This window comes from Myripristis murdjan, chromosome 14 (genome assembly GCF_902150065.1).
Source record: "Myripristis murdjan chromosome 14, fMyrMur1.1, whole genome shotgun sequence".
Lineage (NCBI taxonomy): Eukaryota > Metazoa > Chordata > Actinopteri > Holocentriformes > Holocentridae > Myripristis > Myripristis murdjan.
The window spans coordinates 25,252,915-25,374,810 of NC_043993.1; the positions used below are offsets into that span (position 1 = coordinate 25,252,915).

General features: G+C 39.7%; 4 protein-coding genes across 7 annotated transcripts in view; 1 reads left to right on the forward strand and 3 right to left on the reverse strand.

Annotated features, from left to right (window-relative positions):
• tmlhe (trimethyllysine hydroxylase, epsilon) overlaps positions 1 to 1,782 on the forward strand; it is an 8,994-nt gene extending 7,212 nt beyond the window's left edge. For all 4 annotated transcript variants that reach the window (XM_030069473.1, XM_030069477.1, XM_030069476.1 and 1 more), the window contains exons 7-8: positions 441 to 579; positions 933 to 1,782. In XM_030069473.1, coding sequence (XP_029925333.1) covers positions 441 to 579; positions 933 to 1,064 — 271 coding nt within the window. In that variant the 3' untranslated portion in view covers positions 1,065 to 1,782. The remainder of the gene's footprint in view (positions 1 to 440; positions 580 to 932) is intronic.
• A 4,336-nt stretch (positions 1,783 to 6,118) lies between these two features.
• On the reverse strand, positions 6,119 to 13,795 carry LOC115370998 (V-set and immunoglobulin domain-containing protein 1-like). Its single transcript, XM_030068113.1, has 7 exons — positions 13,649 to 13,795; positions 13,341 to 13,501; positions 11,297 to 11,504; positions 7,558 to 7,713; positions 7,043 to 7,159; positions 6,290 to 6,434; positions 6,119 to 6,191 (listed from the first exon to the last, which is right to left on the reverse strand). Exons 1-7 carry the CDS (start codon positions 13,689 to 13,691, stop codon positions 6,119 to 6,121), a joined length of 903 nt encoding a protein of 300 aa, XP_029923973.1. The 5' UTR covers positions 13,692 to 13,795.
• A 1,921-nt stretch (positions 13,796 to 15,716) lies between these two features.
• On the reverse strand, positions 15,717 to 22,074 carry LOC115371756 (V-set and immunoglobulin domain-containing protein 1-like). The gene is made up of 4 exons (XM_030069269.1): positions 21,863 to 22,074; positions 21,513 to 21,673; positions 18,083 to 18,278; positions 15,717 to 16,160 (listed from the first exon to the last, which is right to left on the reverse strand). Exons 1-4 carry the CDS (start codon positions 21,903 to 21,905, stop codon positions 16,048 to 16,050), a joined length of 513 nt encoding a protein of 170 aa, XP_029925129.1. The 5' UTR covers positions 21,906 to 22,074; the 3' UTR covers positions 15,717 to 16,047.
• Positions 22,075 to 43,069: 20,995 nt separating this feature from the next.
• Positions 43,070 to 121,691, reverse strand: gabrb4 (gamma-aminobutyric acid type A receptor subunit beta4). The gene is made up of 10 exons (XM_030068768.1): positions 121,022 to 121,691; positions 118,595 to 118,686; positions 72,285 to 72,352; positions 69,759 to 69,979; positions 53,630 to 53,712; positions 48,994 to 49,131; positions 46,878 to 47,030; positions 44,775 to 45,031; positions 44,018 to 44,107; positions 43,070 to 43,675 (listed from the first exon to the last, which is right to left on the reverse strand). The coding sequence occupies exons 1-10, from the start codon at positions 121,099 to 121,101 to the stop codon at positions 43,322 to 43,324; spliced, it is 1,536 nt and encodes a 511-aa protein (XP_029924628.1). The 5' UTR covers positions 121,102 to 121,691; the 3' UTR covers positions 43,070 to 43,321.
• Between the last annotated feature and the right edge of the window lie 205 nt (positions 121,692 to 121,896).

The window sequence follows — 121,896 nt, forward strand, 5'->3', positions numbered from 1 at the left end:
TATCCCATGACAGGAGTCTCCAGGGGCTCTCATCCAGTCGGCCTCCAGCACAGCAAGAACAGTGAGAGGAGGATAGCATCACTACTGCCCTACGTATCACTCAGAGGGCTAAGTGAAATATTATAAATACACTGTCCCTTTAAAATGTAAAACATAGCCAACCTCTTTAAGCATCAATAGAAGTTAAATTACACACAAAGAGTCTCTTACTATACGCTGGTCTGAGCAACTTTACAAATAACTTCTTATTGGGAATTTGGAGGGAGACATTCAGTGCTTTAAAGAGTATAATCAAATGCTGAACTAGAGCAGACAGGGTTTAGCGGATTTCTTTTCAACAGCTTTACTAAGTCTCATGGGATGCTGTCATTTTACTTAAAACAAAAAAAAAAATAGAAGTTACCAGTTTGATTACGTTTTTTTCCATATCTTTTGCACAGATACAACAATTATGACCGTTCAGTGCTGAACACAGTTCCTCATGATGTCGTTCAGCGTTGGTACGTGGCACATCGAGAGCTGACAACGGAGCTAAGGCGGCCCGAGAACGAGCTATGGGTGAAACTGACACCAGGGAAAGTAAGACAACAATATTCTTTTGAAAGCATTTCACCGTTCAAAAATTCCAGTGCCAAATAAGCTAGGTTTGGACTCCTGCACATGTGTAACTGTGTCCCACTGCTCAACATCATAAAGGATTTGTCCCATATGTCACACCAATTTTACAATGGAAGACTAATTTAAAAAGAAGCAAAAGGCAACTTTGTACATATCTGGGATGAGCGGCATAGATTTCTCTTCAATATTGAGGTTCAGTTTTTGAAAATGGTATTTAAATATCATTCTTTGATATTCTCTTTCAGCGCAGTTTGTTGGGTTAATGCACTGCAGTGCATTTGTCTGAGAATTTTCCACTCTCCTCTTCTCATCAGGTGGTTTTCATTGACAACTGGCGTGTCATGCATGGGAGAGAATCTTTCACAGGCCTCAGGCAGCTGTGCGGCTGCTACCTGACCAGAGATGACGTTCTCAGCACTGCACGCTCCTTGGGGCTGCAGGCCTGATCCTTCACGGGCCTCCGTTCACTCTTGTGATCTATATCATATTGGCGGTTAGCCCACCTGTAACATTGGTTTCAATGCAGTTGGTCTAAGGAGCCTCTTTACTCGCGACAGTCAATCAGAGTTCTGCACTGTGTGAAGCATACTTAAGCATTTCTACATCTGTAAATTAAATTGTATACTTTTGACAAGACATACAAGTAATATCTGCTGGGAATATAGGATTGTTATTAGATATAGAGGTGCATAAAAGTCAGGCTGTTGCTCTGATCAGTAACATGCCTAGATAACTGTAATTGAATTCTGTTTTCTAATTATATTTGTTGCTGGTGGCACAGTGATCTGGCAGTTAGCACTTGAAGTTTCCTGGGTTTCCCAGCCGGCCAGCCAGGCTCCTTTCTTTGTGGAGCTCTGGTTTCATCCCACAGTCCAAAGACATGCAGGTCAGATGAATGGGAGATACTAAAGTGCCCTTAGCTGTGAATGTGCTTGTTTGTCTGTCTGCTCTGTGATGGACTGGCAACCTGTCCAGGGTGTTTCCCCTGCCCTCAGCCTATCCCAGTGTGCACTGGGATAGGCTCCAGCACCCTTACGAGGATAAGCGGTTTGGAGACTGAATGAATGAATATTTGTTGCTGTATGAAGACTTTGTTGTGTTGTCTTTTTAGCTTTTTGCTAAAAGTTTCTTCTGTAATCTGTGACATGTAAAGCTGCAGAACTTTTCTATTTTTTTTTTTTTTTTTGCTCATACAAATGTGTGCTCACATGCAATGATGGACTGGAGAATTAGATCGCTTAAGTTGCATATGTCAAACTCAAGGCCCACAAGCCTAATCAGACCCATGGCACGATTATATTTGGCCCAGGAGATGACTTTTGATTTTCTATTAATACCAGCCCTGTTCCAAATTGCCTACAAGGCAGGTACTACAAACCCTAACAAGCACTGCAACAAGCAGCGCTGTCAGCACTGCAAAAACCCTGCAAAAAACACCTGAATAGGCCATGCTTATGCAAAAGAGTACATAAAAATGACTGATGTTTTGTAGAAATAGATTTGTGTCGCTGTGTGAGTGTGAAACTGCCCTAAATGCTGCCAGAGAAGTCTTAAACAGCTTCTATTTTGAATTCAGCTGCTACTCTCTCATCTCTCTAGTGCCTCATTATATCGCCATCTTGTGGCAAAAAGCTGACTGTGGTTTCTGCTACAGCAACACTTTAAAAACAAGAACTAGTTGTCTGCAGATTGGGTAGCTGAAAGAAATTCAAATACTAAATGGTAAATAAAAAAAAATGTTTGAAAGAATGCTATTAGTTTTGTAGTCATCTGAACAAGAACATATGAAGACTGAAACACTAGTGAGTCAGCAATGTGGAGATGACAATTTTTTTTGAAAGTTTGCACTGCCCTCTTGTCAAATCACCATAAATTTGTGACTATTTATACTTTGCATTGGCAAAATAGTATACCCATTTTGCTTTGCATTCAATTTATGGGATTAAGCTGTGTCTAAAAAGAACAATTTCATATTTATTTGATTAAAGGGGAAGTATGTTTTTATTGCCCCATTGCACAAAATGATCATGCTCTGCAGGGGTTGATAATGCTGCTAATCAAGTTTAATAAGCAAGATGTCTGGCTTTCAAAACTCAATTTCTGCCCTGTGCTCTAAATAAATAAATAAAAATAAATAAACTCTTCACCCATTGTGATGTCAAGACCTTCAATTCCTAATGGTTGCCAGTAGAGGTCACAGATTGCTTATTACCTGTTTAAAGTTGCAAAAATGTCATGTCTGACTGTTTCTATCTGCAGATGATGTTTTTGAGGTTGTCAGGGTAATACAGTTCAGATTCTCGTGATTTTATACAGATGTAATTAATACTGGAATAATCAAAATGAATATATTTCCAACTTCGATCTTCAGGGTTGCATGAAAAGGGTTTCAAATTCCACATTGAGATCAGTTAGGATTAAATTCAAGTCAATCAGTACTAGAAAGACAGGTCACTGTGTTTCAGTGGGTACAGATAAGGATGTCAGGCAACAATGAACTTCAGTAAATCTGTATGTGGCACCCATGAGGAGGGGATCAACCTTCCCTTGTCAGTGTTTTCTCCAATATTGCTAATACAATGCACATAACAATCACTGATAAAAGATGTCTCATTCATGCAAAAAAAACAAACAAACAAACAAAAAAACAAACATTGCATTTAATTAAAAGTACATGACTCATAAGGTTTGGAAAATCACTGAATTTGAAATGGAAAAAAGACTCCTACTTGTCTAGTTCTTGGGCGTACACCATGTTAAAAGACGCTGCTACCCACATCCTTGGAGGTCATGTTGCGGCAGATTAGGTATTTGAGAAGATTCTCCCAAACTTGTTTTAGGCCCTAGTTATGTGAGCCAAACTATTGATACCACTGCCCCTGGTGCCAAAATATGGCCTAATAGGGAAGGAGGACCGCACCCATGTTTTGCAGATAAAAGCTGACAACCTCTTATGTGGGAAACATGAGTTCATACCTCCTTTCCTATTCAGAGACAGTGTGGGGAAAAAAATTTGATGGTGCTCAGGGGAAAAGGCATATAGGAAGCAGAAGAAGGAGCTGCCAGTGAATGCAAGTAAAAGACAATTTTATTTCGGAAATAAACAAATTCTGTATTCCAAAAATAACAAGCACAAAAACAGCTTGGGAACAGTACATGGATGCATCCTTTCCCTACTAATATTTGTATACAACTGGTCAGCCCACTCCCAAGCATCTAGAAGTAATGTAATGATTCTTTTCTCCCATCTTCAACCGATCGCTGCCTGTCATTCCTGCTATCATGGATTTTCCCACCACATGATGATGGACTCCAGTGCCACCGTCACTCTGGGCTTTATCTCATGCTATCCACAATCAGACCTACTGGCAAGGTCATCTACTAAGAGCTGATCAGTATCTTCAGCCCTGTGGGGAAGTCCTGGCAGTCCAAGCACTTGTTCTGTCTCTGGTATAATACACAAAATGTGCAAGTAGTTGAGGCTATTGCAGGGGCTGAAGACCTCTGTGTACCAAACTGATGGAAAGGACTGATGGAAAAGACCAATGCCTGATAGGTGGAGACCACGGTACAGCTGCACAAGGGAATAGCACAGGTTTGGCCCATGATCTAGTATGCCAGTACACATCAGACCCAGTGAGACCAGGGCTGCCCAATCTGGGGCCCGCGGCTCCTTTGTTTGGGCCCACCATGGCATTTGGGGCCCTATCTTGTGCCACCCGCTATCCGCTGCCACTACCCGCTACCCGCAAATTGCGGATTTAGGAGCTTCCGCTATCCCTAAACGGTATCTTGCGCCACCCGCTACCCGCTATCCTTATGCCGACTCCGTCATTTGCGCCTGGAGGTGTGTTCGTGGGCGTGTTTCATGCGCTATCCCTAAGGTTGCTATCTTGCGCACACACTTTAGGGATAGCGGATAGCGGGTGGTCAGGACCACCCGCTATCCGCTATCCGCTATCCCTAAAGTTTGGGCTGTTAGGAGAGCGCGCCCAGGCGGCTTCAGTGCGCGCCCCGACGGAGCCTCACCACGCACACGGTCGGACTGATCCCGGGACGCCGCCGGAATGGACTGAGTATATTACTCATATAGACTGTTTAGAGGAAAGACTGTTTTAATTGGACACTTACGCCAGCACGTTTTATTGTTTTATCATAAGCCAGCAGCTGTGCTATATTTTTATTTTTAATATTTTATTTGCCCAATCTACCTTGTCAATAAATTAGTTTACACATAGTTCCACCTCTGCCTCTTGTGTGTGTGTGGTGTGGCCGGGGATTTTACTCAATCAGTACAACCTTGTGACACGTCCACTTGGACACATGTGGCTCCACCTCCCGAATTAACTCGCCTATAATATAATATATCATATGTATATAAAGCCAACTTGCTTTAGCCTCAGTAGAAGCCCTGAGAAAATCTACCTCCCTCTCTCCATCGCGGGTTTAGGATTTAGGATTTAGGATAGCGCATCCTGCCCTTAAAGGCAATGGCACCTGGCACACTGATTGGTTTAACTGGCATAACGCCCAAAACACGCCTATTCATAATATAGCGGGTAGCGGAGGTGTTTTGCGGATAGCGGGAGGTGCACAAGATAGCAACTTTTACGGGGAACGCCTCTTCCTAAATCCTAAATCCGCAAATAGCGGGTTTAGGGAGTCTGGCGCAAGATAGGGCCCTTGGTGTTAATAGGGAAGCTGTTAAGAAAACCATAATAGTCCTAAATGCATTTTTAAATACTTTAACTACTACTTCTACTTAAATACTAAATGTATGTTATTTTTTTATTTATTTATTTTTTTTTTTTTTATATGATCATATGATAAAAAATTGCTTAGTAACACTTTAACAGCCTTTTTTTTATTTGTAGGATGGGCAAAGTGGAGAGCACCACCTGTGATCACACAACTACAGTTACCATCTATTGACATTTAATATTGTCACTTATTATCACTTATATAGGCCTATTTCAATAACTGTCCGCACATAGAGGACAGCAGTGATCACCTGATAAACTCTTTCATGAGGCAAACTGTCACTACCTTTAACTCAACTAATTATTACAGTTTTTTGGTAAAGTGATTCCTAAAATAATTCCACATATTGCCACTGATACATATCCTTAGATGACAAATTTTATTTATTTGAGAATGAATGAGTCATTTACATGGTCAACATTGAAAAGAAGAAAAAGAAAACTTCAAACAAATGCATTTCTTGTTTTAACACCATGTTAGCTCAGTTATACATTTTGACCACAAATAACCTGACGAATCACTCCATCAATTATACAAACGGCAAAAACATATTTAAAAAAGTGGATTCAAAACTTTCCTGATGCAAAACACACATGGCAATAAAATGCAACTTGGAACAGAAAAACACAAACATGAGCTGTATGATATTGAATACATCTGTGAACAATACAGTTTGAGCAGTGTTCTCAGACTCGTCATGTTGCCCCGGTTTAAATAGATGTTTCTGCCTTGTTTTTCTTTAAGCCTGCGCCTCATCTCCCTCAGCGTGGAGGCTGCTGGGGGCTGTGTCTGAGGTCTGATGAGAGCTTTTTCTGGTGGAGGGCGACAGTTGACATTACATCTTTAAACATCACATTGCTGCTATTACATGAAATGCAGGACAACAAAAAATGAAAAATTAAACCCTCACTTCATCTCAGTGGCCTCTGGTGCCTTGACAGGTTTGTATTTATGCTTCTTCACGGAGTGTGCGATGAACCACACAATCAGGACGATCAGGACACACCCGAGCAATGCGCCGATCACTGCTCCGGCAATCACCCCATCTCCCAGGTCTACATAATGACACATTTTTATCAGAAATTAGAATCATACAATACATTACTGATCCCAGAAAGGAAAAGGGGTCAGGTGCAGTTGTTCAGTTCTCAGGAGAAGAATTAAAGAAAACAGAGAGAAAATTAAAATTTAAAAATACAGTTAGATCCATAAGTATCTGGACAGGAACACAATATTCATAATTTTGCCCTTGTGCACCACCACAGTGGATTTGAAATGGAGTAATCATAATTGAGGTGCAGACTTTAAGCTTTAATTTAAGAGGTTGAAAAAAAAAAAAAAATGTCATTGGCATTAACAGTTAAAGATTACAGTCCGTTTTATACAATTTTCAGAGGCTCAAAACTAATTGGACACTGGACTAAAAAGCAGTTTCTTGGCCAGGTGTAGCCTTTTGCCTTCTTATTCCATGACAAAATAAGAAAATTTGTTTTTGTATGTGCCTTACATATTTTAAAAGTCTGTGTGTTATGTATCAGTTGTGTCAAAGGTATGTGCAAAAAATTAATGCCAGTGAGGGAGCCTGTTTTATACCTCTGTTAAACACATATACATTTTGCATAGATATTCATTAAAATGTAAAAAAAAAAAAAAAAAATCATACCAGGGCTGAGCTCCAGGACACAAGTGGAAAATCCCACCGGATTTGAAACATTGCACTGGTACTCCCCAAACTCAAACTGGGATATGTTTCTGATTTCCAGTATTCCAGCTGTGGTTGCTGAGGAAAAAATGCATAAATGTTCAATCAAGCGAGATGCACAACGTGCTTCCCAGAGACAATGTAACAGCACAATCACATTAGCATCTATAAAACAAAGACACAATAACAGCAGTGTAAAACGCACCCAATTTGAAATCAATTTCAAAGAAATTAAAGAAAAAAGAAAGACAAATAATCATAAAACAAGTGAACATATTAAAATAAACTTAAAACAACAGGGCTGTAACATGTCAACAGATAAAATTAGTTACCAGACAAAAAGGCAAGGCTGGATTTAAAAGCAGAGACAGTACCTGCAGATCTAAGATTAACATTATAGAGGATTATAAAATTATAGATTGTGGAAGGATGAAGGCAGGCATACTTAAATCCACACACATACACACATTACTCACATCTTGCCGATACAGTCCTCCTGGCCTTGGTGTTGTCCAGTCTGGTCCAGGTGTAGGTGGGGGTGGGGCTGCCATGCTCACTGTGGCAGGTCAGAGTGACCAGGTGACCCGCCTCCACATCACCATGAACAGCACAGTACGGCTGAGACGGCCTCTCTGATGGACCACAGGGGAGATTCAGTGGGTTTATCGTGTTATTTTCCCCAGTGATGTTACTTTGAGATATACTTGACATTATAAAGCAACACAAATAGCTGAAAATCACTAACATTTCATTTCAATCCTCTGTTATTACATTTTAATAACACATGGCTGTTCATGAATAATTTCTCAGTTCTTGCGTCAGCTTTCCTCTGGTACCTGGTAATACTCACAGCATTCGTGACACTGGTAACATGGTGGTGGAAAAAGTTTCAAAATAAAAATAATCCTGGTGACACTCTCTTTGGATAGTCCCCTATGGGCATTCAACAGAATTGATAAATAATTTAAATATCAACCAGAGGCCAACAGATTATCAATAAGCCATAAATTATATAAAGATATTTCAGCAACATATTGACATATCTGTTGACATTCTGTTGATATTATTGCTGGATCCCTGCTGGTTTTCAGGAAACCCACCAGAGTTCTGGGCAAGGTTAGTGTTCTGGTTGGTTGAAGGCCAGGCCAACAAATTTCATGACCAATCACAGCTCTGATGGGCGTGTCTTGCCCAGAACTCTGGTGTGATCCATAATAAGACCTTTTGTCACAGACACATTGTTAAAATGTAATTTATGGCTTATTGATATTCTGCTGAACTCATGTTGATATTTAATTTATATATCATTTAACACTCAGTTGAGTATCTATAAGGGACTATCCAAAATAGCATGTAACACTGTATTATGTGAAATAATGGATGCTATAGTTTGTGTTACTCAGAGATCACAATTGTTTGGGCTAATGCATTACAAAATAACATATTACCATAATCACATTACAATCTTCTGTAACACAGTAATGTAACACCTTACACTACACATTACTGTTCTTAAACACGGTAATCACATATTACATATTCCTTCACTTGCCTGCATAATGGGTGGATAAAAAAACAAACAAGTCTTCCAACCCATAGGACCACCAAGGTAATTTGTTCCAACCCTCCAATATGACCCACAGGAGTGTCACTAATACGACTGAAAGGACCGTTTCCTGAGCAACCTAGCCATTAGCCACTAAATATACTTGGTTAAGGTTATTGGTAAATTAAGGGAATGGTTTTTCATAATGGTTATGGTTAGAGAGCATTAGGTAACGTTCACTAGTATTAGCTAGTGAACATTAAGTACCTAAAAAGGAAAGAGGCTTGGATTTGAACCTGGCTGATTGAAAGGTTTGTTGGTTGATCCATCTGCCACCCCGCCAACCTCCATACACCGACTTTTTCGCTCCCTTAATACTCCACCACAGTCGTTATTTACAGTACCACTAGAAGTCGCTTAACTTTACAATGTAACTATAGGTCATATAATAAGCTGCTGTACAAATGACCTATGCGGTAGTTTTTTTTTGTTTTGTTTTGGGTTTTTTTTGCGTGAGGAGAGTCTTGTTTGTGTGCCAGGTCAAAAAGGGCAGAGTGGTCTCCAACTTTTGGAGTGGTGGAGGAGATTCCTTCCAATTTGTTGCACCAAAGGACAAGAATGTGATGGCAAAGTTCAAACTGTGCCCAGGCCAGAAACAGCTACCCGCAGCTGTGAGCACAACATTGAATCTCTCCAAGCCCCTGCAAAGGCAACATGCCAACATCAAGACCCCTGGACCCCAAGTGTATCCCAGACAATGCTGCGGAGTAACACAAGTTAATAATGTAATGTACCCAGTAATGAATCGCTGTCCACAGGCACTAAATAAGTAAAGTACATTTCTTTCTTTTTTTTACTTTTTTGAGTAACAACTTCAATACTGATCATCACTGTTTGTTGTTCCCTGAAAGTTGCTGTGCCAATTCTTGCGATAAGCAGGAGGCTAGTGTACATTTTTTCCTTGTTCTTTGACTTTGTTTTGATTCTTATGTGTGTACTGTATTTTGTGGAAAATCTTCCAAACAGTGCAAATGCCTGTGGAAACCATTTTATAAAAGCCCTAACAGCCAGTAGGATGTTCTTTACCGTGGTTATGGGTACTTTGGTGCTGCCAGCAGAGCTCACCCGAGACTTGTGTTTACCCTCATCACAGCCACAATTACAGTAAAGAAATTACTGCTATGATGAATCGTAGAAGAACAACACTTTAACAATGGATTATTATGGCAGTTTATGATGTATACAGAATGAAAGACAATCCACATTTTTAAAAAATCAGCCTCAAATGTCAAATCAAAGCAGGAAAAGATTACCTTGACAGAAATGTATTTATCTATGTCATGATGATTTCTGATACAGTTTGGTATTAGAAATATGTTTGACCATTTGAATATTAGTCATGTTTGTAACATAATGTTTGTTCATTCTTATCAAATCAGTCCATAATCTAGCACATTGTGTGTTGCTCTGTTAGTCATTATCAGCTTCAAGAATTATGTTGGGTGTGGCCTTGTTTTTTTTTCCCCCAGCATCTCCATCTCACCAGTCTGATTTTCAGTATACTGATATCAAAACTGTGCTGAAATCATTTCAAAATAGTGATCATTTATATGCTATGCATCTTGCAGTGATGCAGGATATTTTTCATGACATGCACCCTCTCCTTGTCACGACTCTGTGTAACAATTAGTGATGATGACAGTCATTATTGATCCATCTTGAAATTGTCATGTCCCACAAACGCTCTCATAAAGGTCTAGGCTGTGAAATACAAGCAGAGTGTTCAGTATGCAGTAGATACTGTGATATATTCTGTATGCGGTGCGAGGATTCAGTCACAGTCCTACTCTAATTTCCAACACTGACAATGAGGAGGCTGCTGCGGTTACCGTGGAAACTACTGTGGATACTGAGACCTGCAAGGTTGTCCTGGTAACTCTGTGAATGAGAGGATTCATACAGAATGTAATTCCCTGATCACACAACTCAGGGTCACTGTTTTAATAGATTTGTTTCTGTTACGACAGTGGTAATAGATACAGTATTCTCAGAGGTGGAAAAATGGGCAAAAAATCTTATTAGTGCTTTTGCCTCAGTTAAACACCCTTTGCTTAAGAGTTCTTGTTAGAGATACTCAAGTCAGAGTACAAGAGTGGCTCACTAAAACACTGCTGAATTTCTTTCATATGAAAAGATTTAAAAAGCCCAAAAAGGCAAATGGGGAAGAGGGGGGAGCCTTCTGGTATATGCTACAGCTTAAATCATTAAAAAATGTATTAAAGCATGCAATGAGTTTTAATAAAATGAAATACTGCATAAGATTTGGAGTCTCGCTTTAGGTTAAAGTCTTTTCTCAGAACACACTTTTTGGTACGTTGTGTGTGGCTGCACAAAGTTACACAACTAGTACAGACACCTCTTTGGCTTGACTAAATCACACCTCTGTATTAATCTTTATTTTTTTTCCCTTCATGATCTTTGTCTCAGGTTATATGTGTGAGCAGTGGATTAGATAGATCAACTGCTGCACTGAGATGGATAAGACTCTCCTGTAGATCTATTTACATCAAAGACAATAGTAATACTGTTTTCTCGTAGATACACATGACTGTTGATCACTTGGTTGATGAATACCCCTTCCAATACCCTTTGAAATTAGAGAAACCTACCAAGAACTTGCACAATGATATTGGCCTCAGACTTTCCATCAACATCAGGAAAGTTGTGAACCTGACAGGTGTAGACCCCGGCATCTGATGGCTGCATGTTGTGTATCGTTATGGAGGCATTTTTGGTTACGTTGGGAGCAACGGGAGGCTGAAGTCTGCCCTCATAGGATTTGGCAAAGACATCCTGTCCCGATTGATAGTAATAGAGCTGAAAGCAAAGGACAGGGCATTAGAACAGCTGACTTTTAGCAAACATCACATTTATAGTACTCCTCCTATACTGTCTGCATTGTGGCAAAGTTTTGCATTTTGTAGTATATCACTTTTAAAAAGTGTTTGCCTTTAATTCTATTATCATGTATGTCATAAAACATTTCTGAAAACTTAGTAACAGAAGAAACTCACAAGACTAGGTCAAAATCTAGCATATGGCTGGGCCGAGGCTACATTTAGAAAGCGTCTGTTTTGACCTCAGTTCTGTCAACAGCGGCTGCACTGAACAGCAGATTTCTAAACCTCATTATTTACACAGTTAAGTAATGCCAATGTATTCTCACCATCAGAACAAAATCCAGCATGATTTTGATGATACAGTTATAACCCTTATTTCATCAGGTAAGTCCCATTGGTAGTTTGCCTATACTTCCTTGCTGTGATGATTACATTTATGTTTTTATGTTTATTATTACAGGCATTGTTCCTGGCAGAAAGATAAAGAGAGAGTCATCTGTAATATGCCACATTTACAAAGTTGAAAACTTGATGTGTCTCATTATGAAACAATTAGATTAATGGGAGAAATTAGCAATCGGGAACATAGTGGGACAAAGGGTTAAAAATAGGGAGAGTGCCGTGAAAACTGGGGGTGTTGGCAGGCCTGAAAATTATTTTTTATCAGCGAATCTCTTAGTTACATTAATATTGTTCATGTGAAGCAACCATTTTGAGTTGGTCTTGTTGCTGCGAAGCGTAAAATCATAGACATGCAGGAGTGTATTTCTCACTCCCTGCTACTCTCTCTCTCTCTCTCTCTCTCTCTCTCTCTGCCTGTGTATGTTCAATAAATGTGGACTGAGCTGCAGTGTGCCACTTCATCTTGAAAGACCAACAGCCAATAGGGAAAGCCAAACACGCGCCTGACCAACGGCAGCCAACACACAGCCAACGTCTGTGGTCTGCCGATCACCCGCTCACTCACAGCGTGCTCTAACACAGCGTGCTCTAACATTGCTCTGATCCTTAGCCCAGCCAAAAAACAAATAAATAAATAAAAGTTACATGAAATCATAGCACATAATAATATCAGACAAATTCTTTGTCCACCATGAAACAATTTATTTGTTAGTTATGTCTAAAAAGTTATTTTTTTAGGTTTACGTTTTTCAAGAAAGCAGATTTTTTTTTTAGCCAGGTTCATGTGTTAGCTGTAGTGCAAACAGGTGATTAAACATGTAAGTCTCTTTGTTTAAACTCTCAATAATAATCAAAAATATCAAGAATATTTATGATGACGATGAAACAAGAGTAGTATTTTGTTTTTAAATCTCTATATACCTAATTTCTGAATCAGAATCAAGGCCTTTGTTTTCTCACCAGGGCGTGCCTCCTAACTGGCACTGAGGAGTAGTCACGATATCGAGAGAGCAACATGGACTCTTTTGTTTTGTTCTGTGACTGCTCACTGCTCCTTGTAATGAAATATCTTGTTAAATAAAGTCGTTTTACAAAATTAGGTGAAATATAATCACTTCACTCATGAGATTTAACCCTCGTCTAAGAATTTCCAAATGAGTGTTTACTGAAAAATTTCACACAGAGCCTTGCACTACTATACAACAAACACCATGAGCTCATTCTGTCCCGAAGCTACTAAGTAAGTTGAATTAAAAAAAAAAAAAAAAAGTTGATGTAGATTTTTTTTTTTTTCCACCAAGGCAGGTGCCCTATCCGAGTATCTTAACATGCCAGCTCATTTTGAGTGCATCATGCCACACCTGTCCCATGAGTGGCAGAACAGATTTCAGTAGAAACTGGTCGTGTCTACCTGCTGTGGAGTGCTGGAGGATGTTGAAACAAAATCCCACTGGATAGTGAGGCCGGTGGTCTCTGGAATCGTGCTAAAAGTACACTGGAGGAGAACATTTCCACCCACAGTAACATTGACGTATTTCTGGGGGGTCTTGACGGTGATCAGTTCAACACATCCTGCAAAAAAAAAAAAAAAAAAAAAAAAAAAGTTAATCAAGCTCTCATTAATAGCCCAATATGAAGTCGTCTGTGGATTACATTCTTTGAATTTGAATTTGGGATTACACTCACACTTAAACGAATAATAATTGGAAGAATAGTTACCCATCATGCTTATCAACACCATCACACTCAGAGTGGAGCACATCTTCACAGAAATGTTGGTTTACGCTCACAGAACTTCTAAAGATCTCTACTTTCCCAGTCTTTGCCTCGGACTCCTTAAGGCTTTGCACGCAGTACCCAAACAGAGAAGAATAATGTGGCAGTATGAAAGGCAAGGTTACAGTGTGGTAGCTAATGGACTGGGTGATACATGTAGATAACACGGTGTTTGCATATCTTTGTTTGCCCGGGTGTGTCGTGTATGTGCAACGTTTTTTTGTTTTGTTTTGTTTTGTTTCCCAAACCTTTGCTTTGGCGTTTTAGGATTTGAAAATGAAAAAGAACATATGAAGAAAAACATACTTATTTATACAGCACAAATAAATCAAGTGTATTCGATGTAGTGTGTAGATTTATACTGAAGATGGGACACCTGGCTTAGAGCCAATGCTGTTATGGTTTTTGACTTCATAGGGCAGATTAGGACCACACTGTATCATGACACTCACAGTTAATTCATTTTTCAATACTTTGGCAGTAGATTAGTTGTCGCTCATCTCTCCATCCTCCATGCCTGTAAGTCATTCTGGGTCAAGGCCTCTGGCAAAGAAATTAATGTAATTCAATCTCCACCTGGCCTTTATCACTGGCCTCAAGGAATTGTAAGCCAGAGCGCTCGCTGCAACACTCCACTTATCTTTGGGGAGTTCACTCTCTGGTGCTGTTTACTCATTAAAGGCGGTTTCACCTTTGTCAGTTTCGTTCACACAGTGTGGAGTACAGTGCTGATGGAGAGACAGTGAATCACACATGATTAATTGTCTGTAATTACCAGAAGCTGACATAAGTAATTAACAATTTTTATTACACGGCTATGTTGAATACTCGATTATGACTGGCCAATTAAAGCATTCAGCAGGCCGCCATCAACCTTGTTGTCAAGCTATGGCCTCATCACCTGTCCATTGTAAATCATAGCGCCTCATGAGGCCTTGCTGCTGTGTGTGCTGTAGGCTAATGTTGGCAAGCCAGCTACAAAAATAAGTCAGCTCAGTCGCTCACACGTTACTGATGAGTTGTTTGTGAAAGATTCATTCAAAAGGAACAAATCTTTGGGGAACTGAATCACTTCCTGAAATAATCCATTCATTTCTCAGTTCAGTTGTTGTTATTACTGATGCCACCGCTTTTCTTTGGAAGACACGCCCTGTGTACCATTCAGCGAACTCTGGTTGGCTAGTACTCATTGCCACTTACTGCTTGTAAATAATAAAACCAACTTAAAATAGCTTATCCACTTGAGCAATATTTGTGTTGCTGAGAGATTTGCTGAAAATCTTTTTTTTTTTTTTTTTTTTTTTTTTTTTTACATGGATAGATTATCAACTATGGCCTCACTTTGGCAGGCAGTGAGTGATTCAAGTCATTTGTTTGAAGGAGGAATGGGTCGGGGTGTGTTCAAGACACTAAATACACCTGATTCACCTGAAATATACCTGATTCGCGTTGCTAATACTTATCTGCAGTGATTCAACAACACTGATCTTGGACTACAATCTGGACATGCGACATAATCTAGATTGATATTATATGCATAAGCATGCAATATGCAAACGCTAACATTACTTGCGCACTCTAGGATGGTATTATGGAGTGCAACAACAAAATTTAAGACAAGGTAGGTTACATTTAATAATCTCTTAATTTTTAAAATCACCACCTTTTATAGTTTACAATGCACGGCGAAACAGAAAAATTATTCCAGCTGTAGTTGCTGAGGAAAAAATGTGCAAATGTTTATAAAAAAAGATGAGTGTATGCATATTTAAGTGCACAGACACACACATTACACACATCTTCCGGATACAGTCCTTGTATTGGTGCGGTCCAGTCTGATCCAGGTGTACGTGGGGGCAGAGCACCTACACTCACTGTGGCGGGTCAGAGTGACCAGGTGACCTGACTCCACATCAACATGGACAGTACAGTAAGGCACAGACAGATTCAGTTTTTGGTAATGAATTTTATCGAATTATTACAAAACCTTACACTAACATTCTGTGCATTCCTTTAAATATGATTACATAGATCACAGTATCTATCATTAGCCACCATATAAACATGAAACTAGTCTCTTTGCCTTTTATCGTGAGAATGAGCCTTTAGGAAGAACTCGGAGGATTTCTTTGTACAACTGATTATGTTATGGCAGTTCCTGGATGTTGTTCTTGGATCCAACTGAACAGAGCACAGCAGTTTAGATCTACCGGAGACTGCAGCTCTGGCTTTAGGTGACAGCCCAAGCAGAAACTGGCCCAGAATCTTCAAAGACATTTGCTGAATAAAATAAGAATTGTTTTGCTCGTGGATAGATATTGGAGGAAGTCTGCCGCACATGATTAGGAGACGAGGATGATTCCCAGGAGAACAGCAATTCCGATCCCCCACTCAAGAAGCCCTCTGGGTCCGGTGTATTGAATGTGGTAGGGTGATGGTGGAGCGCTTGAACGAGCTGAAATGACAACAACAACAAAAAAAAAAAAGGATGAGCTACATATAAGGAGAGACAACTCGGTGAGAGCGAAAGCACAGATTCTGATTGGTTCTCTGGATGATGGACTGTGACAGGCAGGTGAACTGATAGGTTGCCTTCGGAGGTTAGATGGAACAGAAAAAACTATGAATGAGGCTGTGTGGGTTGAAGCCAACTCCGATAGGATACAATGAGGCCATGGAAAATTGGGACACCCTCTGATAGGCTGATGTGGTTGTAGGAAAAGATGATGAAGATGATGCAGCTAGCTCCCTGATTGAACTTGTGTTAAACAGCATTTCAGTCTGGAGCGACTAATTTGAATAAATAAAAGGAGACTTTGCTGAATAAAATGAGACATTTATTGATCATGGATAATGGCCAATAATGGGGGAAGGCTCCAGCGGATGGTTAAGGCCACTCAATTAAGAGGAGAGGATGATTTACATGAGAACAGTGCTTATAGGATTTCCCCCAAAAGTTAAGCTAAGTAGCAGATAATGGAAGAAATGAGAACATTTAGGGCAGATGAGCTGATAGGCTGCGTTACAGTACAACCATACCAAATGCGTATACCGCCTTCTTTCCTCTTGTATTGGATATGGGTATTAATTGTGCAAAGGCTTATGAGATGCCTATAGCAATGCGAAGGGGTGGGACACAAGTGCAAGTTCAGTTAACTTTATGCAAATAAAGGTGTTGTTCACAGCGCAATCAGTTGATTGGACAAACAAGACAGGGTGATTGTCCAAACTTGTGTCAAACCTTTTCTCCTCAGGTTTCCAAACAATGGAGGGTAAAATAATGCCGACTAGACAATATATCGCAGAAACATAAAATGTCAACCTTTTTTTTCTTTCTGGCGACTGGCCATCATGACCTGGTGGACTATGGATGTGTAAAACAGAAAAGCTGCTGGTCTTGCTCAGTGAGCAGAACACCAGAAATGCATGACCTAAAACATGAATGTCAGAGTACATCAGTAAAATGACATTAATGCATTGATACAAACCTACATTTTACATCAATTTTATAAAATGAATTAAAAAATTATTTTATCTGCATGTATTATTCCTTGTAGAAAAAATAAATAATAAAAAAATTTGATTTCCTTTGCACATAAGAATAATACATAGGGAAAACAAAGGGGATAATTCAAAATTATTTTTAATGTATGTATAGTGTAATAATAATAGAATAATGTCATGCTGTCAACAACAGAATATTAGAAATGCATTAATACAACAGGTTAACAATAACCAGATACAATAAGGGCCCATATACATGTTCATACTCAACTGGATAGACAAAGATCCAAATATGGGTTGTGAGATTAGATAATGATACTAGGTAGCAGTGTCTGACACTGACACACGCGAGGGCCTCATGCCTGACATATACTGTACATCAGTCTTTCCTGCTGTGGCCAGCCATATGACATCAACAGCCAGGTGCACTAGATTACATAGGTTCCGGGTCATTGAGCTGGCAGAAAGGCCAGCTGTTTTCTGTGAACTTTCTGCAAAGCGGTTTTGGTTCTGCATTTGGGACTCAGTGTCTCAGTGTCTCAGTGTCTCTGCAGCAGTGAGTCTTGAGGGGCCCATCTGACCTCTGAGCGTGATAGCCTCATTGGGGGATTCATCCCAAGATACCAAGTCAATATGCTCTTAATTTATGATGTATAAAGGTCCCTCGTTTTATGTCGTTCAATTTATTGTGTTTTCAGGTGTTCTTTGTGTCACTGTGGAAATGGGTTAATGTGTGTCAACAGTGAATTAGATGAATCATCCACTGCAGTGACGACTGGGACAGACATTTTGCTGTATGCACACGGCTACTGTATTGATAAGTCAGATGATGAACATCCATTTCCAAACCCTGTAAAATGAGAAGAAACTTACCATGGACAAATACAGTGATACTGGCATTAGCGCCCATGTGCATCTCAACTTCACAGGTGTAGACTCCGGTATCTGATGGCTGCATTTTGCTTATCATTATGGAGGCATTTTTGGTTTTGTCAGGAGAGGAGAAAGCTTGAAGTCTGCCACGGTACTGTTCGTTTATGCTTTCTTGTGATTTTTTATAGAAATACACCTGAAACCAAAGCAAAGTACATTAGAATAGCTGACACAACAATAACACACATAATTCCAGTGTTTGTCATATGCTGTCTACTTCTGACAGTATCCAAAATCCTGCAGTACAGCTGGAGCTATGGTGAGCAAGAGGGCAGAATTTTGCCTTGTGGAAAGACTGGAAACTACTGGTGCGCTGATGAATATTGTCTATGCCAGTGATTGTCAACTGGTGGTCCGCGGCGGTATTGCAGGTTGTCCGTGAAATTGTAAATGGAAAATAATAATTAAAAAAATGATTTATTATTTAGACTTAATTTATTTTCCATTTACCATTCATTTTTGTGAATAATTTACCCATCCAAATTATGTCAAATGGAGTTGATCGAGATTCTCCCAAGCCTCATGTCACTACTGACGTCCCATCTTGGACGCACAGGACCACGGACCAGGGGTCTGTTTCACAAAGCAGGTTTAGTGAAAACTCTAAAGTCTGTTAACCCTGAAATGAAGGAAACTCTGAGTTTTCCATTTCACAAAGGGAGGTAGCCTAACTCAAACCAGAGAAAGAGGGGTAACTCTAGCCTGTTTCACAGAGGGAGGTAACTTAAGCAGACTCCATGAAACGAACCTGGTCGGGACCAGATTTTTCTCATGAAACCTCGAGTTTCTCTCTGTGTCCGCCCTCTTTAGGAGTAGTACATATATAGGCCTATATACTCTTTTATTTTAAGCATGGTGCAAAATAAAACAAACATCCCCCAAAGCAGTGGTCCCCGAGTTGCTTCTTGGTTATAATGGTGGTCCCTGGGACAAAACCAGTTGAAAACCCCTGGTCTATGCTGATACAGAGTCTGATTAAAGTGACACTGCCAGACTTTACCCATCAGACAGCAGATACACTGCCTTCGAAAGTTATTCAAAGTCAGACTAGGGCTGTCCATATCTCACACATCAGAATTGCTCCTGCTCTCTGCATTTTATTGTGGCAAAGTTCTGCAGTCTGTAGTATATCACCTATAAAAACTGTTTGCCTTTAAGTCTATACTAATTCTGTTTAGACAGACATAAAGAAACTGCAGTAGTTTTAAGAAACACTCTCAACACTTTCCAGAAAAGAGATCTGAACATCTGATTTCACGAATTTTGTTGTTGACAACAACATCAATAATAATAATAACAGTTCTTCTAATTATTATTATTAGTAGCACTAGTTGTTTGGTGTGTGTACTATTCTGTTTTTTTTTTTTTTATAAACTTGTGTGAAATTCTGTGTCAAACATAGAACAACTAATTTGCCCTTTTTAAAAAGCTAAGTTTTACTTGTTTCAAGAAAGCAGTTCCTTAGTCATGTTTATGTGTTAGTTGTAGTCAAGTGCATCACAATCACAATCATTCACTGTTTCCAACCTCGCCACAAAGAAAGTCCCCCGAAAAACAAAACAAAACAAAAAACCTACAGTGTTGTTTTGATGGTGCTGTCAGGGACCAAGCAGTAAAGCCATGAGGACACAGGGTTTATAAATGAAAAAAATGTTTGTTATTTACCCCAAATGCACCTTATTACAAACCAAAGATTTTAAACACTAGGCCTATAAAACAGATCAACAAAACATAACTAAACTCAGTATAATAGCAACTAAACCAGATGTTAACTGAACAAACTGACCTAACATAATGACACATAAGGGAACATTGGCTTGGCCAAACCAAATAACAGACAGGCAATGTATTGTTAAAGCAAAGAAACATATTCTAAATCAAACAAACTGTAATGTTAATTGTTGAGGTGTGGTTGACTGCAAATGTAATAAACCTGTGCAAGTAGCAAAATAATGACTATACTGAAACTAATGTGGTGAAAAAATGAGTTATGGGGCAGTGTTACCATGTGTGGCTGTGGCCATCACAGGTACACACAACTTTCTTGCAGCTCTGGTATATAAAGCTTTTTGGAGGCCTCGCTCCCAGTTCATTCTGTGGCATCACAATGGCTCACTGATGTATTGTGCAAGAGGCTCTGGATTACATCTTTGACCATGACGAGATGTGAACACAAGCTGTGTGTGCCACAAATGCATGTGTGTACATTTGCAAGGCACATGCAACGACCACAAAGCATTGCCCAGCGTGTTCAAGAGAAGACAAAATATAATTGATATAAGTGATTGTGTCATGGTTCTGTGTCTGGATTCTTGAACTCTCTGTCTCTTGTGTTCTATTTATGATGGACTCTGTTTATGGCCTTTGTTTCAGCTCTGTTCCTGCTCTGTGAGTCCTTCATGTTTACTTGTTGCTTTGCCCCGCTGTGTCTCTCTCGGCAGTGTTTTCACCTGTCTTGTTTGCCTCTCCATGTTCCCACACCTGTCCTGAGTTGTGTGTTAGTGTTTGCCTCAGCCTATCTTGTCTGTTCTCCTGTCTTGTGTTCCAGCCCTTCTCCAGGTGTGTCTTATTTCCCCAAATAGCCCCAAGTGTATTTAAATCCTGTTTCAGTTCAGTTCGTTGTCAGTTTGTCATTGTTGTGTCCTTGGTGGTGCTGTTGGTTTTGCCCCCAGTGCTCAGTTCCTCATTTTTAAAGCCTGGCAATAAATGGTTATTGCTTTAGTTTCGGTGCCTGTCTGTTTGCTCCTGCGTCCTGCATCACACATGACAGATTGACAGATTGTTAAGATTTCATTTTTGTTAGTAATTGTTAATGTGTTCAGACATTACTTTTGAAATAAGGTTTTGCTGTGGGCTTTAGTTTTTACTAAATCATACGGTCAGTTTTGACTAGGGACACAAAAGATGTTATTTTTGTCATTATTTTTTTAAAATGTAGATGGTTTCAAAACAGTGTTCTTGCTAAACAGTGAAATGAGGTACTCTGTGATAAATAATACAATATATTTCGAGTATTTGTTACTTATAGTCAAAATAATACCCATATAATGCTTTAAAAAAAAAAAAAAAAAACAAGTAGTATGACCAGAAGTCAGTGAGGCCTACAGGCCATAAGTACCAAATGGAAATTAAAAACTTGTAATGTTGACAAAAATGTGACTTGATAAAAAGATAATACAACATTAGGTGATATATGTATTATGGATTTATTATCATCTAACACTGTCATTTTTGGCTGGGAACATTAAGATGATTAAGCTGAAATGAACACAACAGGAGGGTTAAGTCTCTTCATACCTCATTTCTGAATCAAAGCCTTCAATTTGAGTGATATTGCTTGGTGAAATCGCATGACACTGCACATATCTACCTGCTGTTTAGAGGAGGGTGATGAAGCAAAAGTCCACTCAATAGAGACCTCACTCAACGCTGAAGTCGTGTTATAAGTACATGGGAGTAGAACACTTTCACCCGCTGTAACATTGACAATTTCCTTGGTAGTCTCGACAGTGATAGCCAGTTCAACGCATCCTGCCAAAAAAATAAATAAATAATTAACAACAACAACAAAAAAAAAAGTTAATCAAGCTCTCATTATACTTTGTTTTCACCCAGACTCAAAAACCAATACATGGTTGTGTATGGGATAAAAACATTGCCCCACACATAACAGAACCTTCCCAAATGAATAATAATTGGAAGAAGCAAAAGAATAGTTACCCATCATGCTTATCAACACCATCACACTCAGAGTGGAGCACATCTTCACAGAAATGTTGGTTTACGCTCACAGAACTTCTAAAGATCTCTACTTTCCCAGTCTTTGCCACAGACTCCTTAAGGCTTTGCACGCAGTACCCAAACAGAGAAGAATAATGTGGCAGTGTGAGAGGCAAGGTTACAGTGTGGTAGCTAATGGACTGGCTGATACATGTAGATAACACGGTGTTTGCATATCTTTGTTTGCCCGGATGTGTCGTGGATGCACAACTTTTTTTTTTTTTTTTTTTTTCCCCTGAACCGTTTTTTTTTTTTTTCGCCCCGCAGTTTAGGAAATGAAAATGAAAAATGCTAAAGAAAGAATATCATGTAATTCAACTTCCACCTGGCCTTTGTCACTGGCCTGAAGGAAGTGTAAGCCAGAGCGCTGCAACACTCCACTTATCTTTGGAGAGTTCACTCTCTGGTGCTGTTGATGGTGGTGCTACTTATTAAAGACCGTTTCACCTTTGTCAGTTTCGCTCACACAGTGGGTTACAATGCTGATGGAGAGACAGCGAATCACACATGATTAATTGTCTGTAATTACCAGAAGCTGACATAAGTAATTAATAGTGTGGAAAATGTTGATCAGCAGTGACTGAAGGGCTGAAGGAGGGAAGCCAGTGACAATGTGGAGTCTGGAATATGGAAAAATTGCTGAAAGCTAACACTGTGGTGAGAAAATGTTTCAGCACAACAGTCGTACTTTCAAATTTGAAAAATAAACTTAGTGTTGACAGTGTAGAAAGACCTCAGAAGTGGTACTAATTTAATAAACTAATTTGGGAAATGAATTAACTCAAAATAACATCTAATAATATTAACGAGTTAAATGAAAAGAATTGTATGAAAAAGAAAAGGACAAGACAGGAGTTAAAGGAAGACAAAGTGCACAAAATATATTCAAGACTATGTAGATGTAGATGTTTGAAAATGACCTTACAAAAGTTTCATAAGTTAAAAAACAGCCCCAATTATATGATTTCATTATGAAAAGCTTTCCCTTAATCTGGATGTATAGGGACAACACTGCAAAAAGTCAAAATCTTACCAAGATTATTTGTCTTATTTCAAGTCAAAAATGTCTTATTTCTAGTCAAAATATCTCATTACACTTAAAATAAGACATAATCACCTCAGAAGTAAATTGTTTTTAGACAATTTTCACTCGTTTCAAGTGAAAATTCACTTGAAATAAGTGAAAATTTGCTTGTTTCATTGGCAAAATTTGCCAGTGGAAAAAGTGAAAATTCACTTGAAATAAGTGAAAATTAGCTAGAAACAAGAAACAAATTTTGCCAATGAAACAAGCAAATTTTCACTTGTTTCAAGTGAATTTTCACTTGAAACGAGAGACAGTTGTCTAAAAACAAGTTACTTCTGAGGTGATCATGTCTTATTTTAAGTATAATGAGATATTTTGACTAGAAATAAGACAAATAATCTTGGTAAGATTTTGAGTTTTTGCAGTGAAAACTTTAAATATCTGGGGGTGAATATTCCTTACAACCTTCAGTTAACACTACCTCCTCGGGGGTCTACCGGTGACAAATCAGGTTATAATTCAACCTCAATATGACCTAATAAGTAATATATTAAACATTTAGTTCACTGTTCACCAAAAACATGAGCGCATTCAGTGAATGCCATTAATTTAGTGTGTTCTTGCACAACACTGCCCAACATGCAATGATTGTTGAACAATTTTGATGTATGATTGTGAAGTTCACAATGAAAATCACTGTGATTCAGACCGTGACAACAATCTTTGCATTGCTTATCTGGTTCTGATACAGTCTAGCAAGTGCTAAACAGGATACATCTGTCAAAGATTGACCGAGTGTGGAAAAGGGGAAGTTACTGTCCAGATGTTCAAAATTGTGTCCTCCTATGTGAAGGAGGAGCCTAAAAAGGGCTGTAAAAGGGCTGTATGCTCCTCACAGAGCCTTTTTGGTTTGTTTGAGGGATTGTGACTTTGTGGGTCCCTATTACTGCTTTCCTTCCAGAATTTTGATTTGGAATCTTATTATTTTACTCATTTTTTTTTTTTTTAATCACTCAGCTAGTTGATTTATTACTTGTGCATGTTTAAATCATTATTCAGCATTTAAAGTAAGTTGTTTTCTAGTTGTTTCCCCTTGGGGACTGTTGCGTTGTCATGGTAAGGGGGTTTGTGGAACTGAAAGATCCCTCAGTGGTCAGTAGTAACTCCTTGTGGGTCCACAGGTCTGGGTTGAGGGGTCAGACAAAACACAATACAGCTAAACTTCTTTCAACTAGTGCAACATGTGGGGAAGACATCAGGATAAGGCAGGTATTTCGATGTTGGACAAGTACCTGTACAGGCCTGCCGGGGAACATTAACCCCCAGAGACCCATGGGGGCCATCTGCACCCTTAAGTAGGTTGTAGAGGGCTCAGTTTCAAAGCTGTGGAGTGGAGATAATCAAATGAAACTAGACGGCCTAAGGCATCCACTGGTTCCAACCTCCAGCTGCATCACAAATTAATCTTCAGGTTCCTAGTTTTCAGATGATGTATATCACTTCTGTGTGGCATATAGTGTCAACTTGCTATCTCCCTCTAAATGTCCCTTATCCCCCCTAAAAAGACAAAAATCAACCTACGGTGGGTCTGTAAAAGTTATCATATGCAACACTAGCTACCAATGAAATTCCTCAGCCCAATATCAAGGCAAAGTGTGTAATCGAGCCACCGGCCCACCAGAGGAAAGCTCGTCAGTGTGACATTGTGTGTCGCTGATGCATGAAAAATAGATGATTGTGCGGGAGAGGAATAATGTGATTTAGTATAAAGGGAGCGATAGAGTCCACCTAATCAGACAGGTGGGGTGGTGGATGGGGAAAAGACATGGACTTTCCTGTGAGAGACCTTAGTTGAAGTCCTTAACCTAACCTTTTGACATGTAGGGATCACAAAACGTGACACACCGTTTCTTCTGGTAGACCAGTGGGTGTATTACACACTTTGGCATGATAACACGTTGGATTCCTTACAATCAGCATCCATGACCTCAGTGTGAGGATAAAAACGGTCACGTGACACCTACCTATAGCTGAGGAGCATTTATGAAGAAAAAAAGTAAACAGGTGGTAAGACAATCTCAAATGAATGCTGTATTTCTCTTCCAATTCAATGTATGTCAAGCAGGCAAACACAAAGTGAATAAAATTATAAATAAGGAATGGGTGGTGCATAATGGTAGTTATATTTTGGAGCCAAGACCTATCCATTCTGACATCAGTATTGTACATCAGATCAAGAAAGTCTAAAATGACTGCGTCCATGGAGAATGCTTCCCCTTTAATATTGCATGGCCACAGCAATTAGTGACACTTTTGATCAAGGGTACAGCATATTGCCATTTATACCATTGTATAACCTTTATAACTTTATTAAAAAAGACAAAAAACATCTGAGCAAAACAACAAAAAAGAAACAGCAATAAAATATCACTACATTTTGGCTTGATTTTCTGTGTTCCCAAGCCATTTTTTCTCCAGTTCATGGTATATAATTTTGCTCTCACATGCGCACACACATATACAAATTATTTCTAAAAATATTGTGCACACAAATGATGAATTCATTTTTTTTTTTTTTTTTTTGACACAGAAATGTGTGATGTCAAAAAAATGGACACATGCAGCAATCAGCGACTTTAATCAAGATTTAAGCATTGATAAACCTTGATTGATTTTCTGTTTGTGAATATCTGAGTATTTGGGCATGCTATGAATATGAAAATTAAACTACATGGAGAATACAGATCTTTAAAAGACACTGTGTGCACAAAATGGCAAAAATATTTATTACACACCATAATCCTGCATGGAAATTAATTTGCTCAGTGTGTTTCTGTAAGTACAGTACACTGGATTACCACTCAACATACTGTGTTCACTCTTCATTTTATTTTAATCACACAAATCATTCGCCAGTTACTATTCTGAATGTGACCAGAAGGCCTGTGACCCAGCATCCCTCCAGCATGTACGAGCGCAAGGGGGGTGGGGATAGTTCCCAGAATGCAATGGAGGTTGTTGGGCCCCTCCAGCCAATCCAGGAAAGAGCTGCGCACCCTTCAAACATACTGTAGGTTTCATTTCTGGTGGTTTGAACGGGTAGAGTTCACATGTTGCCTCCACACACACACACATTTTGCCACTGTATGCTGTAGTGCGAGAGGAGTGTGAGAAGGCTCGAATTAGCAGGTTTGTCTTGATGTATGATCAACATTCAACTATACAGGTCTGTGTTCAATCACAGTCTCTTTTTATTGGATCACTTTGACAGAAAACTCCAAAGTTAATATTTGTGGCAAATATTTGTGTTTCCTTATTTGCAGCAATATTGCTTGAGTCATTAAATGCTGATTTTGCTCTAAATCTAAATTTCACTACTTCATAACAGTGTCACAATACATATTCTGTATCTGTGCAATGTTGCCTTGAAGTCATGCCTACACTGGGTGAAAAATTCAAACTCAAGATGCCACTGTTTTATGGCTGCTCTGTTGCATCAAACCGAGAACATCTAGATGTCTGCAGGACATCTTTGGCATCTTTGGAAACCTTGGGATCTCCACTAGAATTTCAAATAAAGTTCTGTGGGTCTGAGCAAAGTTCGGCCGTGCGGCATGAATTTGTGATGACAAACTCTCCGATGGGACCGGCGGGGTTGAGAAGGTTTATCAGACAGCGCAGGGAAGCAGTTCAGGACTTTTCCAGCAGATGGCAGGCCTGGCTCTTAAATGTTTAAAGCGCGTGCATGCTAGGGAGTGTGTGCGTCTTGTGTGTGTGTGCTTGGGGGAGTAGAGGGGAGCTTGAGGCAGCTGATGACAACAGAGACAAGAGCGCCACACTCTGTCCTCAACACGCCTCACTCCTCATCCTCCTTCCTTCTCGGCAGCCTCGGAAAAATAGGCCAGACATTTACCATGACTTCACACTGTCCCTACAGCCACAGAGCATACCACTTAGAAAAACAGGGATGGGATGCTGCCAAATCACATATGAGAATATGAACACATCACCGCAAACTATAGTGTGAAACATCATCTGACTCGCACACAGAGGGAAAGGTCTCCTTTGCATAGCATTTTCCCTCCTCGTTAAAAGCCAAACGCAGTGACACTGAACTATCATCTCACATTGGCATCAAATGCATAAGTATAAAACGCTGCTTTCACTGAGATTGATGTAGTTGTCCAAAAGGACCTTAAAACAAGTGAGGCATGGGACGAGTCAGAGGCAACTTTTCTTGACACTTGTCATCTCTTCCATGGTCAAAGGTGTCCTACCATGCATTATCTGTTGAAGAAAGCATGAGACAAGTGACAGAGGAGGCATAGGAAGTGAATTAAAATCTGCAAACTGCCTATAGGCGGTCAGCAGCCACACAAGGTTCGCCTATAACTTATAAAGTATGCACAGGAGAAAGGAGCGAGCACATGGCTGACCCTTACTGGGACAGAGAAGCATTAGAAAAAGTTAGGGCACATTATTTTCTCATATCCGCTCTGCTCAGTGGCATTTTTGCTAATGTAAAATCTATCTTCCAGTGACTGACACTGTCATGTCAGGGAAAATGCCACAATAAACTGAGAAGCGGCCTACTAAGACCCACAAGAAACATACACTACTCACAAAAAGTTAGGGATATTCGGCTTTCGGGTGAAATTTCAGGATGAACCTATAATGCATTATAACCTTTACAGGTGAACTTAATGTGACCTTCTGTAAACTTTTGAATGCACATGTCCAACTGTTCAGTGTTTCAGTACTTTTTGCACAAGTTGCTGTTCTCTAACAAGGAGCTTAACGGCAAAATTCACAACAGGTGTTTGATCCATGACTTGACCAATAAATTTACTGGTTCAATTAGAATTGGTATTTAAACAGTCCTCCTCATCATGCTGTTCACATTTTGACATCATGAGACCAAGACGACACCTAACAATTGATCAGCAGCACCTCGCCATTGCGAGGCTTCAAACAGGATGTTCTCAGACGGAAGTGGCCACTGAGCTTAGAGAGTCAGAGTGTCATCAGTAGGTTGCAACAGAGATACAGAGAGACTGGAAGAGTCACAGAAAGGCATAGAAGTGGACGTCCTTTGGCCACATCCCACACTGATGACCGCTTCATTGTGAACACTGCCCTGCGGAACCGGATGATGAATGCCAGTCAACTCCAGGCACATTTAAGGGAGGTGAGAGGCACCCAAGTGTCACGTCAGACCATTCGAAACCGTTTATATCAGCATGGTCTGCGTGCTAGACGACCTGCAAGGGTACCTGACCACACCACCAGGCACAGGTGTCATCGTCTTGCATGGGCCAGCGTAAATGGGCCATTTACGCTGGACGAGGAGTGTCTAGTCAGTACAGAACTGCCCTACACTTTGTGAATGGTACAGTGACAAGCCCATACTACCTGAATAATATCATTAATCCAGTCATTGTGCCCCTGCATGAACAACACAGGCCTAATTTCATCTTCATGGACGACAATGCTCCAGCTCATCGAGGTCGTATCATTAGGGAACGGCTGCTGGAGACTGGGGTACCTCAAATGGAGTGGCCTGCACTTTCTCCAGACCTGAATCCCATAGAAAACCTATGGGATCAGCTGAGTCGCTGTGTAGAGACTCGGAGCTCTGTACCCCAGAACCTCAATGTCCTGAGGGCTGCCCTTCAAGAAGAGTGGGATGCTATGCCTCAGCAGACAATAAATCGACTTGTGAACAGCATGAGACGTCGTTGTCAAGCTGTAATTGATGCTCAAGGGCACATGACAAGTTATTGACACGGACATTTTTTGTTGTGGTATGCCCATCACTGTTGTTGGCTTTTGTTTCAAGAAATTGTTTGAGATGAGGAAATCACCAGCGCATGCTTCTACTTAAATGCCCTACTTTCAAGATATAATATCACTGTAGCGTGAACTTTTTACATTTTCCGTAAATTTCACCCGAAAGCCAAATATCCCTAACTTTTTGTGAGTAGTGTATCATTTTTAGGCTACATATACTTGACTTGTGATCTTAACAGCATATAACTGAAAGATTACAAGCTGTTTCTAAAGTGATTCTTATACCTGTGATAAGAAAAGTGAGATTTTAGTGTTCAACCATTCAGAATGAGTTCTTGTGCACTGATTATTATTCATAGGGTAATGCAAATGTCGGAGGATGATGACAAGTTCAAACACAGCCGATGTTAGCTATGCTACATCCATTAATTGTAATAATTTGCTTTGAATTGATTCGGTGTTTACATATCTTCTTAGTTCTGTTCGCCATACAGAGCATTTTACATTTTCTCTTGCTTATACATGTTACCATAATCTCACTTTAAATCACCCCCACTTCCTCCCATTTGCTATACCCTAGGTTTTACTAAATGATGCCCCTGGGGGGGTGGATTTAGTGGTTCAGCGATGGCCACATTGCATAAAAGAGCTGCGTCTTAATATTTTATTAGACACATTATGTTTCCACTCTTCTTCATCTCTTCACTCTCTTTTCAACCCCCCAAACAAGAACTCCATAGCAACGTAGATGAACATCCTTAAAATGGAAAATAGATGGACATGCTTGTAAGAAAAAAAAAGAAAGAAAAAAAGACACCAGTGTACAAGTGGAACATGGCTTCTCTGGATGAATATTTTTTCTGAAGTTCAAATATGATTCTATTAAAAGCGATAGTACACTAAAATATGGAAATTTTCATTAAAATGGTTTTATTGTCATCATAGGTTGTAAAAAGCATCATGACACTACTCCTCCACTAGCTTCAACAAACAGGACTAACGCCAACACACCAAATTTTGTGTCACTGATATCAGTCCATAGTTTTAAAGAGGATTATTTTACCAATCTACTGTAATACCAGAGGAGACAAGGGCTAGCCAGGCGCTTCAGTCAAATATGCTAGATGTTGTCTTTCTCACATCGACTTCCAACAAGTCCTCCAATCCATACAACCACAAGGTTTTTTTTTTTGTTCCAGCCCTCTAAATACGACCAACAGGAGCCTTTCCTAAATTAGAAGTGTAGAATAACGAAGTCCAACCCGAGCTTGACCCGATCCCAACAGGCATCCTTGTCTTTGTGTCCGAACCCGACCCGAGCCCGAGGTTTTGCTTGTCCTCCATCACTAGGTCACATTTTCCGCCTAAAATAGCCTACGTGTTTCCATCAGTGTCGTCACGTAAAATCCAGCGCTACACAGGAAAATGCCCAGAATTATCATTTTTCATTTCATTTTTTTTTTTTTTTTTTTTTGGTGACTGAACCCGTCCCGAACCCAAACATAATTTATAAATATTTGTCTGAACTCGGCCCTGGTCGGTTATCCACACTCTATAGCGCATACGACCCACCAGAGTGTCTCTAAAGGCCCGTTTATGCTCCTTTTACGTATGAAAATAAATACGTCTGTTTCAAACGATGTAACCGTCACTGCCCACACACTTCCATGTGTTCTTTCTGTTGGCCTGGATGTTAAGCAATAAATCCACTAGAGGGCAGCTCAGAGTCAGAAGTTTCTGACAATAACAAACATGGCGACGGTGGAAGAGGTCGTAATAATGGAGCTGCTACAAAGCAGAGGCGGTGGCGGCTGGTGACGCCATGAAATACAACATGAGGACGGAGAATTCTTTTCTCCAATATTATCAGTTTTTAAAATTTCTTCCTTGTGTCCCACTCGTAGACCGGTCTCACTGTTTGTTTGCTGTTGCAAGTTTTCCTCCTTATGTTTTAAAAATGCATTTTTTTTTTTTTTTTTTTTTGGTTTATTTTGTTATTTTATTGTTGCCGTTATTTTTTCTCACACCGTTTGTTTCAGATATGAATTGTGTGTTCTGCAGAATGTGAAACCAGGGATGACGAGAGGTTAGAGGTTGAGGGTAGGTATGGAGGCTAATGTAATACAAAGAAAAAATGAATAAATATGTAGTTATGAAAAAAAAAAAAACATGTTCTAATAACATATTCCAATAAAGCACAACGCTGATGCAAAGGTATGGTCAGGCTCAGTAAAGACAAGTGATCAAGACGGCGTCCATGGTTGAGAGCACAAGAAAGCATAAACCATGAAGCTACTTCCGCTGCTTTCTGACCATTCTCCTCTATTTTTTTTTTTCCCACAGAGAAGCAACCATCAATTCCTGACCCATGTTAATGCACCCCTTCAATATTTGATGTTTTTATATGGAGTGCTGACAATAGAACACGGAAACGGAGGGCACATTTCGCCGAGCTACTTCAGTGGCTCTGTATCCATCTTCTTAACAGAGCTATGCACTCCGATCCAGCGAGAGCCTATCCATGGGAAGAAAGATGAAAAATAGGAGGAAAATCAGCAATAGCAGACCTGCCATGAGGTGTGTACATTATTATGGTTATCTTTCATCCATGCTAAACATAACTGTGGCCGGGGAGAGAGCGGCGTACATGTCCTCACTTTTCAGGTTTTTACATCTTTTCCACAAAGTCAAAGGTCATAGCAGCTGTGTATTTTGATTCGACATTTTCATTTTGAACGCAAAAGAGACTTCATCGCAAGGACATATTATTTACACATTAACTAATCTCAAGGTTAACTCGCGTAGCAGCACAGGCAAGAGTTAAAATGCCTCGTTACTGCAAGTGAGTGCGAATTAAAAGAAATCAGGGAAAAGGAATCGCTGCATTTAATCTGCTTTGTATTTGAATGAGGACGAGTCAGGAAAGAAACATGACTGAGCAGGCAGCGAGGAGAGGCCAGGTAACGTGACACATAAGCAGACGGCAGCCGAAGACCCCAGCTGATGGTCCTTTGTTGGGCTTACTGTGGCATGGGGGAAGAATCAAAGACCCCGTCTACAAAAGGGGGAAAAAAAAAATGTGTAGCTGCACGGGGTTAACACAGCTTCAAGACTTGAATTAACATTTAGAATGGAAATCCAAGGTACAGCCGGTGGAGGTGGAGCGCCATAGATCTGTGACCACATCCACTTGTAGTTCACCCAGGAAGTGCGGGACATGTGCTCATAATTCACCCCAGGCCATAAAAGCCACTTCAGAAGCAGCTGTTCCCAGGGCCCTTTATTACTTCTGTGTGTTTTTTCTGTTAATCATATACCATTTTCAAACACTATTTCAGGTGTATTTACTCAACCTGCGCTACCAGATTATGCATGTTGTTGTCTGCGGACATGGACATTATGGGCATTATTCATCATTTTATGCTGAGGGAAATTAAATAAACTTAACATTGATTTAGGTTTGAAAAAAAAAAAAGGCTTTTCTCAGTTTAAAAAAAAATACGCTGAGGGAACACTTTAGGGTCCAAAGTATGGAAATCTTTCTCAAAATTCTTGTATCCAAGTATGGCTAGCTGTAAGCCCTGTATATTTACCTGGCAAGTGTATTTTGTAATGTTTGCACAGAGGATAGTTTCACACACCTCCCATAACCATGGCAGCTTGGCTAACAAACACAACTTTGCTACCAAGCTAATAAAAAGAATTGGCTTCCATCAGACAGGCATGTGATGTACAGCTGCGGCTGTAGCACGTCCGCAGCTGAAACAGAACCAGCAGTAAAACATGCAAAAGGCCTGGCATCATAAATCATAGCAATATAAAATAAAAACATGAAAAAAAATGCAGATGATCTCTTCAAATATAACAAAATCCACCTCATCTATTTCCTTTCATCCAGCATTTCTATATTGCAAGATAAATGCAAAAACATTCATGAGAGCAGCTTGTTATCTTATTGCCGTCAAATCACAGGTAAAAATTGTGATTTTTTTTTTTTTTTTTTATAAGACCCTCACAAAGGACTCATCTCTGCTCATCTGTATAACGTTGCTGCAGTAAACTTACATGCCAAACTTTTTCATCCTTCTCACAAATCAATGACACTGACCCTGTTCAAGTACTAAAGTCCTCCGGATATTTATCAGGTATTTATCAGTTTCCACTGAAATCAATATTTCACCGTTAACCTCAATCCTCTTGTTAATACCAGCGATTGCAGATACTAACAGGCTTAAGAAGAGTCATTTTGTTTACCGATCAATTATTTGAGAGCAGGGGACAGAAAGAAAGAAAGGAGGGAAGAAAGAAAGAAAGTAAGTAAGTAAGAAAGAAAGAAAGTCCAATATTCACACCATGCTGACATGTCTTGCCAACGCATCTCATCCATGTTATCTGGCATTTCTGAAAGTATCTGGCAATTGAGGTTCCTAATAAAGTCTCAAATTGATTTGTTGTTATTGTGTGTCCTTATTTAAGTATAAGTTGTATGCCATGTTGATTTTTTTTAGTCTCTTTTGCTTACTTACTGCTCACAGACTTTCCAAAATTCCATTTAAATAGGATTAAATGATGTTTTTTTTTTTTTTTTTTATCTTATTAGTTTGTTATTTGTTTTTAATAGCGCATGTCCTAGACAACATGTTTATAGCTGACTGCATAGTATCAGCATACAAAGAGAAAACATCTGTTTGTGTAATATTCAGTGGTACATAAGTACACACTGGAAATTTAGAAAATTACTCTCTCTCCTCTTAACTGCGCCGCTGCATGCCTTTTTCTTGCCCCTATGCATCATTTATAGCTAAATAGCTATGTCTTAAAAAAGAACTGATATGGAGCAGAAAAAGGGAACGGGGGAAAAACAAGAGAAAGGTCGGCTGTAGCTATTACTTTTAACAGGCTGTGCGGCTGTTTTGCATGAGTACGGCTGACAGTCGCTATACACTGTAGCTGTTGGCAACCAAATTTGCTTTTTATTATGGTGTCATAAACAGGAAAGTAATTTATATACAGCATCTACCAAACCAGATGATTCAAAATTTTAGTTTAGAGGATTTATATTGGATAATTTTGCCGCTTTTAATAATGCTGTACATTCCCGTTGTCTTTTTATTCCTTTTAGTTTCTTGTTTTGATCACACCTTTTGTAGTAAGAGAATACAAAATTAATCATGTCCTAATGATATTCTTTATGTCCTAATTTCATGTGAGAACCATGAACAATCGCTTCGAAGAGCATTATTAGCAATCCAAAATGCGCACATGTGAAAACGCATATTCATACTCCGATTGTAAAAAACGAAACTACCAGTGTGCAAAGTTATTGAGATAAATTATATATATACTGGATCCAGCAAGCGTAACACTGGTATCCTGCCAAACCCTATGATTAGCACCACATTGTTGTAGAAATATCTCAAATATTTGAACGTGAAATAATTGCCTGCTTAGTGGTAAAAAAAAAATTCTCATTCAACTCATGCAATCATCAGTCAGTCAGACAAGAGAGAGCATATACTGTAACAACCAACAAAGCCAACAAGTCCTCCAATCCATACAACCACATAGGTTATTTGTTTCAACCCTCTAATACGATCCAATGGAACAATATTTGGTTAAGGTTAGGAAAAGATTGTAGTTAAGCTTAGGGAAAGGTTTGTCGGAACGGTTAAGATTAGGAAAAGGTCAGGGTTAAGTTTACCAAGCATCAGTCAACGTTTGCTACCACTAGAGGTCGCTTAACTTTAAAACGTCCACAAAAAGATAGATTTTTCCATTGCAATGTAATAACAAACATTATGGACCTGAAAAATTAAAAGGTGTAATGACAGGAGATGGTGCTTCTCACCATCAAATGCAAAAATATAAGCAGGACCATGTCGTGCACTTTCTTTCCAAAATCTTCCATTAGTCTCTTATATTTCCAAATCTTTGAATTCAACTGATTTCAATGTTGCTGCAAATGTTAGAGCTTAATTCTTTGTATTAAACAGCTTAATCATTAATCATTACATCTTATACCCTTCTGAACAGAAGTTGCAAGGAATGATAAAGTGTTTTGCACTTTTATGCAGGAACATCAGAATTAAATAGTATTCAAACTGCATGTCGCTTATGGGAGCCAGGAGTTCTAAGGCAATAAATCATGCTTTTATTCAATTTTATCTGCTGGCTCTTGGACTCTTGTCAGCCCAATGCGTGTTGAAGCAATATTTCCAGCCCTTAGGTGGTCACCATAAAACTCATTGGATCTCATTTAAAAGTGATATAATAACTACGGTAAATGATGCTAGTCTGAGCAGACATACAAAGGTGGAAAAGCAGGTACATGACGCAGCCTACATTTCATTCGTCTGCTTTGACTGTTCAGCTTCACTAAAATCCCACATACAAATCCCTGCAACAGCATGCAAGCTCGTGGTGCGGAGAACACACTGTGGATCTTTGTTTTTGCGATTTCCCACCTCCAGCAAGACTTCACTTAAATGTTGCAGATATGCCTTGACTCTCTGTGGCTGTGTAGAGTGCCGTTTTATACCAAGCAATAAAAAAATTGTCACATGTTGAAATAATGTGCTCCCAGCTGTTAATATCAAGCATCAGCACCAGAGCAGTTCATACATGCGGGTTATGTGTCTTATGTGTCCTGTTGCAGAAGATGTAGTTCAAGTCACACGCGTGCACTGTACTACGCTTTCATTTTTAAACGCTTTTGTAGCCAAGTTGCAGCCTAAATATCGATATCCACTACACCTCTTTTAAATTGGAATTGTTCAGTTGTTTTGCTTTTCATAGTTTGAACCCCAAATGTTGCATTGCAAGACGTGCGTGTGTACCATTTATACACGAGGCCCCGGGTTGCGCTCCTGATGATGACGTATTAGTGTCCATGACAGTCACCTCTCATGAATCACTCAAGACTGAAACTGAGGACTAATGAAGGCCATTAGAATACAACAAAAAAAAGTAACTGGATACTCTGGTGGATGTTGCCATTAATTTAAGATAATTTAATCAGGTTGTTGTGTTGCATGGGAGAGATTTTTTTTGCCAAGGGCCAAAAAACCTCCAAATCTCTGAATCTATGTAGATAGCTGATGAAGTGCTCTGAATGACAGCACACCGTTTCCTCCCCAGTGGAACGGAGTGTGTGGAATATGTTTATAATGTCTCGGTGGATCGTGACTGCTCTGTGTGTTTCCATACAATCTGTGTGCAACGTGTCAATATCTATCAAATGTCTTTTTCAAGGTTTAGTGATAATGATGCATGTCCTCTGTTCTTGTCACATTCACTACCTAAACCTTCACCGCAGCTGGAGACCAGAATACATCCACAGGGGGAAAAAAAACACATCCCAAGAAAACGAATGCGTCTTTATATATAGCTTAATGTCCTGGACCACAGCCTATATTCTGCATATTCTCACCACAGTGGATGAAAGAGCTCAACAAATGGTTTCAACCTCACCCATCCTTCTGACAAACTGAATCATTTCATACTAAGCAGGTGTAAACTTCAAACTACCCCCAGATGGACCACAGAGCTATACTGTCTCGCCTGTGCTGTTGTATCTCTTTTGTTGTTGTTGTTGTTGCTCATTTTAGATTTGCCAACAATGCAAACAATTCCTAATTAATAGTGCCTGAATTGAAAAAGGGGCAAATTCAGCAGGAGTCACTTTGCGTCTTTATTCAGGAAATAGGGTATGAAAGGAGGTATATTCTCATAAACGCGCAATGTTTTGTAATCAAATTAAAAGAAGACACTTGATTTTTTCTTAAATTTGTTATCGGACTGTTTTCATATCCAACAGTCCTTATCAAAAGCAAGACACCAACTAAGAGGTGAGAGCTCTGACAACAACCTGGAATAGCAATGGTAAATACCTGATTTTATCCTCTTATTTTGCAACATTGTATGCTATTTACCTTTTGGGGACTAATATGTGAAAATAAATTAATAAGAAGTCAAATGAAACAATGTGGTATATTAGTCCTCAAAGGGCAAATGAAAAGACATTAGCATTCGTTACTGTATAAGCCTTTATTTGTAAAAAGTCTGTTGTTTGAATGATAACCCTTTTTATACCACATACTTTAACACCTTGTATTTGTAAAAAACACATTTTGTTCAAACACCTAAAAAAGCTGATTGACACTATAACATTAATTTGCACTGACAAAAAAAATACAACTTCATACTACACAAATGTTGATTCCATGAGTACTGATACTCCAAATGAAATCAAACACCTTATTAAACAACTGAATTAAATAAGCGCCCAATGTGAACAAAACAATTACAGTACAAAAACCAAATGCATTTTTCTTCCAGTGCCAGTATATCAGATGAATTACATTTCCTTCTTATGATAAAACAACAACAACAGTAAGAATAACAATCCATAACAAATGCAACAAATACAATAAATCAGAAATGAACATATAATGAATAAAATAATTAACTAATTCATATTTAAAAATAAATGGGCTGTTGGTCTTGTGTTTTTCTTTCCTTTTTTTTTTCTTTTTTTTCAATTTGAAAGTACTGGAATATCTTTCTTACCTACTGGTTTAACAGATATATTCTCCCTGGTAAAGGCTCTTTCAAAGAGGGAGGTATACTGATGTATAACTGGGAATCAGCACAGCTTCTTGCAAGTATCATCATACAGTAATAGACAACAGACCATAACCAGAGGCAACTTATTAAAGAGAAAATGCAGGGAACACCCACTCAGTGTGCAATCACATGGCTTACGTTCAGATGCTACTGGTGAGCATCCTTTACATCCTTTGTAGTTGAAGGGCGATTGATGTTAATGCTTATGCTGAACCTGATAAAACTACAGCATGCACTTTGTGCATCTAATCCAAATTGTGTGATTTACAGTAACTACATTTAAGAGAGGTACATATTCATGATTCACATGAATCATATCATGTACCTTCCTACGTTTATGTTTTTCCTCCAGTTTTACGTACAGTTTGTTTCATAAGATTTATTGAGCTGGCTGTAAAACAAGTGCAATTTTAGCATGTAAACACTGGATCTTTCTTTTTCCTGGCTGTGGAGATGAAACTGATGGTGTGGAATAGAAAAATATGAAAATAAACCTTTCAAAACTTAGGTCATGCAAAACAAAACCTACAAGGTATACAAAATAACAAAGACGCCAACAAACTTCCTCCCAGCAGTGAGGAGTCGTCGTCTCTGTACTGGTGCGAGGTGGATGAGATTTTCTTCGCATGGTTGTGGTTCAGCTTCCCATCAGAGGCCAACCTCAGTGCTCTTAATTAACATAACAGTTGTGTGTGTGTGTGTGTGTGTTTATTTTCATCCCATTATGCATATCGTTTCTGACTGGGAGTGGTGTAATCCAGGCTGAAACGCCCTGACATGAAGGCACAAAACATCCACCTGTATGAAATCTGTACTAATGATGTTATAGAATAGCATGGCTCGTGACTATCACCACATTAGAGCCCAGCCTGGAAAAGCTGCCAAAGGTCACTACAACACCTGAAATATGCTACAACACTCTTGTTTCATACAGAGGCAAAGGAGAGAAATGAAACCAAGAGGCAAAAAGTGTATGGTTTATAGTTGAACTACTGGTGGCAGCATCATTTCTATTATTTCGCTTTGCATGACAATGAAAATAAAGGTAGTCTACTCTTTGTATTTCCTCCATTTATCCAGGAGAAAGTTGAACATGTGATCTTTTTAGCGATATTCACACAGTTCGACTTATTTATCAACTGCTGGAAATTAAGCAGCTCCACTGGGGTAACTAATTGCCTTGCTCAAGGGTATATTGATAATTTTTGCTGAGGCAGAGTAGGAAACCTATAATTGACCCTCTGATTGCCAGCCAACCTCTACATTATCACTTTATTGGTGGTGCTGCATCATCATGTACTTATTTAGGTAAATTCTTTGATTCTTTTAGACAATATGCACTCTTTAAATTCATGGCAAAGAATGGCAATGCAGGGATGAGTCAGTGCTTTGTTGATGGCTGCGCTAAACAGTATGAGGCACTGCCTTTAAAGGGTAACACAACACTAATTCACACTGCCCCCTAGAGGTTGACACTTTCAGGCATGTTGTATTTGTGGCCACACCCAATCAATGGTGTGGCAGCAGGTATTTTTAGCAGCTGTCAGTGGCAAAGTGCCTGCTGCGACATCAATGATTGGGTGTGGCCAAAGTGCCAATGTCTGAAAGTTTCAACCCCTAGAGGGCAGCGCAGCAGAGGTTTTCTGCTGGTGTCGAGTCACTCTTTAAATACAAACACAAAGCCTCAGATTACTTTGTATGTGAATGGGGAAGCCATGCTTGATGCCTGCTGCAACAGTATGTTTTTCTAACCTTTGAATGAACAACGTCGGCCTGCAAAAGTGGGAGTTTCAACCTGGAGGACGCCACCCCAATCGGAGAGAGTGAATCAGGGCACAAATTTTTGTGATAACCATGAGGATCCGTGAGGGTAAAGGTGAACCAACGCCATGCTCAGAAATGACTGACAAAAGTGGCGGACACCTCTACAGAGCGAGTCGAAACATCTTCACTGTGCGAGGACCCTGTGTTGATGTTTCCATTATTTCGTTCACACCATGTATTTCTTGTGTTTCATTTTTTAGAGGTTTCGTTTGCAGAAGTATGCCAATGCTAGAGAAGCTGTCCATGCCATTAGCAGTGAGGCTAGCTGGTATTACGAACTGCCATGTTTTTGTTCATGCATTAAGAACTATTAAGTGAAAGATATCATATTTACAGTACAATTCACATGTAATTACACATATACACTAGAGGCAAGAAAATTCACATTGAAATCAGTTCAACAGTTTTTTTCTCCTCCTCTACTCCTTGAACATATGTGTCAAAAGAAATGTATTTTCACTCTTGTATAAGCAAAAATCTTTAAAGTAAAGCATAGAAAATAAAATCCTCACAGCTTTTGGGATGAATGTGCCAATTCCATGTCCAAAAAGCAGGTAATACATGTTTTGAGTGAAATGAGTTGTGAATATATTTACTGCAAGCATGCAAGGGCTGCTAATGTTTCTCTTGTGTATGTGTTTTTGGGAATTAATTGAAGTTATGCATCTAATACTTCCAAAATAATACTTGATTAGGCATTTATATATTAATTTCTGGGAATAAGCTAACCTGAATGAGAAATTTATACTTGTTTTTTCTGATATTTAATTTGAGTTACAAAATGTTAGTGCGTTTCAGTGAACCACATAATAGATGGATTGTAGGCTTCCCTCTGGTCAAACAAATCCCACTGTTTTAGTTAAAATAACATTTATGGTTGCCTTATGTCTCACATTTTTACACGCTGAATGTGCTCTTCTTGCAATGGAGCAAGTTTTATCCTCTGGCCTCATAGTCTGACTTGATTCTCAATAAAGATCCATCATATTGCCTTTGAACAGTTTGACAAGCTGTTGTGGTCCAGACCAGTACAGAACCAGAATGATGTTGCATTCTCAGAAAACTTCTTTCTTTTTTCCTTTACTTTTAATTAATCAAACAGTGCTACAGGGCAAGGTAAGCTGAAATGTGAATGTGAATTTGCAGGCACACTGTTAATCAACACCTTACATCTGAAATACACAAAAGTGCCTGGAATATTCCTGGTTTAGACGCCAGTTATTATCGGTCAAGATCACAAATGCTTCTCCAACCCATGCAGTGTTAAATTCCAACTACTGATCTATGGAAAGCCAATCAAGATGTATTCTTCATCTGATTGTAGAAAAGCAAATGGCAAAAAGAGAACCAAATCTAGCAATGACTAGACTGGCGTCTGCTATCTTCTATTAGAAGGTTCTGTTAAAACATGTTCATGTTGGAGTGTCTCAGAGGACGATTGCTTTCAGCTCTACCTGTGAGAAATGTAATGTACACAGCACACAAATTCATATTCAGAATTCAAACTGGTATTAGCCATTCTTAAACATGGTGTGACAACCTACAGCATTCAAACAACTGATGCCATGGCATCCGGGTTCACATCAAGGAACACATAAAGCATACAAAGTTATTCCACAAGTCAATGTATCCATTTTAACCACAGCTAACCTTCATATAGCACCTTATGAAAACCCACACAATACTTGATATGTCAGCGGTCATGTACCATGAAGCAATTTTAGCCATGTTTTTAAGATTATTGACTATTATTATCTGCGATCACTGGTTGGAACACATCTGTGTAGGAACTTTACGACGACTTAAAGAGACAAAGTGGCCACTGATCAGCTTTTTTTTGTTTTGTTTTTGAAAGCACTGAGTACACATCCTCCGCTCAAAAAGGGAACAAATTTATGAAATTGTTCCTCCTCCTTTACCATCTTCATCTTATTATCCCACAGTCCCTCCTGTAGCCCCTCAGCTGTTCCCCATGTGTTTGAATACGTGACAGTTCCTCTTTCTTCATCCCTCTGTCTGCCATGCTTCATTCTATATCTTAGCACAATACTACTTCAGTCCTATTATAATGACCCAGCCGGGAGCATGACACTCCCAGTAGATCCTGTATATGCTTGTCAAGTGGAGACTGAGGTGAAGAACACATCGAGGAAAGAAGATGCTGGAGCTCAGGGGAGGCCCTCAGTGAGATCTGCACTTCAGCCGCCCCAAATAAGCATGAAAGGACACAGCCTTTTCCTCTTCCCTCTTCCCTCTGTCCAAGAATGTCCTCTGGGGCCCCTTCCCTCTATCATTGCCATCTCTGATGCTCTGCCTCCATCTTTAACTCTTAAACTCTGCTATTTGAAGACTGCGTCCTGCGTCCACTCCAACAGATTGACTCAAATGTTTGGATACTACACATTATTTTGCTTGTTAAATCGAAGCAAGCTAGTCTGAAAAGAGGAACCCCTTGCATGTTCGTCTCTGAATGGTCTGCTTTAAACTCGTATCCTAAAACAGATTTGCAAGTTCCTACAGGGTATCAACCTCGCAGAGAATAATACTTTTTTTTTGTTATGAATGAACCTGAGCACTGGGAATGCAGTGTCTGGAAGAGCAAAACAGAAAGATGATGTATATGGATTATAGGCCTTTTGGTTGTCATTTCAATTAATGGCTATTTATCACACATCTTCTTTTGTTCCAAAGCCGTACTGTATCGCTCCTGATTATTACACTGATGGTACTGATCCTTAAGGATATTAAAGTCTGTAAACCTCAAAGACAGAATCTGTGGGATGGGATTGGTTTGCGTGTGAAAAGTTGAGCCCCTCTCTCCCATGTTCTACCTGGACTACCAAATCACTGTCCCGATCAAATAATCTTCAGAACTCCACTATTCAAGTCTTAACTGAGAGAAACTGCATGACAACTGGTCAAACTGTGGGCGGATATGTTGACTCTTTTCAATACACATGTCCTTACATCTTCACTGTGGAGTAATTTCAAATCCATCATGAAAGCACCCCCCCACCCCCACCCCCCTTTTTTCCTGTCACCAGCCACAAAGCAGGATATGATGTTGATGAGTACTGCATCTAAAGAGCATGTGAATCAATAGGAGGAAATAAACAGCACAAGTATTCTTTGAAGCTATGCCAAAGAGAATACCGAATGATGAAATGTACAGAATATGTCTCACTTTTTAAACAATCAAAATGAGTAATGCATACCTTTGACTCTTTATCTAATAATGCCCTAGCTCTAGAACATGTTCTGACACTCTCCGAAATCACAGTATTTTTCAAGACAAAATCATATCTACAATAATCAGCATTTGTTTTAACCATAATGAAAAAGACCCCCCAAGGATGTGTTCTAAAAATAACATGAGAAGAGAAAGGAATAGAAGTTTGCGTTGCAACTCTGGGCAGGAACGCAGTGGTCTAACATCCCATCCACAAGGCCATCTAATGGAGACCATTAGGCCAGAGCTGATGTCTGATAAAGAGAACGATACCACTTCAAAAAACCCAAGGAACAACACATAATCCAAACAAGGTTGCTGTACATAGTAGAACCGGAGATTTCCGTGCATGTTATCCATGGGTAATGGGGTGTGGGGGGGTGTCAAGGATCTCACTCAGCTGATGCCTGAACAGACAAGCCACCACTGATTTCATGAGCTGCAGTAGAGGATTTTGATTACAATAAGTATCAATAAAAAGTCAATGGGACTCTGAGACATCTTTTCTCTCTCAAGAGCTTTCACTTTCTTTTTTTCCTTTTTTTCTTTTCTTTTTTCTTTCTTTTTTTTTTTTTTTTTTAGCAAAAATATCATGCAGTCTTTAGTTCCAAAAACCCCTGGTGGGATCTCATGTTGTTTGTTTGTTTGTTTCAGGAGGAAAAAGAAACTCAAAGCCTTGAAATTCTTCTCTCACAATTATTCTTAAACATTCAAGTCATCCTATTAATACTTTGTACAGCAGAAAGGTCCTTCAGATTTCACACGTGTATATATAAATATAATATATAGAAATATGCATATACATATGTTCAATTTGTATATGTGTATACATATTTTGGAACTGTATCAAAGCCAATTTAATGTGCTCTCAAAATATGGCCCATGATTCCTAGTGGGATGCACATCAATTCACATAGTACAACCAGTAGATTAGGTTGAAAAATCCAAAGGTGATAGGGAAAATGACCCGGGACCACTTGTCAATGGTGCTAACGTCGGCCAGATTTGGGATTTTCAACTTGAGCTTGGATGAGCGTCGTCGTAGCCGACAGTTGGCCCGGCTCCGCATGGCGCTCCGGTCCAGCGAGTGGTGGCTGAAACCGTCTCGGGGTGCCATGGGCTTCCTGAATTGGACCCCGGAGCTGTCGAAGGACATGACCGAATTCCGAGAGTCACTGACGCTACTTCCTACATCAGAAGGCATCACTTCATTATTCATCTCCAGTGTAGTGAGGAGGATGTTTCCATAAGCGTCCACCTATGAGGAGAGAGGAAAGACACTGGACGTCAGGGATGAACAAAGTGTCTTGCAAGAGCCCCAAAGTCCCCTTACCACTGAAACTTACAGTAAACCTTCCCACCCCAAAGCTTTCAAGCTAAAGCAAAATGCAGGGATGATATGGAATGTAATTTCTTGCATGCCACAGAGATTTCTAAATAGTTAACTCACATCTTCTTTCTTTTTCTTTCTTTTTTTTTTTTTTTACAGACATCTAATAGTGTTATTTTCACTTGCAATACAATTAAAATGAACAACCTAGTCATCTGGCTTTAATGTGACCGCTGTCCTACAGCTCATATGATTTCTAAATACATGTACCCCAACTTTTCTTTGTTCCTCGAGATACAGATTTCTTCGCTGTGTAAATGACCTGAAGGTGTTGGTTTGAAACGGCACGGAAATGGAGTCCTTGCAATGTGAAAGAAAAATGAAGAGAACATTAAAACGCCTATAAAATACTGGCAAATAAGCACATTTTCTAAAAATTACACAATGCATAAGACAAAGTTAACAGGAACAACTCTGAGTAAGCACAGCATTTCATACTTCACACACAAAAACAGGGGGCTTCATTCAGTCTGACCACTTTAGCTTGTACCATTGAACATTTTTCAGTGCCCTCTGCTGTATTTTGATGTTTTGTCCAATTAAGTGAAAGCTGGCAAATGCATGCTAAAAAAATTAATAAATAAATTAAAAAAACAAGGTAGCAGAGTGAGAATGAATGAAGCCTAGAGCATAAACGTAGACAACAATCTAAATAAGAAATGAGAATGTTTACACCACTGTTGAGCTAGATGAATTGCTATCTCAATGAAAACGGCTATGCTCAATAAAAAGCAGTCAGTGCTTGAGGGAAAAGCAATGGATGATGGTTGGTGAATGCATATTTGGCTGTGGTGGTGTCAGTATGCTTCTGGAAGATTACTATAGGGACTATACATGTCAGTCTTTGAGTAAAATGACCAAAGCTAGGCTGAATTTGATATGAAAAACACAGTTGTTTTACACTCAAACTCTGATTGACAATAGAGAAGAAGAGTGGAAGAGCGAGGCAGCAGATGAAGATGCAAACCTGTTCCCTCAGGCGCCTCTCTTCGTATCTTGGGCGCTCATTGTTGGCTTTGTTCAGCCTCTCATTGATTTTCTTCTGTTGCTGGGGGCCCCGGCCAAAGAACACGTAATTTACAAAGGCATATTCAAGCAGGGCCAGGAACACAAACACAAAACAGCCCATGAGGTAGACGTCGATGGCTTTCACATACGGGATCTTTGGGAGAGTCTCCCTAAGGTGGGTGTTAATTGTTGTCATGGTAAGCACCGTTGTCACACCTAAGTACAGCACAAACAGAAAGAAATGACACCCGGTGAGACACACACACCGTTACACATGGTAACTAGGCATTTCATCTTCAAAATCAACAACTAATCTACTCATTAGCTGGGCTATGCTTTTTTTTTTTTTTTTATCAAAAGACCTTCAGGTGGAGAACGCTAAAACCTTGGAAAGTTCACATGGTTTACAAACTTCTTGTGAGGAAGGTTGTTACATAAAAACAGCTGGAGTCTGCATTCTCCACTGACATTAACAAGGAAATATACTGATTTTCCACTTGTACCTTGTCTCCATATGTCTAAAATTTAGCCTGTTGAATATATAAACTTACACACTGGTCTCACAGAAAAACATGAAATGACCGTGACTTTCTTAACAATGCACTACGTGGTGGTGTCACGCAATGGATAAAAATATTGGCACCACTGAAATAATGCCAATGCAAATTAGGACCCTGAGACATGTTGGACACAAATCTCAAGTCGTGAAAAAGTGCATGTCAGGAGGTTGATGTGGTCGGGTCAATCAATGTAACTTTCAAGTTGGCCTGAGTTTGAATCCACTTTGAGGTGAGACCAGAGTTTGTTTCTTGCTTATATCAGCATTGGCATTTTTTCTGTGATGCTGGCACATAAGTTTATCTATTCCACAGCAACACAACGTAATGTGTTGTTAAGAAAGTCATGACCATTTCACGTTTTTCTGTGAGACCTGGTTGTTTGTTTCTTGTTTAACTAGCCAGGCAACAAACTGAAAGCAAATTCACAAAATAATTCCAAGACAAGCTCCTGTTTTACAGTGCGTCTGCCATTCGCGCTGCTTATCCAAAAGCAAGAGGGCCATGAATAACATTTTTAGAGAAATGTTCGCAGTATTTGGAATTATTTTTTTTAAATTTTGGACTGGTAAAAGTGAGGCAATGTTGTTGCACATATCAGGCATAAATACAGTATTTAGATGAAAAGAATAGCCAAATTGATGACAGGACTTTTGAGATCTTGGCCATTGTTATAAATTGCTATAAGTTTGTATGTGTTTTGGGATCACATTTGGAATTCAGGGAAACTTCAAGGCCCCAAAATCCTCCTCCATCATCACTACAGAGTAGTCTTATATGAATGGTATGAAATATATGTGAATTATGGTCCTGAATGGATCTCAAAGTGAATTCTGTGCCAGTGACGTTCCTAGTGGCAGCAGAGGAGCCAGACACAGTAATTCAGACTAGAGAAGGCAACATAACAGGGAGGGTCACTAGTGAGAGCTTCACTGACCACTGTGGTCATGTGACAGTCTATAACTGATTCAAATGAATAATATAATGTTTACGGAGAGTAGACATAGACACTGCGTCTTCCTAAACTGAATTTTGTAGAGCAACATGACAGTAGTTGCATTATTTACTGGCTGTTTGGACATACACATTACAACATGAGCAAGTATTTCTCAAGAGAGTAACGGGATGGGAACAAGACTCATCGCTCTATATCTTCAACTTGTTGGACAAAGTTTACAGTTACTTTCAGTGATTACAATCAGTCCTCATGCCTGGCTTATGGAAACCATAACCACAGTTCCATAGGGGCAATACAAACAAATGGAAATAATAAATGTTGCTTGTAGCCTATGGGTACCTGATTCACACATCCTGTTAGTAATAACAAAAGCAGGAGTATTGACCCTAGAAATGAAAACTGCTTAATGAAATTGTAAGAAAAGTAAAGGTGATAATTGGGTTATTATGTGCCTGAAAATGTAAGTTGAGATAATGAGGCAACTTTGCTCATTGTATTCTTTGGGAACACTGTGAAGTTCAACAATACGGTGGTGGCTGTGCCTTACCCAGGGCTACCCGAGCTGCAGAGGCATCATAATTGATCCAGAAGGAGACCCAGGAGAGGATGGTGATCAAGATGGAGGGCATATATGTCTGCAGGATGAAATAGCCAATGTTCCTCTTAATCCTGAAACTCAGCGACAGCCTTGGATATGAACCTTAAAGGAGAGAGGATGGAGTGATGGATTGGGAAAGAGGAGGGCAGAGAAAACACATCAGTAAAAATGAGAGAAGGGGGAAATGTTGGCACAACTTAAAGAGTTCCAAAGTCTGCACTTTGACAACACGCGGGGTAGTCATTTCTCCATTTGTTCAGATCGAGCACTTAATTTCCCCAAAGCGATGGATTCCTTTCCAGGGACAAGTTCGATTCCAATTAAACATGGCAGAAAGTCGCAAACACGGCAGATTTTTCTGCAACCCCCTATCTCAGCAGGCAGCTCCAGCATCCCTTTGAGAATTGTCACAGAGAGCTGCTCTGCTTTTCTTTAGCACTTTCTCTGTCCTCTAAACATTAGCAAAAGGGCATTTAAAAAGGTGCGGAACAGGCATACATGTCTTTACAATACTTAAGGAAAATATAAGCGGTTGTGAGGTGCAATAAGTCAATGTACATTTTGAAAGGAAAAAGTCAGTCGGCTATGGCAGGACATTAACTAGTCTGTTGAATACAGTGCAATTCAAACAACCATAACAATAAGATGTTGATGCAAAAAAAGCAACACACACCCTCAGGACCGGGACTGTGAACTTAAGCTACAGTGATATATGTACACCCATGAAAACAAGCTGAATTGCCACATATATACAGTAAATTGTTATATCCAGCTCTAACTAGTGCTTTTGTATGCCAAATGCATCACAATAGAAAAGAGCTTTACGGTAAGTGTGATGGTTTTAATCTAAAAGGCCATCTCCTATGAGGAACACAGAATGACAAATGACCTCATCATCTCTGGGATCCTGTAAATCTTTTAATCAATCGATACCTTAGCACACATGTTTCATCAAGTCTGAGACAAATGAACAAGAACACACAAATACATCCCGGATTAATGGCGGCAACATCACTAAATGTTAATAAATTACACCCAACTGAAACATGGGAATTACCCTCCTGAAGCTGCGAAGTTGCTTATGGGATACAGAGGTCGAGAACAAATGAGATTACCAGTACATGCACACAAAGCCTTTTTTTCTGAATTGCTAGTGCACTGCTTTTGTTGTTTTATATGGCTTTGTAAGCTCTTGTGTTTGGGGCAAACCTCCTAATGCCTAACCTAATCACTGCATAAATAGTGCTATGATGCTGTCAGTGAAATCCACCTATTCGAATACTGTATTATCACTTAACTGCGACCCTGCAATGATTTGTATATTCTATTACCCAAAGTCTGTGGTGCACTACTCCTTTGTGAATCAACTTGAGCTGTATTTGTTAATATGTTTTAGTCAGAAAGTTTAATTCTTGGACATTAGCAATGGTTATTAAAGTAATCCTGATTCTCTTTGAAAAGTAGCATAATTAAAATGTTTCAAAGGTGCACTATACAAAATCGAGGGTCATTTGAAATAACAAAGTGTTTAGACTCAACTGATAAAACATGAGAAATAAGCATGTTATTTATCAGTGAGTCAGGCGGGCAGTGAGAACCATGCTGACTCAACCTTTGAATTTCATGCTTATCCCACATTTGAGTTGAGTCTAAAGGGGTCATCGTAGTTCACCTTTAATTCCTCTCACAATGGATGAAAAGGCTATTATAACTGAATCAATGCACAAGTTTAACTCAGTTACTGAGAAATAGAGCTAGCAGGTCAGCCTAAGCTTGATACTTCAGTAGCATTTGCTATTTTGCATGCAAGTCCACCTCCTCTAAACGGCCTGTGTGCCAGTAACCAGCTTCAATCTGCTCCACTGAATAAGCAAATTCTCTTTCTACCTAGCCACAGTATAATAATGTTCCCAACACTAGCAATGATGTGTTTAATAATGCCCACAGTCATAGCTGGGAGAGACACACACAGATGATATGATTTATCGAGCAGGTATATTCAAAATAATTTAGTGATGTAATGGACACATTCGGCTCAGTTAGGTTTCACGAGTGAAGGTCTTACCTGTAGTAAACCTGACTTCCCTGGACACCAAGCGGATGTCCACAATGGAGAACTGAGGTAACTCTAACTTGTCAACCCCCGTCACAGCGTTGTTCCCTCCTTGCCAGAAGAACACTATGTCATCTGTGGTATATCCATCTGTGTCGGGGCCAGGGGGAATTGGCAGAGGAGTGGAGAGCAAAATAAAGACATGAGGAGTGTAAGGGCAGTGGCAAAATTAATACAGCAGAAACAGCCATGAACGGTTAACCATGCTTGTTTTTAAGCTCTCTTGTAGCAGCGTACTGAGTGGACAAATCAAAAAATTATTTACATGTATTCTATTTGACTCAAAGTCAATCAGGCCTCAACAACCTCAGAAAACATGAAAAAAGTCTTTTGATTGGTGTAGGTGGTGATCAGACTTCTAGAGGTGATTGCATTGTAAGAATCTGTGACCACATCTGGAAATTTATGAATATAATCTTAATCTTCTCTGTAAAAAACAGATGCAGTATTTTTGGTGTAGTGAATACTCTCAAATCAAAAAAGATAATCTGAGCTTTCATGCCATCAATTCACATATGAAGCCAAAACATAATGATGTGTGTTGCTATCCAGCTCACAGTTTTGTGAGCAGAGCAAAGCAAAATGAGACTGCACAAACTCACGCCCCGTCACTCATTCATCTTCCTCATGCCTACTCTAGAAACCCCCCACCCAAAAAAAAAAAAAAAAAAAAAAAAAAAAAAAAAATCTAGCTAACCCGATGCATGCAGGGTTAGACAACCCAGCATGCCTTTGTCTTTACTCACTAAAAATTTGTGCAGCACATTATCCTGCTTTGGGGCAGAATCTCCTCTCAGAATAGAGAATTAATTTTTGCTGGTGGCCACACTTGGCAACATTCTCTTCCTCTGCTGCCTGCTCATCTCTGTTTTTCAGTCATTTTGACCTAATATCAGTACTGTAACTTATCAAACCAATTCTTTGGTTTGGTTTGATTTGTCACATAGAAGCTGTGCAGCCAAGCATGGGAGGGGAGCAGTTTTGGGGGATTTTCTGGGTAACATTTCTGCCAGAACATGGCCACTTGCCCAGGTACAGCCATTCAGCATGGAGGGTAGCACTGCAACAAACTGGGGCATCCTTGAATGATAGACATTCCCGTCCAGACTCCCAAATAAGTGTGGCTCTGCTCCATGTTCGGCTTCATATGCTCTGCTGTCCAGATTCTTATGGAGCTGTAACGCTGTATGCATTTCGAACATAAGTAACGCATGAATATTCATTAACATGTGTCACTTCGTATAATTCAACCGCGCCTTCTCAAGAGGTACAGAATAACTGGCAGTCGAATTAACTTTAACCTCAGCAGCAGATTTATGTCAATGGGATAGTTTATTCATTCACTGCAGAGCCATTTCTCAGTCAGGGAAGTGTTGCTACATTTCACATTCCACTACCCAAGTCCCAAACCTGGATGACATTACGCTCACAGAGGGACCGGGATTCATTACCTTTAAATCTCTTGCTGAGGTTAAGAGGTAAGGAAATGTGACATTGTCCATGAAATTTAAGCAACCTGCTGGTCCTTAATCAATCAAATTGATGGCTAATATGCTCTATTCCCAGCAGAACAGAGCATCCCATGTGTATAAATAGCAGATATTCTTGCAACTTTTAGTTCACGGTGTATCCATATTTCATTTCTTCCGATGCCCAAAGGGTGAAAACTCTGCAGTTTAATCATGAGGAACAACAACAACTAATATCTGGTATATTGAACAGCTTTGCTGATTGATGGAGTGATCAATGAAAATGATCAAGCAAATACAATTTTTAATTATAACACTAGAATATGATTCTCCAGGACATGATTTATCTTAATTAAAGCCCTTGAAAAATGGATAAACGTTTCCCCTATCATGAGCAGTGATGATTGCCTCACCCACTACTGGGACAGGGCCACCCACCACTGGGCAAAATATGATAATTTTATATTGATCTAAATTTATTTAGATTAAAATATATATATATCAAAAAGTAGGGTTGCCAACCATTCTGTAAAAAGAGTTTGTTTTATATTTTTGAGAGTCAATCCTATGCAATCAATCCCACCCCATCCCCCAACCCTGGATCAACAGTTCTTCACCACCCACCACAAAGAAATTTATAGAGGAAACGCTGGACATGGAGCATTTTATTTCATATTCACTTAAGTTATATTGTTTAATATCATGTCACAGTTTGAATGGCTTGGTAATAATTCACGTAGAGTTCAATAACACAAAGAGCAACATCACTTTCATTTTTTAAAGAGTACGTTCAGCGACTCAATCAGACCGTTCAAAGTCGTGCTCTAGCCTTAGATCACTTCTTTATGCCAGCTAAACAGGGAGATAGCCAGAGCCTTAAGTTGGTAATTTTTCCTATCTTCCTCATTTATAATTTATATGTATGTGTACCTATTTGATGAAAACCTTCCAGGCAGTGCACATATCGGTAACGGTTGAATGAAAGCCACATTTCTCTATAATGGTAGCTGTAATAAAACTCAGCCTCAGCATCTATGTGCAGTGTCGGCATTTTCCCTGTGCAAAAAAATGCACTGCATGTATAAAAAAAAAAGCCTAATCTAAGATCATACACTATATGCACAAAAGTATTGGGCCACAGTTCTTAATCACTGAATTCAGGTGTTTTATTCAGTTCTGTTGGCACAAGTGTATAAAATTAAGCACCTAGTCTGCCTTTACAAACGTTTGCGAAAGAATGGGTTGGTCTAAAGAGCTCTCTAAATTCGAGCTTGGTACTGTAACAGTAATGTGATAGGATGCCACCATTGCAAAATGTCAGTTTGTGAAATTTCTTCCCTCCTAGATATTCCACGATTAATTGTAAGTGGTATTATTGCAAAGTGGAAGTGTTTAGGAACCACAGCAATTCAGCCACCAGGTGGCAGACCATGTAAAGTTACAGAGCGAGGTTGCTTAGTGTTGAGGTACCTAGTGCGTAAAAGTTACCAACACTCTGCTGACTCAGTAACTGCAGAGCTCCAAACCTCCTCTGGCATTAACTTCAGCATGAAAACTGTGCGCCAGGAGCTTCATGGCATGGGTTTACATGGCTGAACAGCAGCATGTAGGCCTTACATCACCAATCACAATGCCAAGTGTCAGATGGAGCGGTGTAAAACACGCCGCCACTGGACTCTGGAGCCGTGGAAATGTGTTCTGTGGAGTGATGAATCATGCTTCTCTGGCAGTCTGATGGACAAGCCTGGGTTTGGTGAATGCCAGGAGAACATTACCTGCCTGATTACACTGTGCCAACTGTAAAGTTTGGGGGAGGAGGGATAATGCTATGGGCTTGTTTTTTTCTGGTCGGCCTCGGTCCCTTAGTTCCAGTGAAGGGAAATCTTAATGCTTCAGCTTACCAAGACATTTTGGACATTCTCTGCTTCCAACTTTGTGGAAACAGTTTGGGGAAGGCCCTTTTCTGTTCCAGCATGACTGTGCCCCAGTGCACAAAGCAGCTCCATAAAGGCATGGCTAGCTGAGTTTGGTGTGGAAGAACTTGACTGGCCTGCACAGAGCCCTGACATCAACCCCAAACACCTCTGGGATGAACTAGAACAGAGATTGCAATCCAGGCCCTCTCATCCAACATCAGTGCCTGACCTCACAAAAGCTCTTCTGGATGAATTGACAAAAATTCCCACAGACACACTCCAAAATCTAGAAAGCCTTCCCAGAAGACTGGAAGCTGTTCTAGCTGCAAAGAGGGGACCAACTCCATGTTAATACCTATGGATTTAGAATGGGATGTCATAAAAGCTCCTGTAGGTGTAATGTGTAGGTGACCCAATACTTTTGTCCACATAGTGGATCAAGCCTGTCTCTACCAGACTCCTTACTGATTTTACATTTTTGCTAATAAACTTATTTAAAACAATGATATCCAAGGTCATTGTGGTGCTTCCAGAGGGTTAAGATACTATGAGTTTTGTGTGAGGCACAGGAACAGGAGTCACATGCTGCAAACACTCACAAATTGCGGTTTAAAAATGACCATTGGAGATAAACGTGGTGAATGTGAGCAAATATGAAACTATATTGATTTAGTCAATGCATTAGGACTATGTGATTTATGGGTTCACAGCCATGGCGAATGTCAGGTGAAGGCCCCCAAAATTCAATTTTCCTTTTGCCCTTCAAAGGTCCAGGTGGCCCTGTCCATCTGTCAGGCTGAGGAAATAGTAATCAATACCTATCACCACACGCTTTGAATTTTTTCATTTGTCAAAGGAAGTCATTGGCTTTGGAGTTAACGCATGTATAACAAATGACTCACCGGGGTGAGGATGCCAATAGTTCTACAAATTACTTATTTAAATGATGTAAATGATCGCCTAAGAGCACATATACCCTGTGAACATACACATAATATCTTCTACAATCAAAATTGTGATTGCCTGTAAAATTCAGAGATATGCTGTAAGTTTACGTCAGTGGTAACTGATAAAAAAAAGTCTTTCTGACGTTCATGCTAAGACGCCGCAGAGGGCAGCTGTAAGTTAAAGCATGGCAGGCATGGGGGTTGGTTTATGAATGACGCAAGGCGTGTCAAGATTAGATTAGTTTGCATTACTCACAGCTTTCAATTTCCAGGGTGCAGTTCTGCTCGTCAAGAGGGTACCTCCTCAAGTCCATCATGCAAGCAGCAGTAGTGGTTATTCTGTAAAATAAGAAGAGTGACAAATGCTCTGTTACCTTGGTAACCTTTTTCAAAGACAATTCATTGGCATTTCTGTTTAATTTGATGGTGTAAAGTAGAAAAGGCAGGAGCAGGCAAGAGAGGGGACATGTGACAGAAGGACATGAACTTGATCTGAAAAGCAGCGAGTGGATTTTTAAGAATAGTAAACATACTCAGGGCAAAGCTCATTAAAAGTAATTATTTTGCAGTTGTTTTGTGAAGCCATGAATTGGGGCACGACAGTCCAGCAGTTCACTAACTAACTTCTCTTTTTCTGGCATGAAACCTTTATTAACATTTATCTCAGTAGGTTTGAATAAATGTACTGCTATAAACTCATGTTACTTCACAGAATCCGTTTTGCATTAGATATGGTCAAAGACGTTTGAATGCAAAATGCATGTATCGTATTCATTTTCTCTACCCTCTTCAACCTATTCAGGGTTATGAGGGCTGAAAATTAGTTCTACGTTTTTGTTTGTTTGTTTGTTTGTTTGTTTAATTCCAGCAGCACTGATATACACATTATTCTGAGCCCTAGGGTATATTCCTTTAAGCACAAAAACAAAACATTATGTTTAAATTTATTTTAGGTCCAGTTTCTGTTTTGAAATGATGATGATTTTGAGACTGTGATTTTCGGGGTGCAGTGGCTTTTCTTTTATTTGTATCACTCTCTGCCCCGCACCTGTATTAGATTTTCTGGAAGTGTGTTTTTATTGCTACTTCTTGGAAATGCGTTTCTGCCAGGTAGGTTTATAAATGATGTATGCATTACAGTATATTCAATTTCAATAAATCCAGTAGCCCAGGAAAACAGCACTGGCCACAAATTATACATGTAGGGAGTTCTTGGCATTTAACTGAGATATTTACTGGTGCAGCACATTTTAGTAATTACATCTGTGCTGTTCATACCAGCTGGGATGTGTTCATCATACCAGCTTTCACTTGCGTTCTGCCCTCCTGTGTCCATGAAACAGAACAATTAATTTTCAACTCATCATCATCTCTGTGTCACAAGCCACTGGCATATTCACTGGGGAAGTTTTGTACAGTTTATGCTAAAGGATGACAAGAGCGGTATGAAGCTTTAAAGCACATTTTACATTTTGGATAAATTATTTATCCAACTTTGGTCAATGCCGCTAATGCTGCTACAGTCTGGTGTCTTACAGATTTACATCAGTGTGTTGAACAAAAATCTACCCGTACAGAATTAATAATAGATAATGAGCTGTTTGCATTTTGAAGGATATTGCTTAAAGACAGAGTGAGCTTGTAAATTGGTCATGGTGGGGTGAACAAAGTGCTGTCTGAGGGTAATTGAAAAACAAAATATGGTCTGCTGAAGTAGACTGGGTCAGATTAACACACAGGCATGAAGAGCTGCTGGGCCCGTGATAGTAGAAGGCACCAGAAGGTTAGAGGAAATAAATAAATAAACAAAATATATATTTATAATTCGCAGTGACACTGAGCTTCATTCTGCTGCACAAGCACTAAGCAGCCCAAGCTGCATTCTGCCCTGCTATACGGTACCTCTCTGCTGAATTAAAATGCTCCTGTATTGAGAGTGCAGAGCAGGACTACACAGTATGAGAGGTAAGCATCGTGCGTAATTAGATAAATAGGAAATGCCACGCCTTGGCAATCATAATTATCACACAAAAGTTTAGAAAATGCTTTCACAGCTCATTATAACCTCAACCACAGCCTATATTTTTAGCTATAAAGTAGTCAAACATTTACAACAGTTACACAAGCTGTATAATGAACAAAGCTGCTAAGCTGGCCGTGTTAGTAAATATCTGATCTGTGAGAGGTGTTGCCAACTCAACCCAAGTCAGTCACATCCTCAGCAGTGACACAAGGAAACTATAAACAGCATACATTCAATAACCCTATTCCGAATTTCTTTGCACTAGATAGCTCAATTCAATGTTAATAACAGCTATAGACGCTGATTTAACATGGATACTGTGTAATATATGCACGTACAGTAACTATTTGATAGTCTAATCACAACCCGATGGATTTCAAGCGTAGTGTAGCGTAGCAGCCATCTGTCTACCAACACATTTTAATCAAAGCCAATCATGCCTTCGCCCTACTGTCAATAGACACTGCATTTTAACTGCTACAAAGGCTCTGGGTCAGCCAGGATCAAGACCGATATGAGAACGTATGCCATTTTTTTATTCATGTGAAATAATTCTAACTTAAGTGAGACAATGGCAAGAAAATTAAAACAATGAACTGTATTGCACTAATCCAGCGCAAACTATCCCATCATATGTTTGTATTAAGGTGATTATTGTACATTAAATATAAGACAACAACAAGATGTTGAAGTATGGAGGAAAGGAGTGGTCATAATTGTGATAAATGTATAAATGTGATAAATCTATTCAATATTAAATACAATAATAAATGCATGTAATCTGAAAGTAAATGAGAAAGTCTGTGCGCTGACAAGAAACTATTTCCTCATTTGTTTATTTCCGTATGTCTGCCTGTAACTACTGTGAGACTGTGTCAGTCAAACACATATGGGGTTCTTTTACACTCCAGTCACTGATTGTTGCCCTAGTGCTTCACTGCATTGGATTTGCCTCACTTGGCCGACAACAAAACAACTTTGTAACACACTTCAAGTCCCACCACACTGTCAACATAACTTCACAAGTTGGCCACTGCCAAGAGCACTGGCCAGGCAAAAAGCTGCAAGGACTGACATTGTGATATCTCTGGAGATTCGACTACCAATGCAGAAAATAACGTTCATTCCCTTGATTACCTGATTTTCCCTCCCGGTTCAGGAGTTCACTGAGTTCACTAAACATCTTATTAGAAATCTTTGAAGCAGGAAATTCAGAAATTGAAAATAGTTAAGACGAAACCCTGAGCCCTCTTTGGGATTATTCTGAGCTAAATGGTCTGAATTCAATTGCTGTTGCATCTGCTTGTGCATTTCATTTGTGCAGCATCAAACCGAGTCGTTCCAGCAGTGTTCGTGATGAAAAATGTATGTTCATACATTTTTTTAAATCATTTATGATTATTGTTTGTATTACAACTTGTTGCAATGCCTGTTGCAAACATGCAAACATATACAAAATATCTGATCTGCACTTACACTACTCACAAAAAGTTAGGGATATTTGGCTTTTGGGTGAAATTTATGGAAAATATAAAATGTTCACGCTACAGTGATATTATATCATGAAAGTAGGGCATTTAAGTAGAAGCATACACTGGTGATTTCCTCATCTCAAACAATTTCTTGAAACAAAAGCCAACAACAGTGGTGGATATACCACAACAAAAAATGTCAGTTTCAATAACTTGTCATGTGCCCTTGAGCATCAATTACAGCTTGACAACGACGTCTCATGCTGTTCACAAGTCGACTTATTGTCTGCTGAGGCATGGCATCCCACTCTTCTTGAAGGGCGGCCCTCAGGACATTGAGGTTCTGGGGTACAGAGCTCCGAGCCTCTACATGGCGACTCAGCTGATCCCATAGGTTTTCTATGGGATTCAGGTCTGGAGAAAGTGCAGGCCACTCCATTTGAGGTACCCCAGTCTCCAGCAGCCGTTCCCTAATGATACGACCTCGATGAGCTGGAGCATCAAACACCTGATGTGAATTTTGCCGTTAAACTCCTTGTTAGAGAACAGCAACTTGTGCAAAAAGTACTGAAACATTGAACAGTTGGACATGTGCATTCAAAAGTTTACAGAAGGTCACATTAAGTTCACCTGTAAAGGTTATAATGCATTTTAGGTTCATCCTGAAATTTCACCCAAAAGCCGAATATCCCTAACTTTTTGTGAGTAGTGTATATCATTGTAGTTTTAAAAATGACCATTCCCATAAAAATACTAAAGTAGAACTCAAACAAAAAAAAAAAAAGCCTCCTGGGTTCTGAAGCTCCAGGCTCTTGAGCTCCGCCTGTAGCTGCACATCGAGCATCGTTTCCGGCTGCGACAACCCACTGCTGTGATTCTTCGTGATTCTTGCACACATATTTCTACTGCAGAGACATATGTGTGTGTTTCCTGGATGAAGGTGTGTGTGTGAGTGTGTGTGTGTACTTGTGCACATGTGCTGTCGTTAACTATCCTTGTTGAAGTCCTCCATTAAAACCAATGGGAATAAGCTCCATGTGCAGATGCTCAAAAACAGAAATTATTTGACGCAGCATCTGCTATAGGTGACATAAAATAGGTTTGTGTTGCATGCTTCAAAAAGTTCAAATTCTCTAAAATCTCACTGCATACATTCATCAGGTGATAACACATATTTTACTAAAAAATAATTCAACGTGATATTTTAGGACATGAGAATTTTTCTTCCATTAAATGTCAACAGTTAGTTACCAGGCACCATCTTTTGCACCATCTGTCTCAAGTTCATCACATCTGACGCACAAACATGTGACATCTCTGTAAAGCTTAGGTTGTCCTCTCGAAGGGACATTAAGAACTTTCATGACAGCATGCAGTCTGGAGGATACCGCTCCAGATCTGTAATGTCCACCACAGAGGACACAAATGCAGTGGCTGGGTCCAAGCAGGATAAAGACTTAGGTTTTCTGAAGATAAAATATTGTGGAGCTACACTAAAACTACCAAACATAGAAATTAACTTAAACTGAAATACGGTCTCTGTGCAGTTGGATATGCCAGTAGGGTCGAATAAGAGTGAACTTGCAGGATCCCATGATCCACTGGATTTGAAATGTTGTATACTCGCAGAAGAACATCTGAAATTACTGATACTGATGATAAACAATACTTTTTTGGAACATTTGTAAGAATGAAAGCACTTCCACCCTTGTCCAAATGAACACAGAATTATTATAAACTATAACTTCTGTATTAAATTGTAATTTCAAGAGTTAATTTCAAATTGCTATGTATGTATGTATGCACTTTTGGAAATAAAATGATAATACAATATCTCTAAATTACAGTTCATGCAGGCAGTGCAATCATTTTGTCCACCAAGGATTTCACTTGATCTTCACTGACAAACAGCCGATTCCAACAATACCTGAGAGCAGGGTGAACTCAAAGTGCACATGGAAAAAGGTTTGCAGAAAATAATTCAGTTCAGGTTAAATATGCCATGTGCCTTTTTGCTCTGTAATAGTGCAAAATGCTCAAACTACTTAGAGAGGAAATTGCCACAACCTGATACATCAGTGTAGTGGGAATATCAGGCTTATGACAATGTTCATAACAAACAAACATTATTTCCAAACAAAAGAGGATTTGGAGGTTAGGACAGAAGATGATAAGAGGTTTTGAGTGCATGGAAGGGTCAGTGTTAACAGGCAAGCTCAAGTTGTATGGTCTGGGCTGACATCCTGACTTACGTGGCTTAATTCTGAGAGTGCATAACAAAGATCGAGAGGGTAGATAGAATGATTAGCTTGTGCTGTCCCAAACACAGGATCTAAACACAAAACGGAAGTGCAGCTCTGGCACTAGCAAGTGGGCTCGTGGTGGCCTCAGTTTTGGTATAATCCAAAATGAAAAAAAAAAAAAAAAAAACAGAAATGACGGAAGTTGTAGCAAAGCGATCAATGAAATGAAGTGAGCATGCGTGCCAAAACAGAGACAATCTATGAACCTGGAAAATGTGGAGAGGTAAAAGCTTAACAAGGAAGCATCTACAGTTTATCAACGGGACATCCTATCATGTGCTGCCATTACTCTGACACCTCAAGCAGTGGCAATATCCTACATGTCCTCTGTGTTCATGAACAGGAAAGACATGCTGCAGTCTTCCTCGTGGACAATACACTTGGCAATCCAACAAAGTTCTGACGTCCCTGGCAGCGGCAACTGAATGTAAGTGAAAAGAAATGAATTCTTTACCCACTGGCAGAGAGAACACTGCACGTCAAATAGGCTTTATATGAGACAGTTAACAAGTCAGGAAAGAATCATCATGGAGTAAGCACGAGTTAGGACAGCTAAACGGCCCGGGATTTGGAAATGTAAGCAGATTTGGGTCAGCAACTTACAGTCCCGCCAGAGACAGTCAGCACCAACCTAAGACCTGACTTTGCACTGCAGTCCAACACAGCAGTCTTTTCACCTCACCCTTTACCTGAGAGAAAGACGCGGACATAAAGTAAGTGAGCCAAGGCACACCTAACGGGATTTGTTGCTACTCCTAGCACCGGTTTCCTTCAGGATTCAGGAGCTGGCGGCCAGAGCATGCATCAGGCTGCAAAGACAGCTTCCGAAGCAGCCGCTGCTTGTTAAACTCAATGGCAAAAGACAGAATAAGAGCCGTTGTTTCTAGTCAAAAAGTCTGATCTCTCTAAAAGAACAGTCCATGGTGCACTTCTTGTTGCAAATGTTCAAAAACATCAGTCAAAAAAGGTTAAAAAGCCTTAAGGGCTATGCCTAAGCATGTTGGCTTACAGTCTTCATCCAAATATGGGTGAGATGTTGTGGACTGGTGAGCTGTCAGAGTGGTGTACGGAAGATACAGAGGAATTCAATGGGAGCAGTGTTGAGAGCGGATGCATAGAGAGACAGTGAGATGATGTGAAGCCAGGTTTGTGTCGCCGGACTAACTCAGTGAAATATCTTCAATAAGAGGTGCCCAATTTATATATCTCCAATGGCATACCCACTCTCATCCAGCCCCCTTTCCTTCAATATTGAAGCTAAGTACTTATAGGTGTTTGCTAAAACTAGCATAAAGAAGAACATTAATTTTATCATTACCATACACAGAGGATGCACTATCTTAGACACATATAGACCTCTCTGTCTTCCACCACCAGGCTGTCGGATTATCAATAGTTATCAATCACCAAGAAGCAAAAACCAACAAGGTAAAAGGTCACAGCAGAGACAGGAGGAGTCTAGACTAGTATTGGTAGTTTGCCCTCTCATAAAGTTAGACATATTTTTATATAATTGGTTCTACTATCAACAGACCATAAAATGTCAATAATTACTAAAGCACCTTGCAATAATTACAGTGATAAAGAGAGACGTGTTTCAGTAGTAGTAGGAAGGCATGTTATCAGTTGATATAGGTCATATCCTTTTTGGCCACCTCTTAACTACCCTTTAATTCATATGTAATGATTTATAAATGATCATAAGGCTTATTATGACTTTTTTCTTTTTTTTCTTTTTTTTTTTGCTTTCTTCTTAGCAGCTAGAATAGTAAACAGTAGACATGAAACACTTCAATGCTGACAAAAGACAATGCAAGATGAAGACAGGCATAAGAAAGACTATGGCTTGTTACAAACTTGTTTTGGGTCACCTGCTGTGTTACTGTGGCCAAGTCTTTCAATGATATGTAGGCCTAACACCATGATGATACTCTTTTAGTTTAGTTTTCAGTCTACATAAGCCTCACCAAGAAGAGTGGGCCTGCAAGAACTGACCGAGAAATACTGTATCTTTACACCCAACATACTAGGGCTGTGCAAGGAAGAGAAGTGAACCATTTTACACAATTAGAAATGTTGTACAAGTACAAGAGTCATTCACTAAAATATTAAGTACTTACTTTTCTTCAATATTTATTCATGTCTAAATTTACATCGCTCATCCAATATTTGTAAGTGCACAAGTCTCGGTGGAATCCCTCAAATAATCTGGATCTCATTGGTCATCATACTCGGTGTGGGATGGCTTGGCTACTCAGGCTATTACTGATGTTAGTATCAAGAAATCGAGCATAAACCATCAGAGGTAAAGGCTAGAAAGGCTGTGATTGCTTGCCAATGTTATGTTTACTGTCTTTGTAATTTGACAAACAAAACACACAACTTGTTAGCAGCTTAACACCTGAGGAAAAAAAATCCTTTTAATTTACCATTAAAGGTGTACTCCATTCATTTTTACAGGCTACTCTTGGCAGTTCTGACCATGCGCTGGTGCAGTTAGTGCCAGCATTACGCAACAGCTGAAAGCAATCTGGAGGTAGATCCCAGAGGCAAGCTCAGCACTACAGACAGGGAGGCCTTCAGACATGTGAGCAATAGATTTTACACCTACACAGACACAGTCTGCTCCTGTATCCGTTTTTGTATCTCTTGCTTACCAAAGAAGATCATTGTACTACCACAGTGGTTTAATAAACCGAGGAGCATCAAAGGGAGCAGATTCGCAGGGAAGAGAGGAACTCCACCTGGCGAAAGCCCAGCTCAACAAAGCCATCAGCGCTCCCACGTCCCAGTACAGCACAAAACTGGAGAGTCAGTTTGTGAACAATCACTCGGGCTCTCATCTCAACACTGAGCTGCAGAAAAACAGCCTCTCATGCATGCCAGAGCCAGGACTTCGACTTCTTCAACTGATGCTTTCAATAACATAGTCCCACCATCCTGCAGTCTTAGGACCAGCCCTCCTGCCTACACGTTACAGGAAAGAAAACACAACAACAGCCTTTGTTATTGATGCTACGTCATCTGGCCATGTAGGGGTTGCCTTTCAAGATTTCTTCCATTTTTCCCAGCTGGATTTTTTGGGGAGTATTATTCTTGCCCGCTATGAAGATTAAGTCTTTCTTGTAAACTTGTGGGCATGAAAATCCTGGTAATATTGGACTTGAATTAAAGTTGAACTTGAACTTGAATCTCTTAAGTATATAAATATGACCATTTAAACAATGTTTTTCAAAACCAATCTTAATTCCAAGGGAGAAGTTTCCTATATTTGCCTTGAATTTGTTCAGCTGCACATTCACAATCATACCTTGTAATCTGATTCACATATTACAAGCCATGGCCACTGCAGGAGAAAAAAAATGAAGTTGGAAAACATTATCTGCTTGATAACCTACTGCTGTCTCATTAAATAACTCTCATTAAATAACTACTCATAAGCTAACATCACACCAGAATAGACTATTTTAAATGAGTTTAACACTGATATATTATTCATGAGGCTGGTTATCAACAAGTAAATACATTGCATCCAGTCCATCACAGAGCTAACACACATAGACAGTTCATCACACTGACGTTCACACCTATGGGCATTTTACAGTTTGCTATCCACCTGACCTGCATGGCTTTGAACTGTGGGCGGAGACTGGAGCATCTGAAGGAAAATAATACAAACACAAATTCGTTTCCAGGCACTGTGTCGCCCATGTTAACAAATTCAAATTATAAGGCGTGATTGAATATTCACAGCTAAAATGACACAACCAATGTGATAATGTCATTGTGCAGAGGTAATATCATCTGTTTTGCAAACTGAACAAGACCTTGCTCCTGGAAACGAAGGTCCAGCTTCCGCTTACGTATGTGAAGTTATTGGACTATCCTTCGGTTTTGACCTGCACAATCGAGTACTGACCAAGGGTGTTCAGCCAAAAATACAGTCCAGCACATACTGTAGGCGTGGTTATGTGTGTTAATGTCTATTAATCCTCACACTGTAACCTTCCTTTCCTGAGGTTAGTGAAAAAGTCATGTTTGCTTTGCCTCACAAATGATCATAGCTAGGATAATGTGCTCTTGTGTAGAGAAGCTGTGCCAAATTTACTTTGGGCAGTCAGAAAGTTCTGCATGTTTTTTCTTCCAGTTTTGATATGCTGCATCACTCAACTTTCCAATAACCTTGTCTTCTTTTCTTTCTAATTCTGTAATCTGAATCTGAGTTTCCTTAATGGTATAGAAAAGTGAATGGTAAACAGAAAATAGTATGTTTGCCTTCTAGATGACTATGTTAGCTTTAAATAAAAAAACAATTAATTATTTGTGTTTTGAGCTCTATACAGCTGACTGTATATGAAACTAGTTGTAATTTCTGTCCTTTGCTGGGAGACATGTTCATCATGCATGTGGATAAGCCTACATGAAGATGGACTTTTGCATCCTCACCATCTTAACTGTGAAACCCGCACTAAAGCGAGGCAGTAGACTCCTCACAGGTTAATAGGGCAGAGTCTACGATTCTTGCATATATCCTCACTCCGCTGCGTAACCTGCACCCACATTCAGTTTAATCGTCACACTCCTCTTTGTAAGATTATCCAGAGAGATACCCAGACAACGCTACAGCGCACATAAAAAAACTGCATGAGAAGTGCACTTTTTTAAACTTTTTTAAAGTTCACACCATTCACTCCAATCTCAAGCACTACTGGCCCATAAACTTGTCATTATGCGACCTATGAAGCCTGCTACATTATAACGCCAATTTCTCTCGCCTTATGTGCAAATGAAATTTCTGCATAACGTATAGTATATTCACTGCTAAACACAAAAAAGAATGGTAACAGAGACAAGCAGTATCACTCATTCATACATTCATTTTCTGTACTGCTGACTCCTACAGTATTCAAGGACTATGTTGGGAAAGGGATACTACTCACACATGACACACAACATGTGACTCGGTGGCACATGTAATATGTTTAGTGTGGTAGCATCCTGTTCTGAATGTGGCCAAGGTCACAGGGGGGCTGTAGCTGGTCCCAGCACACATTGCAGTGCTTCCTCTGCAGTTTGATGCAGCTGTGGTTGCTGGGGAGATAGTACTAGTTTTGTCCTTTATCTGTTGCTGTTTGAGTCTATGTTATGTGTCAAATTGAAGCTGTAGTGCTAAAAGTGTTTATTACTTGTAAAACATCATTACAGTTGTCCCTCGCTATAACGCAGTTCACCTTTCGTGGCCTCGCAGTTTCGCGGATTTTTTTTTAGTGCAATTTTGCATGTTTTTTTTTTTTTTAACAGTGCATTGTGTTCTGTGTCCTGATTGGCTAAGGGACTGTAGACCATTGTCAATCTATCTCCTCCGTGCCGTGTCTCCTGTACAGTACAGAATGCGTTCATTCTATAATACTGGACTTATTTTTCTACGAAGGTTTGAACTTTGAGAGTGTTTAAACAAGAGAGAAAAGTGAGAAAATGTTAATGCCTGTCTGAGAAAAGTGTATAAAGTGTGTAGTGAGGGGTTTTACAGCCTTAAAACATCTATAATAATTGTAAAAAATAAAGCTGACTACTTCGCGGATTTCGCCTATTGCGGGTTATTTTTAGAACATAACTCCCGCGATTAACGAGGGACCACTGTACTTGTGAACTTTTTGAAGTGACCTTATATTAGCTTTAGATAATAGTAAGACTAAATAGCCATGCAAATTTCATTTTTACGTTTTCTCTAGCAGTGGTGGTAATTTCCTTGCTGTTGTGGCACACATTACTATATTAATACAGAGGAAACACTGTAATTGGTGTAAAGTAGGGAGAGACCCCGGATGTTTGACAGTCTATCACTCGCACAGATATCGCACAATATAACTGACTTTCATGTCTTTGTGCTGTGGGAAGAAACTGGAGTATCCTGAGGAAACGTATGCAAAAAGCTAGAAAATACAAATGCAAAATGCAAACTCCATACAGGAGGGAACAGGACGATGAGTCAAATCCGTAACCTTCTTGGAACATATCATCTCAACATATCAGCTTATGTTATGTAGTCCCACCAAACATGGACAATAGACTCATTTTAGTCCCTAGTCTTTAAAAAGAAGGATACAGGGTTGTCAAACAGATATGCTGACTAGATTAGCCATAGCGTAGCGACTGTATGTACAGGGAATAAACCAGTCAAGGTTCAAAACAAGATCAGTGGGTAAGAAATGAAGAAACTATTGTAAAGAAGACAGGATATTGGCTTGCTTTTAAAGTAAAGACAGAAATTAAACACAATTAAACACTATTCAGTACAACACAGCACAATAAACAAATCGAGTCAATAAATCACTAACAGCAGCAGCAGCTTCAGCACAAGTAAGTGGATGTGGATAGGTGAGCGTCTACAATCCCAGTGCAGCCAAGGTGCAGCAGTGTGTGTAGCGTGATTGTGTGAAACGTCCGCATCTCGAATTCTGCCACACAAAGGAATGTAGCGCAAGGGATAAATTCAAAGTCCTTATAAGAAACCCAAGGAAGAAACTCTTCTGCATTGAAGAAGATGATCTTCTGGGGTCAAACGCTAGAAGCTTTGTATTCAAATTAATTGAGCTAAGATGACCGCATTACTTCTACAGTCGTGTGTTGTGTACTCTGGAAAAGTTCACCCTATCGCTGGGCAGAGTCAAACACTCCAACAACACCAAGTGGATGCATAGTAGAGGGTCATAAAAGTCTTGAAACCACAATTACATGTAGACTGCATGCTGGTAGGGCAGGTAAGATGGAGAAAATCAAATATTATGATATTGCTGACAAAAAAATATCAATCTCTTAATGATATTGTAGGGATGACTACTGATGTTTTCTTGAGATATTTATACACATGACATGATAATCAACCAATAATCATCATTAGTAATGTTCAGACCAAGAAGGTAGAGAATAATAGTACAACTGGAGTAAGTTTAAACTGCATTCCTTGACTGGAACGGCGGGAGCACACATAGTGTCTTTTTTTTTTTTTTTTTTTTACATGGAATCCAATGAGAACTGGGACCCGGTGCTATTAGAAGATGTTTGTTTTTTTGTTTGTTTGTTTTTTGTTTTTTGTTTTTTTTCTATAATCAAGTAGCCAATCACAACCAAGAGTGTGAGAGCTGAGCCATCACTGTAAACGAACAAGACGGAGATGGTGCAGAAAGTTCTGGTAGAGAGACTTGGTGTGGTGCCAGATCGGGAAAATGTTGGGAATGATAAATGTCTATAAAGTCTATTGATTTGATAGCTTGAAATGTTGGTTTATGTTAACTGATAATGTGCAGTTCTCAGTGAGTGCCTAGCAGCTCCTTCCTCACCATGGTTAATCATGTTTACACAAAATGTAAACATTAACTCCTTTAAAAATGCCCTAATGCAGCCTTTAAACCCAAGGAAAGGCAACACATACCACAATACTACAATATTCAAAATCCCAGGCAAAATCTAGTCTCATATTACAACATCGATTTAATATCAATGCATCACTGACTCGTATGTGCTGGCTCTATTTACTGCTCATCGCTGGAAAAATGATTTAGAGGACAGATTCATAACGTTGCTGGGACTTGATGCCACCAGCCAGTTCCCGTTACTGCTGTGGCTTATGCAGACCCATTCAACTAGTGGCCCGCGGGCCAGATCAAAGGCCCATTTGATATTTTCCATGGCCCACAACACATCCGAATAAATCAGGCTGGAATCCGTGATAGCCTATGATAAATAAATTAACATAGGCTACAGGCCTACTTAGGCTAATGCTAGTCTGATGGATAGTGTTTTACTATATTCATCTTGCACACGGGACTGGGAGGGGTGGCGCACTGAAACAGAAGTTATATTTAAATGAGGAACTGCAAAGCGAGATGATTGCATTTTCTTTATTGCATTAATTACATTTGTTACTTTACGAAAAAATCAATAAGGAATTGCATGTATGCTCGATTTATTCATTTATTATCCTCTAACATAATGAAGCTGATGAAGTTCATCTCCAAACCCCTCTAATATATTCCACCACACCCAGCCTCTTTACACTAAGTGAGCGTCAGCATTGTTGCGCTCAGATAAATGAAAATAGCGAGGGAGCTTGGACACGCCCTCTAACCGTGCACAAGGCCACAGCACTTAGTGCTGCTCATTGTGATTGTGGAGTTAAAATAGGGTCCCATGTCTGCTTGGTTTGTTAGATGTAGCCTAACAATGCATTACAAGAAGCCATACTTCTTTGTACTGACTGGCTGCTGTCTGGAATTGATTATTATGATACCATTAAAGTGGAAAAAAATAGATGCATATGGCTGTTTCATTCAGTATAATAATAGATGTATTAACATTATACTGTGAGAGTAAGAGTTACCTGTAGCTATTTGTTGACAAATTATTTTGTGCGGCCCACAAACCCCAAGAGCATTTCCTATTTGGCCCAGTTGTGGCTGAGATTCAATAGTCCTGGCTTATGGTAACAGTAGGTGTTATTATGGATCCCACTAGACTTCTGGGATAGCTACACCGCGATCACTATGATTGATTATAAAAATGTGTTGTCCTATTGCCCATTTGCTAAAACAAGCTTGACTTAAGCCCTCACCCAAGTGTAACCTTAACCTAATCTGTACAGGTGTATCTTACCCAGAACATCAGTGGGATTCACAGCAGCACTAACAGTAGAGCTGAGTGCAGGAATGAGGGATTAGGGAGAGATGTGTGAAGGTTGGCAGAGGGAGTAGGTAGTAGGTGTAGAAATAGTAACAACGTCAGGGCCTTTAGTCTCAATCTGAAGACTCAGAAAAGAGAAAAACAACTTTTTTTCTGCATCACATCTCCATTTGTGTCAGCATCTGATTCAGTAACTTAGGATGTGTAAATAAGGACAGTGTCAGAACAACGTATTACTTCTGATGATCTAAAATTTGTCACCAAGATTGTATTTTATTCATCAAACAAGCACATTTCCTCTTCCTTTGCTTTCATCGGCATTATTTTATCATTTTATTGAAAGGACTACTGTAAAGAGAAGCAGGAAATCGTTGAATGTGAAAACAAAGCATCTGGCTCCAACAGGCCCCAGGACCTTTTCTTACTTTTAGCAGTCCCCTGGGAAATTTTAAAGGGGTCCCTCTGGACACATTTACTGTTGACTGAATTGTCTAGTTTGCTACCCTGATGCAACTGGGACATTTAGTTGGTGAGCATTATGAACCTTTTTTTAGCCTTTCTGGGTCAAAGAATCTTGGATTGAGTGTACACCTCTCTCCCTCAAAAATAACCCATGTAACAGTTATTATTTGTCACTTAGGGACTTTGTTACCTTTCAGTGCATGTCATTATGATTACCAAAAATAATTCTGTCACAATACATCTTGCATGATACCAAATATAACTTTGCTGCTGCCTCATGTAATTCTAAGGCCTATCACCCTCAAATCAAGGCACAGAAAACTAAGCAACTCATGGGAATCATGACTATGTATGGGTACAGTCACCCGTCCTCCCATCCATCAGTTAATCGCTCCTGTGAGGACTCGGGCAAAAAAAAACAAAAAAAAAAAAAACAAGAAGAAGAAGAAGAAGAAGAAGAAGAAGAAGAAGAAGAAGAAGAAGGACATTGTTGCTGCAAGGTCGCTAGGACACAAGTTACAGGAGTGTGTTTAAGAAAAAAAAAGTTTGATGTCCCCTTAAGTGGCTGTCTATGTTGCCTTTACACAAGACTTCATCTAGTAGTTAGTGCTCCCTCTGATCAAGTATTTAATCAACTATTTGCCATTTCTCTAAGAGCTCTAGTTTATGAGGCGACTACTTGTCTAGAATTCAAGAAAACTGATGAGATAGGGGGAGGAATAAGTAATATGAAAGCCTCTTCATCATTCTACACATTATACCACATGTGCTCTATTCAGTCTTTCTAGAAATGAGAAAAAAACAGCAAAATTGCAAAATGAAAATGTAAAATACCATCCAGAGGTTTCAGTGCATTTATGAATGTACAGCACAAAGTCAGAATACTGCACACTGTGTAGTTAGCAATTAGTTTAGAGAGGTGTCAGAACAATACAACATTGTTATCATGTGATATAAGCAAAAACAAGATAATACTGCTATTATATATATATATATATATATATATATATATATATTTAGATCCATACAAATTACATTTCCTCCTGAAACTGATTTCTAACAGGACTGAAGACCCTGTGTGGCGAAGCAAAAACAGACTCACTCTCAAAAACACTATTATTCTTTGGTAAAATATTTGCACTTGAAAGTACACGTCTCCTCTTTTTGAGTCAATAAATAGCTATTTGCTACCCCAAATATCCAATGTCATATTGCTCTCTTTCATTTTGTAAACCCACTGTAAAAATGGAACTCTTCGATAACTAGGATCTGAGGTACAGATGTAAAAATGAAATGTAAAAATATTCAAACAAAAAAAAATTAAATATCAGTGTGATTTAGCTCATATTCAGAGGAGGAATGTTTTTAAGAACCGTTGCACCAGACATGTGATGTGTGTGAATGTATTCCTTTGTATTTGTTATATATTTTAAAGATTGTTCTCACCTCAGCCCATATAGGACAGTGCCATCAGGGTGCAGTCGAATCATCCGGTTTTTTACTGTCACACCATGAAGAAAGGACTTCTTGTCATTAAGGAAGTAGGTGTCAGGGAGCCACAGCTGGTCTGCTACACGGTTATCCAGAGTCAGGTTAAGGTTCAGCTCGCCATAAGCCAATCGCTTATCCCGCCAACTCTGCTGGAAATACATTGTGATGGTGTAGTCCTAGGAGGAAGGAAAGACTTAGATCAGCCCAAAAGGCAATAAAAACGACTGAATTGGTGTGCTGAAAATCATGAGCTGCTGTAAAAACTGTGCAAACGAGGCTCATCTGTCTGTGAGACATCATGCAACATCACCTGACTATTCTATACTACACTGTGGTGCATTTATTTTATTTTTTTCTGGCTAGTGCTGAAGTCAGAGCGATTCATTCCAGTTATTTCTTTTAGCAGATCGATGCTGTTGCTGAGGCACACTTCATAATCGATGCACTGATGCTGTGAATGAATGGCTGCACCCCTAGAGGACATGGTTCATCTTACATAAAGAAAATGTATGGGCTCTGAGGGGCCTGCTGCCCTATATGCTGCCCTGGATGACCTCCCTGCTTAGCACACTAAAAAAAAAAAAAAAAAAAGACCAGTGAGCATATGTGGATAACGGGCATGGAGAGCAAACTGCCAATTAAAGCTGGATGTGAGACATGACTGTAATATGAATCTAATTTGATTACAGAGCTCAAATCATAAATCAATACCTATATTCAATTATGAACTCATCTAGTGTCAGTGGAAAATTTTCCCATCCGCACTGTTGCATAATGTTTAATGGGGTAAAAAATAAATATAAGCTCATGCAGAAATATAACCTCTGCCAACCAACATCACATTGCCCCTCACGTCAAAGCAGTCCACCATCAGACTGGCTTCATTTTCCACCTGCACAGTCCAATCAGACTTTAAAATAACAGCAATAACCAGTTTATGAGAGATGTTATGTCTCAATATTTGTACTTAATTTAAGTTAAATGTAATGGAAAGTCTTCTTATTTCCTAATTGTTGTGAATTGTGGTTCGGTGCCAGTAAAGCGCAGCTGGATTTCTTAGACCTGAACATTGCCAGTGTTTTCCTAGTTTTACATATCATATCGTCAAAATCAAAAAGTTTGCTTTCGGTCATGTAGGACACAACAGCTCCATTTACTGTGTTGCCGTGGTAACAGCCTCGCAAAAGGTAGGCAGCAAAAGGTAAAATGGGCTGGGGTTCGGGAAATACAGTATTTACCCAAAACAAGGCTGAGGGGAAAGACACTGAAAATTTTATAACCAATAAATGGCCAGAAAAGATGATAAAAATATGATCAAAGACATGAATTCTGAAAATTCATAGTTCACAAATGCTGATTTTTTTTTTTTTTTTTTTTAGTGTGCCACAGTTTCAGTATAATGGTCTTAAAATACAAGTGGGCCATGATGTATCGCTAACTGGACTAAATGCAAATGTGAATTAGTTATTTCGCCAGACATGACTTTCTTAGCAGATCTGCAGATTTATTTTTGAAGCCATTTCTGCTTAACAATAAGCAAATAATGACATAAACAACAAACAGTAACAATGAGTAACAAATCAATCAATCAGTTCAATCAAATGAGTAATTAAATATCAAACTGATTACAAAAATAGACTTGAGGAAAGGCATGCTAAATCAAAATGAGGCAGAGAAGAGAAGACTTAAAAACAAATATTTTTGGACAATGTCCTGTCTCTGGAAGCTGTCAGCACCTGACATCCTGGCTTTTTATCTACCTTTTGTTTGAACCATTAAAACATTATCCTTTTCTTAACTATTTTGACATAAAGGGGGGAAGACATTAGTAGAAATATTTTACCCATTTTTATGAGAGCTTTTCATATATTTGGCTCATTACTAATCAAAAGGCACCATGTGTTCTCCATCTACATCTTAAACACCTTTGTAGCGCATACCTCAAGCAAATCAAGAACGCACTAGACACAAAGGCTGCTGTGGTTTCAAACGGGTTGAAAATAATTTGTCCAAAGAGACAAAAGATAACAAAGACAAAGAGATAACAAGAGAGAGAAAAACAAAATGCAACAGCTATGTACTTCAACATCTGGGAAGAGTGGGCCTCAGTGTAGCTGACTACGTCAGAGAGAGCGCACTAAGAGACAGAATGATGCTATTGCTCAGAATCCGACCATACTGCATCTTCATTATATTAGTAATTTGAGGGTCTCACAGTTTCGGGATAATTGTCTCACAAGTGGACCTACAACACAGCCTGAATTTCTCCCAGCTCTCAAGCCTGTGCAAGAGCAAAGGCATAGGCTATAGAAGACATGTGGTAGCTGCGGCACAGTAATTTACTGATTACAATGTGACTGAGTAATCAGTTGTTGCAGAAAACAACTGAAAAAAATCCACTTGAATGCAAATTTTAGTGTGGAAACTAAGGCTTGATTCTGCTGAAAGATGTAAATTAAAGAAGAAAACTTTTAAACTCACCATGTTTACTTCTGAGATGGAGTCGATGCTTGCTATGTTGATGCTCATACCTACGATGACCGGAGGACCTGAGGGAACAAACGAGACCCTGAAGTCAGACACCATAAAACACACAAAAAGCTGATTTAAACAAAGCAGTGCAATATCTGAGAAATGAACAAAACAGGTCCAAATTAAGTACTTTACTGCCATAATTACGATGCTGTTGTTTTTAACCACAGTGTTTCCATTTCAATCAGCACTAAGCCGTCATTTATAAGGCCAGGTGAGCTCCTTTGATGGTGAAAGTGTCGATCGTCGTCTTTGATGCTCAAGATGCTGGGATCAGAGGTCATTTGAGGCTTTTTGATGCAAGTAAGACGTGCGTCTGATGACCAGAAAGATGTGCAGAATTTGTAAGGTCACAGACGCCATCATTTATTGTCTTATATGTTCACTGATTGGATGGACTGAGGCCTCTGCTGTTGCCATGGAGATGGAAACGGGGTGGGGGTGGGGGGGTGGGGGGGTGGGGGGGGTGAAAGGGAATAAAAATATTAGTGTTAAAGGATTTGTTGGCTGGAAAGCAATGGATGGGTTTGAAGAGAGACTGAATATCTTCACCATCACATGAGGGACTTCAAAGACACACACAAAAAAGAAACACACACACACACACACACAAACAATTAACTCCTGGGGAAAATTGAAGCAGTACTTTCTCTCCTCTGCCTCCTCCTCTGCTGTGAAAGCAATTTCAAAATTTCTTCCTCCTCTGCCAAATCAAACATTTCATATTAGCCGGCAGCCATCTTTTTTTCTGAACGGAGATGCGTCCAGCTGGGTACCATGGAAACGGCAGTTTGTGTCACAGACGTCTTCCAGTGCTTCGTTTGAGCATGAGCGCTTCAAGTGTCATCTGGCACGTTTTGTAGGACGTTTGCCGCCACGTGTCTTAAAACCATCAAACAGCCTTTACTCATAATGATGGACAGTTTTGTGCTTCGCTGCTCTGTGGATATAAATATGCTGTGGCCACTGCCGGCACAAAGCTCTTCTTCGTCAGTGGTCTGAGCCATGCACACCAACATGGCTGCAAACATGGCAGCACTCATGGCAAGGAACTCATACTATGTAACTCTACAAAACACTTTGAATCTCCATCTCATGTGAGACATAAATTATTTATGACACATTTAAGGATTTTTTTTTATGTGGACTCTTTTTTTACGGTCTAAAAATCACTAAGTGATCCTTTAAAACCGAATCACTCTTATGCTATAAATAAATAAATAAGTTATGCTGTACAATGCATCCCTAAGGTGACATTCACCACCTATGTGGTGTACATACAGTGAGAGATTTACAGTTTTTAAGCTTCTCCTCATAGACAAACTCTCCTCTCCCTATTTCTCCCTTGCTCAACAAAAGGAATACAGTTTTTACTCTTTTTCATATTTTTTTTTATTGATGATACAGTTTCTGAGTGGCTGCTACAGTGGCATATCACTCAATATAAATAGCCAAAAATCTAGCAAATAAACTTTTAATAATAATAATACCAATACTACTACTACTAATGATGAACTATTACATGCTAAGGGTGTAGACGTTCCACAAAACAAATCAAATTAAAAGCAGATCAGAAGAAATATTTGCATGGACATGTTCAAATCTACCGGTGAAAGATGTTTTTAAGCAAACCAGTGACCAAATACATACAAAATGACAATAACCAAATACATACATAATGACAATGACCAGATACATACATAATGCTCTATTATCTATTATGTGCCCTGAGAAAACAGTAATGCATGAGGAATCAAATTATGTTGGCTAGAGAAAATCTTAAATGACCGATAATATGGCATAATATGGATACCCATTACTTGTGGAGAGGTGTGCACTAAGTTATTCTCCCAGGCCTGCTTCCTGTTGAAATGAGGTGTGAGAGCTATTCGCTGAATCACCGGCTCGCAGAGTAGTGTGTCTGCACAGTGTGTGGGTTTTGTAGACAACAGGCCTACATGCTGTAGCCAGTCGAGTCTGCTCCAAGCGGCGTGCATGACTGTAGTAAGTCTCACATTCAGCGTGCCACAGCATCTTGTGAGATAACGTCACCGCTAAATTCCCCAGGTCTGTTAAGTCACTATCAAACTCAGGTTCTTCTCCCTCTTTACCTTATCAAATCTCCATTACTGCTTGCTCTGTTACTGATAAGAAGAATTATCGATGCCTTCAATCAGCATTTTATCTTTGAACATTTTCTGCTCAAAAGGAGCCATGCTTTAATTACCTACAATCAGAATACCTGCCAGGCCAACTCCGCTGAGCAACTTGGAAGTCTGATAGCTCAAAAATTGCTCCGTCAGCTAATTATGATTCCTTTTTTTTCTACCCAGTGACTTACAGTTAGACATATTTGGAGTCTCATACAAGATTAACATTAACAAATCTACAGAAGTTGATAGCGTTTTGGATGTTTTCTAAAAGTTTCCACCAACTTAATGACTGTGCCCATTACTCAAATCATTAATGTGCTCATTTACATGATCATACCTAGGAATTAGAATAAGTCAGCTAAGATACTCTCCCAACACAAGGTGGTGTCACCAGTGCTTCCCTTTCTCCCCTGTTGCAAAGCTGTGATAAGAGAATCAGATTTGAATAATTTCCTGGTTTTTAAGGTATTTCTGACTGGTTAGGGATGTTACATTTGATGAGGCTGACACACGGCTCTGTATTTTTAATGAAACGTAATCTAAACTGCTGTTTCTAGAGAGTTAACGGTGCATCCAAAGAGGGTTTTTCAGTCTTCTTGGTGCTGTTTTTAGGACTGGAGATAATCTGATATACAGAATGGCTTTGGCAGGACCACGGTATGCCTAACACTTAAACGCACCTCAATTGCACAACAGCTGTCAACATGGATGGACGATGACGGAGCACATGCATTGCTTTGAGATGAGGATACGCTAGCGAACATGCTCTGTTGTTTCACCATCATATCAGGTTAGCTTGTGGCCTGGTGATGCGCGGATCAGCTCTGACGTCATCCGTATCCGCATGCACACATAAATCATCCACCTGCCACCCACCCAATTATTTTCTGCGATTTAGAGACCCGCCTCCACATGGACATTTCACTCCACCTCTCCTTTTCCATTTTAGAGAATGTAATTAATATTTTCCTCATTAATGATGTATTATATCACCCACTCGCAACCCATCCCCTATTAATCTGAATGTTAATTTTCGGGACCTGGCCTGCCCAATCTGTGGATTATCTGCGGATATAACTGCAATCCATGCATCATTATTGTGGCCACATGTGCTCTCTGCTTGGAACAACAAAAGTGAGGCATCACGTCTCACTGAAATTAATTACAAGCAGTCAGGCCAACATGCACGGTAACAAAAAAAAAAAAAAAAAAAAAAAAAAAAAAACATCCATCGGAATGCAACCTTCATCTTCAGTATCCGATATGCAGCATTAATAAACGGCGGCTATGTTGAATACTCAGTTCTGATTGGTCAGCTAAAGGCATTCTGCGTTTTTTTACTGTATTTCTCAATCAATCTGTTTTCAAGCTGCAGCCTCATCACCGCACCCCGCAGAATAATTTGCTGCAAGAAGCCTTACTGCTGTGTGTTGGTGGCTAATGTTCGCAAGCTACATACTGTATATCAATTTCAATCACCATACATCTCTTTGTTATATTTTTTTAATTCTTTTTTTTTACACTTTTTACTATATACAGGTGATTGCAATTCAATTGCTGACTTTTGTTATGTTGTTTTAATGTCGTCTGTACCGCACCTTGAATCCTCCTCTGTGTATGTGTATGAAACTACAATACCTTGCCTTGCCATTTGTAAGATAAAGCTGTAGTGGGATGATCCACTCTGAGGTTGTCCTCTATCAATATATCAATATAAAAAAATAATGACTTTCGTGGGTCTTCGCCTCTGCAGCCGTCATTATTTTTTGATAGAGGGCTACCACAACATATGCCAGTCGGCCAGATGACTTCTGTGTGCTTTTAGTGCCTAAATCCAAATTCACTGAACAAACTGAACAAATGAAGATTAGATGAGTTGGCTCCCAACAGTTTGCGTGCATGAACGGACTAGTTCTAGGATAAAATGCACCGATCCCAAAGAACGTTGCGACTCGGTGTCATTTTGGGAAGTCTGCAAACATAATGAAAGACAATATCTTTGTTGAATTATGTGTGAATTCTGGTTCAATCAGTGATAAATGTGGCCTTTTGGGCTAAACAGCTCCTGCCATCAACATCTTTGAATATCATTATGACAATTTTATTTGCTTATAAGTCAACCACTTGAATGGAGCAAGGTGTAATTTCGCCTTTGTTTGAACGTATGGTAGGAGCGTTATATTTCACAAGCCAAATGCAACTTCTAAACTACAATCTTGGCAAGCTGGCATTTGGCATAAGACCGGCTGCCAGAGTCATTTTTGGTAATGCTCTGAATTGGGTGAATCGAGTCATTCTTGTCTGAGAAGTCTCTATAATTAGGTCATTTTTATGCCTCTCTGGCTTGTAGAGAGTGATTCATACCTTTATTTCATCTTGAATTTGCTATTGTACTTCTCAGTATTCTTGCCACAGCCATAAAGCTCTATCTCCGCTGCCCCGAGTTGGTGGTGCATGCTTTTAACTAGAACCAAGAGAAGGGCTCACATAACTTTAGCCAGCTTAAATTAAATTAGTTACTTTAGAAGAATAAAATATCTCACCTCAAGCTCATATTGCTAAGCTTTAAACTGGCAGCATACAGAGGAGCAGGCTTAGAGATCCCAGCACTTTGCTTCACGAAAAAAAATATTTTGACTGCATCAGTGTCTCTTAAATTTAAACATGCATAAGAAATTGCAATTTGAAAGCTTGACATTATCTTTTAAGATTCAAAGTACCTGATAATTCAGATTTTTCATGATATGATTCCTTTAAAATAGGCAGTCAGAGCCCTGAAAATACATGCCTGAACCCAGCCATGTCACAAAGTTCCCAGCTGAGCCTGACCCTAACTCAACAGCTGTTCATTTTTTTTGTACAAACAAAACGTGAGCACGAGACCACACAAGTACATAGAAATCAGAGAGAAGCAGCTTAGATAAAAATAGATAGCCACCACTACATATGTGAAGGTAAATAAAAAAACAAAAAAACAAAAAAACATATAGCTTAAACCAAAATTTCAAGTACCCAAAAATGCACCTAGCCCAACTCAAATCCCAACATGAGCCCGGACATGGCCTGCATCTTCCAACAGGATTGGGCCCCATGGGGCTTGGGTCAGGACCTCGAGAGCCAATCCTCTCCTGATCTCCTCTGGATCACAAGTCAACAGTTAGGGATGGAGACAACATTTTACTGCTAAAAATAAATAAATAAATAAATCAACAACAAACAACAACTGTATGAGTCATGGTGTCCTCTTGATGTTTTATGACAAGTCAAAAAGGGTGAATGAGGTGTCCTTGACAGCGTTCTTGGGGTGGTTTAAAAACTGAAGCGGTTCCTCTCCAGATGATGTCGCAAAGATGCACTATGCAAAACTGAGGGTTGACTGAAGTAAGGAATATTTAGACTCAACTGAATAAACATAGAATAAGCACATAATTCATCAGTGAGTCAGGCCGATGATGAACTATGTAGACTCAACATTCACATGTTTTGCTTATTCCACGTTTCTTGTCAGTTGGCTCCTCATCCTCAGTCCAGCAACGAGAACAATGTCCTTTTTTTTTTTTTGTCTTTTTTTAAAAATTTGTCTGTGCATCTGTACAGCTCAGCTATAATTTCACATTTGACCTCTTCCTGAAACCCTTTCACTTTGAAAGCCCTTATTTCAGTTAGAAAGCCTCTCCTTCTCTATTCAGCTCTACTCTTCTTATGCAGTATTACCATCAGGGTACACCCTCACAATCTTATCTGCACAATGTGACAGCCAGGAGCTAACAATATCTGTGAGTTAGTCATTGGCGTTGAATGAGTCTTAAAATACATTCTATCTTTGAAGTTCGTACAGCTCTGAAGTGTCAGAAAGGAATCGTCAGAGCATTTCTTAATTTTTGAGAAGCACTTTCTTTCCACAGGATTGTGTTATACGCCAGGATAAAGGTGCACGCTCTTACGGTCCACTGTGCCATGTGGAGGAAAGATGTGATGGATTTCTAGGCTCCGCTGATGGACCCACTGCACAGATTCACAGAACAGACACAGGCAACACTTCAGCATCTTTTGTGCACAGTTTGTCTTGGACCAGAACAGATCTGCATTCTCCGTCATTCTCTCTGCTGAATCATGTTAAGACACAGCACTTTGAAATGCAAAGACGCTGAAAGGAGAACCGAACAATTAGACTTTAGGGGCCTGATCGTGTTTATCGATTGTGAATTTATAGAGTTCAATGGACATGACGAATTCTGACAATGTATATTTTAAAAAACAGCTATTTTGTTGGAAATAATCTTACCTCCATCCAAACACCTTGAAGAATAAAATGAAGAAAAGGGCTGCACTTCTTTTGCTGACTGTTTTGATATGGCTAAAAATACACTCAAACCTATGAGTCTGCACTTTAACCTCACAGCTATTGCATCTATTCAGTGTAAAAAGAGAATAAACCCAAAACCCTGTGTTTTGATTATTGTATGTTCTATGAATACAGAATAAGGGGAAAGGTAAACATTCCTGTTGGCCTTGTTTGAAGGAAAGTAGGAATGAAACTGTATTTTCACTAAGGTACTTTGATTACTGGAGCCCGTCTAGCTTGCATAAAATTCATCAGGTGCATTTCCATTACAGGGTCAGAGATTTGTTCTTGTAAGACAATTCATATGTCCCTCATACTGTCAACTGACTTGCAATGTTAAGGTTATATTTCAGTCAAATCTTCATAAGGTTTATCTACCTCCTTGGTCAGGAGCCTTTTTGGATTTTTATTCCTATGTACAAGTCACAATAATTTCCAAGTGTGAAAGAGCCTTTCATTTCATGTCGAAACTATTTATCTATAAAGAATTTCCATGCATGAAGTATTTATATTACATTGCCAAGCATAATATCCTCAAAGTTTATAAATATTCCAGGAGTGGTATACCCCATGAAACCAGGGGCGCAGATAGGACTTTAGAACTGGGGGGGACCAAGCTGTAAATACTTGTGTGTGTGGTGTGTGTGTGTTTGTGTGTGTGTGTGTGTGTGTGTGTGTTTAATATATATATATATATATATATATGTAGGCTATGTGTGTGTGTGTGTGTGTGTGTGTATGTCACAACCACAGCTCGGCAACCACAAAGCTACTTCCTGAAATCAGGCAACAGGCTGCCGTTTGCACTTAGGGCCCAGGTCCTGGGTTACAATACAAATTCACAAAAACAGCAAAGAAATGAACATTACAGAAACCTTAAGTGCTACTGTGTTTCATCTAGCCAATGACAGGCAGAATAATAAGAATCACGTTATTGTCATACTCAACAACAAAACTATGTAATAAGGTACGGATATCCTCTTTGACGGGTCGGGAATCAAACCCTCGGTATTATGCACGACAGGCAGAAACTCTAACCGCTCAGCTATCAGGACTTGTCTACATTATTATAGTTTGGGCTCGTGGTCCATTCATGTTGATAAGTTACGAAAAAATGCAAAGTCCGATCGGTTTGAAAATTGACACACCGCTTCTTCTCCACAAGATGCACATTGTTCGTATAGCATAATAAAATAATGATAAAAAGAAAAAATAAAGATCAAAAAAGATCCGGGGCTTTTGAGGAAAGATGCCCCCCCACCCCCGCGCCTGATAACAATGTGTATGATAACAGAAGTACATACTTAAACAACCGATTCATATTGATAAAAATAATTAAGCAATAAGCCCCGAGAAGCCGTGGGTTACAGTGATTTTACAACAGCTGAGGGGCGTTCTAAGGTACGACGCGCAGCGGAGTCGTAGGCATGTAAGGCACGGTAAAGCAGCACACACCGGGATGTTAATGGATCAGCTGTGCAGTGTTATTAACCAAGGATTATGTGGAAAATTGAACATCTTGCTTTGCCAACTCGGCAAGGATCTGCTCCAGGCTCCAGCCTTCCACCTTCTTGAATCGGTGTATTGTATACTGATCAATTTGGGGAGGGGGACAGATCGGGTCACTATAAATCTGGAGGGGACACGTCCCCCCCGTCCCCAGTGCCATCTGCGCCCATGCATGAAACGTAGTGGGGCAATGCATTTAAGAATTCATATTTGCTTTTTTCTGCCTGCACTTTTCTGTTGTCAACATCTCCAGCTCCCCAAGCTAAAGCCAAGAAAATGAGTACTGTAATCTGTGACGTCAGATAGATGGTGTACCCATAATATGTGTCACCTACATTTTTTTTTTTCCAGTTTATTCACTATCCAATTTGTGACATTAGGCTCGGGGTGTATTCTCTTGCTGTCTCTTGGTAGACTTAAGTCACTGCAGACTGGTATCGACTAATAAACTGTCACAGCATGCAGAAATACAACATCGAAACGTATTAAAAAAGTGAAAGTCAGTGGTTTGTGTGTAAAGGTGCATTACGCAAAACAAAGGGGTGATTTATGTGAGGTCCATTTAGTTGGCAATCTTGTACAGTGCACATTTAAGTACAGCAAGGGTGTGTTGAAAAGTGAATAAAAGAAGCTGGAGACTGAGCGTATTGCTTTATGTATTTCAGATAGTCACGGATTTTCCATTTTCTCTGGGGACAAACAGCGGAGGAAACACACCATGAGTCTTGAAGGCAGTGTACTCAAAACTGCGTTCCAGGGAAATTGTGTCTTAAACCTCTGATTGTATGAGACTGACTCAAATCCTTAACCACTGTTCAGATTTCCCCTAGAAAGATCACTTCCTCCTACGGCCTATCTTGGAGATATTGTTTGATAATGAGGTTTCTCCAAATACTGGTGCTTAGATATTAACCAGCAAACCATTTGACTGAAAAGACCCATCTAGCCTCTCTCTTGTATTTTGTAATCCTATCACTGCGCTAAATGCCCTGCAGCTTTGTCATATTCCCTGACCCATCTCTCTCTAAAAAAAATAAATAAATAAATAAAAAGGGGGAAAAGTACGACCATTTTCCATTGCACTTTGTGAAAGCAACCAGTAACAGTTTTCCCAAGAGATGTCAAAGTACATTCTTGCGCTGGATGAAAACAGAGAACACCAAATTCTCTCTCTCTCTCTCTCTCTCTCTCTCTCTCTCTCTCTCTCTCTCTCTCTCTCTCTCTCTCTCTGCATATTTTGACCCTCCTTTAGAGAACTAGAGGCATCCACTTTGTCACCACTGCTTTCTCAAAATAAAACTGCTAACTGCAATTGCACTTCACCAGTCAAAAGAAAAACAACACCTCTGCAGAATAACCTTTACATCCTCAAATAAGCATTTTCCATCAGTTGTCAGCCAATATTTAACACATTCTCTGGGCAGATGCTTGATTTACCTAACCCGTTTTTTCCTCCACTGAATACTGAAGACCCATTTAAAAATACTTGACAAACTAATAACAACTCCAGATCAAACAGAGTAGTCTCATTTTAAAATCACATCTGCTTTATCATATAGTATAATGCACCCACTGTTGGGAGAGACAGAGGATGGGAGAATGATATGTGACAAAATTTGTCTGCCAGATTCAAACACGTATCTTTCATGGTGTGTGCCTTAAGCCCCTGACACACCAAGCCAGCTGACAAGAGACGGAAATCCTGTTGTGTTGATATTCTGCTCTATCTGGCAAGCAAGGTAACTAACAATGCGAGTTAGTTGTGATAATACAAACTTTCATCCACAAGCAAAAGACCCTCACGCTAACAGCACCAGTGACAGTCCAACTTCTTGTCAGACGTATTCCCGATTTGTGGGACGAAACCGTGGCATAAAAACGAAGGGCTAGCACTAGTTTATTCCTACTTATTTCAGCAATCCCCCTCCTGAAACAGAGAATTATTTCCTCTCGCGCAGGCACAGACGGTGCAGCATGTTGACCGTCAGCTGTAGTCTGCCTGGTCTTTGAAGCTGGGTTGATGCTTCCCCCGCTTTAGCCAAATGAGTCACAGACACACCCCACCTCCACCTCCTTCTCCCAAAATACCAATGTTTTAGTGTTCTCTTGCTTGTTTAAAGTCAGTGCATGCATTCACCGTGTCTTTTATTTATCATGTAAATCCAGTCACGACCGCTATACCACTACTGTCTCTTAGTCTTCTGTCCATCTGCTAGTTCAGTGAAACTCACACAAAAGTTGGCTTTCGTGGAGAGAGACTGAGAGAGAAGGAGAGAGAGACAGGGAGAGGGAGCAATGTCTAGAGGCAAGACGTGTCTTCTGTGCGCGATTACCATATCACTATGTCAACACTTTCCAGAGCTTTCCCAAAAAGCCACTTAATGTTGTGACCTGCTGCTGTTTGCCACCATCAAACTCTGGCCTAATCTCCCATGGTCTGAAAAACTTCCAACTGACAACTGATGAGTGCTGGACATTGATGTGGCACATTAAAACAGAACAGAGTATTAAAAAAAATAAGCAAAAGCAATTTAATAAAGTCAGATCTAACTATGCATCGGATCTAACTATGCATCCAGAGAGCAGTTACCTCAAAGCATGTAAACAATATGGCCATCTTTGATTGCCTGCCAATTTCCTTTCTTGACTGATCTCAGTGCAAACCTCCCTGCCAAACAGCAAACAGGGCCCGGCCCCAAGATGAAAGGAACAAATGCGCTCAAATTTACAAAAATATATTCTTAAAATGAAAGTTCGCTTTAGTAGAACTTTTCCATTTTAGTGTGAATACATTTATAGACATTGAGGAATGGTCAAACACCAATAGTGGCTACTTGGGAGACCTCTACTGAATAGTTATAATAACAGGGAGGCCAGTTAGGAAGTAGTAGTGGATGCAGGCAACAGAGAGCGAGTAAGAGAGTATCAATCCTGCAAACACACCTGAAGAGTTAGTTGGCAGCTTTGTCAACAGCAAAGCATTTTAGGGGAGAAAAAAAAAAAACTAAAGAATGAACCAGCAGGATAGGATGACATTTTGTAGGAACCCATCTGAATTATTTTAGGCTATTTAGTGAAAGAGAAGAGTGTCAACCTGAAGGCAACACATCTCCAGAACACCGCTTAGAATAGAAAAAGGTATAGAGAAACAGTATTGCCCACAGATATCCAATCAACTGACATAATAAGTCACCAGGACGATGTTAGAGGTGCAAAATCTAAAAGGATGCGCAAGGGTGTCATCAGCCCCCCGATGAGATCCTCTACTGGATAAATTAGGATTTTTGCTGAAGCTTGAGAAATTCACACGGACAATGCAGTTTACAAGGGGAAAATTAAAACAAACCAGTTTTGGCATTTTTGCCTCCTTAATGTCAAAAGGAAGATTTTGAAAAATGTTGTCAATTTTCAGTGCAGGGGTACTTGAGTTAGTTAGGTTTAGATTTTTTATTATTATTATTATTATTTTAACCCAGCAGTGCACAAAGATGGAATATCAGGTTTCCCTGCAAGCTTAAATCACACAAGCATGATTTGGCATCAAATTCAGTCAGCCAAGCAGGAGAATCTCCATGTGGTATTTTTGGATGTTGCTAATGAATTCAGCTCCGTACCACAAAATCTATTGTGGGAGGTTTTCAATTCCAACCATCGTCTAAAATCTGGTCATGGCATATTAAGATATTGAGATGAGCTTCAAAACGGCAGAGTTTAGTACGTCATGGCAGCATCTGGAGATAAACATCGTGGCAGAGTGCACAATTTATCCTCTAGCTTTCACTGTGGCAGCGGAGGCAATTATTATTGTTTGTTCACTCTTGCATCACAATCGACAAGTCATTGGAAGTTCATCCACTTCCTATGGAGACGCAGTTGGCTCAAGTTGGGCATGGCTAAACTTTTTATGGTCCGATCAGATATCCACGATTTGTTGTTCCCCTGCAATGTTATTTTGTTCAATAGGCAGCACTTCTACCTGGTACATGCCAAATGGTTGAGACAATGATTACAGCCACGCAAAGCTTTCTAGTACCCAGCAACCTTTTTTTTCTAAAGACTAGAGCAATAAACTCAAAGACAAATTGCTTTTTTTTTTTCCAAAGTCAACTAATCAGTGCATGCCAAATAGCTATGTTAACTTGTTAAAAAGTAACAATAAGAAATGCCATATCAAAACAGAAAAAGTACAATTTATTTTCCTGTTCAAAACTTTGTAGCTGGCCAAGGCCAATATTTAGATGCAACAGGCACCTCTCGCACCACCCACAGTAGTTCAAAATAATGCAACCTGTCAACCAAGTCAGTTGCAGTGTGAATGTACTGGCATCAAAGTGGGTGGTAGATGTGTAATGACTACATAGAGGGCTGCACCTCCCACCCACCAGGGCACAAATGGACAATATGATTTGACTACAACACGACTATTACAGCACCTTGTTTCAAAAGCTCGCTGAACAAACTGAGCGATAATCTACACTGGATTAGGATAAAAGTTGAACTGAGTAAAGCAAGGAGTATCTCCACTGTTAGGGAAAACTGGCAAACAAATGGTTCTACATAGATGAGGAAGCAATTCCTGCAGCATAACCTGACAATATCTCAGCATAGAAGTAGAGTGTGTGTCTCATAATGACAAGGAGCAGATTCAAGAGCAAAGAGTTTGCTTTGGTGAGTATGCAAGATTTATCAACATGTATCAAAGCCATAGGGAAGTTTAAAAGGGCTGGCTGGCCCATAAGTCAATGAATGCGTCTTAATTAGCCCATGCCAGATGTTGTTTTGAGTTCCACCATGCGTTAGAAGAGTGTCTTTGTATAGGAAAAAGATTTGGAACCATCTACATTTAACCCAACTGTGGAGTTCAAATGTGCAGCCGTAAGAGATGACACGGACAAGAGCTGGATAACCTCATCAGTATGAAGTTTTATTATATCAGTGAAGTGAAAATGGAACTCATGAGAAGCAGGTGAGCAGGCACAGTGGGTGCTCAGACTTAAGGATATTTAGGGTAGATACAATGAGGTTGTGGAGGCTCGGGTTTGAGGATAGGGCAACCATTATGGAACAGGACAACTCTGTCAGGGAAAAGAAAGATGGTCGTGGAACAAATCCTTTGACAGAAGGAGGCAGCAAAGTGTGCCAAGGCTGCCTCTCAGGCAGAAAAGGGTCACTGGCCGACTTGGAAAGGGTAGACTTACAGGGAAAGCAAATTTGATTAATTATAGGTGCAACAAATGATGCATGACTATCTCTGTAAAATTTCAGCCAATGGTCAGGTGAAGACCAAGCCTGTTACTTAGAATCAGGCATAGCTACTCTTAAGACAGATTTTGTCAAGATGCAAAATAAGATTATAAAACAACTAATGGAAAATAACAATTTGTGAATAAAAGCAAGTGCTGAAATGTCAGTTCAGTTCAATTCAGGATTTTGAGATTTATTTGTCCTGAATTTTATTTATTTAGTTAGTTACTTACTTACTTACTTACTTACTTATTTGGACAGGTATATTGTCAGCCAGCTAAGGGTAGATGAGATTGGCAAATGGCATTATGAGAGAGGGAGAGAGAGAGAGAGAGAGAGAGAGAGAGAGAGAGAAGAGTAGGTTTACAGTTAAAAGGAGAAGTTGGAGCTCATGAGTGTCCCTGCTAACCAGTTGCTGCAAACCTTGGCCCTGATTTGTAATGGAAGTCAGTCACATTATGAGCTCTGGTTACTTACTTTATGACTTCCTAAGCATGTTAGACTGGTCGGGTGATAGTGTAGCTTGTCAGGTTTCGAATTATTAACTTGGTCAGGCTACTCAGGCTGTGGTTTAAGGTTTAAATCGGAGGTGCACTGACATATGCATAGTAGGTTCATACATCAACAACCATTGGCTATCAATTAAAAATCACTGTTTGTCATCAACTTTTGCTTTCTAGCTGCTTAATCTCACACATAACACACTTGATCACATGCACTTATTTGGACTCAATGGAGATTACACATGTGGCAAGAGTGGGAGCTTAGGTCTAATATTTAAGATGGGAAAACACCCATATGTTTTGGAATACTCAGCTATTTTCAAGTGGTGTAGCGACAGCTCGTAGAGGGGTACACCTATATGCCTTTAGAGTCAGGGGTTGTGGTATCAATTATTTGGGCAGCGTGAGACTGAAAGTGTCACACACCAGGAGTATGAGAGTTGGCCACCCTGCACTTTTCTCTATGGAGTGGCTAATGGATCATCTTAAAAAGGATCTTTGATTAGACTTTAGCTGATAGTCCCACAGGAGCCAGACAAGCAGTGAGCACTAGTGACTGTGGCCTCATTCAGAATGGGCCACCAAACACACTACATGTGCCACTGAGTTGCACACTGTTAGTAGTGTTTATAGTGCAGGTAGCATCCCATTCTGAACTAAGCTGTAACATTGTGGTCTGAAGTGCAATGCTTTGTGTATTTTGTCAAGTCAATGAGGCATAATGAAAGATAAATGCCTACAGTACCTACACTGAGCCAGACTGCGACCCTTAGAGTCCGGATGCCAACAGCCTTAACACTTCTAGGCTGAATTAGGTATTAAAGCAGAGAGTAAGGGCTGTGTCTGAAGCAGCAGTTGGAGCTGATGACTGGCCAGGACTGAGGAGAAAGCATACCCACTGAGTCACTTTGAATATCATAGGGGAGGGACTCATTTGTAGCATGCTTGCTGGTACATTTTTTGTGATTATGTTTACTGTCATTGATTTGTTACCTTGTTGGTGCATTAGATTGTTAGCATTAGTTTGCAGCATCCAAGTTGATGTATTATTTAGTAGTATGTGTGCTCTATCTGAAAAGAAAGAATATCATCCAGTTCCAAATATTGAAATCTCTTATGATGAAGACAGCAGCTATATATCACATGAAGGTATAGCTATTGTGGTTGCAGTGGGTGCTCATGCATCATTCTTTGTTCTTGGTCTGACTGCCTCACATAGCTAAACCTACTGTTTGCTAACACAAGTCTGTTTTTGCACCGATGAGGGAGCTTTTTGAGGCCAGGGGAACGAGCAGTCTCTTTCGCTTGTGATCTTATGATTCAGTTCAGTTTGTAAACTGCAATGCGGGCTGTTTCAAGTCAACATCCTCAGCCGCACCATTAGCCTATTGTTGTGGAGAGCAAAAGCGAGTTAAGAAATCACTGGGTGATGTTGGGAAATAGGGGTAAGCCTAGGTAGAGGGTAGTGTTAGGTGACTATAGCTCAATAACCCTACTGACATATCTGCACTAATGTTTCGATTTGGTGGTTAGTGTTTCGTGCTGCCTCTCTGATGACTCTTCACAGTAACCGTAAGTGGGTTGGTGCGTCATTCTTTGGACATGTAAATTGGGCTTCTGTATGGACCCTCATTGAGGACACAGAGCAAACTTCCAGGGGCCTGGAGAGATTTTAAGTACCAGGTACATGTTCACAGCATCTCACTAATTTCACCTGAAATGCACTTCCAGGTGGGATGCCCACAGGCACTTACCTGGCTGCCCCCCTAGCTATATACTAGCTGAGGGCAATGGCTTAGAATGATTATGGGGACCAAAGCCTGTGTTAACATAGGGGCCTAAATATGATATGTACAGATGCAGAGGTTCCAGCCACAGTTTCTTTTGACACACAATATCTACCACCTATTTATTGTATGCTTATGAGCAGTGCATTTGGTGAATAACCTATGAACCTATGACGAATCAGCTCACCTCTGTCCAAATGCAAACAAAGAGAAGCTCCACAACAGATGACTCGTCTTGGGGTTAGAAAAGTGTTAACAATATCAAACTGAATGAATGAGATCTAGATACTAGGAATGGCAGTTTTTAACAATGACTTACAGATGTTCTTCAAAGCTGTAAAACGTTTGTTTGTATCGGTTGTAAACCAGCTAGTATTTTGTGTTCCAGTGTGTGGGTGTATATCAGGTAGAGGGGTCCCAACAGGACATGTGTGCTCGTGGCCCCTGTGGCTGGTTAATCCGCCCTGGCCTGGACTATGGTACAAGGGATAAGCATAAGCTAATACATGCAATTCACAGTGGGAGCTGCGCACGGTTTGGCTAGACAGTTCGAAAACCAGCCAGTCACACACCTCGCCTTGCTCATCATGTCGCCATATTGCTTTTTGTTCTTTCGCCCTGATGTGTCCTCCTTTGCTTGTTGCAACCCACCACCTCTCTTGTTATCTGTGTCTGCTGCCCTCTTAACTCCAACAATATGTCACCTCATTCTGCTTCCAGTTTGACAGTCTTATCTGGCTTCAGGGTAGACGAGCTAAACTGACAAAGTGGGTGGTGAGGCTGGCCTATTTATGTTCTGCTTGGCAACACGACTTCATATCAACACAATTTGATTTGAAACTACTGTAAGTACAGCAGCTGGGAGTGGTCCTGAGGAAAATACAAAGGATATAGCGGACATAAACATAAGGCAGTGCATGAGGGTCACAGTGTGGGGTAGCCCACCTTGTAAAGGGTCTGCTAATCAATTTGAGCAGCTATTCCTCTGCCACAGTGACCAGTGGATCTAACAAATTTATCAGCCACTGCCCAGAATCAACAGCATTTGTCCCACTTTGTCCCACTTTCCATATATTCCTTGTATCGGTAGATAATAATTATGATGCATGATTTCGAAGAAGAAGAAGACAAAGAGGAAGACCAAGAACAAGAAGAGGACTGGGATGGGAAGATTTGGACACTGATTTGAATTTAAAGGCTGATCTTCAAGAATGTAAACACATTTTCTGAGAGATACAACCCAGTGGAAAAACTACTATCCCAATCTCACAGTTTTGCTTTAAAAATGACCATCCTACTTCCCAGTAAAACAATGGCAACTAAACCCAGATATTAAAGACTGCTTTGACTGACTGTAAAGTTTTGTTACTGAGGCTTCCTGTATAGCCTGTCAGACAGTAGCCAGCTGGCTGCTGGTTGAATTAGCCAAAATCTCAATGCCTTGATTATGTACCTTCAAAAGGAGCCTATACTTCTGCACTCCATATTTCTTTCTCAAAGATAAAAAAAAAAAAAAAAAAAAAAAAAAAAACATTAACCATCATATGTCAATTAGAGGAGCAGTTTAGGGTCGCAATATGTCGTACAAGCTTTGTCTGTGCTGCTCATCTCAGAAGGGCGATTTTAACAGCAGGAAAAGCAAGAAAATCCTAGAGCAACTAGAAATTTCATGTTGAAAAAGCAGCCGCACAGAATTGCATATTATGGGCCAAGAAGTCATAAACCCATGACTAACGCAAATAAAGCAAAGTTTCATGTGACAAGTTACAAACAAATGTAATCTGTGACAAAATACGTTCAAAATATAACTGATAATGCAGTTTAGTTGTATGAATATAACTTTTCAATCATTGTTCATTCACACCTAAATTGTACCTGAAGATCCTTAAAAATTATAAACTTATGTTCTATGCACGAAGGTATGTTTCTTTTGTTGACAAGCAAAACCACATTAACCTACTTTGAATGGAAATTTTTGAATGGAGCTGGGTGTGACAGTCTCGTCATATGAGACAGAGCAGCACACGTCAGGGCTATGCTTGCCCTGGCATTTGTTAAGGTTAATGTTGGTTAACATAAGCCTTATGAAATGCGATATGAGATATGTCTGCCATTTTGATAATTAGGCTTATTTGAAATTCAGGAAGTAGAGTGGTATGCTAAGAGTTACGTGACTATGCGGAAGGGAGGAGAAATGCAACCAAGAGACTGCAGTGGCGAGGAATCGTGGAACATGGCAAGTGTGGTTATTTGCAATTTATTTTTGTTCAGCATGCATATTATTCTGCATCAGACTACTAACGTTAAGTGGATAGTACAGGCAGGAAGCAAGGAAATGGTCTGTGTGTGGGTGTGTGTGGCTGAGCTGAGACAGAGGGAGAGACAGAAACGCCTTTTTGCTGATAACCCTGGGCTGATATTTTCCATTTGGCATGGATTGTGGAACATGGCATTTAAAATATTAAAGATTTCCACAGCACAAATATATATATTTTTTTTTTCAATCAACACAATCTTACTTTAACATTGATTGCACTATACATGCTATTTGTCTCTACTTTGGCCACGATGGCAACACCAACACATTTCTTAAACCAATAAGATGTCTACGTACAGATCAAATGGCACTAGGGCGATGTAAAGAAATCAGATGAACCATGAAGAACTGAAAAAAATCTCATTCCTTCACATGAGAAATCCATAAGGTAGACACCTCACTGCAGCAACAGTAAATTATAAAAGCTGAAGAAACAGGCTCATTAGACAGGAAACAGATAGGAACAGATACACAGTGGTGTATCTAGGAAGGGTTTGCACATGTTTTTTTCCTCAACACCAGTGTTTTCTAGTCAGCTGATTCACAAAGCATGCATCAGGTGTTTGAATTTTCAATACGTCACACACTTTCATAAATTCAGATGTACACATATCACACTGGACAAATGGCACTTAAATTGGGGGTAGTTTTGTCATGCTACTCCAGTGATCCTTTTGGTTGTATAGCCTACTGAAAACAAATTTGCTGGACACCAAAGAAAACACCACTCTGCCTCTTATAAAAAAAAAAAAAAAAACCCTCTGATAATCAACTCATTGCTTAGCAACAGAGGGTTCCATAGCAACTGTGGAGCATTCTCCCGACAATGTTACAAGAGAAGCATGATGATTTATCCAGTCTTGAGTCTGAATCTGCTTTTGTTTTCAATGGCTACTGCTCTCATGAAGTCCCTTTCTCAGGAAAATAAACAAATAAAACCAAAAATGCAGCCGTGCACCAAATTCCTCCCTTTGTGTGTGCACAAATGCAGCGCCTGCAAGAACTATTCGCATGCTCGGTAAAGATGCTTGTACAAAATGAATACAAATACTAAGCTTCATTCTTAGTTCAGTGTTAACATGTTAACATTTAATCTGATCTAATTAGAGGGGGAAAAAAAACGATTATTGATATCATTATTGACATTCATGCATTCAAAGCCAAACAATGTCTCAAATTCTTGCAAATTTATTGCGTGAAAAAGTTCAGTTGTATCTAATATGCTTCAAGTATATGGCCATATAGATTCATGAAATGTATGGTATATGCTCTTGCTGCTTTTGAAGAGATAATTTACCTTCTTGTGCATGCATCAATTTTTCCTAATATTTTACTCTGGTGTGCAATGGATGACAGGCTCACTTTTGAATTATCCATGTATTGATATCGGGTGGGAACTAAATTCACATCAGCTTTTAACCCTGCGTCCACTGACACACATGCATCTCCCCTTACAGTGAATTAGAAAAACAATGTCATAATCTTCATGCAAGAGGGTGGCATGGAGCCTCACAATATTTTGATATTTCATCAGCTGTCAGCGGTGCAACAGGGAGAATGGCTGACCCTGATGATGAGAGAAAAATCTGCTGAAACACAACACAGTTCAGACTTTAATGCACGTTTCACAGAAAACTACACCGTGATAACCACAGTCCTGATCTGAGCTTGATCAAGGAAGCTGTAACTTGACATTTACACAGCAACATGCCATAGAGGAGTGTAATTAGCTTTGGAGCAAAGACTACAAATAATTTTGACTAAAGCTTTGTTAATTCAGCAACGTCATGGTTTTTTAAGACAGAAGATACTGCAATGAAAATCTTATTGCCTGTATAAGTATCAAGCTGTTACATTTTGCATATCATTTGGTTGAGATAGATATAAATTATCACTAATACAACAGGGAACTTTGATTGTACATTGATGGGGATATGATATGGCCTTCTTTGCATAAAGTGACAGGCGGTCAACATTTACCTGAGCCACAGAGACTGAAATTGTGATACAATGTGAAGCTGGGCATGTGATTATCTGACTAATAAACAGCCTGACGTAAGTAACTGGAAAGCACACTGAGCAAAGACGGGATTTGAACTGCTATTTTAGAAGTTTTGTCGTACGAATTTGCATTACCAAGTCATATCCAAACTAGTGAGAGACCTATTTTTAGTTGATGCTCTTATCTTGGATGACAACAACAGAAGCCCTTCTCCAAATGCTCATTTTACATGTTTATAGCTCCTGTTCAAATACGGAAGAGCTGACAGATAATTTTGTCAACACTGCTTTGTGAACAAGATGTTAAAAATGGCACAATATGCAAAACAACAACAACAAAAAAAAAAAACTCTTTCAAAGATGTAGCTAAAAATGAGTTGCTATGATTCATGCTCCTTGTAGCATGTAATTAATAAAGATCTATAATTGGTCCTTTACATTAATAGCGTCTTTTGTAAAGTGAAGGATGGAGCCACTGGAGCAAATGAGCCCCCCTTCTCTCAAAGCCTTACATTATAAGCCTCGGTCCTCACACAGCCTGTGGACCTGTGTGTGTGTGTGTGTGTGTGTGTGTGTGTGTGTGTGCTGATAAGTGGGGTTTGCAAACCAGATCAGTCGTGCCAAATGTAGGGTGCAGCCACGAGTGAGGAAAACCTCTACTTGAGTCCTTTAGTCTTTTCTAGGCTGTGATGAATATAACATGAAGTACAAGGGGCTAAGCTCTTGAATGACCTCAGCAGTCCCACGTTTGCAAATAAAATAAACTCTGTCCAGCCTAGATTTTGTCAAATCTTGTAAATCCCAACAGGAAATGGCATGTATAACACCATCTGTCAGCTGAGGTGCTCATCAGGGAGAAAAACAGGAGGCTTTGTCGATGAAACCAGCAATCACATCACAACACAGCACATGATGTTTAATCAGGTAACAGGAACAGTTTTTTGTTTGTTTGTTTGCTTTTTGTTTTTGTTTTTTTAGCTTTATTTATCCAAGGAAGGTTTTCTGTAGATGCACACATTCCTTTTCTCCTACACATTCACACAGATTCACACCTGGGAGTGAGGGGGAAGTTTTAATCAGGTACTTTTGCCACCTTGATATTCTGAGCCAGTCAGGTGATTTGAATTGGTTGTGTGTGTGTGTGTGTGTGTGTGTGTGTGTGAGTGTGTGTGTGTATTAATCACACTCCTGTCACTATAATCAAAAAACACAGTCCTGTTGCTTATTGTATACAGTAAAACTGAAAAGGAAATATTTACTGAAATTCCAATAGGTCTGTTTTCTTTAATAGTTAAAGGAGAAACGAGCGGTGATGACACCACATACTATACTATATTACTCTATATTATATAGGCATTACTGATGATTTATTATCAAAAATCTCACTGTGTAAGTATCTTAAGAAAGCGCTAAGTCATCCTCATAATATCATCACAATATCATCACAATATCGATATTGATGTATTTGGTGAGCATCATATTTAATAGCATCATATTTATGTGGCTGTATGCCTCACATAGTTAATTTGAGCATTTGCAAAGTGCTTTAGAGCAGATTTCAAAATATCAAGATATATATATATATATATATATATTATTTATTGTGATAACATTTATAGAGCACATCGCCCAGATATAATTTGGAGTAATTTCTAAGATGCTGGATTATACCACCAAACAGTGACACACCTGTCCTGTACTATACTTGAGCATACTGAGGCAGAGGCATCTTTACATCCTAAAATCCTACACCAAGTCCCATTACAGAGATTTAAAATGACCTGATCATTTGTTTGTTACCAAGAAAAAACTGAATCGAACCAAGTCCCACACTTTAAATTCCTGAGAAACGTGATATAAAATGCAAAACAGATTTCTACAACAGTGACAGTTTATCCCAACGAAAATAATAGGTTGATGTGAACAAGTACCCAAATGCATACTAAAGTATTAAAAATAACTTTGTTGAGAATGAAAATGTCATCAAGTTCATGGAGGGAAAATACATTTAGAGCAGTTCTTTACATAATAAACATGAGATGATGTCTTGATGAGCAGTTTGCACCATTTAATCATCACATACAGTATAACAGTATAACAGTATCACACTGCAGTAGATAGGCAGCTTCCTCCTGCCAGAGTTACAGACATGTTTGATATGATTCCTCATGAAGGTACGTGAGAAAGTGAGAAAAAAAATATGAGAACACTATTTATAATTATTATTCAGTATACTTCAAATTAAATAACAAGATAATTACCACAAATTAGACTAAAATATTTGAAAAAAAAATCCCCCAGATTATGAAAGACATAAAGAAATAAAATGAATTGTGTTAAGAGGGTGAAACAGCACCCTTCCAAAAAAGCTCCTGTTGATTTATTTTTACATAAAAACCCTCTTTCTCCTGGAAATTTTGAAATGACGGCTCCACCCCTGGCTGAAGCTGTCCTGAAGGCCTTTCTACCACGCCCTATTGTACTAAATTTAAAAAAAAAAAAAATCTAACCCTTTTAACAAACACTCGTTCTGCAGGGAAATACAGGATAATATTTGCAAATACAGTGGAAAGCTGAGAGAAAACCACAGGTCTGAAAGATTTGCAAACTGATATTCCAACACTGTCACTGAGGCCCACATTCACCAAACTTCTACATCAGTGTTTCGTCTTTTCTGTTTGTTAAAATGGAAGATGCATATATGAACCAGGTGCAGACCTTGTGTGCTCTTAACCTACTGTAATTAAAATGTATTTTGATGTGTGTCAGTTGTACAGCGCAAAAAATGGAGGGCAGGAGTAATCAAATGTTTAATTACCTAAGACAGAGAGAGCGAGCCTCCTTGTGGTATTTAATGCCTGGAGGAGGGCATACATGAAGAGGCTTTAATTCTGAGTTTTTAGCCATGGCAACTTTGCTTTGACAATGGCCTAAACTTAATTTTAAAAAAGTAAAATATGTATGATGATGTGACTTTATTCAATCTAGGAATGAAATGGCCAAAGCTCTTAATGTTTAATACTTAATTCTACAGTAAATGGGTTCCTGTTGGACATTATATGTTGGACATTTCAATATAATGTATAAATGTGCCCAGTTTCCCCATGGGTGATATTAAAGTTTCATCTAATTTAAGAAATGCTGCCCAGTTTTATTGCAGAACAGGCCACTAGGAAACCTGTTGGCTCAGCCCTCTATAATTTATTCTGCAGTCCTGCTAAATGTTTTTTTTCTTTGGCCTAATTAAATGTGGTTTGCATTTACAACTTCAGTCATTTAAACTTAACACTTTCCATGTCTATTTATTGCTCTTCCAAATACCATTACGTAAGGCATGAGGCAGCCTAGGTGCTGTTTTCAGAGGAAGAAGAAATTATTTGCAAACCAACGTCAGATGATGAAGAAGGGAAGACTGCTTTTGATCAGCTGTTATTTATTATAAGGTGTGCCATTAAACTGCTTTGAATATCGTCCCTCTTCTTCTCCTCCACCCAGAAACATGAACCTGGACCTGAGAAAGCAGCAACCAGATTTACAAGCCCGATATTGGTTCTACTGTTTTATGTGTGTAATTTCTCCCTTCACAAATACTCAGTTACTAATCTATTATTAATTATCAAGTATTATTTAAAAAGTAAGTCAGATGCAGCTGCATGTGCCATTCTTTTTGCATGTGGTCATGTTTTACACCCTGTTTTAGTATTGGAGGTCCCACCCCTGCTGTCCATTGCTCATGCTTTGTTTGCTCTTCCTTCATTGTACTTGTCCATTACACACAACTGGGCTAAATCATTAAACAAACTTTTATATAAAACATGCACACTGTTGAAAAAGGCATTGCAGTGACAATTTTTCACCATGCTCAACTGCTTAAATTGATGTTACCAACAAATGATATGTCACATTTTGTTGTCAGAGGGCAACAATCTGAAAACGGCTACTAACACTGGTGAATTGCTAAAATTAGAGCTCTCCTTCACATGAACACATATGTGGATGAGGCAACTATAGCTAATGAAATAGCATCCAGATCTTAGAGCTATGGCCAATGAATAAAGTAAAAATCATTAAAGCAGTACAGGAAGTTATAAAGGACAGACTAGAGGGCGAGAGAGAAAACGATGAGGTAAAACAGGAGACCAGAGGCAGTACATCAAGGGAAGTCAGTGGGACAGAGGATAAGTAAAGGTGGCCTCGTCTAACTGCCCTCTCCTGTCACATACCATGGACTTGATATATGAAACTTCACCACTAAAAGGCTGAATACGAACAAAGGCTTGAATCTGCATACGCAGATTTTTGTCAGTGAATTGTAAGACACCGCAAACATCACCGGTGGACATTTCTCTTCATAAATCACACTCCCCAAGCTGAACGTTTATTTAAAGACAGTTTAGTTTTGCGTAATTTAGTCTTGCCTACTCATAGACACTGAATGACACCTTGGTCAGGAACTAAGAAAAGAAAACACGAAATTACCAGTCCATTTTGAGAAAAAAAAATCAGAAACTGGAAATGCTCTTTTGTCATGTAAATTAGCTCAAACAATGCAATTCACACACACTTAATTTTCTTTGACATTATGGTAGCCTAAATACATTTTAAGAGACAATGGTGGGTAACCATCTTGGATTTGTGTAATATTCAGCAAAGCAAAATCAAACCCATCATTGAAAATACACAGATGAACACAAAGGGCATCTCCAGTCAAAGGAAGGGAGGTACACAGGATTCATTATGGATCCTCTTGACAAGCCTGTTTTGAGCAAAAAAATTTAAAAAGAATGAAAGGGGGAAAAAATCCATTACTCATGAGGCTTCATTTATTAAGCCAGTGATATAAGGGGCAGTGCACCCACGTGTAGATATTTCACTAGAAGTCATGCCCGTGGCAGAAGCCCAAGCCAATAAGGGACTTCCAGTCTGAACAGAGTATAATTTATTCTATAGTCTATCATTAATTCATTTAATTACAGGTCGACTTAATTAAGCATGTCACACAGTCACAATTTCAGTCAATGAAGTTATGTCTATGCCCATGTATCACTTTGCAGGTTGTGTTTCCAAGGGAGAAACAGTACAGCTGACCAACGCATAAATAAATAAATAAATAAATAAATAAATAAATAATAGTAATAAAATGAAATGAAACAAAATAAACTAAAACAGCACAAAGAAAGGGAATACATTATTTCTGCTATTAAAATATTTTCAATTTTTTGGAGAAAGAATATACACCCTCTCTTTGCCTCTTTCGCCACAACATCAAGGGCGATCCGAGCTCCAGAAAAAAAAAAAAAGTCCTTAATTGCAGCTTCTTCCCTGGGATTTTAGACACTGATAAATCCCGCAGAAGCTGCCTACACTGCTCTTAATGGTATGTCATGGTGTGTGTGACGTCGGTGTGTCAAGAACTAATTCATTATGAAGACCGGCGTGCTGTCAAAAGTGCAAAATCTCATATCTAAACTCCATGTTCACGACCAAGTTCATCATGAGGTGAACTCTTGTAGAAAGTGCAGGTGAGTGAGCGGGGCCCTCCATGTCGGCTGCCTTTTTGACAAATTAAGTGTCATCAGAGGGAGATGGATCTCTTTTGTCCGGGCTGATTAGATGGGAGGCCAAAGTATGTTTTGGAGATAAAGGCCACCAGTGACCCAGCAAAATGCACAACACTTTGAATTCCCATTTTTTGATGGTAAAGATATTCTAATCTACTCATACTTAATCTAATCTAACTATTACCAACTATACTTATTATTCAGCATCGTAAAACTGAGTCCTCAGTGGTGCGCAACAAACGCAACACTAATTAATCAAATGTCAAATGAAATACGTCATCTAAATACACACACACACACACACACACACACACATGCATATATATATATGCATGCATGCCCTTTCAAGTCCTATGAATAATTCCCATAAGAAATAAAAAATGCAGTACATCTTACTCATATAACATGAACTTTAAGCCAACCAGTTCAGTGTAAGGAAAATGAGCGAGCAGAGGACTTTAAAATGAGATTTGTGAGAGACAAGAAATCATGTACTTTAACTTAATAGACACTTTCTCAACCACTGCACTTATGTGACTCTCACTTCTTTGTACTCTTTGCTTCTCCTGCACTGCCATCTAGAGTTTAGAGTTCATTTATTTGCACATGAAATGATGATACACCAAAGGAATTGAGGGGGGGGGAGTCACATTATGCAGGTGAGATAAAAAAAGACACGAAAGGGCTTATAAAAACATCTCACCTCAAACAAAGGAAGAGGGAAAAACAAGATGACAAACAAAAGTCGACAGAAGTAGATAACAGCATCTAAATGACAAAAACTCAAAACGGAGGGGGAAAAAATAGTGTATCAAAAAACAAAATGTGTAAATGTAAAGTCTGAAAGTTTATGTAGACCTAATGCAAAAAAGTGGAATCAAAGTGGAAGTGACAGTGTGGTAGTGTGTGTATGTGTGTGTATGTGTGTGCATGAGTGTGTGTGTTCAAAGAGACGGAAAAAGGAGGAGAGAAAGAAAGAGGTGTGTTGTGCTCCTGAGGGAAAACTTGATGCAGTTTGGCTCATCACTTCTTAAGTCTATATTTGAAATTTAGAGGGATGTGGCCTTATTGGCGGTGTGGATGCATCTGTTCCAGTTTATGTGATGGAGCCCTCATGGTATACAGAAAATAATAAACTTGTGAAATTATCTGAAAGTGTACTACGCAGGTAATGGCAGGGCGTTCAGCTGATGTTGTGAGTTTATAAATAAAAATGACTGTCATATATTTCTGCTGAAAACGGGCAGAACGTTGCAGTGAAAATGAAGTTAGATTTGTTTTGATATTCGAAGACAGTTTTAGCTGGAACCATTTTCAGACCCTCTAGAGGCCATTCCATCATAAACCACATCAGCACATCAGCAAAAAAAGAAAGAAAGGGAAAAAAAAACAAGTTTTCCACGTTGACACAACAAGAAACGCTCGCATCATTTTCTGAATATTTTCATACCGAAGCTTTCTTTGATAGACGCTGATTATATAATAATAAGAGGAGCCAAAGTGTATCTGCAGCATCAAAAGCACAATGCACTGCAACAAAAACCTTGAATAATGGATCATTTTTTGAAAGCATGCACTTAGAAAAACATGGTGCAAAACCAGCAAGCAGGTACATAACTTCTTTCCTGCTTGTTCTGACAAAGGTCAAATTTTTGAGCCTGTGGCTGGTGTTGAGGACAAGTGACTGCCTCCAATCCAACGATCAGTGCTGTGTAGTTTTGGAGGAAATACATCAGATGCTACAGCTGAGCTTAGGCATGCCATTTCAGCCAAACAGGTGTTATTACATTAATGAAGGCTCTATTAGACACCAGCTATATGACTTCAGTGCAGGAGAGTACATACATCACACTGGTTTTGGAAGTGAATGTCATTCTTTGTGTTGATGAATCAATTTTAAATTATGCCAATTCAAATGAATCGATCAACCAAAGTAAACTGATAGAATCCATCGCACAAATGGCGATCTACTGAATCTACTGTCAATTCTTAGAAAACACACCAAATTTGCATAGAACAAATACAAGACACAAGTTGTTGCATGGACCCAATTCCTGTTACACGAGGCAATAACCACAACAACAACAACAACAACAACGTGGCAGCCATGGCTGACTGACACAACGGACACAATATTTCCAGCTCTGCTGCACCTAAAATCCAAACGCTGGAAAACTGTTGACTTCTGCAATAGAAAAGTTGTGCAGTGTGTGGGATTTGTAAAACAGAAATTAAAATCTCCCGAAACAGAACAAATCAGCACCTAGCCATTAGCTCTTTGGCGGCGTCTCAGACTCCCAGATGTATGAAGACCTACAGAACAGAAAATGCCAGTGGACACCCCAGTGTTTCCAAAGAGCCCAAATAAGTCCTGCTGAATTACAGGGAAATGTGTATAAAATGATGCACAAGATATCTAGATATTTACTGTTTGTTTTAATGCTGGAGCCACAAAACAATGGCATCCTGGGTTCCAATATTTCCCCCAGTTTAATTGTGATGTAGCTCCACTGAAGCAGTGCAATTAGATACATAACATGTTTCTAACATTGTCATATAATATGGGGGAAAAAGTACTTTTTTAAAAAAAATCAGAGCTAATCTTCTGCTCATCTACTTTTCTTATGGGTAAGTGGCAGGTGGCACAATAAATAAAGAGAAACTTTCCTAGTGCAGTATGGAATTTATTCTACAGTGAATTAATGGAACCTACATATGGATCCTGAGTAAACAGGCTAAAATGAATACACCTCTTTAGTAGCAAATGCCTTGAGGACAGTATTTCTACACTTCACAGACATGCCAAAGGGAAACAAACAAACAAACAAACAAACAAACAAATAAACGTGAAGCATAATAACATCTGAGTGCAGAAAAGCTCCTGCCCAAGGCACACAAGTCACGGATCAAATATGTATCCTGTGTAAGGGGTTACAATAAATACTATCCTGATGACGTGTCTCAAATTATAATTTTATGTTTTCCAGTGCTACACTAGCACAATCATGATACACAACCAATAAGCACTCAGCGATCAGACTGGCGACAGATGTCCAGGTAAGTCGGCTACATGGTGTCCAATTCATCCGTGCAACCGTCGAGGTGCACAAAAGGCTTAAGACATTACATTTTCAAAATCAATGAAACAGTCAGTGAGTCCAGATTTATCTTCACATCCAGATTCCACTTTTGAAACACAACCAAGCTCGGCTTATGGAGGACTGTGTCTCAAACCCAGTTTTTTACTCAATGGATCCTGACTTCTGACACCACCAGCTAAACAGCAGTGACGTAACACCTATCCTACTTTATGGCTTCCAAAAAATGTCCACACAGTCTGCTGTGCAGTGTGTGTACAGTTAACAGCATTATAAATAAATTGCTGCATTCCCCCAGTGGATACTGTATTACCCTTTTGTGAGGAGAACTTGTGTAGGCCAACTCATCACACACGAGAGCACCAGATTTCCAACTTTCCAACTGGTGTATGAATATCAGTTACTGCCAAACATGGCAGAAAATACTAGAAAAACCTGGACCAGTGAAGCGGTTGGGGCATCCAGGGCACATCCAGTTCCTTTATTTTTCTTCTACAGCAAAAATGAATATAGTTTCCGGTTTTCCATTTGCCAATAACTTTGTTCTTCTAATATGATAAAACATGACATTAGAGAGACCACAGTGTGGATCAATTACATATGATTGACTTGAGGCCTTATTTAACTCCGCAATCGCAACAACCAGCGCTAAGTGCTGTGTCCGAGTGCAAAGCCAGTGAGGGCGTATCCAAACTCACTCGCTATTTTCATTTGTCTGAGTGCAACAATATGGATGCTTGCTAAGCGTAAAAGGGCTGGGTGTGGTAGAATAAATTAAAGGGGTTTGGGGATGAACTTCATCAGCTTCATGGAATTCATTATATCAGAGGAATAAATTAATAAATCAAGTAGATGTGCAATCCATTATTGATTTTTTTTCTTCCTGAAATAAAATAATGCATGTAACTAATGCAATAAAGAAAACGCAAACCATGACTACAAGTCATCTGCAACAGCTCTCTCATCTGTTGTGTGTTGCACATCAAGTTGGTGTGCTCTACCATCACCGCAGTTCAGCCTCTCTGTGCCGTCCTGTTTGTAGTGTCTACTCTGAAGAGTCATGTTGGCATCCTGCACAATACACCGTGCAAAATACAGCACGTCATGAGGAACACACTGACATGCTCAGCTCTGTATTTTAGCGTGTCAACTGACTTATCAAGCATCAAAACTTTTTTTCAGAGTGACAAATATTCGTTCTACTATACAGTTCTAACCCTTGACACCTTGACATTGCAACTGTTGAATCTACATTGCTGCTGAGTTGTTGCCATAATACCTGGTGTCATAAGCCATGTGTGTAATAGGTCTCCTAAGAGCCACCCATCCAGAGCACCCTGGAAGGCGGCAGGAACGGCAGAACTGACTTGCAAAGATTTGACATGATCATCCGTGTCCTTTGTGTCAAGCCTGGTGCACAAACACGAAAAGTACCACATGAATGGGCAAAGCGTGTTTCCAGGTGAACAAAATACCAACTGGTCATAGCACTGCTTGCTATGGTCTTTGCATACCCATAAAAATATATTCGCTATCAAGACCGTCAACAACTGTAAAACAAAACTTGCTGATGCTGGTGAGTTTCCAGTTTGTTTGTTTGTTTGTTTTTTTTCATTACAGCTTAAAACGCGTTCCATACCAACGTGCTTTACCATTCTTCTGATGATGGGATGGAACCAGAAACTTAAAGTCACTTTGGTGATCTAAGCCATGCTAGTATGAGAGGTGTGCAAATTTCTCCTCTCTGACTTGCCCTCCAGCAGTCTAGACATAATCATTCTCTTTCATTCTCTACTATCTTGATAATGCATCCTTAAAATTACAGTGAAAACTGCGCTTCAGGCCTGGTTTTTGTTGGTCAGTCGTGCAGTCGCTTTCAACTGCCCCAAGACAGCCGAGCGTCAACACTCCCATGGGTGCACAGATGAGCACAAGTGCATTTGCTATTGACAAGGCATGGGCGCTGGATGGTAAAATGACAACTGCACTAGAGTTCTCATCGGGCCTGAAAATTAAGACCTGACCCGACCCGGGCCTGACTGGGCCAGCCTGAGGCCCGACCCGACCCGACTAATTAGCCGAACTTTAGGCCCGACAGCCCGATAAAGCCCGAAAAAAAAAAAAAAATCGCCAAATTCGCCATTATTTAGCAGAGCCGGTCGGCCGCGGCACCGGGGCACCATCAGTCGGCATCAGGCGGGCCGGCCGCGGCACCGGCCAGCATCAGGCAGCTCACCTGTCAGATCCGGCAGACCTGACGGGTGGGCGCGGTATCGGACGGTGCCGCGGCCGGCCAGCCTGATGCCGACTGACGGTGCCGCGGCCGACCAGCCTGATGCCGACTGATGGTGCCGCGGCATGTGCGGGTCAATACGGTAGTCTAGAAAACTGGAGATTTTTTTTTTTTTCCCATGCGCCCCCAGTTGCACTGCCCATAGCAACTGTCCCTGCTGCCGAGTCTGCCAGCACAGCGGGATACTGCTGCAACTCTCTCTCACTTGTTTGCGCTGCGCTCGCACAGCTGGTTGTCTGTCTGTCACTAAAAGTTTAGCCTCCAAATCCAATCCAGTCTCTCACTCTCTCCACCAGTCACATAAAAATGAAACGTCATAATCAGTAACAGAACACATAATTCTATTTTTTTATTTAAAAAAAAAAAAAAAAAAAAAATCCCCCACAGAACCCGAAGCCCGACCCGACCCGCCCAATTCACGTAAATTTCAGGGTCGGGTTCGGGCAGAATATGACAACTCTAAACTGCACTGGTTGGAAAATGAACAGACACTTGCATCACACTTGTGTCACAACAAAATAGGGCCCTAAGTGGTTTTGGTGCCTAAACCATAACCAAGCGGTTTTAATGGCTAAAGGTAATGAAACGGGCTAAAATTCTGCCCAACATTATATAGAAGATATGTTGATTAGAGGAGTATTTGTGATACATGAAAAACAAACATTCTCCACAACAACAACAACAACATCAACAACAACAACAAAAATAACGCTAAATCTTTCCCTTAAAATGTAATTGAGAATGCAGTTTAGTTGAACAGGAATTTCGGAGGAGACAGGGTTGGTGGATCCCTAGTTCTGGTCTTATGGACACTTAGAGTGCTGCTTTTAATACAGAACCAGAATACAAAAATCAAAAACATTTTGGATTAATTATACAGTATATTTTGTTAATGCTTACGCTCCTTCAAACAACCACAACTTCACAAATTGATAATAGGCTGTTTATTCATACTGGATACAGGATTTACAATGCACATCTGCCTTTACTCCTGTGGAAGATTGCTGACTAAACTGCTGGATTGACGCAGTCTTTCTGACACGAGAGTAAGGCCATACAGTCTACATGCGTATTTTATAAGAGGGCTGAGTATGCCATGAAGCCTGGCTATTGTTATTTTTATGTTTTGTCTCTTATTATTGACTTCAGCATCTACACTGTTTCCCCAGCTTTGCAAGATGTACATCTCATTTTTATGTGGAAAGCCTCTTTGTACCCGTGGCTATTTGGAGTTCAATAATGAGATGGGCTTTTAAGCATGCTTCCTGGTAGTGATGCTGGCAACGTCTGTCTCAGGATGCTGTAAATGACATTTCTTCTTTCCTTGTTTATCTATCTGAAACAATTGGATGGCTGCTTCATGCCCTTGGTCAGCCTATCCTGGCCCTGCAAAGGACACTCCTCCCATCAATCACTGCAGGTTCAAAAAGTGAGTCACTGGGGACCTTAGGAGGAGAGGCGAAAAGGAAAAAGAAAATGCCCTGCATGCAAGATGCCTCACCAGTGTCTGACCTAGGGTTTTTTTTTTTTTTTTCTTTGTTGCAGTCCACTGTGATACATTCTGGTGCAATTCTATCAGCATTTTTCTCTTTCATTTTAAAGTTGCTGAAAACAACACTTTGAATGTGAAGATGAAGTATGTCCTTTCTCCTGCATGCTATCGCTTGCCACCCTTGGCCCCCCTCCCGCCTGCCTACATATACACCTCATTTAATTCAAATAGAAAATCTAAGTAAAGGGAAAAGTGAAAAGCGCACACTTTGAGCATTTTTCCGGTGTTTTCTCTGTAATAAATCATCGGTGTTCTCTCTTCATCAGGATAGATATCACTTCTACATGCCCCAACATCCATCCTGGTACACTGACAACACGGTCCCGTTTTGCGCTGAATAGGCATTACTTTGAGACTGAATTACGATGGGCCCTGCAACCAGCCCATATGCAACACAGCCCCCCATTTGACATGCTGCAGCACATAGGCTAAGAGATTCTCCCCAGTATGGGAAAAGTGTCAGGTGATATTGAGAGAAATGCTGTCGTATATCATCTAATGGCTGCTGCCAAAAAGCAGGTTCAATCTGATGTCCTGCATGCATCAATCAGCAGTCATGTTTGCAGACAACATATTTATAGTGTGAGAAACAGCGACTGCACACCTATGTGAGCAGTACTTAGTCTATTCTCTCGTGGAAATGATGGATAGGCTAAGTTCAGTGCATTGCAAAGTGCACGTTTAGAAGTGCTGCAGCTTCTCCTTTCAACCCTCACTTTCATATTTGGCCGGCTATGTGTCTATTCTACTCACCAGTCTCACTGCATCTGATCTGCAGTTTCATGGCTACATTTACTGCTTTGCCATTACAAATAAGATCAAGCTGCAGCTGGGACTCATTTGGGTCAATGGGAAATGAGATCAGTAAAACCCGAGCTGCGTACAGCAGACAGGGACTGGTGACCATACTTTGATGCTGTGGCTGCAGGGTGAGTTGGCACTGAGCCGCATCGGAGTAGTAAACTGAGTGCCGCCTATGGCCAGAGATCAGGTGCTTACAGTTATGGCTACAAGCTGCCACACAGCCAGAGTGAACTGGCTTTAGCATTCCTGAGGTTCTGCCTCCTGTTGACGCTTTGCAACATACTGGATCATTTACCTTTAAAATATAAGGTGACAGAGTCCTCAACTAGAACCATTACCACAGATATTAAACACATTTACAGGAAACTGTGACAAATTCCCGATCAGGCCTTAAGACAGTCTTGAAAGACAGCAGCCCCATTGTGGAGAAACACATGCATGCATCAGTACATCAACTATTGGCAGATGAAGACTTTACATAATCTTCCTGATGCACAGCACCTTATAAGCAGTGGTGGAAAGAGCAGTACACACTGTACTACAATACATTTACTCAAACACAGTTACTGTTATACTTTGCTCATTTGTTACTTAAGCAGAGGCAGAAATACTGCGGTAAAAATCTACTGATGTTAAAAGTAAAAAGTTGCTAAAATTTTATGTAATGATGGATGGAAGGATGATGGATGAGTCTACATGGTTCTCATTGCCAGGGCAACTCACTGATACCCCCCCCCCACACACACACACCTTTTTTTTCCCCACGCTTATTATATATATTCCATATTTTTACCAGTTGAGTCTAAGTGGTCCTTGCCTTCATCAGCCATGTGCGGTTTTTCACCATGCACCTTTTATTGGTAATTTGGAAATGACAAAAAGTAGAGCCAACAAAGTACAACAAGATTACTTTTCTCATCTCTGCTGACTGAGCTTTTATTGTGAAAGGTTCCACAATCTGTTATTGATCATTTGTTCTCTTTAAAATGCAGTGCAAAAGTACAATACTCAAGCAAAAATGGTCTAAAGCAAAAGAAAAATTACTGACTTTGAAAAAAAGTACACAAAAAGCTACAGTAAAAGTTACAGTAACATGAGTAAATGCAATTAGTTAGTTTCACCTCTGTTTATGAGTAGTATTAAAACTCCTCAAACCAATAACACCATTTCTAGTGATAATAAAAGAGCAGTTGATGTTCTCTGTAAGACTTACAGGGCATACAGTGTTAACTTAAGATTTATAGGGTACAGCCCCCCTCTGTCAGTGAGTATCGACCATGAATTGTAGGGTCCCTTAAGAAGTGACTTGCATCTCACGGTGTTTTCAAACTTGGCTCACTTCAGCCTTTCAAATAAAGTGTCCCGGAGCAATTACACAACAATTTATGCTCACTGGAACACTTTAAACAAACTTAGACCCCTATGAACAGAGCCTAAATCAGATTTCCCTGTGGGTAAATTTGTCACTTTTCTTTACTTGCATCCGTAGCTTGGACTTTTTAACTGTGTAATTATTCACAGATTTCTCGGCAACATGTGCTTCGGTGCTCAGGAGGAACACCTCTATAAGAGCCGGGCTGTATGTATGTGTGTGTGTGTGTGTGTGTTCATTCTTTTGTGCATTCATGTGTGATGCTTTTTGCAATGCGCGCTGCTTAACGGTGTGCACTGTTGAGGTGTGCAGTGCCCTGGAGCCATGCATAAGGGAGATACAGTGTGTGCTTGTACACCAGGCAGCAGGATAGGAGTCAAAGAAGCACGAGCCAACTGGAGGTTGGTGCAATGTACAGCCACATACTGGGAAGCCGCTCGCTTATAGAGGCTAAGTCAACATATGAATTAAACTGATTTTGTTCAATGATTCTCTTCGTTACACTGTGCTGCTTTTGTGTTAAGAGGTAGAAGTTTTAAAGTATACATAATTTCACTCACTTAAATCATTTTTATGTTTTATGTTATGTCTTTTATGTTTTGCATGCACTTGCACTGTGCAACCAACTGCCCTTTAGGGGATAAATAAAGTTGAAAGTTATGCTGTGTATTCTGGTTGGTTATCAAGCCTTGCAATTTAAAATGCTATACATGGAGCAGATGTTATTATTTTTGACCTGACGGTGACCAACATTACACAGTTAGTGGTCTGACTGGGTGAATTTGTGCAACTGTTAGCAATGCTGACAATGACTTGTCCAGGGTAAGGTTTTCCACTCAACAAAGCTGCATTTCATAGAGGTGAAACCCACTGTGAAACAGAAAATGTACCTGCAACCCCGGAGAAACCCCCCTGGGTACCCGCACAGTCACCTCTTTCATCTTTTCCATTTCATTGTCAATGGAGCTATACATTGGTGTGACATTACCATCATGGGACAGGACGCGCTCTTTTCTCCTCTTTCTGACTATAAGGGACAGCGGTGAATGTTCACTAATGCACCTTGAGCAGCAACATTTTATATCTCCACATGCTGCTGCCGAGCCCTTTATCTGAAGATTTCCAAAATAATTACAAAATGCATTACTATGTGTAACTGGCAGGAATCATGTGGACTTAAGCCTGCAGGGCTATGTATACCAATAGACAACACTTCATAAATTACTCAAGCACAGCACAGGCCTCGCCCTCTGTTAGAGTCTCCAATTTCTTGTTCATCTTGTTTATGCGCATCTACAGTACACTCAGTGAAATTCATTCTCTCTCTGGTGCACAACTGACAGAAACCCATTTAAGACATAAGCCGGTATCATTGTTTAGTACCACACAAAGCCAAAATAAGGAAGGATAGTAGCCTGAGAAAGCACCACAGAGCTGTATTTGCACTGATAATCTTAATTCTTTGCCACATTCAATATTGGGAGATGAGCAAGACAATGTCAAATGCTGACATAATCAACAACCGTTGCAAAGTGTCTGAATGGTATGAAACAGCTACTACAGCATTGACATACACTACAAATATGACCCAGGGAACACTTCACCAGACATGAACTCCTGTTTACAACACAGTCCTACAACCTTAATAAATGCTTCATAACAGATATATGGCATATGGAATAGTGGTTCAGTCCATGTCCAGTTTTTTTTTAATTATGTGCTTGTGTAGTAGTATGTCATTCATGACAGAATGACTAAAGAAAAGAGTGGGACTTTAGTGCAAAACTACATTTCAAAACAAAGGTCCTCCTCTCACTGACATTTTAAATATGCCTTGTTTCATGTTTTGTGTTTTGTTTTGTTTTGTTTTGTTTTTTTCAGACATTACTGTGATACTTAAACCACCCCTTGGTATTGTTTGTCTACCTTTTGGTGTGCTTCCGGCTCTTCTCTCTGGTATTCTGTTTATAATCCAAGTTAACGTAACTCCTCTTTTGGTTATGCAGCTGCTAATTCTTAATTACATGTTATACTTGCACTGCTACTTAACTGCATAGCTTGTTAGTTACTGAAATATTTGACAAAAAGCATTAATGGAAATGTCATGCATTGGACTTTTGGGAAATCGGTTATGTATCCCAAGGCAGAGAAGCTCCTGTGAGGCATAGCCATGGCGATTGGGCTGAGATTGGAGCCCTGAGTCAACTAGGCAGGCCACCAGACACACATGGTAATTTGTCCCTGAATCTACTAACCAGCTAACTAATATTTTTCTGTCTTCTCTGTGTTTGGAGGACATTACAAAGCTTTAAACCTGATGCTGAATGATCTCCCCCCTTAAGATCGCATGTATTGCAAATTATAGTTTCACCACAATGACCAGTAAGAGCAAAGATTTTGTTAAAACGCTGATCACTGTGAACTTGGTGGTGAATGTCTACGCTCAACAACAGGAGGGTAAATGTGGACATTTTCCATGGAGCGTCTCCCTTTTAATGCACGTGGAAAATGCTACAAATAATGGTTTGGTTTTCATTTGCAGTCCTGTCGAGTCAGCGATCATTTAGCCAGCTTCTTTATGACAGGAAATAAAACATTTATCATGTTTGCTGACAGGTAGAAACCGATAGCACTCCCCTCTTAAACTATAAAAAACATTTTACAGTGCACATAATTATATAGGTCATTATCTGGGCTCGGTGTATGTCTTTTTTATGTTTTTAGATGTGTTTCTTGTTCCCTGTAGCTGTTGTACCATGTGTTTTATGTATGTGTGATGGTTTTTATGTAGAAGCCCGATCCATGTTTCCTACTATGTGGGACAATAACGCGAGTCTTGAATCCTGAAGTCACCATTGTCTCATCAGACCGTGGAAAGATGTATTCATGGATAGAAAAATAGTTTTGTCTACCCTACTACATGCAGTGCTGGCATTAATGAGCTTAATCAATGAATGCACTCTGGTGTGCTGCCTACTTTTGGTTGGTCATCTGAAAACACACTCTCTACAACTACAAACTCAACCCAAAGTGACCACTTCAAAAGTGCTTGCCTCAGAAGCCCCCTAGTCTCTGTCAGCTATATTTAGAGAGGGGGCATTCAGCTGTATGCTCACTGTGATCAGTGCTAACGCATGTATCAACACGTCCTGAAATGAACTTCTACGTGTCAGTTAAAAATCTTTACTAAAATCTTACTTTGCCATCGCAGCATATTTAACTCTTTTGGATAAATGGGGTTTCGACACTTTCTGTGCTAGTTAACGTACACACGACTGTCTGGGAAGGCCTAGCACTTGGTTAGGCTCAACAGCAAGACGGGCATGTTCACAGCATTTCTGATATGTCACCCTTCGAGCTTTGCTAATGGTGGAAGCAGAGATCATACAACCCATTGCGGTGATGATGACAGCTTGATTTGAAATACAGCCTCCAGAAGGACGAATGTGTGAAGGAGGTGACAGCTAAGCTTGAACTTTCTTATCTCTTCGAATTGACTCGACTGCAGTTTTCCTTTTTGTTTTTTCCTCTTTTGTGCGAGATCATTACTCTGAATATCCCTTGGTGGAATCCAGAGCAATGCTGCGCACTGGCGACCCATGATTCCAGTTCCCATGCACAAATCAATAATGGTGGCAGAGGCAGCAGCACATCATCCTGCCCTTTTTTTTTTTTCCCCTGACCGACAGCACAGACACTACCCACCATAGCCTGAGAGCTCTAGTAGCAAAAATAAACAGACAAACATATTACCTCCTACCAGATCTCATGTAGAAACTTATACACATACACAATAGAAAAGAAAAGAAAACAGTACAAACCTATTTGAGAACGTGCACAGCCCTGTCTAGCCAGTCCTAAACATGACACTGCTGTTGTACAATTGTATGCCTTTGTTGTTTTCATCCAGAGTGCTGCATACAGGGCATAACCCATAGTTTTTGTTGCAATGATTACCTTGACTATTATAGCGCTGCAAAGAAAAACACTTTAATCAGAGGTTCACTTCCAATTAACACAGAATGTACACTGTATATTGCAATGCACTGAAACAACATTAGTGCACACTAAATTATACAGGTCTATACATTGTTTTGTTTTTTTTTGTGATAAGGTGTCTGTACTTCACTGACAGATTTAATGAGCTGAGACGGGAACCTTCAGCCCCTAAATCAAGGGAAACTCAATCCTGACCAGCATCAGAAGCTGGTTCTATTGTTGCCTACTGTTTATGTGACTGGGGATTGGTCTTAAATCCCATTAACCAGCTGTGTTTACCTTACACTGCTCAAAGCTGCCTAAGATAAAGCTGGACATTTCAGTAATATATGGCCTGTACTAAACTTCTATGACCATGTTTTGTTTCTAAATCAACTTTGCTATGAGGGAGGCAACCGGTGACACAGCAGGCAATGAGTCTGTTACAACACAATTCATAACGTTTTAGGTCCAGCAGCTTAAATTTGCAGAATGATTAATGATTGTGGTTATGATGACCACTAGCAAGAATAGAGATGCTTCCTCTTTAAGCCACTTTCCTGTCAAAATATTAACAGTGCGCTGGAAGGATGGCCAGCAGCACTAACTGGGTGGAACAGACAGCATGGCTGAGCGGTGTGTGAGTGTTTTCATGCACAGCAAGGTGTTGGACAGAGAAGACATCACGGCTTTGTGTACGATCACATTCAAGTCTGAATCATAGATTAGGCCAGAATTGGGCATGCCAAGCAGCTATTTTACATGTATGAATAAAAAATGAATATATACACCAAAGAAATGCTTGTCCTAACAATCATCTACTTTGAAAGGATCAGTCATAATTCTAAAAATAGCACTGTCAATAACCACTACTGATAATAATGCTGTAATTATTATAAATAAAAGACAGTGACATATTTGTGCATTTGTTGAGAAACTGATGAATAATTATATGGGCCTCTTACGAAACTCAGTGAGCTAGGTCATGTATTTCATTACTCTATTTTAACAATTAATTCAGAAACATTATATAGGCCACATTTATGAAAAACCACATTATCACGCTTCACATCAAACAGTTTCCCAGACTAACGTAGGTGTTTGTACCGTCTTAAGGCCGTCCGTATGTATTAAAAGGACTCTGCTGTGTGTATGGACGTGGCCTGAAACATGAGCTGCTGTCACCCTGGATGTGCACTGATTCTGACTGTGATTTTGTTGTGGTGGCAAGTCAATTTGGATGGGGGAATAATCCTTTGAAGCAGAGCGATGGAAGCTCTCGAGCAGCGTTCATTGCCTGTGTAAGTGTGTGTGTGAGTATGCGTGCATGCGCGGTCGGCTGCGTGAAGGAGAGCCAACCAGGGAGGCAGGAATATGGAAGGATGCGATGCAAGATGGAAAGAGGGATACAGACAAAGTGAAAAAAATTGAAAAGTTTTGCACATGAAAGTATATGCTAGCTACATAGCTGTTTTGCAAAGGATAACGTAGACTAGTTTCATGTCAAGGTCCTGTTAGCCTTGAAATCTTATTTTGCAATAATGACCAACTACCATCCCGCTTATTATACAGCTCCTTACCAAAGACATTAACCGTGAGACATCAAATATTGATTTAATATGATTTCTTTACAGGTGGAAGTAATTTACAAGCGTCTGCCAAATAATCGTCTAGCAGGACTGCAAATATAGAAAACATCTGTAGCTATCATCGATGCAACCACAGTAACGTCAACAAATGCAGTAAGGCTGCAATTTGGACTCTTCCACACTAGAAAAATAATCGTCTATGTTTCTAACAGTGACCAATGAGTTACATCTTTGAGACACAATGCTTCTCTAGACAATTTTATTTTAAATCAACAAAAGACTAAAGCAAACTTCTTGACTGATGTATGAATAGATGTGAAACGGCACCTGTTATTCAGCAATGACAGATTTCCTACAAATGCATCCATTTTGAAGAATCATTCATTCATTCATTCATTAACATTTTTTGCTTTATTCAGCGTTAAACATATTGAACTCAGGCTGTGCGGATGCCTTGTAGCTGCAAAGTTCCAGATAGATAAACAGATAAAACAAACAAACAGATAAAAATAAATAAAACACTGTTCTTTACCTCTGTTGTGTACTCTGGTACTTGAGATGCTAATGATTTCTTTAATCAAACGGTAATCAAATAATATACTGAACTTTCAATCAGCTGTATGTAATATCATTGCATCTAAATATGCCTTTTCAGCCCCACATATCCCATATCACAATGTTCTCTAAATGTACAAGTATGATTAGGCATAAAATATCCCTCCACTTTTATTATTTTACAAGTTTATTTTTAGTTTAGAATTTATTTCCTATACCGCTCTCAAGTCTGATTGGGCTTAGGATCCATCTATATGTCCTGAGCTCAAGCACTTTCATGTCATGTGTTGATGAGTCAAACTAAATTCACTCAACAAAATATTATGAATCTAGATATTTATTTCAGACAGGAAGTCTAACTTAGGTACTTAAGGCTTTTGATAAAGGAACCTAACATGAAGTGCATGTTAGGTGCAGGAATAAAAAAAAGGGATCCTAGCTTTCACCTGGATTCGAGTAGTATCTTTATTCATGGAAATAGTGTGTACTCCTTAACTGTCCAACTGTTACCTATTGCATACTCTTACATTCTCGTACAGTACATGAATATAAATTAATTATCTACTAAAAACCTGTGTTCTTGTTCTAAACATATGTATTATTACTGCAGATCAAAATCCAGCTATCTCATGTCATGGTGCCCTCCATGTGTGTAACTGCACTGAGGAATATAAGACCAGCAGTGTGTTTCTACTCTGTCCATACAGTATTTCATGAGATGCACAGGCTGAGCTCAAATGCTGAATTACACCAACAAAAGCTGCATCAAATATTCAAAATAGTCTAAAGAGATGATTCATCACATGCATTCATGTTTCCACAAAACCTTCCTCCCATCACATCGCACTTTTTGTTTAGTGTCGGTCACAGAGTTATATCTTGTGGTTCACCTGGCATCTTTCAGCCACATTTTCATTTTTGCGCCACTTGTTGATCAGTCATTTTAGTATCACAGGGGAAAGAGGGTAAACTGTTAAAAGTGAAAATCACTATTTTGTCTTTTAATCAGCATGCTGTCTTGTATTGAACCCTATCCATTCATTCTTTCATTCCTCTGGTTACCTCGTTTAATCAAATTGAACTATGCACCCGGGTGATTTGGATTCTGCTTAGTACACTTTTCTGTGTGTGTGTGTGTGTGTGTGTGTGTGTGTCTCTGGTAGTGCACCACAACCATGGGCTATTTGTTAAGAAGTTAAAGCCAAAGGCAATAATTCAAACAGGGAGAGGGAATAAAAGAGGAGAGAAATAAAAAGCCTCACCATTTGCAACTGATCCGTGAGTCGGGACAAATATCACAATACCCCTGGTCTTGCAAATCAGATCAAATCAGATTATGTAAAAAAAAAAAAAAAATGTAGTCATAACAAACATAATTACAGGTAAATGTACTGTTCAGTTGTTCAATCAAAATCCTGACTGATTGAGGATGTAGGTGAAAAGACATATGTGCTAAAGCCATGCCATTTTTTTACGTTGACTGTTTCACAGCTTCTGTCATTTGTACTCCATTTTGGCTTGAAGATCAATGGTGAGAAGAGGACAGGGACTGAATGGAGTGACTGCAGGCTGGGCTTTTCATGCGGATGTGCTGGCGTTAAGGCCACCGCACATCACTGAAGTCCTATGGCATCACCCTTGGCAACCCGAGACTCTTTCAGACCAGTCAAACCACAGCCTTTTCGCTCCCATGTACACCTTTGAGCGAGTTCTTATATCAAATGTGGGTGTGGGCCAGGCTGTCTGGAGCCCCTGTCAGCGTCCAGCATTGTGCCAAATTAAAACCCTCTTTGTTCACTCTTAAGAGCTGAAGGTCGTCAGCAGTTGTGTCACGACAGAAGTAGCTGACTGATGTTGGAAATATCAAGACATGATGGACTACAGCTCCCTAGCCTGAGGGAACGACACTGCTACTCTCCGCCTGGGATCCTCTCGCTTAAAAACTTAGAGCTCTGCAGACTGCATCGGTAGCGAACCGCATCTGTGAAGGAATCCGATCCCGGGCAGCACAAACACTGAGGTGCAATCACACCACAGATCCCTCTAGAAACTGACAGCAAACTAAAATTCGGCTGTTGAAAACGTCTTCATGTCAACATAACTCTAAAACCAGAGACCAGTGACAGCCATATAACTATATATGTATAAAAAAAATCCAATCTAGAACGAGAGACCAGCGGTGTTGCTCATTCATCTCCAAAGAGCATTTATTTTCCCTCTTAATTAGTGTTAAATGACAGCTAAGGAAGTGATGTACAGCTGCACATCTGTTATATGACTAGCAGCATAAGCCATTTGTGGTTCTTTATGAAAAAAAAAAAAATTGAAAATTCAACCATCTCTATTATTGCACCACTGGGGAACTGGATTTGAATAGATTGTTTAAAATTAAAGTCAGATTATGATTTATTTTCTCTCTTTTGATTTGCTGTTTTTAGGGCAAATGAATGGCTAGAATGATAATTAACGGCGGAAAACCACAGGAGAAGTGGGGATGGGATCACGAGGCTCTGTGTAAGACAATAGATGATAATTTAGTTTTGATAATGCAGAATCCAACTTGGACTTCAGTTTACAGTTCCATGTACAGTGAAAATGAACAAACCTGAGCTACACTATTTGTGTTCTGAATCATTTTGCTCGTTATTTTTGCATTTACAGCAAAGTCAGTCCGTATGTCAAATCTGCTGACCTTTCTTGTGAATACATACACCGGCATTTTTATTTATTTCTTTATTTATTTCTTTATTTATTTATTTTTACATTCAACCACTGCATCAACAAAAAAAAAGCATTAAAATGATTTGAGCAGTTGTAGGTCCTATGTGGCCGTTTTGTTTGTGCTGACTCGTTTAAAGGTGCACTATGCAAAACTGCTGAGGACTGACTAAAGAGGCGACCCTTTAGATTCAACTGACAAAAAAAAGTTGGAATAAGCACGAAATTTGACAGTTGAGTCTACATCGTTCTCAATATCCATCGGCACGACTCGCTGATAAATTCTCTGCTTATTCCATGTTTTTTTGTCAGGTGAGTTGAAACGGTCCTCACTTAAATTGGACTTCAGTTATTTTGCAAAGTGGATCTTTAACTTGCAGAATTGAAACACAGGTGAGGAGGACAGTGAAAATGCATGAAAAAAGGGAAAAAACATGTTTCTGATCAGGCTTTTCTTTGACTTGTTAAAGTTGTTGCCAAATGACGTGCAAACACAACTTAATAAAGCAGACAAAGAGCCAGCTGGTAACACCGATTACGTACAGCTAGCTACACTGTTGTGGCGTAGGAAGGTGCGATCAAATGCACAAATTTAGATTTTGAAATAGTGTTTGCGCGTATCTGTTTTCGTCTTGCTTAATATTTCCAAGAGGATCTGAGCTACCTAGCTGGTGAGGTACCAACTGGTAATCAAATCCATGAATCCCGCTGCAAACTGAAAATACTTTAATATGAAATGTCGGAAATGCTGTAAGCTTATTTCAAACAGTCACAAAATAGCTGAATGAAAACTTCATTTCTTTGTCATTTATTTGCTGCTTACTCTCACTGGCTTCCAGTGAGTGGAATATTGACATTCCCAAAAATATATATTTTTTAAAAAAAAGACAAGAATTAACATCAGCTATAACATATTTTTATTAATGGCTAACATCAGGCTAATGCATTTTGGCACATAAGCCTTCATCAGAGCATCTGTTTTTGGCAGACCACCCAACCAGAAAAGGGTTATGCGAGGAGGCGCACCTCTTTCTCATCAAGTGTGGTGTTGTGGCAGAAGTGACAGGCTGCGGCCTGCAGCCTATTTAAGAAAGATATTGGAGAACAGTGTTTACTTAATAAGCATGGGCTTGATTCAGCATAGTTCCACAACATGTAGAGAACAGCAGCACGACAACATGATGTGTGCAAAAGGAGAAAATGCCGCTACATTGATTGTTAAATGTAAGCCGATTCAACATCCTTAACATTTTGTGCTGCTGAAAAACAGACCAGTCTAACTGCCACAGAGAATTTTAATCAAATCACCGTGATTACCTGCTTTTGTTAAATGCAGCCGAGCTTTTTTTTTTTTTCACATTAAACATTCAGACAATAACTCTTTCAATTCGAGACTGAGTCTTGTGTCTTGTAACATTTGCAACATTTTCTCTATCTTCCACTCATGGTTGTTTTGTGGTTTATCTTTCAATTGCTTTGATCTTGCATCCATAGTTTCTGTCTGACTTCTGTAATATCTTTACTTAATCCATTCCTGTGCTCTTTTATTTTGTCCCCACAAGAGACACAATGCATTAAAAGACTGAAAGATCACGGGTTTGACGGCCAACTAAACCAAAAAAAAAAAAAAAAAAAAAAGTAGACATCATTGTGGTTGAGTGCAGAATGAGCAGGGATTTTGCGGGGGGCGGGGTAGAGTCTCAGCATGGTGATACGATCCCAGGTACTGTAGGTCTCCCTGTGAGCAGCACCGGAGCAATCTTAAGCAGGCTCGAGTGGTCGACAGTCTAATGTGCTCCTTGCTCTTGTTAAATTAACATTTCATCGCTCCTTGCTCCACTAACATGATCTGGTGGACAAACTGCACCTTTGTTTCAGGCAGTAATTGTAATAACTGGCCATGAGCTTCTGATGAGATGTTGAATCGATGTATGCAGCAGGAGCACTGTAGTTGGTGCAGTAATTGATAGCTGTAATCCTATATTCCATATAGATTTGGTAATTAGGGACAACACTGGGCTTGTCAGTCGGCGCTGAGTTATGCCATCACTAGTAGATGACGTTAAACTGACTATGTCCGACATGGCAACATCACAGCAAAGGAATAGAGAATCTCTTATGGATCATCTAAAATAACTTTGCAAAAAAAGACATATTTCCCCCAACATCTGTGAACATTTTTAACTCAATCGAAACTCAAATTCAGGCTTGTGACATATCTAGTGATACTGCATGATCCAGGTTTGGAAATGATTAACTTAGTTACATATCTGCCCATTATTGTAACATAAAACACCTCTTGCTGTTGAGTACGAATGGTAAAAACGATGACCCTAAATGACATATACAGCTGACGTGTTATCCCACTTGCATGTCTCAAACTGACTATTGAAATAGCCATTATTCTAACGAGAGGATGCAAAAGATGCACAGTTTCCAATTAGCATGTATGGAGCAACAGTGCCTCATACCAACAGCAAACTTAAAGCCTAGAAATGCCATTATGACGTTTTCATGCAAAGAGCTCATATAAAATCATTAAACACTTGAGCATTAAAAATCAATGGATTGACTACCCCTGATTTCAAGAAACATAGGGTTTGATTGCGTCTGTGTGTGTGTGTGTGTGTGTGTGTGTGTGTGTATGTGTGTATATGCCCTACTTCTCGAGGAGCAGCCATCTTCGATATGTGAATAGATGCATAGTAATGACATGGTAGCAGTCACTTCAAAGCCATTCCCTATATTTTGCCACAGGCTAACTCTTCAACAGATTTCAGAGGAATGACTAGTAAATATCATTGTGTAAAAACTTTGACTTGTAAACATTCGTGAATGCCGGGCTTCAGCTCTAGGAACAGATGTAGTCGCTGAACGTACCTCCAAAGTCAGGCCTTAGACGGATGTCATATCCCTTCAGCAACTTGTCCACGGTGGTCTTGGCCACAGACATACCGGTGTTTCCAGAGGTGCTGAGGACAGAGACCATGCATGTAAGAACGGTTTGGAAAGTGAATATATATATAAATATATTACAACTATATAAACCAAAAGGCTCTCTGATACATTTGCCACAGATATTTTGTTTGCTGACAGCACACCCACTGTGCTCCTAAGCCTAAAAATTATGTACTCTCTGTTGAGGACGTTAATTGATATGGATGTAAAATATGAATGCCAACTTTGAAGAGGAAGCCCTTATAGCCACATGGAGGGGCTTCAGGAAAAGGTGAAATAGAAAGAAAAACATCAAATATAAAAAAAACATCTGTCTATCTATCTGTCCATTCTAGTCTGATGTTAAAGAAACGCTTACTACTTGTATTTTGTAGTCTTATGACATGCCAGTCTCTAATCAATCAACCTCTGTTACCTGTTATTTATGTCAGCTGTAATGTACATGGCTTTCACCATTTAATTCCAACTGTAAAATCAAAGTTAGTCACTTCTGATTGCTGTTAAGGAGGAATGATCCATAGCTGCCCTTAACAATGATTTTTTGTATGCGGCAGTCTGTTTTCAGACTGACTGACAGTCAAGTATGTCAGCACGGATGCGCTAAATTATATATAAAGAAAGCAAAAAACAAGCAAGGAGAAAAGACATCCTTAATTTAGATAAACCCTCGCCGTGCTCTTAATCTCATGTGGGGTATCTATGGGTGGGTGGAGGCCCTGTGTCTGCACCTAAGCCCCACCTCACTTATTAATGTTGGTCATTAGAAAGACGGAGGAGTTTACTGAGGACACGCTGGAATAAAAAAGCTCTGGGTATACAGTTGCCATACAGCTACTAAAACGGAGGGGAAAAAATCAAAAACACACAGTGCAACTGGTCATATGGGCATTTAAAGTGATAATCTCATATTTGGAGCTGAAACCCTGACTACTTTATGAGCATGCATGTTAAATAAACTCAGGGCATCACACGAGCATGTATCCTGTCAGGCACATGCCTTGTAGGTTTGAGACTGGAGACAGACTTACCCCAAGAGGAATTTATAGTCCTCGCTAGTGTGACTGACACCTATAACATTGGTGCCGTGACCTGCATCACCTGGCTGAGACCAGCTCTCCAGCTGAGGTTCATTGTTGTGATGTGTGTGTGTGTGTGTGTGTGTGTGTGTGTGTGTGTGTGTGTGTGTGTGTGTGAGTGTGAGTGTGTGTGTGTGTGTGTGTGTGTTGCTTCCCTGGCTTAGCCAGGGAAGCAACGTTCAATTAGCTCATAGGTAGTGCAGCTGTTCATCAATCTGGCATGCACAGGGCTTGTGGGTTGGAGACCTGAGAGCATCATTATGCCGGGAAGCTACAGTCCCTGCTAGTATGAATGCCACCTGTAACGCAGAGCAGCCACTGACACTACATCTTGGTTATTCTGTGTATGCTGGCTTGATGTAATGTAATCAAAATGTCAAAATGGGCGACCCAGTTCTCTGTGATCACTATTCCTAACCTAAATCTCATGACTGAGATTGTGGGTTACTGCAGACGAGTAGTTCTGTGCAGGCCACTGAGGAGCACATCAACCTCTACATTCACAGTTTCACACAAAATATAGGGAAATTGATCAGGAAGTTGTGGCTGTGGTGTTTCAAAGCTTGAGGAGATCTTCAAGGGGGAAAAAAATGCAGTAATTTAAACAATAAACAGTAAAAGGCCCATGGGGGGAGAGGCATATTTACTGAAACATCTACTCTGTCTCATTTATTGAGGGAAATATTGAGAGTGCTGATCTGCTTTTGTGTGTTTTTGATTGCTTTTGCTTCTGAGATCAATTCATATGGTCAGTCATACTGATTGCGCAAATGGAAAAAAAATCCTGTTACATTGCAGGACTCTTTTATGTGAGCTGTAAAGAAGAAGTCAGGCCTAGACCTCCTGTAGCCTACTGTATTGAGACTTTTATTCAGCCAGCTGATTACCATAGCGTAATCTATTGATCGTCGGCTGATTGATCAAATCCTCATCTAATCATCGGGTACGCCTATTATGGGATACTAAGGGCTATCATTTCATTGTAAGATCACACCGAAAATTGCCCTATCCAACACACACATATGTGCAAATATACCCATTTTGATATCGGGAGTAGGTTACGTTTCACAATAGGCTGGATGCTGTGCACGCGCATGTTTTTACGCTCGCGCGCACCACAGCACCACATAATAAAGCATATATCGGCAGCAATGTCCCTAATAAGTAGGCCTGAGTACTCCGTTAATGCGATTTTCTACATTTAAACCTTTTTTTCATTGAGCAGGTATCATGTGTATCGGTGTGGAAGGCTCTCCAGACGACGTGCTCTTACCTTTGAACAAAGCAAACGAAGGACAAAGCCGCCAAAGCAGAGAAAATTCCACATAATTTGTCTTCTTGACGACCCAACATCTCCACAAATCCTTATATAGTTTCAATAATCCAACCAGTCCAGTGGTCCTCCCAAAAATGTACAAAGTAAAATTTGGCAATCAAAAAAATAATTGCCTTTTAAAAAAAATATCGAAATAACTAGCCTACATCTACGCATGCAACGACTTCATTAAAATATTCGTTTTCAAAACCTCTTAATTGGCCCCCGCTGTTTTCCCAAGCTATGGAAATCCGTGCAGGTCACAGAGCCCCTCGACCAACACCAGAAGATCAGACATCTTGCTCAAAACAGCAAACACAATACTTTTAAAAGTGATGACAAGTATTCTTCCCCTTAAAAAAATAAAGTCTGGCATGAATGACTTAGCAGCAGCCTCTTGACGATCAAATTGGTAGATGAAATTTCCCAGTCCAAATCTGCAGAAGAGGCATGGTTCCAGCGATGCTCTGGCGCCAGACTATTCCACAATGTGATGTTGTTTAAGATATTTGTTGGAGCCGTAAACGCTGGCACGGTGAAGGGGAACGAATTTTTTTAAAAAAAGAAAAATGAAATCTTCATTCCCTTTTTTCCCGTTGCTGCTGATGATGATGTAGATCAGCGCAAAGTCACTGAGGGGAAAATGCACATTGAAAAAGCACTGGGTAATATCTGATGCAGACGTCAGAGCAGGCTATATCACTCCTCTGGTGGAAAAAAATTAGATACCGAGAAATATGGATGGCCCGTAATACGCCAATGCATGTATCACAACATTGGATTTAATATCAAAGATGCCAACCTACTGAAAAGTCCAGCAGTCTCCGCTGTCC

Excerpts from the sequence above, each read along its gene's own strand:
- LOC115370998 (XM_030068113.1), bottom strand. The coding sequence starts at position 13,691 with ATGTGCTCCACTCTGAGTGTGATGGTGTTGATAAGCATGATGG. Across the intron at positions 11,505-13,340 it reads CCTCCAGCACTCCACAGCAG|CTCTATTACTATCAATCGGG; the intron begins GTAGACACGACC and ends CTTTGCTTTCAG. Across the intron at positions 7,714-11,296 it reads TATCATTGTGCAAGTTCTTG|AGAGGCCGTCTCAGCCGTAC; the intron begins GTAGGTTTCTCT and ends GTGGTCCATCAG.
- LOC115371756 (XM_030069269.1), bottom strand. The coding sequence starts at position 21,905 with ATGTGCTCCACTCTGAGTGTGATGGTGTTGATAAGCATGATGG. Across the intron at positions 21,674-21,862 it reads GGTGTTGATAAGCATGATGG|GATGCGTTGAACTGGCTATC; the intron begins GTAACTATTCTT and ends TTTTTTTGGCAG. Across the intron at positions 16,161-18,082 it reads TATCACTGTATTTGTCCATG|CTCGTTCAAGCGCTCCACCA; the intron begins GTAAGTTTCTTC and ends TTGTCATTTCAG.
- gabrb4 (XM_030068768.1), bottom strand. The coding sequence starts at position 121,101 with ATGTTGGGTCGTCAAGAAGACAAATTATGTGGAATTTTCTCTGCTTTG. Across the intron at positions 118,687-121,021 it reads TTCGTTTGCTTTGTTCAAAG|CACCTCTGGAAACACCGGTA; the intron begins GTAAGAGCACGT and ends CTCTGTCCTCAG. Across the intron at positions 47,031-48,993 it reads GGAAGTCAGGTTTACTACAG|GTTCATATCCAAGGCTGTCG; the intron begins GTAAGACCTTCA and ends CTCTCCTTTAAG.